Consider the following 144,179-nt stretch of genomic DNA (forward strand, 5'->3'; position numbering starts at 1 on the left):
TGCCAGTCCTGAAACTGGTGTGCAACCCTATGCACGACCATTCCTGGTAGCGGAGGGGTGGAGAAATCAGCAGCAACATCCCTTACACAAATGAAGTATACCCCTCCAGAGCTGGGGAACACGCAGGTCATGCAGCAGTTCCTGGGACAAGTGGGTAAAGAACTAAATTTTCTGCACGTTTGACATAGCTGGCTATCCACAAGCCCCTTCAACACCATGTATCTGCCAGCTGGGTCTATCAGTGTGCACTCCATCACATACGATACCCCCGGTGTCACCCAGATCAGCACTCCCATTGCGTACACAGAATATGTGGTCCCATAGGTGTGTGCTACCTTCTGGAGTTCTACCCTCCTGAGGTGGGTATCCTGTAAGCTGTCGAAGTGAATGTGCCAGCATTGTAAATATGCGTTGTACCCTGTGTTGTTTCTGGCGAACAGTCTTTCCCCCGGATATTCGAAGTCAGGAAAGAATATTGTGTCGTCATCAACCCATCCAAGATTTAAGGAGAGCGTGCACTCACCTCAGGTGAGGGGCCCATACTTCAACTACCCTCAGGGACCAGGCAGGAGCCAGGCAGTCATGTTGAGGCTGGATTGCCAATAATGCATACGGTCAAACCATCAATAAACAGGTAACACAACTCCCCTCCCCGGGAGGAAAACCCAAACCGACCCCCTCCATTAACCCTCCTAGTGGAACACAAACACAAACTGTACATCTGGCAGACATCTGGCTGTTGAATAATGAGCTAAGGGGTGTAGCAGTCAGCACAAGGTGACACTTGAAGCCCATTGTCCATGCCCCAGTCCACAAGTAAGTGATTCACCACCTGCCAGGTTAACAATGCACGGAGGAGCTATCCAGACTCAATGCCATTCCAATCATAGTAGATTATGTGCCAGTCGATGCGTTAGCACCGGACCCTGAAGCACTTTTTCCTCCTGTCCCTTCTGGTCTTCAGTAGAGCTCCCCAGTTCATAGCTGTCTGAGGTCAGCGAGTTGCCTGGGCTAGAGATCTGATGCCACACATCCTCGATCACCAGGGCCCTAGCTCATCCACCTCCTTCTGTGTTAGATGTCCCTTCATGTGCTTTACATGGAGCTTACGGTTGCTCCATAGCTCCTCCCCCCGCCTTTTGTCTGAAGTTAGTCCTATGCATCAGTATCAGCCAAAAAAAAAAAGATAGTCGTGTCCTGATCTACAATCCTCAATATGGCCGGGTGACAGGGAGTAGCATCTGTCCAGCACAACCGGGGGGTTTTGATTTCATAGTAGCTGGCGCGTTGGTGCTTGACCTTTGAAGTATAGTCTGGTTATATATTCACGTAATGACTATTGATCTTCCAGGGCCCTTTAGAGCAAGCAAACTGTAGCAACAGGTCTCTGTCTCTGAAATTGAAAAGACGGCTCCTATTGGGGCGGGGGTGCAGAAGAGGATGGCAACCAGGCACCCTGTGAGGCCACTCAATCGAGAAAAACTTCGACGTCTTGCCATGTACTGCCACAGATTTCAACAAACAGGTCAATGCTGGAGGCCTCTTCGCGCTCTGGCATTCCAACAATCCTTCATCTTTGCACCTTAAGCACCTCTCTGTGTCCTCCACACAGAGCTGGAGTGTCATGATCTCGGCCTGGAGCCTTTGATTTGATCCTGAAGTTCACATGCGTCAAAACATGGTAAGCGTGGACTCACCCTTGTCTGATAGCTTGCTTTGAACGCCTAGCAGAAGTCTGAGATCTGAGACCACAGAGTCTATTTTTATTTCAAGTGCCGATTCGACATCTTGAATGGCATGCAGGATAGCATCAAATTTGGAGGTATGGGAGTCCAAAATGGCTTCCACATGTCCAATTATAGTGTCCCCTGGCAGAGCCAACACCTTCTCGGCAACACGTAAGGGGGCAGGGTTAGGCTTGAGCAGTTTTTTTTCATCCATGGTAGCCACAGTCGGTTGAGGGAGAAGTGCTGAGCGGGTTTCACTGCTCCTCCCTACTAGCTCTAACGAACAGAGGTTGCAACCCCATCACAGGAGGTAAAGATGTGTGGAACCCCACTTCATTCTACACCACCCGAGCCCCCCGCAGAACTCGTGGGGACCCTTACTCACCTCTGGGTGCATTGCTAGTCCAATGCCCATGCTGCTGTGGCAATGGGTCAGTTTTGTGCACAGGTCCGATCCTCTGGGCCCCTACTCAACGTGTGTAATATGCTGTCATTACCTCTCCTGTTTTGTCCCTTCCCCAATCCCGTCCTACGTTCTGTGCCTGTGCGCGTGTCTACCGGCGTGCGGGTAGAACATTGGAGGGAAGTGAGCTAAATATTCCGATACTTGGAACGAATAAAGCAGGTCACTTCTCTACCTTTGCTTGTGGCCTCATCATTACATCCTCATTTTGGCGATGAGGATGGGATGTTAACCCAGACACTTCTGTGCGGCAGATCGCCTGATGCTTCAGACCTTCCTCACACTCTCCGACCTAGTGCAGAGTGACGCGGACCGGACTTCCCATTTCTTTGTACCGCCTACACCCCACACATACCCTTCCTCCGGTTTACACCATTCGTCTTCCCTGATTCCTGCCAGCCCCTGGGAGGAGCTGCGGCTAAACGTGAGTGAAATATAACATTTGTGTACCCACCAGGCATTACCTTGAACTGCCACCAGAGGGAGCCTGATGCCTTCCTTTCTTTGTCTTCTTAAGACATTTGCAAGAAAAACACCGGTACTGTGTCAGCATGACTGGAGTAATGAATGCGGTGGCAATGCCCAGCACCTTCCTAGAGGTTCTTGGACCACCTGCGGAAAATTAGACACAGTGGGTTAAATGTTTTGAGAAACATTTGGAGGCAATTGATGGAATTGAATACAGTCCCACAAGAAAACAAGCCATGATATACAACTGTTTGGGGGCAGAAGGAAGAAGGTTATTTGACCACATAACTCCCAGTGAGAAGGAAGAGGGGGATGAAGAATGGGATGTGTTTAAGGAACCAAATTGAGGATGAAGTACTATTTCGATACCACCATGAGTGTGATAATGGAGAGATATAACTTTTACTATAGGTATCAAGCACCAGGTGAGGCGATCGAGTCTTACGTCGCAACGTTAAGAATGTTGGCTACGACGTGTGCATTCAAAGATGCAGATGAGATGATAAGGGATCAGGAGGTGATGCGTACCACGTGCGTTATGGCACAAGAAAAATTATTATGCCATAAAAATCCAAACCTCGAAAAAGTGGTTTCTACCATCAAAAGCATGGAAAGATTGGCTAAAGTAGTCAAATTGCTATGCAAACCTGACAACCAACAAATGAGCGTCAATGTTGTGCGGAAAGAGAAAGAATCTGCATCTCACAAACCACACAAGAATTTCACTAGGAAAAACCCCAGCACTTACATTGGAAAGCCAAACTGTTATCGTTGTGGAGCCAACACACATGTGGTAACTAGTAAAGAGTGTCCTGCACAGGGAAAAATCTGCAAAGAATTCACCATCTGTACTGACCACAAGCCACTGGTCAGTATACTTGAAGGAAGGGGTTCCAGCTGACCTTTGCCAAGAATTGCGAAGTTGGCATGCACATTGCTGGAGTATCAAGTTAGGATGGTGTACATTCCAGGCCAAGTGAATGTGTCAGCACACTACCTGTCATGTGTCCCGTGTGAGGATGATTCTGAGTGTGAAGTGGATGAGGAAGATGATCTACTCGTTGCATGCTTGGTTTGAGGGTCACAAATCCAATGGTTTCATTACCAAATCAGAATGGATGGAAGCACTATGTGATGATACTGTGTTGGAAAGTGTCAAAAATGATTTGATCAAAGGGTGGCAACGCGAAAAGGCACTTGATGAGGCATTCAGACCCTACTGGAAAATTAAAGAAGATATTAGTGTTGTCGAAGGTGTCATTCTCCGTAGTGAGACTTTAATAGCACCAATATCTATGAGGAACAGGTAGGTGACGTTAGCCCATGAAGGGCATGTAGGAATGACAGGCACCAAACAGAGATTGAGGGAAAGGTACTGGTGGCCCTCCATGGATCGTGATGTTGATGTATTTGTCACTCACTGTTCAGTTTGCAAAGAAGGAGACAAAACTTTGTCGACACGCCATTGTCCCATGACCTCTGTTGAATTACCAGAAGGTCCATGTATCAAGGTCAGCATTGACTTCATAGGTCCTATGAATGCTTTGAATCTAGAATTACGCTATGCTATAGTGTTGATTGATTATTTCAGCAAGCGGGTGGAAGTCAAATTCGTGTCTCATCCCACTACACGTGAAGTAATTGACTTCTTGAAGGAGTTGTTTTGCAGGGAAGGTTTTCCCCATCAGCTCATCTCCGATAACGGAGTGCAGTTTGTGTCCGCCGAATTAGTCACATTCTTAAAAAAAAATGGCATAAAGCATGTGAAGTCCTCTTTATATCACCCACAAGTGAAGAACCGGGCCCATTAAGCCTGGCGGCGCAGGGTACGCCTGAAATCATCTGAGTTCGCATTCCAAATTACAGAGACACGGAACACTCTGTTTGGCATAGGAACTTCAATTTATTAGCTGCAGCTAGGTACAGTTGTCCTAGAAGTACATCAGTGGTAGGTTCTCAGGAGACTGCCACTTCAATCCGTGGCTCACAGTCTTTTGTAGCGCTTGAATCCCCTAAAGCAACAACCCCCACAATGTGCAATAAAAATACAAATCATCCACAAGAAAACATTCTTTGTACAAGATACAGGATAATGGGTAATAGAAATTCCTTCCCTAAGGTCGTGTTCTCTACCCGACCCTATAGGTCAGGTGGAATAGCCATTCCTTGGTTAAATTAATTTACGACGGGACGTGTTTGCGTGTTTGAACATGGTGATTCGTAAAACAACCGGAGAGGCCGAGAACGGTCACCAAGGGTCAATAGATGGTTATCTCGGGGATTAGTTGCTTCGAGCCGGGTCTCAGAATGGACTTAGCTCAGGAAAATAGGAAAGGTCGTGTAATAAGCGCAACAGTATAGAATGTGAAAGAAACGCTACGAAGGTTGAAGGTGCCTGAGTGAGGGCAACAGCGTAATGGTGTTACTAGGAAAGATGGGGCCGTACTAAATTTCCTCAGACCCTCCTTTTGCCATTACTCAGGCAAAGAAACGAGAGGCTGTTGTTAATCTGAATCGACTTCAATAGCCATGAAATCTACAAGCTGTTGTTGGAGGATTATCTTTGTGTTCGCTGCTTTCTGTGATACCGGATTTGGAACACACAGGGTGGCGCAGAGCCCGCATATAGCTGGACCACATTGTAGGCAAAGGCAACATGAAAAGAGAATAGCCAAAGTCGCTCCGACAAAGGTAAGAATCATCCATCCCCATGTAGACAGTAGTCCCCCAAACCATCCCATCCGAGACCAATTCCCTTCATCATGGTGAACGGACTCAGCGATCTTATGTAGCTTAGAGATGGCTTGGTATACTCTAGGGGCGTTGTCTGGAATAAAAATGCAACAGCTAGATCCGATCAATCTGCATACGCCCCCAGGGTCAGCAAGGACGATATCTAATACCATCCTGTTCTGAAGCGTGACAAGGCAGTCAGCAGCGAGTTCTGCAGTGATGTTACTCAAAGCTCCAGCTGTTTCATTGACAGTGGCTTCTACAACTCGAATTAGTTGTCTTATGTCTCCACTGTTGGCTATTGAGCCCCAGAATGGAAGGAGTCCTTTCAAGACATCCCCGACTCCTTGTCCTGGCGTATCCTGGTCAGACATCACCTTTCTTTTCTGTAAATGATGCTTGGCATCTGCTATATATGTAGGGGGCAACAACCAAGCGATATAACAAGTGCCTCTCCAATTACCTGGTAGAGAAGTGTAAGCCTTATTTCCACACACGAAGTATGTATTACGTGAGGGAACCATGCGAGGCCAATCTGTCCCATTCAATGTCACAATATGTTGGCAATTGCTTGTACCTTTATATTCTAACCCTCCTTTCCTAATACAGAATGGTGCTTGTCCAGGTACCACTAGAAAAGTTTGTCCTTTTCGAGAGGTTCTATTAGAGGGCAGAAAATACAAATCCGTAGATTTGGTTTGGCGATCAGCATATTCTGACTTCTCACTATCCGTCCCATATACCCTTTTTCTGTCCCGCCAACATAAATGGTATAGATGTACTCCCAAGCTCCTTACTTCTCGAGTATCCCCATCTCCAGAAAATACCCAACTGGCGCTCAATTTCCACCATGCACTACAAGAGCCATTAAATGAAAAAGGAAGGGTAATGTATGGCATTCCAGTTTTCACCGAACTTGGCAGAAGACCACAAACCCAACAGTTCGTCGCATTAGTGGCCAATTGATGTTGGTGTAGCATGGAAACAAATGTGTTGTTGTGGAATTCACTCCTTCTTGACTCAACATGAGGTGGTAGAGTGACATGTGTATGCATTTCAACTGTAACTTTGGGAGTAGGCTGTGTAAAAATTACGTGTAGTCTCCATCCTATACAAGACAATATAATACACATCAAAATCAATATTATTAAAACCACTATAAAACGATTATGCAATAATTTACAATGCTTTGTGCTCATTGTTTGTATTTTGTCCATTCCCTTGTTAACAGTCATTTCCAACTCTAAATATTGCCCGTGACGGGAGGTTGCTTCACTCAGCTGTGATTGTCTGTAGTTCTTTATACTTTCCTAAAAGTCCCACAGGCCTAGAGCCACATCTTGGGTCACAATTCTGAGACTTACGATCATGGCCCTGCAATCATGTGGAAATCGGGATAAAGACAAAAGTCAATGAAGCACTATTGAGGTATTTTTGTTCAGTCTGGGCCTCAAATCGTACCTCCGGGAACCAGGTACAGTTTGCTCTTGGAAAAGGAGATGTGGTTTAGTATTGTCCAATTTCACTGCCGGTGGTATAGCTGTCTGGAGGACCTCGTCGTCGTCTTGTCCTGCTCCGGCAAAGTCTAGGTGTGCATCGCTGAATAGTCCAAATCTTGGTATTCTTCCGATTTCAGAGTCACTAATTCGTTTATGAACCCATTGATCATAAGGCAATGGAAGGGGCACTTTCTTGCAATGTACCCCATGTACCCAGTTCTTTTTGCCGACCACCTTTACTGCAGTACGCGTCGTCAGTAGCACCTGACGAGGTTCTCTCCAGCGAGGTTCCAAGTTCTTTGACCTCTGGAAGTTTTTGACGCAGACCCAGTCTCCCGGCCGTATGGTGCGACCAGGATCAGTTGAAGCCTGGGGCAAAGTATCTTGTACCTGTTAGTGAAGGACACGTAACTTAATGGTTAGATCATGTAAATAGTCAATCAACAATGGATGCTCTATCTCTGAGTATTTCTTTGGCCTTGGGACTCCCCAAACGTTTGCAGGGCGTCCAAAGACAACCTCATAAGGATTAAGCCCCATACGGGAATGGGTGGTTGTTCTGGTGGATAAGAGAGCCAAGGGCAAGGCATCAGGCCAGGCAAGACCCGTGCTGGCTTGTATTTTTGCCAGTTTAAGCTTAAGGGTGCCATTATAGCATTCCACCAAACCAGCTGACTGAGGATGGTTTGCCGCGTGGAACTTTTGCTGAATGCCAAGGCCTGTACATACTTTCTGCATGATCTGACCCACAAATTCACTTCCGTTGTCACTCCAAATAATTCTCGGTAACCCAAATCTTGGCAGAAACTCCTTCAAAAGGACTTTTGCCGTGGATAGAGCAGTATTATCTTTCAGGGGATAGGCCTCTACCCATCGGGAGAAGGCACATACCACAACAAGAACATACTTCAGATTGTTACATCGTTCCATGTGGATGTAATCTCTTTGTAAAACCTCAAAAGGGCAAGTTGGGGAAGCAAAGTGTCCTGCTGGTGTTGGTGTTCCCTTCCCCGGGTTATGCATCAAGCATACAATACAATGCTTAACCAGATTGTCTGCACATTTAGGGATCCCCACATTCTTCATAACCCGGAGCCAGAAGCTTGCATATACCTTTAGCGCTAATATGGGCTGGACCATGTGCCATGGTAACTACTGGGAGTACATAAGCATCTGGTAACAACCAGCGTTGATGTTCTGACAAGTCTGTCCAGCACCCTGTCACATCCAATCTTCCTATACTTTCTTTCCACGTACTCAATTCTTTCTCTGTGGCCTCTACCTGGATCATTTTCACACTGTCCACAGTATTCTCACACATCCCTCCTTGTGCAACCCATCTAGCAGAGCCCGCAACATACATACGGCTTGTAGTGTCTCTAGCTGTCTCTTTCGCTATGTGGTCTGCGAAAGCATTTCCTTGACCTACATCATCAGTGATCTTCTTATGTGCACTGCACTTTACAATCGCTATCTGAGTGGGCAAGGTGAGTGATTCAAGGAGGTCATTTACCAATTGGCCATGCTGTATCTTAGTGCCATGGGATGTGAGAAACCCTCTTTCCTTCCACAGGCGGCCAAAACTATGGGCCACTCCAAACGCATACTGACTATCAGTATACACATTCACCCTTTTTCCTTCAGCCAACACACAAGCTCTAGTCAGTGCTATCAATTCAGCTGCCTGGGCTGAGTTATGTATAATACGCGCTGTTTCTACAACAGTGTATAAGGTAGTGACTGCATAGGCTGAGGTCGTTTCACCATTGGGAAGCTTAAAACAAGAACCGTCCACCCATAAGGTCCCATCCGGGTCCGGGAGTGGAGTATCCTTTAAATCAACTCCGCCTTTTGTCTCTTCCTCCCTGCGGAGGAAACAGTTGTGTTGTTCCTGAGTGTCATTTTCTACTGGAATTGGCAGCAATGTTGCCGGGTTCAAGGTATTACATCGGTTAATGTGTATGTGGCTAGCCAAGAGCGTCAATTCGTACCCCGAAAGGCGTGCACTCGTGAGGTGTTGGGTCTTTGTTCTATTTAGGAGGGTGTCTACTGCATGCGGCACCATGACAATAAGGGTATTATCTAATACCAATCCAGCAGACTGGCGAATGGAAACTGCCGCTGCTGCTGTAGCCCTCAAACAGCTAGGTAATGCTTTGGCCACTGGATCTAACGTGGCTGAAAAATAGGCACAGGGGCGTTGCTTTTCCCCAAATCGTTGCGTTAAAACTGATAACGCGCAACCTTCTTTCTCATGAACATAGAGTGTGAAAGGCTTACTGTAATCAGGAGTACCTAACACAGGGGCAGAGCACAAGGCAGTGTGTAAATCAGTGAAACTTTTCTGACATTCCCCAGTCCATGGAAGCGGGTGTGGTGTATCTTTAAGAGTGAGTGCCAACAAAGGTTTTGCCAGAAGGGAAAAATTTGGGATCCATTGTCTACAATAAGAGGTAATACCCAAAAAGGCACTCACCTTTTTTGCGTACATGGAATAGGCATTTGGGCAATTGCTTGGATACGTTCTGGGGTCAATCGCCGTCCCTCCTTTGACAAGAGATGACCTAGGTAGGTAACCTCTTGGCAGCAATATTGTAATTTTGATGGTGAAACCTTGTGGTTGTGGTCAGATAAGTGGCGTAACAGTGAAATGGTAGCCTTTCTACAAGTGTCTTCAGAATCTGCTGCAACCAACAGGTCATCCACATATTGAATGAGAGTGGCCCCTGCTGGTAAACACATAGTATCGAGCTGTGATTTCAATGCTTGACTATAAATGGAGGGGCTCTCGCAATAGCCTTGAGGAGCTCGCTGGAACCGGAAGCTTCGGCCTGCTAAGGAGAAGCCAAAAAAATTCCCTACTTTCCTCAGCAATGGGAATGCTGAAGAAAGCATTTTTTAGGTCAATGACGGAAAACCAGGAAGCTGAGGCTGGTATCATTGTCAGCAGGGCATTAATATCCGGGACAACAGGGAATTGAGGTACCACAATCTTGTTGACCTCTCTGAGATCAATCACAAAACGATAGACAGGTGTCTGGGAAGGGTTTGTCAGTTTAAAAACAGGCAGAACAGGGCTATTGCATACATTTCCCCTAGTCTCTTCGACTACATCGTTTTGTACCAAATCATGAACTATAGTCAAAAGAGCATTTTCGCCGTGACTGGAAATTTTATATTGTGTAATGCGAGGAAATTTAGTATTAGGCTTGAGTGTTACAATGTAGGGAGGAATCCGCAGGAGGCCCACATCATTGGGGCCGGTGGCCCAGAGGGTGGCTGGAAGAGATTGTAAATCAGGGGGAGGCTGATCTTTAGACAAGTACATCGGTGAGGTCAATTTCTTACCTAAGGTAAGACGTACACCAGAAGGGGAACAGTGTAATGTCGCATACAATCTCTTCAATAAATCCAAGCCCAACAAATTTTCACCACAACCCGTTGTTAAAAGGAGCGGGGCCTCCAATTTGTAAGGACCTATTGAAATGGGCAAAGGGCATGAAACTGGGTTTTGAACTGGGGCGCCAGAAAACCCTACAGAAACATTTGTACAGCCATGCAAAGGTGCCCCAGGGAGTTTAGAGTGAATCATAGAGCTCTTTGTTGCACCAGTGTCTAATAGGAATGGCTCTGTAACACCTAGTGCTTCCACATCAACATAAGGCCTGCTTTGGTCCACTGGAACTGATACTACTCCCTTACTTTGTCCATGGCTGTCCTAGCTAGGTCGGGATTTCTGACTCTCATCCTCAGTATAGTAATCACTGTTGTAATAGTTGGTAGACTGAACATTTTGCTGATCAAAATAATTTGTGGAGTTTCCAGGGGGCATGGAACGTTGGTTGTTAGGCGGCGTACCTCGTCCTCTACCTGTTGGTGCTGACGGATAAACACCCTGGCCTCGTGACGCTGGAATACCGCTCGTGCGCTGTAACAAAACCGGGCAATTATACTTTAAATGGCCTTCTTCTTTACAGTAAGCGCATTGATTTTGGCCCAGTGGGGGTCGGGGAACGAAAGGCCCGGACCTCTGCAACTGTCTCTGGAATTGTGGAGACGGCTGATATTCACGTTGGGCAGGGCGAGGAGGATAAGCTTGTTGCAAAAGAACTTTTGTTTTCAACTCTTTGGTCTTTTTATCAAGTTTCTCTCTTTCCTCTTTATCCCTATTTTCATAGTACTGGGCAGTAGCCAATATCTGGGCCAAAGAGGAGACTGCCCACGCACTTTCAGAATTCTTCAATTTATTAGATATTTCCGGAACCAAATTTGACACAAATTTGTCTACAAACAACCGTTGGCCACCTTCCGTACTCATATCCTGACCACTATGATCGATGAACGTCTCCTCGAAACGAGTGAAGAAATCAGAGACGTTTTCATCCGCTTTCTGCTTACAAGCTGCTAACTTATCCCAATTAACTCGCAGAGGTGGCATCATAGTTTTCAGTAAGGCAATGATCCTAGCTGGGAGTTCCGTAATTAGAGCCTCAGGTTTGGCACCACCCACTTGGAGTCTGTCCGCGGCGATTATGGCAGCCCAATTCATAATACATGCATCGACAGTTTGGGACAACTCTTTGTAGTACCCAGCAGGATTTTTACGGGGGTCCGGTAACGACTGCTTAAGGGGCAATACCTCAGATCGTTTCCACGGAACGTGTACCCACACACGTTGAAAGTGGGCAGGTATAAGAGCATTACCACCCTGAGCTGCAACCTCCTCTCTCCACACTGGGGGAACCTCTCTCATGGGATAGTGTTTTAATTTTCGCCTGACGGACGAATCGCGTTTTGGCAAGGACCGGCAGGCAAGCATCATTCTAAAAGTGACAAGCGTTCCTACCGCGTCCTCAACCTCTGCACCCACAATCAGCCCTTTATCAAACTCGGCCTGTACATCGAGCAGGCCCTGAGGGGCTCGTCCCAATCCCATATCCTCCCACTCTTGACTTAAAATGTTCCACATAGTATCGAAAACATATCTCTGCATTGGCGCCTCCCACTGCTGAAAGGTGACCATAATATCTTGCACACTATACTGGGGGCCATTCGTGATCCACCTTCGGGCTTGAAGATCTAGCACTTCCCGTTCCTCCGGACCTGGGAGCTGACTACGAGTTTGTCTACGGGGAGGAACAGGGGTCATTTGAAATGTCCCAAAGAGAGGGGACAGAAGGCCAGAAACGGTATCGATCATTAGCCTCCGAGCGGAGGGAGAATTCGTCATTAGGACAGGAGACAGAATATTAGGTGGGGCAGAAGAGGGAGTAACATTTACGAAGGGAGCCGAAGGTAAGGGAGAGCTCGGTAATACCGGCGAAGGCTGTGGTGGGGGTGCAGGAACCGATTGAGGAGCGACCGGTGGGACAACAAGCGGAACAGGCGGGGCAGGTGCTAATAATAAAGGTGCATTCGCTCCGGGGGCAGGCGGTAATCCAAAAGGTACATTAGCTCCCTGCGCATAGGGCGGGGGTAATCTCAACAGATGGGACATTAAAGAATCCTTCTCAGGGCCCACATTTTTCTCCGTAGGGGAAGTTGGCAACACCGGATAACATTTATCTACCGCCATACGATGTTGCCTATCTGAGACCTAAATCGCATGATCCGTTTAATTATTTTTAAACTGTTGCGCAGCTTGTAAAATAGACATATCCCTCCTATCTCTTTTAGCTTGTTTTATTTCTTTCTGTTTGGCCTCCTTACGCCATAGGCGAAAAGAGTCAAACAAAGTGTTCTCCAAATTATCTAAAATATTGAGCTCAAAACTGCCGTTCTGTGGCCATCTTAAAACACCATCTTTCCTAGTATAGCGAACCCATGCCTCATTAAAAGCTATGGGGCCAATACCATGTTTAGAATATACTTCATAAGTGGGAGTTCCGGCCGGAGGAATTGGACAAGAGTCCTCCAGTCGGGAAGCCCTATCGCGATTACAACAAAACCATCTTCCAAACTTACTTAAACCAGGCATCGCTACCACTATAGTTTCTTTACAAACTTCAAGGGGTTAATTAGTCACTTTATAGTACAAAAAGCTGCACAAAGGAGTGGCCACTATACTTAACTTAACCAGATGTTTTCGTACGCCAATAGAGGTCCGTCTGATGTCTCGCATTTACCAAGGGAGCCAAAGCGTGGCCGCAGTCAGGGCAGCAGGTCTTTGCAGCCGTTGGAAGGGAGAAGCCACACGGTAAAAAACCTTCGGTCCACTTACGACATGCAGGGATCGATCACGTGGTGCGCGTCCTCCGGAATTTCCTTGCGGGGCTCCTCACGATCCTCGGGCTGGACCCACGACCTCTGAAGCGGCCTCACAGAGGGCACCAACTGAAGAACCGGGCTCATTAGGCCTGGCGGCGCAGGGTACGCCTGAAATCTTCTGAGTTCGCCTTCCAAATTACAGAGACACGGAACACTCTGTTTGGCATAGGAACTTCAATTTATTAGCTGCAGCTAGGTACAGTTGTCCTAGAAGTACATCAGTGGTAGGTTCTCAGGAGACTGCCACTTCAATCCGTGGCTCACAGTCTTTTGTAGCACTTGAATCCCCTAAAGCAACAACCCCCACAATGTGCAATAAAAATACAAATCATCCACAAGAAAACATTCTTTGTACAAGATACAGGATAATGGGTAATAGAAATTTCTTCCCTAAGGTCGTGTTCTCTACCCGACCCTATAGGTCAGGTGGCATAGCCATTCCTTGGTTAAATTAATTCACGACGGGACGTGTTTGCGTGTTTGAAGATGGTGATTCGTAAAACAACTGGAGAGGCCGAGAACGGTCACCAAGGGTCAATAGATGGTTATCTCGGGGATTAGTTGCTTCGAGCCGGGTCTCAGAATGGACTTAGCTCAGGGAAATAGGAAAGGTCGTGTAATATGCGCAACAGTATAGAATGTGAAAGAAACGCTACGAAGGTTGAAGGTGCCTGAGTGAGGGCAACAGCGTAATGGTGTTACTAGGAAAGATGGGGCCGTACTAAATTTCCTCACAAGGTAATGGCTAAGTAGAACAGGCCAATCGCTTGATAAAAGAAACCATCCAAATGGCCTTGAAATCTCACATTCCTGTTGAGGCAGCACTACGCACCAGGTTGTGGTCGTACCATACCACCCCTCACAATATCACCAGTAGAACCCCATTTGAACTCATCAGGGGTAGGGCAGCTATTACACGTTTACAACCACATTGGTCATTGGCTTGGAAAAAGTGGGAAAACGAGAACCACAAAGAGAGTGAGAGCAGGATGAGAAGTCTGGTGGATGAGCGTCAGAAGTGCATGCGCTTTAACTATGATACCAGAAATGCTGTACAAAAGATGTCTGTGAAGGAAGGTGATGTGGTGAGAGTGAGGTATCCCAGGAAAGGTGCCAACATGAGTAAATACAGTGAACCGAGACGTGTGGTCAAAACTAAGGGGACTGCTGTACTCCTTGACAATGGCCAGTGGTGGAATGGTTCAAAAGTTGCCAGAAGCAGGATACCTGAGCCTGTGAGTAGGCCTTGTGGATTGCAGAACGATGGACTGGCGTCCTCTGCTCAGTCACGCACAGGTGAAGCATGTAGGGATAGCACTAATCCTGTGTCTATAGACGATCTCCCCAAGGTGTCTCTTCCTGGGTTGGCTACCAGTCCTGTCGATACCATTCGAAATAGGAGAACAATTGTTCCGCCCATAAGATTTAAGGATTATGCAATGTATTAGTTACTGTCAAGAGAAGTAAAGTATGTCCACTCTGTATTTGAAAACTGTGCATTCTAAAGTTGTCTTAAAAAACGGGAGAAGATGTAACATGCTGTCATTACCTCTCCTGTCTTGTCCCTTCCCTGATCCCGTCCTACCTTCTGTGCCTGTGCGCGTGTTTCCTGGCACGCAGGTAGAACGTTGGAGTGAAGTGAGCATTTACGTCATTCCGATACTTGGAACGAATAAAGCAGGTCACTTCTCTACCTCTGCTTGTCGCCTCATCATTACACGTGGCAGTCAGCAGACGTGATGTCATGAGGAGCAGTTCCATCTGGGCCCCCAGGGAACCAGGTGCTGTAATGCAGCCATTCGCCCCTGCTGGGCTCCCCCTTCAAGCCAAGCACACAAGGAGGGCAGTGGTGCAGCACTGCCAACAGCCCTGGACAGTCCTGCTCATGTCTGGGGCACACTCGCTCTCCACCTCTCGTCCAGCAGCAGAGAGATCCCCACAACTCGGGTTGGAAGGAGCCGTTGAATACTTCCTTGTGGCCCCAGGAGCAGCTGCTGCTCGAAGGGTCCCAGGGCGTCATGGACTCCGGTCTGCACTCAACAGTGCTCAATGTCCTTGTCTCTGTGGAATTCCTTTCCGCTTAGAACCCGCCACCGGTCAGAGGACGTCAATCCTACAGCCTCTCGCCTCCTTCCACTGGCATATTGGACTCTAGTAGCCACAGGATAATGTCATAGGGCCTGTAATGTTCGGCACGCGCGAGGCATTCTAGCCTTCCGCGCTGCCGAGGTGCGCTAGCGCTGACGCGTGACGTCAGACGCTAGCGGGATATAATAAAGGGGCGTGGCCTCGGCTAGTTAGTCGGAGCCGCGTGTGCTATCTAATTAGACCGGCTCCCGTGTGTTTATTTAGCGCAATCGCGCTGCCATGCTATGTAGGCATTTAGAACCATTACAGGGCCCATATGAACACGCTGGAGCTTTAGCACAGCACGACCGCTCTCGTGCTATCTTGGACACGCCATGTCAAACTGTTTTTAAGATATCAGGTCAACAAGAAGAGGACTGGTTTTGTGGTTAGCACAATTACCAAACAATACTACTGGTCTGCTATGAAAAAATTCATGGTGCTGCATTTGAGCTTACCAAAAACAACACAGAGGAGTAATATATGAACAGTCAAATAGCGTGCACTCTTAACATCCTAAACTGTCCTATAAAATTCCTAAATAATATCTATCAATGACTCCGTAAAATTAAAAATTATTTTCATCTGTAAACTAGAGGTGTCACCACTAAACACCTACATGTAGTAACTATGAGGCATATTATCAAGCACGGCGTTGAAATTATCGCCGCTTTAGCGGCAGAAAACTGCTGCTAAAGCGCCGATAATGGGCTTGATAATATGCCGCAGAGAATTCCAATAGAAGCCCATGTTGACACCAGAACATGGGCTTCTATTGGAATTCTCTGTGGTATATTATCAAGCCCATTATCGCCGCTTTAGCAGCAGTTTTCTGCTGCTAAAGCGGCGATAATTTTAACGCCGTTGCTTGATAAATGCCCCTATGTGGGGTGGAAAACGTGCTATAGCAAACATATGTACAGAAAAGCTGAGGGGAAAATGCAAGCAAAGCAGCCACATGACAAGTGTACATAAACAATTTCAGAAGATCCACTGTGGTTCAGTTACTGTACTGTTCTAGCTTACAAACAAAGATAAAATGGGGCTAACCGGGTTCAAAAGTGAAACTTCTCTTAAAAGAAATGACTAGGCACGTTTGTAAGTGGAAAAAGTGGTGTGAACAAATCTCACAATTTTCTTCAGTGTATACAGATACTTCAAAAAACAATTTAAAATCAAAATTGCAATCATTAAAATTCCCACGTAACACCAGTATACATGAAGCCACTTTTTTGCAGACAATGTGGGCATGAAAGTTCATCAAAATCACTGTTGAACCGAAGCCACAGTAATCTTGCATGAAAATCATTTGTACCGGATCATTTTATACAATCTTCAACCATGTAAAACACAAACTAAGGGGCAAATTTTCGAGCCCCTTGTGCCGCCGTAGTGTAATTTTTTGTGACACTCCGACGGGGCAACCACCAAATCATATTTATGAGGCCACACAAAATGACTGTGCACGGCTTTGAATGGCTACATAGATTTGGAGTAAGGCAGTGCAAATCGCTGCTTTGCCTTACTCAGCACTAGGGAGGCGTTCCATGGGTCCACGCAACACCCATGGATGTTGACACTTTCCCAGGTTTACAAGACCATGTGAACCTGGGGATGCGCCAAAGCCTTACACCTCCCCAGGAGAAGTGCAACAAGGAAAAATAACTGTATTTCTCTTCGTTGGATAAAGCCTACTAGGATTGTTTTGTGCAGGAGGGTGCCCCTTCCTGCACAAAAACAATCCTGCATGCAACACATCCACCTATGCACCATGGGGGCAAGGATGCCTGCGTTGACGCTAGGCTGCCAAACCAGCACCAGCGCAGGAGGAAAGTACACAAATGCGCTGAATAAATGAATGTGCCGTATGCCATAGATATGATGCATTCCTGCCTTTTCACTTTGATGCACAGCAGCGCAGCAAGGTGACTTGCTGCGCTGCTCTGCGCCAAATCCCCTTAAATGTGCCGCTAAATGTACATTCTTGGCAATATCATCATATTACCATGTGGTAAAGTCAATCGATATACAATGTTTATGGAAATATCTTTTTCCTGAAAACATGTTTATGTCAGATGAGAATGGTTCATAAATGCACTTATGGATATATGTAGAGACATTTCACTCTGAAATTTTAAAAGACAATAAATAGGATGTAACATTGAAATAAAATGACCTCCAACAACACAGATGTTAAAAGTGAAAAGTTTGCAACCTTTGAATCATAAATGAGAAAACAAAAATTATTTAGGAAATATTTCTAAAACAGTTCATATTTATTTTAAATGTTAATGTATAACAGTTTAGTAAATTATTAAACATACCTATTTGAGTAATAATTTGAATAACCTTCAAAATGAACCTTTTACAAAATCTATACATATACTTTATTCTGTCGTTTAAAATAAACGTACCAACACACACACACTGGAGTGATAGAAACCCAATATTGCAATGTTTCACTGTTTTGAAGTGGAAAAAAACATTTCATTTATGAAAACAGAAGTTTAAACTCAGACAAATATATTCATGGTCTACAAAAATATTGAATTTGTGAAAATTGTAATATATGTATGGTTTAGTAAATTCATGATCATTACAATTCAACAAATAATTACTGATAAACCTAAACCCTAAACATGTTTAAACTACAGCTGCTTTTTTTCATTACTTAAAATAATGACCAATTTGCGGCGGACTGTCATACTGTTAACTAACTCTGTTTGAAGTGTATTCTCTTACCACTGCCAAGATCCTTGCCAAAGAATTTCTAAACAGCCTTTGGAGTGCAAATTCAAAATGAACAGGAAAGGGTGCAAGGGTGTCTGCATTCAGGGGAAAGATTGTTTATGTACAGGAGGGTCCTCCTGCTTAATGCAGCGCACATGGAAGTCACAAAATGTCATTTTTTTTATAGATTGTTTATGTGCAGGAAGGGGACCTGCCTGTACATAAACAATAAAAGGCTTTTTGCTTTTTCCATATGTGCTGCACAAGGAAGCACACATGGAAAAAGCAAAAACGAGGAGAAATATAGCATTTATCCTCTTTTCGCCAACTTAAGACCAGGTTTCCCTGGTCTTAATTTTGACTCCTATTTACGCTGCCCTTGTATATAGGAAAACACACAAGATGATGGATGGAATGTTGCACATTGGCCAAACATTCACCCCCAGTCACAGATCTGGGTTTAATCCATCGTTATTTTGCTCACCATGCCACCCCAATGGCGAACAAAGTGGTACAAAAGGGGGTGGTGATGGACTGAGCATCAGAACCAATTCAACACTCACACCCAGTCAACAGATCTGGGTTTGATCCATCACCGTTCTTTAGCCAACTCTGCCACCCCAGTTCAGACATGGCCATATGCAAATCAGTCTTGACCCTGTGCCTCATGGGAACAGTCCAGCCCGAACTGCAAAGCCATGTCTTCCCTGGACCGGAATCAAGCATCCTAGGACCGGTTTCGAGGTTTCACCCCTCTTCAGCCAGGATAGCTTGACTCCAGTGGCGTAGTGAACACGGGACCCACGTCTGGGCATACCCTTACCACATAGGGCGAACAGGAAAACACACCAGATGATGGACGGAATGTTGCACATTGGCCAAACATTCACCCCTAGTCACAGATCTGGGTTTAATCCATCGTTATTTTGCTCACCATGCCACCCCAGTTCAGACATGGCCATATGCAAATCAGTCTTGAACCTGTGCCTCATGGGAACAGTCCAGCCCGAACTGCCAAGCCATGTCTTCCCTGGGCCAGAATCAAGCATCCTAGGACCGGTTTCGGGGTTTCACCCCTCTTCAGCCAGGATAGCTTGACTCCAGTGGCGTAGTGAGCACGGGACCCACGTCTTGGCATACCCTTACCACATAGGGCGAACAGGAAAACACACAAGATGATGGACGGAATGTTGCACATTGGCCAAACATTCACCCCCAGTCACAGATCTGGGTTCAATCCATCGTTATTTTGCTCACCATGCCACCCCAGTTCAGACATGGTCATATGCAAATCAGTCTTGACCCTTTGCCTCATGGGAACAGTCCATCCCGAACTGCCAAGCCATGTCTTCCCTGGACCGCAATCAAGCATCCTAGGTTCCGGTTTCGGGGTTTAGGAGGACCTGGCTTGGCAGTTCGGGCTGGACTGTTTCCATGAGGCACAGGGTCAAGACTGATTTGCATATGGCCGGGTTCAAACTGGAATGGCACGGTGAGCAAAAAAACGATGGATTTAGGCCCAGATCTCTGTACTGGGGTGAATGTATGACATTGTTCTGCATTCTGTCCATCAACTGTTGTTTTTGCATTTGTCACCCCGAGTGGGACGGGTATGCTCAGACGTGAGTCCCGTGCTCTCCATGCCACTGGAATCAAGCTATCCTGGCTGAAGAGGGGTGAAACCCCAAAACCGGTCCTAGGATGCTTGGTTCCAGTCCAGGGAGGACCTGGCTTGGCAGTTCGGGCTGGACTGTTCCCATGAGGCACAGGGTCAAGACTGATTTGCATATGGCTGGGTTCACACTGGAATGGCATGGTGAGCAAAAAAACAATGGATTTAGGCCCAGATCTCTGTACTGGGGTGAATGTATGACATTGTTCTGCATTCTGTCCATCAACTATTGTTTTTGCACTTGTATATAGGGGGCAGCGTCAAAATCAATGGGTGTTGCAGTGGAACGCCTACCGCAACACCCACTGCCCACCCCTTTCACACTAAGTATAGCGCGAAAGGGGGCCTTATTTACAAGGCAGCATTAAGCCACGTCAAGTGACTTAACTCTGCCTTGTAAATAAGGCAAAGGCCCTATCGTCACGGAAACGTCACAAAAAGTGATGTTCCCGTGGCGATTGGGGCTTGTACATATTCCCACAGTTTTCTGGTTTAGTAATTTGTATAAAACATTTACAGGCAATATTATAGACCAGCAATGCACATTGGGGGATTAGAGCGGGTGGGCATATAGACACACCCTAAACCTATCGACTATTCTTCCCAAAATGGTGTCAACACAGATGCCAAATGTGATCCCATGAATTATGTCAACAATGCTGTAAGTTGAGATGTGGTCAGTGTTTTGTAGTCACGAACAGTGAATAGTGGGACAAGTTATGGCTTGCACAGCTTACCATAATTGGGAAATGTCATATTTTTTATTTTATTTTGCATTGTAACTATAATGTCACTATAACTGTTTTGAACGGAAAGCATAATGTATGCATAAGTCAAGGAAGATATGCCTTTGTAAAGACTAAGGCTGACACTTTTGTCTTGGCCCTTTGGGACTACCAGTCAATTTAGAATTCCTAAGAGTGTTACCTTTAACTTTGGTTGTAGAGTAAACACCAGTTTATGCTTGAATGGTTGTGCATGAGAAAGGGTACTAATGGACATGGACTAAATCTTTAGAGCAAGGAGAGAAATATAGTTTATGTTAGGTTGGGTGGAAGAAGGTTCTCTTTTCCTCTGATCCTGAAATGCTCTGACACACGTTGCGCCTTCCCACAAGAAATCAAGGGACAATATTGCATTATATAGTGTTGTCTAGAAATGATCAAAGGCATCTTATGCACAGTGTCTTTTCACTGTATAGGGTACGCTACACTGCAGTTGGGGGCACAGGTACAACCTGATCCAGTTTAAACCTACACTTCTGAGTACAGGCTTAGTCTCACAGAGTGGTGTCCCCCTCCTATTCTCACATAGTGCCTGCAGGCCTAACAAATCCTTGGCAGGTGGGTCTCAAGCCCTGGAAGCAGGTATTCATCAGTACAGAGACTAGCAGTGAGGCCAGAGGAGATCCATGTTTACTGGGTGCTCGTAATGAATCCTTAAGGAGAAATCAACATGGTGCAACTACACTACAAGCGACCAAAAGCGACAAAGGCCAGCTAACCTGCATATTCAAATCTCCATCCATGAAACACGACACATGAAACAGAAATTGCAGTCTGACAAATTAAACTTTTAAAAAAAAATTTAGCCTGGGTTGGTGGACTTTTGTTTCTGAATATTATGTTATGTTATTACTTTCTCCTTATACTGCCTGTAGATTCTTCAACTCTGTGGCACATCTTTGACAGTGCTCCACTCTGGGCGGTGTTCCTGCTGGCTTTTTCCCAGTGTTTGTGATACATTCTTTTATATTTTCATGGATACTGACATAGAACTCTTAACAAGCTTTACATTTACCTTTCATGCACAATAACAGTATTCCCACGCAAAATCCTGGCACTGGAGAAATAGCATATGAATAACCTGAAATATCCTTTCTACACAGATATTGCACCAGCTAAATAAAATAAGAATACACAAGATGTTTTATCATGGGGAGATGAGGCTGAATGAAAAGCTGTAGTAGTTTGTTTGGAATGAAAAGGGGACCTTGCCTCTTACCAAAAAGAAGGCTATGAAGAGTCAGTTAACCGGTACTTTCAATGTTTCACTCTCTTGGTATTATAACTCCCTTAGAAATATAAGCATTAGCTTGTTGATTAGCAGCACTCAAACCCTGGCTATATTGACATTGTCTATTGGTGGAGTATTCATGTATAGTCTTATTCTTTATAATAAACAGTTGTGAGACATTAGCGCATATTTGCTCTATGAGTTAAATCAAGTTTGTCCATTAAATCCATTGGGAACGTCTTTCATATATGCTGATCAATCGTACTGATTCAAGAGGCATCTCTTTAAATTGAACTGCAATGTAAAGCTGGTACACAAAATTCAACAAGAACATAGCACAGCCAATTTCCACAAACAGCATGGACAGATATAAAATAAGAAATAATTGGCAATGATGAAGCTTGGAACCCAAAAGCAATGTCCCTGCATGAGATTGAGTGTTGAAGGATGTCTCCAAATAAGGAGTTATCTCAGTGGCACCTGCTGTCTCTCTTGCAGTAGTTGACAATGCAGGAAGATCCGAAAGTGACGTCACCATGAAAGCTGGTCTGCTTCTTGTTACATATCCTGCTGCCTGAGTGAATGTTGAAGTTAACTTGGTCCAGGGCAATGTTGCAGATGTCTCAAATTGTGCATCATAGTTATTCATTCTAATATGGACAGGGGAAACAAATTCTGTTGAAGTCATTTGAGGTGTGGTTGTCAGAATGGTAGTAGTCATATGAAGTGTTTGCAGAACAGTAGTAACAATGTTAGTTGTCATAATGGAGGTGATTTGGGGTGTTGGTGATGTGACATGGCTGCTGCTTTGAGAAACAGTCATCAATCCAGCTGTGGTAAGCCGAGGCTTTGTTGGTGAAAAAGTTGTCATTATTTTAGTGGTTTCTGACGAAACAATTGTACTAGTTTGCGTCGGAGTGGATAACGTAATTGTAGTGATGTGAGGTAGTGTTCCCACAATGTTTGCAGTGGTTTGTCGAATGGTAGTGAAGAACAGTGTCGTTGTTTGTGGGGTGGTTGACACATAAATGTTAGAATTTGTGGGCAAGGAAGTTAAAGTGTTTATAGTGGTTGTTAGCATTTTTGTTGTTGCCATTTGTAGGGTTGTGGGCATAATAGTTGTGAGGTGAGGACTTGTTTGCATGATGGCTGTAGATATTTGTGGGGTTGTAGTCATAACAGTTGTAGCTACCTGATTGGTTGTTTGAAGTATAGTTGTAGGGACCTGAGTAGTTGGCATGATTATTGCAATGACTGATCTGGTGGTAGGTCTAACCGGAGTTGTAACTTCTACTGTTGGGAGCCATGTTGTGGTGATTTGAGGAGTTGGTGGGGTTGTTAGAATGACAGTTTGGGTGCTTGTAGGAGGGTTTGGAGTTACTGTTGTAGTGGATTCTGCTGTTGTTGGTTGTATTGTACTGATGTGAGGACTTGTTAAAATTAATGTAGTTTCCATTTGGTTTGTTGTTGGAATTGCAGTTGTACTTGGTTCAGTAGTCATCAATGTTGTTTTTCCGATAGTAGAAGGAAGGATTGTAGTGATTAATGTCGTTGTTGAGGGGTAGCTGGTGGTTTTAGTGGTCATTTTCTCTGTTGTGTGTATTTGTAGAGGTGCTCGGACAGTTGTGGCTAGCACTGTAGTTGCAAGCGTTGTGAGAACTGGTAAAGTAGTCAAACAAATTAATTGGTCTATTGTTAATGATGTGACAGTTTTCCCTTTAAGATGTTCAGGATTTGCACACAGCACCTTATTTGCAAATTTCACTTTCTTGGCAAATGTCTTCATCCAGTTCAATAGATAATGCAGTCGGCAGTCACATAACCATGGATTATCACTAAGGTAGATTGCAGAAAGTTTGGTCATGGGCTCAAGAAGGCCATATGGGATATTCTGCAAATCATTTTTACGAATGTAAAGTTTTTGTAACTTGGGAAGAAATGAAAAAACATCAGCATCAAATGATTTTAGTTTATTTATTTCCAGGTTTAATTCAATCAGGCTAGCCAGCCCAGTGAAAGCTGTTTTAGGCAGGACTTTTATTTGGTTTTTAAAAAGTGACAGTTTTTCTAAAGATGTAAGGTTCTTGAAGACCTCACGTGGAAGGGTTGTCAGCCTATTGTCACTGAGATCCAGCTCAGAAAGATGAGGCATGCTGTCTATCATGTTGTCGGGGAGAATTCTGAGCTGGTTAGAATTAATCTTTAATTGTTTGATTTTGTTTAGACCAAAGAATACCTCACTTGGGAGCTCCTCAAATAAATTTCCATCTAAGAAGAGCTTTTGCAGATTCTTCAGTTTAGGTAGCAGACTACTTGGCAATATCGTAATTTTATTTTTGGCGATGTTGAGCTCTATTAGGTTGCCCTGGTTGTCCAAGACACCATCCGGAAGATTGCTCAGCTTATTTTCATTCAACCTTAGGACTTTCAAATTATGGAGCTTGCTGAAATGTTCCTTTGAAATAGCTGTAATCTGATTTTTGGCTAAATGTAAGAAAGTTAAATTAAGAAGGGCGTTGAAAATACCATCTGGGAGGGAAGGGATTTCATTCATATTTAAGTAAAGTTCTTCTAAGTTCACAAGGCCATCAAACAATTCTTTCTCTAATGAATTGATCTTGTTATTTTTAAGGATCAGCTTTTTTATATTTTCTAGGTCCGTGAAGACTCCTGGCTTAACTTCTTCTAGATCTTGGTCTCCTGATATTTCAAGTTCGTGAAGATTTGTCAAATTGTTGAATGCACCAATGTCAATTTTTGTTATTTGGTTTCCCAGAAAACTTAGTCGCTGTAATTGAGGCACGGTCACGAAGGCTCCTTTCTTGATATCTGAGATTCCTGTATACACAAAGAACATTTCAGTAACATTTGGATTTATGGACTTTGGAATCTCTGTGATCTCTTTTTTTGAATATACCTCCTGGTTGTCTTTTGGGCAATCATATTCATTCATGCAGGGTGTTGCTCCATTGCATGTCTGGAACAGGAGAAAAACTGGGAGCAGGAAACTCAGCAGCATCTTGAAAAGAAAAGAAAGATTTTTGTTAGCATATGAGTTAAGACTCAGAGTCAACAAGTAGGTCAGAAAGTGAACAGGAGATTAGGTTAGGACTTTAGTGTAACACCAGTGTGATGTCAAAAGTAGCTTCTTCTCATCTTACCATTGGCATAAATACAGATATGCAATTGCGGAATTGAACAGTAGGTGCAATCAGTGATTGGTGATTGAGATCTCGAGCAGTAAAGCAGTATTACCTCAATATTTCTAAAGTAACATTTTTAATTTTAAGACGTCTAAGTGTTACGTCTTAAAAAATGTAAATATTCAAAATGTTGGCTATAAAAAATATTGAAAACCAAGAAAAAGGGGAAGGAGATATCAGGGAAATAGCGAGAAAAAGAAGACAGCAAGGTAGAAAACACGCAGAGATCATGTCTAGACCTGTGAGGAATAGAGAAAAGAGGAGGAGAATATCAAAAACAACTCAAATAACACAAGAGGGGTCAGAGAAAAATGAAAAAGGAAGGGAATTGAAAAAAGAGGTATCAGGGTTCACATGGGTGGGTGTTTGGAGGTGGAGGGGGGAGTAGGGCCTCAAAGTGTTTTGAGGTCAACAGTGAAAAGTATCTGAACTGGAACCTGGCACTGGATGGTTTGGGCTGCTAAGGCAGTGTTGAGTTTGGAGTAAACTTGACTGCAATGAGAACAAGCGCATACAGTTCATGAGAGACAGGAATGATATTGGCTACAGATCGATTTGCAACCACAGCGTGAGGAATTTGTGATGGCTCCTCTGTTGCCAAGTGAACTATCCTTATGAGTATTTGTGGGATAATCTTGGGTGGATCGATGTAGGTAAAATGTATGCATCTGGTGATATGTCTCTTGAAAATGTGGATGCCTGCTGTGGTCGTTGTGGTAGTTGTCGAAAAAGAGTTGAATGGATGCATAGTTTATAAGCAGATGGAAATGAGTGAATAGTGTTGGGAGGAAAGATGGTGGGACTAGGGATAGAGGTCTGGGAAGTGGAAGAGGAAGGAAGATCATTTTGGTTTTGAATGGGTCCAGGATGACATATGGCAGAACTATCCAATTTAAATTCACCTGAGGCAGAGGCTTACTTGCGCCTCCACTAGTGGAATTAATGATAGGAAATAAAGGAATATTTGTATCTCACCCTTGAAATGATATTTGGGATAAAGTATCTCCTGTGTACATTATAGGATACTGCAAGTCACCGTGAAGTTCCATGATCATATGCCGGAACAAGGCCAAAGGCCAAGTTCTTTTATATAGTTATGGAAAACCGAGGTAACTTGCAATATCCTTACTGTGTACAGCAAGGGGTACTTTATTCCTTATACTACATGGTCACACAATCACCTTTCCTTCAAATCACTTAAATCCTTGGGGTGTAGCTTTTTCATATGAAAGAGAGTGCATGTTTGCAAACATGAAGAATAAAAGTAGAATCTCTAGTGCAAAACTAAACACACAAATAAACTGTTAGATAATTGTTTCAAAAAGATAGCAGAATCAATTTAATACAAGCCAGTTTTTTTTAAAGGCACAGTACCTCAGAATGTGTAGACACATGCAGAAAGATTCAAACTTTTCTGTGACTACCTAAGGAGTGCAAAAAAGAAATATATTGCCATACGTTTCTTCTTTCTGCTTGTCACTATAAACTAGAATAACAGCAGATGAAAGAAAATCAACATTTTGTTTTGTTCCTTAAACAGCTGCTTTTATTATGCTCCCTGACCTGACAATCCCATGCCTGATGGCTCTGGCATCAGGCATTGTAATGTCAGAACTCAACTATAATAAGCTATTACAGTTGAGTTCTGATGTCATTTCTTTATGAAAGGTGACTGGGTGTGTCTCAAGTCACAAATTAGATTAGGGTTTTCATACAGGGATTGTAGAATCCCATGCATTATAGTACTATACTCCAGTGCATTATTGTAAGATTAATAGTGAGTTGGTATGAAGCCAGAATAGGAGAGGCACAAGCACAGATCTCTGAGGACGCCCACTGGTTGAGGAGTGAGTGTTAATTCTTCAAACGTAAAACCACTAAGTATGACTGAAAACATAGACAGGAGACCAAAAGTGAGGTCAAACGAGTGATTCCTGTTTTGATCAATGCAATAAAGTCAGAGGTGTATACAGGGTGGTCTTGGTGGAATATAGCTTGTAGAATCTCGATTGTAGCTGGTTGGATGTTCTGTATTAAGTCATTCTGTTTAAAACCAGATGGTCTAGGAATTTCAAAAAGAACAAGTGGAGCAAGAGTGGGTGCTGGTTTCTCAAGGGGGACTGGCCTTAAGAGGTTCTCTTGATTATGGTCACAAGCTCAGCAGTTCTCAAGCAGAGGGGTAGGCATCAAGAGGATAGAGTCAGTGGGAGAAAAAAGGTAACTACAAGAATAGTAGGTGTTAGACCTGTCATCCTTAGGGTGGTCTTACCCCCAGCCTTTTGCCTCACATTTTTGCTGATTCTTTTTGTTGGCCTTAGGACTCTGAGCACTTTAGCACTTCTGACCAGTGCTAAAGTGCACGTGCTTCTCTCCTAAACATGATGACATTGGTGTATACCTGACGGGCATAGTTGATGTACTAGTAAGTCCCATGTAAAGTGGTACACAATATACCCAGGGCCTGTACTTCAAATGCTACTAGTGGGCCCTGCAGCACTAGTTGTGCCACCCACACAAGTAGCCTTTCAAACCTGTCTCAGGCCCACCACTGCAGTTTACTGCCACTTTGACTTGGCATTTAAAATTACTTACCAATCCTTAAACTCCCCTTTTATTACAAATAAGTTACACCTAAGGGAAAGTGCGACCGTCATGGCTCGCGGGTGGCGGTGCGCACGGGTGGGCTGGCAGGGTACGCACGGTAGGCAGTGCACAATGTAAAAAAAAAATAATAGAAACAATTACCTTGCTGACGATCTTGCGCCTCTGCTCCTGCTCTCCTCATCAGACTCGAGGAGCAGGAAGCACAGCCAGACTCCCCTGACTAATAACAACGCTGCAATGCAGCATTGAGATTGGTAAGCATCCAGGCTCCCCTGAACAATCACAGTGCTTCAATGCAGCATTGTGATTGGTCTGAGCATCTTGGTTCGACACTCAGCCAGGAAATGGAGGCCTGGGGATGTTCTCCATGCAGGCTGTAATGCAGCCTGCATGGAGAGCAGGGAAAGTGCGCATAACTGTTTTTGGCACCCCGAGATGGCCGGCCAAACAGTCTTGTGCAATTAGGAGTGGGCAAACCACTTCTACAGAACCATGCTCCGAGAGCAGAGCAGCCCGCCCACCTGCAAAAAAGCACGAAAAGCAGTACTGGCGTAAACAAGAAATTATAATAACCTAAAGTTATTATCTTTTCATGTTTCCTATACTTTGCACTGCTTAAAAGCAGTGGGGCGACACCACTGCTAAGGTAGGCCTTAAGTAACCCTACTGGCAGGATGATATGTAAGTTAAAGATCGGACATGTTCCTTTATGTTTTGCATGTCCTGGTAGTGAAAAACAGCCTATTTTGTTTTTCACTACTTTGAGGCCTACCCTTCTCCTAGGCCAGCATTGGGAATTTCTTAATACACTTTTAGGAATAGCTTTTCAGTGTGTCATATGATAATTTGTCATGATTATTATTTATCATGTGGTAATGATAAATCCTCTGTACTGGTGTAGTAAAGTTAGATTTAACATTAGTGTTTTAGAAATGCCACTTTTAGAAAGTGGACATTTGTCTGTACTTACTGCTCTTTGTCCCTGACAGTCTGTCTCCGTCTGAGTTGGGTGACCGACCGCTACACTTTGAGCAGTCCCTCTAGACATCCACAAACACAGGAAGGTGAGGCTCATCTGCATTCTGAACACTCATCTGCATTCATCTGCATTCTGATGGATTTTCCTGAGCAGGGAGGAATGGGAGAGGCTGACACACACAGGGTGGTGTTATATCCACACACAAAGGAGAAATTATCCCCCACAGATAGCCTTGAAGACAGGTCTGGGTTGAAAGGGATCCTTATGCACTTCAGAGAGCTCCTTTGAAGTCATCCCCTACATCAAAGACACTTTTGGGTATAAGTACTGGGTCTCTGACCCTCCAAAAGCAGATACTTCTAAATCTTGAACTAAACCTCTGTCAGAAGGACTGCTGTGCTGCTTCAAGTATTAAATTGGACTTTTTTTCTGGAAGGCCAGCTATTCTGATTGTTGCGATCAAAGACTTAAACACTGCTGTGAGACTCTGCCATTTGAGAGTCCGGCAGCAAACATTTGACCAGAGTCAGACTGTGCCTGAATGCCAGCTTGCACTGCTCAATAACAAGCGTTCTGTCAGGCGAGATATCGAGCCCCTTTTTGCCTTGCTCAAGATCAGTTCATGCCTTGTGAAAAGAGCGACTGCTTCCGTGTATAAAGACAAAGCACCCTGCCTCTGCTAAAGATGAAGTACCTATGAGGGAGACCTAATTTCTGACCAGGAGTGTTGCTGGGCAACGTTGTACCCCGCCTACACGTCAGAAAGGAAGCCCCTGCAGCGCTGCACCAGAACGGCTCAGCACAGTGCTGCATTTGTCCCTATAAAGGAAAACACCGCATCAAGAGCTCCATCTACGAGGCCCCTAACGCTGGCAGCTCTTCTTGTTTGCTACAGCGCCCGGATAAGGTACTGAGCATGGATGGACCCGGGAGGTACCTTCAGCTGACCACGCACTCTCTTGTAGGTGGCTGAGACTGCCTATGTGAAATGGTCTCAAGGGACCAGTTGAGAAGCTCTCCGTACTAGTCACCACTGGGCATTGATTTATCAACACGTGTGCAGCCGCATGGCTGACAATTCATCGCTTGGATCCTACCCGTGGAACCTGGCTGGCGTGAATGTATATAAACTGCCAAAGGCGAGTGTTCTTTCAAAACTCATCTCTTTAAGCACTGTGATTTACCTATATTTCAAAAATGCTCATATCTTGAAAAGTATACATTGGATTTTTAGCATTTTGGCCTTAATGTGTTTATAATATAACAACCTATTTTTACAAAACGGTGTGGAGTCTTTTTATGGTGTAATAATTGTGTTACTGTGTGGGTGTGTTGCACAAATACTTTACACATTTGTTCTTTTGATAGGCCTGTCTGCTCTGTGCCAAGCTATCAGAGTGTGCGCATAGGTTATCTTAGTTGTGCATCTAGCTTACCCTAACTAGAGTGGTGTGTTCTGCCTGGTGTGGGTGCATACCTCAGCCAACCAGAAGCCCCATTTCTAACAGTAGAGGAGAGGAAAGTTGAGTGTAAGTTAGGTAAATGGGTTCAGAAGGTGAGGATTAGTTGGCATATGGGGCAAAATCTGTAGGTAAAGTAGGGAAAGTGTACTAAGCGACACAGGGGCTTTGGCATGCCAGGGAGTGCAAATATTTGTGTTGCAGAGGGCAAAGTGGTAGACTGAGCAGTCAGATGAGCTGTGTTTTGATGGGTAATTTCTTGTCTGAGAGGGATGGTTATGTGACAAAGAGCTGTGGAAAGGCAGCAGTAGTAAGTGGTTCCCGGTTGCTGGAACTGGGGGTTATTTTAACAAGAACTGCCGCTAACTAGGATCAGCGGTTGTTAGCGGCAGTTTTCTTAACACGGCCTATCACTGAAAACTATCGCCCTGTTAGCCATGTCGTTACAATATGTCTCTACATAGTGATAGTATCAGCTAGGTGCAGTGAAACCTGCTGCTAACACTAGCATCAAGGCAATACAAATTTTGACGTTAGCGATAGAAATGTGACGAAAGAACAATTAGCGGCAAAGAAAACTCATGTTAGTCAGCCCAACGTAACTTTTTTTGCCTATAAGTCCACCTCCAATGAAAAAGGTCAAATAAAAACAATGGAATGCGGAATGGAGCAGCCAGGGCCCAGTGCAGCACAGATCAACAACCCCCCTAAATCCCCCAACAGCCAGGATGACCAGCCAGAGTCCCAGGGGAAGAGGAAATGCAGATTCAGGGCTACATTTATGAAAAAAGGCGCATCGCTGGGAAAAACCAGTTATGCATTACTTTTCATAGCACCCTCCTTGCAACAACATGGGAGCCAAAACCTTGAAAGCACGGACAGTCCACAGGGCCCAGCGGCCCCGCTGGGCCTGCGTCTGTGACCCGGAGTGGGTCACAGTTGCTGGCCCGTGGCTGTAGACATTGAGGCATCGGCGATTGCCCTTACCTGGTGAAGTCTGGCAGGTCGCATGGAGACACGTTGCTGACCTGTGTGAGTAGACCGGCTGGCGCCCCTTGGAGCTGTGAACAGTAGAGGCACTCCTGCTTCCCAACGTAAAAGTCTTAATTTTATTAAAGACACGGAGATGATTATAATCCCACCTCAGCTCTTTAACATGTGTTTTTTCTCCCCCCGTCAGCAGCTGCAGCATTGCCACCTTCCTCCTACACATGGTCTTCAGCTAAGCAACGTCTCTACGTTTTATTTGCCTTCTTCAGTACCTCATGGATGTGGGTCTTCAATCTTGGCGTCTGCACGAGGACTCCTGTTTATAGATCTTTGCCAGAACCTCACTATGTAGACTTTAGCTAGTCTTATTGTTCTTTTCATTTTCCCTTTATTTTCTGGTCCTGTCTTACTACTCGCACAAGAAAAGAGGGCTGTTCGCAGTCAATTTGTCTGTTATACTTGGACCATTCACGTGATTGGTTAATGTTACAATGACACAGTGTTCTTCCATTCACCAGCTTGTCGGTCGGCATTTTGGGATATGTAGTTTGTGTTTATCTTGACTGCTGCTATTAAATTTATGCAAGATTAGAAAAAATAATACTTGACCTCATGGAACAAACGGACATTCTAGAATGTTTATGGTTGGTGATTGTTAGAGAAGTACAACTGGGCAAAGAGAACTGTTCTTTTCACCTGTCGGCCCCTATTTAGATGGTACACACCTAGCTCATTGCCTTGCCTTTCTAAAGAAGTCCCAATGTTGGGCAAGAACACTTTCATTAGCGCTCTTAAAATGTAAACTGGAAAGAGTTTTGCAATTGTTATGTGTAGTCAAGTACGTTCGTTGATGCAGTTCTGCCAGGTTTTCGCATAAAAATGCATTATGGGCTTGTTTATTTTGAATGTTTTTGAGATTCTTGTCGCCACTCCACTCTTCCTCTGGTCCTTAAAACTCTGAAATGGATGGAAGTGATCCTAAGGGGCATACTATCGCCACCGGAGCCTCACTTTTTTTGACTCTCCGGTGACGTAGCGCCATTTTCAATATATACATGATGGCGTTAAGCCACTTAGCGTGACTTAACACCACCTTGTAAATATGCACCTTTCTGCTGCAGTCCTCTGTTGCAAAGGGGCATGCAATGGGTGTTGGGGTGGTCGTTCCACCGCAACAACCATGGCTTTTTGACGCTGCCCCAGATTTACAAGGAGGTGCAAAAACGAACACTATGCAAAAGCATGCATTAGAATGGCGCACGATAAGAACAGCTTTTTTGCCTCCTCAGTTTTCATTTTTCTGTGTTCTGCATTCTGCAGCACACATAGAAAGATCAAAAAGCCATTAATGATTTTTTATGTGCAGGAAGGGACACCTTCCTGCACATAAACAATTATTCCCTTCAACTTTGGTGCAAGGGTAGCTGCGTTGGCACTAGGCAGCCAATTTTCGCACCAGTACTGGGGAAGACACAGGGGCGCGAGGTATTGTAGTAAATACGGCGCATCCCTGCATTTTCAAAATGTCGGAGCATGGCGCTGCCAGATTTGGCGAAGCTCCGCGCTTCAATATTTTCTAATGAATATGCCTCGAAGAATGGAGTCTTTGACTGCAGATTCACCTGGGCTGTTTATTTATCAATAATGGAATCTAACACATTAGCACAGATTTACTAAGGCATTGAGCCCCACCTAAATTGTTGCAAATCAATTCAAAGCCTACTTGTACTAATTATCTGGAGCAAAAGGTGTTGGAAAGGTGCCTTTTTTCTGCGAAACCCCGCCTCCCACCGTACTGCTTTGTTTCTTTTTGTGTTAAGAGTGGGTTACTGGTGTAGATCAGTGCAAGCTCCCATAGGTTTTGATGCAAATCCCAATCCACTAAGATCGGGCTTTGCATTAAAAGCACTTTCTTGAAGAAGTCATCAAGAAGCGGAAATGTATTAATTTTTCCAAAAAGCCCAAGCATTGCATGTGTGCTGCTCTGTACAGTACATATACAATACATGTGACCCTTCTGAGATTGTCTAGGCATAGGAATTTGTACCTGAAGGGTGTGCCTCCAATACTAATCCCATGCACCATGGTGCAAGCATGAGCATCCTGCAAGGCAGCCTGATTAGAACACCGGCGGAGGGGATGACAGCAGCAGCAGGCCACTGTTGATAGATATGGTTCTAGATACCGCTCTGTATTGTGTTTTCCCACTTGTACAATGGCATAACATAAGCCCCCGAGCTCCCCCGACCAGGTACCAATTAACAAAGCCCTTTTTTGAATATGCAAATGCTGTTTTCTAAATGGTTGGTAAATAGCAATAATCCGAGGCTCCTCGTGCGCGTTTCTAAAACTGCATCAAATTCTATTGCCTACATTTTGGTAATTTGTTCCAATACAGTAAATTGATGAAAGTTCAGCATATCATTTTGGTATATATGATATATTTGATAATCCATGCAGAATTCCAAGCCTCAAATGAATAGGAATCCTCAATGGGATTCTTTATAATTTCTAATTACAAATGTTTTGGAAAATGTTTTGGTTTTTGAAAGATTTGAGAAAAATTTCTTTGGGCCCAATTCACAGAACTAACTTAAGTCAAATTCCTAAACTTACTACCATTTACTCATTTTGGTATTCACAGAAGGCACTTACTCATTTTGGTATTCACAGAAGGCACTTACTCATTGATGAGTAAGTGCCTTCTGTGCATACCGAAATGAGCACTTACTCATTTCGGTATGCACAGAAGGCACTTACTCATCAATGAGTAAGTGCCTTCTGTGAATACCAAAATGAGTAAGTGCCTTCTGTGAATACCAAAATGGTAGTAAGTTTAGGATTTTGTCTTAAGTTAGTTCTGTGAATCAGGCCCGATGTGACCACATAGTTGACCAACACTAACATAAAACTGAAAGCTGTACAAAAAGGGATTTCAGCAGTGAAGAAGAGAAGACATAGAGGGCAGTGGGTGTGGGTGGCACAAAGCCATGTCTTCATTTTTTATATTTGTGTAGGAGGGGGCAAAGGAGGGAAGGGATTCTCTAAAGAGGGATTTGTGTAGGTGGGATGGAAGGACGTCGTTTTTTTTTCTTGTCTGGAGCAGTGGAGGACAAATGCAGAAGGTAGGGGGGCTGGGCACCTGGAGTTGTATTATCAACAGTGCCCCAGGGTCGCAATAGACGCTTGAGCCCACAAAGCACTTTGGTATTACAGAAGGAGACGCAGATGCTAGTGGTATAGTTCATGCCAGTGCTCATGTAGCGCTGGTGCAACCTCAAGGGTGCTTTCCTTCATTTGCATGGGAATATGGACCCATACAATGAGGAAACTGTTTGGGGGCTATTTACGAAGGTAAATCAAGTGGGGCTATTCACAAAGGTAGAATTATGCATGTTTAAATGTACACTTTGTAGTAAATTTACTACATTTGGCTATTCGCCATTTCTGACTGTAAATCTGCTACAAAGTGTAGACTTACATGTTGCCACCCACTGAATTGGGGTGCAGCCAAATTTAAGAGGGTCAAGTTATAACTAGTAACTTTTCACACATATGAGTAGTTCTCCATCTTTGGGGCAGAGATCTCCCTACGTAATGACCAGGAAATGTTTTAAAAGATTATTAATCTTTAAAAAACATTTGCAAAAATATTTTTCTGTTCAATATTACTGTAAATGAATTTTAAATGTAGAACACAATAAAAAATGCAGCAGCACTATTGACTTAATTTTGAATAAAATATTTAATTAGTTTAAATATATTAAATTAAATTAAAATTGTTTATGTAAAGATTTATATCTAGTGGTTTAAAAAAAAGCTGGGAAATGGACCACACATGTGTTGGCTGAAACAGTGATTTGAATATCTATAACCATATATGTGTAAAGTATAATATCTTATGAGATGCGAAGCCTCGAGTGAACCATTATGACCCTCTCCTTTCTCATCAGCATCAATGCATTTGTTCATGTTTATTTGTTTTAATAAAAAGTATTTAGCCATAACCAAGATACAAGGGGTTACATTTGTACAGCAAAGCAAAACAACACTGAAGAGATTGTGTGACTTTTAGGAGAGTTGCTTCCCTACATAAAGTCCTTGTTACATGCAATCTGTGAAGCAGTAAAAAGTGTTTTTCTCGTGTTAATTTTGTTGGCTTTCGCAATAATCTCGAATTTGACATTTGCACAGTCGTGTGAATGTTCTTTTATTAGGAGAGTTGCTCTAAATAACACAGATTGTTGGGCTGCGTTTATTTTCACTGCCAAGGAACATATAGTTATATCTATCTGGTTATATGACACAATATTGAGAACAACAATATCAAAATACAGAAATATCACCAGAAAACTATTGCTCTCAAAAACATTGTATTCCTATATTTAAACAAAAAACACAAATATTGACTACAAAAATATTGCTGTTAAAATACCTACAATACCCAAATATTGAAAACAAAAATAAAGACATGATATCGCGTCAATGTTAAATATATTGAACACTACACAAATATCACAAATATAATTATCAATAACCATAATATTGTTAACAATAAATAAAAACACCAAGCAAAATTCAATAACCTACTAATTTAAAATACTGTAAACTACTGACATATTTAAAAATATTTAACAAATAAACACAAAGTGACATTAAACTACATGTACAAAAAGTAACATTAAACCAACATTAAATCAAAATGTTAACATTAAACCAATCATTACAACACCCATAATGCATATTTATTTATCAAAACAATACTTTTATGCAAATAAGTTTTGAAGGCTGTAACTTCAAAATAAATATATTTTAATTATAATTCTAAAACTGGAGGCTCTTTTTGTATTATGCCATTATTGGAATTTTTTATTAACACTTCGACCTATGCACTTCTCCGTACAGCATACAATGGCAGAAAATGTGCATTAATTTAGTGAATTACTATGTTTCCCTCTTTTATGTGTTTGCACTGTTTAGGGTGAGAATCACAATGGTCTGGTTAAGTGATCAAGGATTCGGCTGAAGCGCGTTGTGTGGTAACTTTTACAATAAACTGGATTATCCTGCTTGCACCTCTTGTTGAATGTCGACTTCTTTGTGCTGGGGTTGAGGCGGGATTGACTCAAGAGTGGCACATTGCCACTGCCCACTGGGGCTGGACGTTTGTCATATGTAATACATATTCAGTATGTATAATCCATTATGTGGCACTGCATATATAATGGTTTCAGGGATCTCTTAATTTGGGCTCAGACATGGTGTTGAAACACGTGGAGTGTGCTGCTCAATAAACCTTAAAACCAATTATCTGCTGAGAGTGCACTTGTATTTTCTCTTGGAGCTTGGAGTTTGACGATTCGGTTGTTACCAAGCCCCACACCCAGTCACGCACTGCTCTTGGGGACTAAGAGCTAGCTGACGTGGGATATATATATTGGTTCTGGGGACTGGATCGTGGAGAGACCGTTGTCAGAAAGGATTACGAAATATATATATATATATATATATATATATATATATATATATATATATATATATATATATATATATATATATATATATATATATATATATATATATATATTCACTGAAAAAACCATAGGTTTCACACATGTTATAGTTAGCTGGACATTTTACTGATAAAAAACCAATGAAATTCCCCCGTTATAGTTACTGTAGGCAACTATAACTCACGTGACAGTAATCCTCTGCTGATGCTAATACTGTATTTAGACACTTATTTGCCCATGTCTTCTTCCATTAAATTTTAGCTATACATATATTACAAATATTTTTTTTTCCTAAAGACACATATGTCATCAGCAGAGGATTACGGTCGCGTGAGTTATAGTTGCCTACAGTAACTATAACAGGGGAATTTCATTGGTTTTTTATCAGTAAAATATCCAGCTAACTATAACATGTGTGAAACCTATGGTTTTTTCAGTGAATTTGCAAGGTTTTTTAAATGCTAATTCCTAACTATAACGTGTGTGAAACCTATGGTTTTTTCAGTGAATTTGTACGGTTTTTTAAATGCTAAGTTACTTTACACCATTTGTGGCGTGCGCGCCCACTTAACGCAGTTCGTTCCGTGCGCGCACGGTGCGCTTCGCGCACCGTGCGCGCACAGTGAGCACGCGGTGCGCTTCGCGCACCGCATGCCCACGTTACGCTAGATGGGCCATGAACGCACGATGCGCTTCGCGCACCGTGCGCACATGGAGGACATATGATGAGCATCGTTGTGACAGGTAAAATATATGTTTTATTTAGCTCTAATAAGCCATGCACAAAAGGTGCCATTCGGGCACCTTTTGCACACGGGGTGGGGAGAATGTGGATATTTTTTTTTTTTTTTTATTATTTCTTACCGTAAGCGTAATCGGCGAAATTTTCGAAAAAATTAAAATTGCCTTTTTTCACTCGGGGGATCGTTGGGGACTCCCTCGACATGGCTAGGTGCTTGGGAGCTGTGTAAACAGCCCCTTTACATGTTTTTGCACTTGGTTTTTCAACCCCCTGTCAGAGTGCGAGAGAGAAAATGGCGGCCGCCGCTTCCTGGTTTCGACCGATTCGAATGTTTACTAAGATCTAAGGGCCAATCAGAATCGCGCTCGCGCACGCCACCGTACGCGTACGGTAAGCGTACCGTAAGCGCACCGTACGCTGGCTCAGATATATATATTGATTTAAAGGCTATTTTCTCAGAATCTACTGAACAGATTTACATTAAACCTACAAAAGGCACTTCCTTGACCTGAGGACTACCTCTCTGCCAAATTTCAAGTAATTCTGTTCAGCCGTTCGGGCTGTAGCTGTGTCTAAAGGTCCTATGGAAAAATGCATGGGAAAAACGCGTTTTGGGACCCCCCTTTTATCTCAGCCCCCGCTTGACGAATCCCCCCGAGACTTTCAGGGTAGGAGCGGAGCGTACCGCCCCACCTATTTTGAAAAATTCGCGAGGATTCGTCAACCGGCGCCAAAGTTATTCAAAATAGAATGTTGCGGATTTCCTATGGAAACGTGGTCCTAACTATAACTACCTACTGGCGACCGCCAGTAGGTAATATATATATATATATATACATATATATATATATATATATATATATATATATATATATATATATATATATATATATATATATATATATATATATATATAGTTACACAAGAATAAATTACGCTGCACTCTCGTGGGCTCTGTTTTACAAGTGCATTTAATCAGGATTTCTCTTCCACTAACGCTTTTCTGTCATTGCGGCCTTGATCATGGTCGCAAGTCTGCAAACAATTATTATGGTAATTACATTTCCTTTTTATCCCTTAGTGGGAATTCTGGTACTTGTAGTATTATTAACTATTGACCTCGAAGCAATTACTGAATTTCTATCATTGTTGAATAAATATTGATCCAAAGCTAGCGGAGCTAGCAAATAAAGAGTTTGGCGAAAGAAGTGAGGGAATGCTCTTCGGAGAAGAGTTTGTGAAGGACTTATCTAGATACGTTGGCACTTACAACTCTTTACAGGAAGCCCAAAAAGATATTAAGAGGGTTTTTGGTATGGCCGGGAGGATAAGGGGTCGATTCTCCTGCCGCGGGCAAGGAATCACTCGAGGTTCTTTTTCGAGGTGATTCAGACCCTACAATTCTGGCTAAGGATATGGAGTTGGATCAAGTTTTGAGCAGGGCGGATTCTATCCGCAAAGACAGAGATCTAGAGGTCGAGGCACACAATCGGAGAGGAGAGGAAGAGCATCCTCAGGTAAAGAAAGGACAAGACCCTATTTCTAGACTTGTAAAAGTGGGCGGCAGACTAGCTCATTTTGCTATAAGGTGGAAAGAAATAACACAGGATCCTTGGGTTTTGCAGACGGTACAGGGATACAAAATAGATTTTATAGATGTGCCGGTCCAGGTAAGGTGTCCAAACTTATTGAGGTTTGCTAAAGAACTAGAGGAGTTAGTGTCTCAGGAAGTAAGAGATTTGGAGGGCAAAGGTGCAATAGAACCAGAAGAACATGTAAAAGGATGCTTTGTGAGCAACATTTTTCTAGTGGAGGAAAAGGACAAAGGCATGAGGCCAGTTATCAATTTAAGAGAACTAAATGACTGGGTGTGTTACAACCATTTCAAGATGGAGGGAATACACATGTTAAGAGATTTGTTAAGAGAAGGAGATTGGATGACGAGGTTGGATCTGAGGGATGCTTATCAAACAGTTCCTATGTGTGTCGAGCAGAGGGGTTATCTCCAGTTCAGGTGGAACAGAAGGAGATGGAGGTTCAAGAGTCTTCCATTCGGTCTGACGTCGGCTTCATGGTGTTTTACAAAGGTGATGAGACTGGTTGTGGAATGGTTGAGGTCAAGAGGTATTCAGAAGATTGTATATTTGGATGATATTTTGATAATGGCAGAGGAAAGGTGTATGGTCTTGGAGCAGACGGAGTTTGCGATAAAGGTTTTGGAGGACTTAGGGTTTGTTGTAAACAGAGAGAAGTCAAGTGTGGTAAGGAGAGGTAAAGAGAGTAAAGGAGGCAGAATGGATAACATTACAACAGTTGACCAGGTTGCTGGGTTTATTGTCAGCGTCAATTCAAGCGATTTTTCCAGCACCTCTTCATTACAGAGCATTACAGAGATCAAAAGCGTATCATTAGAGACAGGGAGTAAAGTATTCTCAGAAAGTGAGAATGAATCAGGAGACACAGGAGGAACTAGACTGGTGGTTGATGAGTTTGGAGGCATGGAATGAAAGGGCGATTTTTGGAGGGAAAGCAGAGATGGAGATAGAATTGGATGCGAGTTTGCTAGGATGGGGATTGAGTTGTGGAGGAATAACGACAGGAGGTGAATGGTCAGCGGAGGAGAAGAAGTTACATATAAATTGTTTGGAACTTCTAGCAGGGTCATTTGCGATAAGGAGTTTCCTAAAGGGGAGAGTGAAATGTTGTGTATTGCTGAAGATGGACAACATTTTGGCGGTTCGGTATGTGAACAAGTTAGGAGAACCTCGTTCTCGGGTTCTAGTTCAGTATATTCCAGGGAAGAGCAATCTGGAGGCAGATTGGAATTCAAGGAATTTGAGAGATGTGAGCGATTGGAGAGTGAGCAGGGAAGTGTTTTTGAATCTTCAGGAGAGATGGGGTTCATTGGAGGTGGACTTGTTTGCGGACAGGTTGAATACGCAGTTGAGGGAATTTTACAGTTGGAGGCCGAATCCGGAAGCGAAAGGAATAGATGCCTTCTTGCAAGAGGATGTATGCTTTTCCACCGTTCTCAATGATTCAGAGGGTGTTACTGAAGGTGAGGAGAGAGAAGGCGGATATGGTGTTGGTTGTTCCCTTTTGGCAGGCTCAAGTTTGGTTTCTAGATGTAATGGATCTGTTAGTGGAGGATCCGGCGTTGCTTCCAGTTTTTCCAGAGGTATTGATGGATGCACAGGGGAATGTTCACAATCTAGTGATTTCAGGGCAATTGAGACTTCTGGGGTGTCTGATTTCAGGAGAGTTTGGCAAGTGTCAGGCTTATCGATGGAGGCTTCGGAACTCATCTGTGGATTGTGGGCTCCTGGAACTACAAAGGCCTATAAGTCGGCTTGGCGAAGGTGGTGTGATTGGTGTTTTGAGAGGAACATGGATCCCGTTTCAGTTGATGTAGTGGAGGTTGTGAATTTTTTGTCAGGTTTGTTTAAAAGAGGATTAGCGTACACTTCTGTGAATTTGAGTAGATCAGCAATTTCGACAGGTCATGTTTTGATTGGAGGATTGCCGGTGGGTCAGCATGCGTCGGTTAAAAGAGTTTTAAAGAGTATTCGTTTGGAGATGCCCCCCAGGGCTAAATATGCGTTCCTTTGGAATGTGTCGGTTGTTTTGAAGGAGGTAGAGGGTTGGGGGTCCAATTCTACTTTAAGTTTAAAGATGTTATCTTGGAAGTTGACTATGCTTTTATGTTTGGTTTCTTTTAGAAGGGTGTCAGATATTAGAGCATTAGAGGTGACGTCTCAGTGTTACCAGCCAGAGGGTGTGTGTTTCGAGATAAGGAGGAGAACTAAGACTATGTCAAGAACTATATTTTATCCTAGTTTAGAGGGACATAGTAGTCTATGTGTGGTCAGTTGTTTAAAGGAATATGAGAAAAGAATGCAGGGTTTGAGAGAGTAAGGATGTTCACAACTTCTGATTTCTTTTAGGAATCCGTTTAAGGCGGTCTCAGCTCCTACTTTAGCTAGGTGGGTCAAGGAGGTGATGAAGAAGTCAGGGGTTGATGTGAGTATTTTCGGGGCACATTCGGTTAGGGGAGCGCTGGCTAGTAAAGCTTTTATGAGAGGATCTAGTTTGAGTGGTATTTTAAAAGCGGCTGATTGGTCTACAGACACTACGTTTAAAAGATTTTACTTTAAACCTGTGGAAAATGTGTTGGAAAGGGTTTTAGATGAGCTTTGAACATGCATAATATTGGCCTCCGGACCTTACCATAATATGCAGATTTTCCATAGTTTTAAGGGATAGAAAATCATGATTTTATTAAAGGCACGGAGGCTAATATTATCCCTCCCATGTTTTACCTTACCCTATTGACGTATTGTTGTTTTTTATTATGTAGGTCAAAGCTGAGAAGTGGAAGAAGGCATGGACTTCAAGAGCAATGGAGTTTGGATTTTTGTTTGATCATTCAAAGTTATTTAATGGAACTCTTTTTGGTTCGCAGCTGATAAAGGAAGGAAGATGGCTGCCTCTGTTGGATTCTTATGCATGTTCAATGTTCTAGATTTTTGGTAAATGTTCAGATTCTAACTATTTCTTGATGCTGCTGTGTGAGGAGCAATAAAGGATATATATGCATAATATTAGCCTCCGTGCCTTTAATAAAATCATGATTTTCTACTCATTAAAACTGTGGAAAATCTGCATTGTGATTACTATACGAGCATTGCTTCAATATGTGAGACTTTAATTTGCAAGTAATCAGTACTCTAATTAGGGAGTTCATAATTGTGGTTTCTGTCAGATATAATTTCTACAAATCCTTCCCATTTCCAGGGTTGCATCGGTACGGGAGATGTGTGTGCCAAATATATTCCTTCCCTGGTAAGGCTGTCTCTGGCATCTGCTCCATCACAGGGAAACACACACAGTCGCCGGTTGAAGTGGTTGCCTATCCGGGCTGATTTAGTCTTCAAATTTTGGTACACACACAGGAGACTGGTGTCCCTTGTATTTCCTCTGTAACAGAATTGCAGATTTTTAGCATGTCACCACATGCCTGGCACTGCAGCTGACACACATATATTATCTGCTGGCGGTCGCCAGTAGGTAGTTATAGTTAGAACCTAGTTTCTATAGGAAAAGCGTTTTGTGATTTGCTAATAACTTTGGCGTCGGTTGACGAATCTTCGCGAAATTCTCCCCCAAAAAAGTCTATCCAGGTCAGCTCCTATCCTGAAAGTTTGGGGGTGATTCTTCAAGTGGGGGCTGAGAAAAAAGGAGGGTCCCAAAACGCGTTTTTCATGTGTTAATTTCCATAGAAAATTTTGAGGCAGGCTACGGCCCGAACTACTGAACGAAATTACCCCAAATTTGGCAAGGCAAAGGCCGAAGCCACGCCCCTTTTCAAACCTCTCTGCAATGCAGCACTGTTGGCGCTTACTGGAGATACCTGGTGAGTTAGTAGGACCCTAGGGACCCTAGGGACCCTCAGGATTTAAGGGACTTAATCCCCCAACTTAAAACGAGTCACGTGGCGCCTTTGCACAGTGGTAAAGGGAGGGGGCAGGGCCTGATGTGACATGTGTAAAAACATGTCCTGTGGCGCGTTTTAAGTTGGGGAATTTAATTCCCCTTCAATCCTGATGGTCCCTGGGGGCCAACTAGCGCACCAGGTACCTCCAGTAAGCACCACAGGGCTGCGTTGCAAAGAGGTGGTCTGAGGCCACGCCCCTTTTTACACCTCTCTGCAATGCAGCTCTGTGGCGCTTACTGGAGGTACCTGGTGGGCTAGTTGGACCACAGGGACCCTCAGGATTCAAGGGGACTTAATCCCCCAACTTACACCGTGCCACGGGGTGTGTTTGCACAGTGGTGAAGGGAGGGGGCGGGGCCTGATGTGACAAGTGTGCAAACACGTCCTGTGGCATGTTTTAAGTTGGGGGATTAAGTCCCCTTGAATCCTGAGGGTCCCTGGGGGTGTACTAGCCCACCAGGTGCCTCCAGTAAGTGCCACAGGGCTGATTTAAGGGGACTTAATCCCTCAACTTAAAACGAGCCACATGGCATGTTTGCACAGTGGTGAAGGCAGGGGGCGGGGCCTTATGTGACAAGTGTGCAAACGTGCTCCGTGGCGCGTTTTAAGTTGGGAGATTAAGTCCCCTTGTATCCTGAGGGTCCCTTGGGGACAACTAGCCCACCAGGTACCTTCAGTAGGTACAACAGAGTTGCGTTGTCACAGAGGTGAAAAAGGGGCGTGGCCTCGGACCACCTCTCTGCAACACAGCTCTGTGGTGCTTACTGTAGGTACCTGGTGGGCTAGTTGGGCCCCAGGGACCCTCAGGATTCAAGGGGACTTAATCCCCCAACTTAAAATGCTCCACGGGGTGTGTTTCCACACTTGTCACATCAGGCCCCACCCCGTACCTTCACCACTGTGCAAACGGGCCTTGGGTCGAACTAGCCCACCAGGTACCTCCAGTAAGCGCCACAGAGCTGCGTTGCAGAGAGGTGTAAAAAGGGGCGTGGCCCTGGCCCTGGCCCACCTCTCTGCAACGCAGCTCTGTATCTCTTACTGGAGGTACCTGGTGGGCTAGTTGGCCCCCAGGGACCCTCTGGAATCAAGGGGAATTAATCCCCCAACTTAAAACCTGCCAGGGGGCGTGTTTGCACAGTGGTGAAGGGAGGGGGCGGGACTGATGTGACATGTGTGTACTTATCCAATTACTCCGCCAAAACCCAAGCACTTATAAATTCACCATGCACTCTCCTTGCAGTACTCTAGTCATCCAGTCAGTACCCATGGACTCATGCAATGACCCATGCACTAACACATGCACGCTACAATACCCTGAGCACTAACCATGCAGTCCAGCCATCGCCATGTCAGTACCCATGCACTCCTTCAATCACCCAGCCAGCACCATGTACTTATCCAATCACTCCACCAAAACCCAAGCACTTATAAATTCACCATGCACTCTCCTTGCAGTACTCTAATTTTCCAGTCAGTACCCATGTACTCATGGAATGGCCCAGGCACTAACACATGCACTGCTACAATCCCCTAAGCAGTTCCCATGCAGACCTCTAACCACCTACACACTACTGATTCACTCCTCCAATTACCCAGGTAGTACCCATGCACTCCAGAAATCCCTCTGTCACTACCCATGCACTCCTTCAGTCACCCAGCCAGCACTGTGTACTTATCCAATCACTCCGCCAAAACCCAAGTAGTTATAAAATCACCATGCACTGTCCTTGCAGCACTCTAATCATCCAGTCACTACCCATGTACTCATGCAATGAACCAGTCACTAACACATGCACTGCTGCAATCCATTGGTTGAGGACTACCTATGCAGTCCAGTAATCTCCCTGGTACTACCTATGCAGTCCTACAATCACCCAGCCAGTCTTATGCCCTTATCTAATCACTGCGCCAAAACCCAAGCACTTGTAAATTCTCTATGCACTCTCCTCGCAGTACTCTAATCATCCAGTCACTACCCATGTTGTCATGCAATGATCCAGGCACTAACACATGCACTGCTACAATCCTTGTTTACTCCCCAGGCAGTCCTCTAACCACCTACACACTTCTCATTCACTCCTTCAATTCCCCTGGTAGTACCCATGCAGTCCAGCAATCACCCTGTAACTCCCCGTGCAGTCCTCCAGTCACCCAGTCACTACCGTGTACTAATCCAAACACTCCGCCAATACCCAAGCACTTATAAATTCACTCAGGCACTCTCCTTGCAGTATTCTAATCTTTCAGTCAGTAGCTATGTACTTATGCAATGATCCAGGCACTAACTGATCACTGTTACAATCCCATATGCCCTACCCATACAGTCCTGTACCCCCTTCCACACTTCTCATTTGCTCCTTCAATTCCCTAGATAGTACCCATACAGTCCCGCAATCACACTGTCACTACCTGTGCACTCCTTCAGTCACCCAGCCACTCCCATGTACTAATCCAAACACTCTTCCAATACCCAAGCACTTATAAATTCACCACGCACTCTCCTTGCAGTACTCTAATTATCCACTCACTACCCATGTACTCATGCAATGACCCAGTCACTAACACATGCACTGCTAAAATACCTTGAGGATTACCTATGCAGTCCAGTAATCTCGCTGGTACTATCTATGCAGTCCTCCAGTCACCCAGCCAATCCTATGTGCTTATCCAATCACTGCGCCAAAACCCAAGCACTTATAAAATCACCATGCACTCTTATTGTAGCACTCTAATCATCCAGTCACTACTCATACTCATGCAATGACCCAGGCATTAACTCATGGCAAATACAGAGGAGGTCATGCTAATCACAGGGGTACCCCAACGCACAGTGTTCCCTAGTGTATGTAGGTGTTTTCACTGTATTCTAAGTGTCTTTTAGCATAGCACTTGCTCTAGGCCTGGTTAGTCAGAGTCAGTTACAACCAGTACCCATCAGCAAAAAGTTGGAGGCACAGGAGGACTTTCTGCTCCTCTGTTTGGGGCATATTATCAAGCCAGGCGATAAAATTATCGCCGCTTTAGCGGCAGAAAACTGCTGCTAACACGGCGATAATGGACTTGATAATATGCTCTATGGAATTCTAATTGAAGGCCATGTTAGACGTCCTTCACATCTAACATGGGCTTCAATTGGAAATCCATAGAGCATATTATCAAGCCCATTATCGCCGTTTTAGCGGCGGTTTTCTGCCGTTAAAGCAGCGATAATTTTATCGCCTGGCTTGATAATATGCCCCTTGGTTCTTTCTGGACATCTCTTCTTCTTCCTGCACTTTTCTTCGTCTTTCTAGACTTCTGTTGCCTCTTTCTGCATTTGTCTTGCTTCTTTCTGTGCTTTTCTTCCTCTTTCTTCTCATGTCCTACCTTTGTAGGCATAGTTAGAAATTAGCATTTAAAAAACCTTAAAAATACACTGAAATAACTATAGGTTTCAGGGACATTATAGTTAGAAATTAGCATTTAAAGGACCTTAGAAATCCACTGAAAAAAACAAAGGTTTCAGGGATGTTATAGTTAGTTGGAGATTTTACAAAACCATAGAAATTCGGCCGTTATAGTTTGTAGACCTAACTATAACTCGCGCCCCCACAATGCACTGCTGATGACGTCACATATTACATCACTCATGACATGCTCAGTGACATCACTCATGACATCACTCATGACATCTCAAACGTGGGTCCCTGCCAGAAGCCAATGGGCTTCTTCCCTCCAAGTATGATAACCTTCCTTTCTTGGAATTGAGAGCATTATGCAGTACTAGGAGACTGAAGACAGGCAAAAGTCCAACCACCCAACACCTCGTAGAGGTACTCAGGCTGGATGATCTCAGAAGACCTATAGGGTCCAAAGGGGTAGGCAGAGTGGGTGGGGCAGCAGCTGAGGAAGGGCCTAGGGGTGAAATTCCCCATGACCTGAACTCTAATGCTGACCAGGAAGATGACAGTGATCTTGACCTGGATAATCCAGCTCCCCTAGAAGATGAGGGGGAGGGCCACAATGGTCCCCTCTTTGTCCCTTCTGGAGGAGTTGGTGGTGGGCCTAGAAGGTCTAGATCTTCCTCAGTGGATTCTAACCATTCTGGTTCATCTATAGGGACCTCTATCTCTGATCATAGCAGGGAAGCCTCCCAGGAGAGGAGAGACAGACTGCTGAAGTATGAGGAAGCTCAGCTTTAAATAAAAAAAACAGCAGATAGCCCTGGAAAGGGAGTCCCTAGAGCTCTACAGAGCTAGAAAAAAGATGGGACTGGAGTCCCATGGTGGCAGCAACATCCCTAATGATAGGGAGAGGTCTCATGACCATAGAAACCTAAATAAGATTGTCCCTCCCTACCAGAGTGGGGATGACATTCACAAATGGATAACTGCACTGGAAAGGGCCTGTAAAGTTCAAAGGGTCCCCCAGAAGCAGTGGGCAGCAATCTTATGGCTCTCCTTTGCAGACAAAGGTAGAGATAAGCTCCTCACTGTTAGACAGGAGGATGCTAATGATTATACCAGTCTGAAAAGTGCATTGATTGAAGGGTTTGGCCTAACCACTGAACAATACAGGTTAAAGTTCAGAGATACCAAAAAGGCACACAATCAAGACTGGGTGGACTTTGTAGATTGTGCTATTAAGGCTCTGGAGGGTTGGTTACTCGGCAGCAAAGTGCATGACTTTCAAGGATTGTACAATTTGATTATGAGGGAGCTGATCCTTAATAACTGTCAAAATCAGCTGTTGCACCAGTACCTGGTGTACTCAGATCTGACCTCTCCCCAAGAATTGGGAAAGAAGGCAGACAAATGGGTCAGAACCAGGGTGAGGCAGAAGGTTCAGAACCAAGGTGGTGACCAGAAGAATCAGGATCCTAAGAACTCTGACAAGGGTGGGGAGAAGGGTAAAGACCAGAAGTCTTCACAAGGTCCCCAAAAATCTTCTTCAGGGGGTGAATCCCAATCTAATAAAGGAAAAGGCCAAAAGAAACCATGGTGCAAAATTTGTAAACAGAAGACTCACTGAACAAGTGATTGCACCAAGTCCAAAGACTCAACTCCAGCCACCATTGGCCCTAAGGCAACAGTCCCCCCTAGTACAGCTACAATTGGTGGTGGTAATGTTCAGAATAAGGGTGTAGTAGGGTTAACCCTGGGTTCTGAGATGGACTCTGGCCTAGTCAGAGTTCCAACTCAGGTGTTGCAGGGATTCTGCTTATGCACAGAACTATGCACAGGAAACCAGGACCTCAGTGAATTGTGGTGTACCCAGAACCCCTTATCCGACCAGCATCAGTGTCCCATTCGTTATCCGAGGTTTATCTCGGCGGGAATTAGTGTATTCTCAGGAATGGTGGGAATCAGAAATACCTGTTCGTAATTATTCTCATATCAGTCCACAACAGAATAAACAGAGACACGGTAAAGTTTAAAGAGTTTATTTTATAAACCTCGTGTCCTAAGATGCAGTACTTTGGCTAACATAAGCAGACAAATGATTAAGATCAAAACCATCAGCATAGTTACAATACCATAGAAAATGAAAGGAGTAATCATACTAAAATGACAGTGGATATCAGCCATCTTCCTTTCGCTAATAAACTAATATTATTATTATTAGACTAATAAAAGGTCTCTAGGCTTGAATGGGGAACCCCATACCGTAAAGATCAGCTTAGTGGGATCACATCACAGGATCAGCTAGACTCTGCTCCTGGGAAAGCTCTTCTTCCGAATGTAATGAAAAACATGCAACACTGCAATATTAAAAGCACCTGACTTTCAGGTATTTGCAGCTGCGTTCGTGTTATGGCTAAATAGTGGGCCGATCAACCTGAACCCAACAACATGCACCGTCTAGCGATTCAGACTGTTTCTTTACTCAGTGTTCAGACCAAGGTCGCTGCTCACTGTTTGGGATGTGAACAACAGACAGTTCTCATGTGAAGCAAAGTCGAGCAAGCATTTCTCAATTAATAACATGTAACTACAGTGTCGTGTGCAAAAGCAGCAAAAGCGGCAAGATGGCTTTCTAACATCTAACGCGGTTGTGCTAACTTAGCATTGTACGTATATAGATAGCAATCTTCACTACACCCTCCCTTGATCGGACCACTAACCAGTAGGGGCGCACTTGCAAAAACGCAGAGTTCAAGTTCGATAGAACGGAACCAAGGGCATGAATTGTAAGTCCATATAAGGTAAGTGAAAAAAACAAAAAAAACAAAGAAAAAATAAAAAAGGATTGAAAAAACCCATTTAAAGGAAAAAAACATAATTGAAGGACGTATGACGAAATGAAGGGGCAAAAAAGTCAATCCATCAATGTATAAGCACAATAAGTTGCAGCAGCTTCCAAGAGGAAATCATTGGAACGTTCTGCAAAGTTATCTGCCATCCAGTTCAGCAAGGGGAAGGAACACACATGTTCCTCGACAACCGGAGCCTCCAGCACCATTCGAGGACAACTGGTGTGGCTCAATGATTAGAGCGGCAGACCCTGATGCAGAGGTCTAGCCCGGGACCAGGGTTCAATTCCCCGCCTCGGTGGGTCTTGGGCTCAAAAAATTCCACGGACCTGATAATTCTCGCCTCGGTGCCTATTCCAATCATGGAGTCCCACTCTGCAACTCTGGGCAATAGCTTGCTTAATCTCCACAACGGCCCCCACAACGCTAAGGATGCCTGGCCTCCACCTTGGGGGTGCCCAGGAGTGGACGCCTCACAGGGAAAGCCAGGATGGGTTCCACAGCGGTATTCGTACAAGCGCCTTGAGACCCTTGCGGGTGAGTAGTGCACTATACAAGTATCAACTTACAATTTACATTCAAGATAACTTCTCGCTAAGAATTCAGCTGCAGCCGTTCCGATGTCCCAACTCCCAAGGACTCCATGTGCTGCTCCACAGGCCATAATCCTGATGCCAGAACAGTCCAACTCATGAGCCATTAAGGGGCTCATTAGCCGATCATAATCCGGGGCAGGAGACACCGAGTTCGACAGGCACAAATCCAGAGCCCATTGGAATGGACAATCTAGGCAATGAAAGACCGGCTGCACACAAGTAAAGTAGGGAAACCGGAAGGACAATCCATAGGCTATGCTTAAGGTCGCCAGTGGTAAAGTGCCATAGTATTCAAGCATCCGGTTACGAAGATGGAGCAGCCGGGACCTGCTGTCGTGTGACGCAAGTTGTGCATCCATAGCTACGAGGGCAGGAAGCAAAGGGAGACCTCCGAAGACGCTGGAAAAAATAGAATGAAAAAATGCAGAGATCACACCAAAAATAGTTTGAAAGGAGGTCACGAGGCCGGAGCCCACAATTTTAAAAAAATGAGCCAGGCCACTTGTTGACGAGGCATTAAAGATAGTCTGAATCAGGGCCCCAAAATGAAGTGGGAGATCAGTATTCAAAAGCGCTTGCACCTCTGTGCGCGTATTTGCTACGTGAAGGACAAATGTTTCCCTGGACGAAGTCAACGTGACTTCTTTCTGAGACAATAGAGCCCTTATTCTGCTCATCTTATTGAACTCTGCTTTCAAGGTTGGAATGGAAGGCCAGATGAATACATCGAGCCGTCCATGCGGGGGTGGGAAAAGGACGTTATTACAGCAAACTACTCTCTGTGATACAGTCACTATGTAGGGAATTCCCACTAACATCCCACAGCAAGCTTCATTATTTAATAGCAAATAACTACGGTTAGCAAGCAGCGTAAAAGACGGTGTTATAACTGGCACAAGGATCCCTTTCAGGACGCAAGCTAAATTAGGAACGTGCACATTACATGCACCATGCAATTGAATGTGCCTACACACTACAGAGTGATCCGGAGTGGAAGTGCACTCTTCACCTTTCAAGTATACCTCTTTTCCGTCTCTCACACATCTATACGTGAATGGGAGTGACCAAACTTCGTGCAGGAAGGCAGTACCAAGTTTTTCATATCTGCCAAGGGCATAATGTTTCATGCACGAACTGAACTTAAACAGGGGGAATGGTAATGTGATCAACCCGTGGATAAGCCACACAGCGGAGTTTAATTCGGCAACAGAGAAAGGTAAAGGTTCTAACTTTTCAATGTGCAGCAATGAATATGTCACATCTTTCATGGACATAAATTGTTGTTTCGCAGTTAAATTAAAAGGGAGGAACACAGATGAAGTATTCATGTAATCCCAAGGGACTTTCCCAGCCTTTAACGTTTGCAATGTCCATGCAAACTGCATAATGGAACGCAATTGATTCTGACCATGATACAAAACAGACAAATCATCCTGCACAATGTCTACCACAGATGAAACAATGTTATCTAAGGTATAAATTCTGGAAGACAGGGTGGTAATGCTATTATCTATTACAGCCAATACCTTTTCCATATTGGCTTGATCAATAGCCCGTAATCTGGATGCAGCCTCAATCTGTGATAGCTTCCAAACTTCGTTGTAAATAGCATATACCCATCTTTTGGACCTGCCAACCGCAGGACCCTTAACAAAATCATTCAAATCTATTTTGACGTTTAATCGTGATAAATGAAGCTTAACAGATGCTAAGGTGGAATGTTGCAGCCAAGATTGGCATAACTTCCCTACTGAGTAGGTAGTTACAGTGTGAGAAGACTCATAACGGGGGTCTACACAAACTTGTGTATACCCTGGTGCTAAATCCAGAAACCGATGTTGACAGGAGTCTGAGCTCGTTTGCCACACCAACCACCCTTCCGGATTCAATTCAGAAATATTGAAGGATGTGTTGGAAATGTATTACTGCAACGTAGCAAGGGACAGACCCGTATGATTACCCCAATTAGGATAAGCACCCAGACTCAGAGTGGAGGGAGAATTAAATTTTTTAGAAGTAGCCAATCCAAAACAGGTGGTCTGAAAAATTGACGAATTCAAAAATAACATGTGGTTCGGGATGAGGCAGGCACGATGCAAATCTTCTGTTCCCTGTACCTGCCACGGTTTAGAACCCCAAACCGATTTAAGATCGATAGTAGCTTTCCACAGATCATATCCCCCAATTGCCAACTTGTCCATAAAGGACTTGGAATACAACAATTTGGTGTGTGTCAGTCTAACTTTAGAAGCAGACTCAGCCGCAACCTTAAAATAAAAGGAGGCCGGATTCGACACACTGAAATCAGAAAAATATGTGAATTTGTCCACTAACGTGGTGGAGCCGCCCAGCCTAGGGGCGGGACAATGTTCCCATTGTGTAAGTCCAAGGGGGAATTAAAAAATGTCTTTTGAACCAGGCCACAAAAATCGAATCTTTGGACGGGGCAATGGAAGTCATTGAATTAGTGTTAAAAGAGTATTGTGACTGGGTAACTGTGGTGGATTGTAAAACAGGCAATGGAACATCCGCAGGATAAGCGTACTCAATGTCTTCAGGTAGACCACCAGGTGTCGGTGGCAATAAAGGACCAGTAACTGTATGCATCTCGACGTCAACATCAGGCAAGGTGTCAGAAGCTGGGGCCACAGCAGAATTTCTCAGCATCGAAGGGCAAGAAACTGCCGGTGTCATACTAAGAAGAATCGGCCACTCGCTGTAGCTTGATATTGTCAATAGAGATGTACCTGTTATCCTTTCGACCAGGATGTGGAGGTAAAATGACTGTACGTGTACCCTGTACTCCAAGCACCGGAACTGGTGCACGATAAGAGGGGCCAAACTCCTTCTTGTTCTCCACCTTCTCACGGACCAGATCACCAACTCGAGGCAGCCAGCCGACTACCGGAATCTGAAGCGCAGCATCAGATGTGGAGGGTACGTGTTCCTTCGCTAGACTGTCTCTGGCTTCTTGAAGATTCTGCAATACAGCACAGTGATCATCTACGTCAAAGGGTGCGGCCGACGCCGCCATGTCTAGACCATCAAGGTCCGGGACAAACATTCGTATGTCAAAGAGCATCATATATGGGGTCCGCCCACCCAGAGACCTTCTAGGGAGATTATTAAGTGCACGTTGCACGTCATACAAGTGGGCTAGCCAGTTCCGGCCAGTACCTAAAACCCTGGCTGTCAAAGATTGCTTTAAGTCACGGTTCATCCGCTCCACTACACTATTACCCTCAGGTCGGTATGGAGACGAAAATTTGACTTGGACCCCCAAATTTCTCATGGCTTCTTTGTACACCTTTGAGGCGAACGCAGGGCCCTGATCAGAATGAAAGGTACCACATGCAAAACTTCCAACAAAGACATGAAAATCCTTGATGACAGTACGGGCATCAGCACTCCTTTGTGGCCACACCCACAGAAAACGTGTGCACGAATCCACTGCAACCAAGATGTATTTGTATGCAGTATCAGAGGTAAATGGACCGCAATGATCTAAATAAACACAACCCAGTGGTTTATTAGATATGTACAACTGAGTTTGTGGTGGGCGCGCCGCAGTTGAAGGTTTTATCTGCTGGCAAATGTCACAATTAAGAACATAAGCGCGAGCTTGTTTGTATAAACTGCACCACCAGTAACGTTGTTGTAACAGAGATACAGTAGCTGCAACGCCGGCATGCGCGGACGCCATGCCCTCGTGAGCTGCTAATATCAAAGATGGTCTGCAGTCCGCGTTGGGAATCAATCTGTCACCAACGTCGTTAATCCTCACTAATGGGACGTTATCAGGACTTAAGCGATAATGGTAACGAGAAGGGAAACCTCTTGGATATTTTGTTCCCTTCTCTGTAGCAGCACTAGCCGCCAAGATGTCATCATCGATCTTACTTTTGGATCTTGTAACTGCTGCTACTAAGTATGTCGCCACTGCTGTTTTTGCTGCCTCGTCAGCTAGGCTGTTGCCGACAGCATGGACACCAACTCGTTGGTGACAAAGAGTGTGAATAACATTCATGAGAGGCAGATGTTCTTTAAGTTCTGCCACTCGAACCCAAAGCGTTTTATGCTTAATCGTGCTACCTTTGGAATCATGGTAGTCATTCCGAGACCAAAAATGTAGATTATCGTTGTACGATTGGACACAATAAAATGAGTCACTAACTATAAGAGTGGTGACTCGGAGATCAGCAAACTCTAATGCAAGCACCAGAGCACGAAGCTCCGCCAACTGTGCGGTACAATCACCCAATGACTGCGTATGCACGACATCGGATTGGAATTCACCGTTTACGAAAGTACCGGCCACAATTGCGCAGGCCGCTGAATAGGCATGCTTCGATCCAGTAGCCGGTTGCGCAGAACCGTCAGTGTAAATGACACAATGGTAATCCTCGAGCGGGAGCAAAGACAGAGGAGCTGGATGAACTAATTCATACTGCAAAAACTCCTGAGTCTGAAGTGCCACGTCAAAGATATATGTGACGTCAGGCGATGTCAAGGAAGCAGCCCATTGTATCCACCTTGGATGCAAAGCTTTAGAATTTGGTACACTTGCTGTTGTCACCGCCTCAAGGGCAGGATATGGTGTTACCACCAACATGCGTTTACCTTGCGATAGCGCTCGCTCTTTCAGAATCGCCATCTGTACTGCTGTCAGAACTTTATCGACAGCGGAAAATCGCAGTTCAGCCGAAGTGTACAAGTGTGATTTGTAGGCAATGGGGACGGTGTCGCCCTCATTGAACGTTAAGTACGTGAAACCCACTGCGCCTGGCACAATTCGTATTACCTGGTTAGTGTGGTTATCATGCGTCAATAAGTATTTTGAAGCAAGAAGGTCAGCTTGCAATGATTGCAATATAGCTGAATGCTCTGGCAGCCAACATGATTGGAAAAAGTAGGTTGTACCAAGGCATAAAGCGGCTTGATACGCTGGGCATAATCAGGAATGTACTTTCGACCGAAATTCAGAAAGCCCAGCAGAGATTGTAATTTCTTCAGTGTCGTAGGAGCACGTAGGCATGCGCATTTCTCCAGGAAGTGCGGAGCCAATCCTCGACCTTCATTGTTGAGTTCGTATCCCAAGAACAACACTGTATATTCCGCAATGTGAGACTTCGCAAAGTTGAATTTGTACCCGCAGTCTGCAAACAAAACAATAATGCGATCAACGCGACGGAGATGCGGTCCCAACTCGTCATCTGTGAGATAAATATCATCCACATACGAGTACGCATCAGGGTCTATGCTCTCTAACAGAGAGATCACGCGAGCGGCGAAGACACCAGGGCTGTTTTTATAGCCCATCGGTAATCTTTTGAAATGTTTTTGTTTGCCACCCGAGGTAAATGCCGTCCACTCACTACTAAGAGAGGACAGGTTATGGCTGTAAAAGCCATTGGAAATGTCAAGTGTGGTTTTAAACCTTTTCCTCACGAGACTATCGACGAGAACTATGGGTATTTTGTACTGCGCATGTCCGGCAATGAGAGTTTAAATGCCGGTAATACAAAACTAGGCGGTACGACCCGTCAGGCTTCGTCACAGTGAATAAAGGATTATTCATTGGTGACACACATGTTTCAATGGCACCTTGATATTCCAATGGTTCACGCATGGGATATTGGGGTTGTGGCTGGGGCGTGGACCGCAACGGAATTTCATGGCTGGGGGACAATTTATCCCAGCCTACCTGATTACGATACAGCGCAGGTGCAAGCACCAGAGCCCACTCCTCGGCGAACTTTTTAGCTTGGTCCTTTGGCACTGTGTGCGCGAAGGATGGGAGGATTACCTCCTCCCCTCTAGGAGCATCTAAAACGAAAGCCGGGGGCCAATCAGCCTCTGCTAATAGAATATCATATGAAGTGGTCAGATTATCCCAAAAAATCCCTTTAATCGTACGTTGTATGTCACCTTCAATCAAAAGGACTTTATTATATAGTCTATCAGGGGGAGCCACTCTAGTGTCAGCAGTTTCTACAGTTATGAACGTAACAGTTGCTGTTGCCACCAGATGTGGACGCGGTGCTTGTCGCACTACTGCCGCGCTGTCGAGCAGTGTTAGTGCCCATGTCAGGTTCTGAAGCTGCGTCCGCACCATCTGTGGCATACCTCGCTGTTAGCGCAGCAACTTTCTTCTTCTGAAACGGGGGTCGTTGACGTGCAGACTCGTCCTGCTTGCCTTTGCCGTCAGCCTGGCAGGGTTGCTCACGACTTTGGGCACCCCTTCCTTTCCCACGGTCTCCGCCACCGGATTGTGATGCCGATGTTTCCTGTGAATAACGAGGAGAGCGTTGTTCAGAAACCTGAAATCTATCAGGTGACTTAATACGAGATCGATCGCGCAGATCATATGTGCGTTCGCTGGACGACTGCACGGGCGAGGCAGGAAGAGACCCCTGTTTCTGTTGCTGCTTCCCCTGTTTCTTTGCTCGCCAACTTTGTTTAGGAAAAATTGGGCGTTCGTCTTTAGTGGACGAGCTCACCTTAGTTTGCTGTACTATATCAGGAATAACGGGTGGTTTAACACCCAACGCACTACGGCCCAGCTGTCTATAGGCTTGCGCAATTATTTTAGCGAACTCCTTGGGCTTGTCGAGTTCATCCACGCTGTCCAGCTTATTTAGTACTTGGAACTGCATGGCATCGCCTTTGAGGTTGCCCATTACCATGGAAGCCACCACATCGAACACTCCGACAAGCCTCATTCCTAATTCAACAGCAGCCTCCGCACCGTGATTCTCTTGAACACGTTTGATGACGGAGGGTAGTACAGACATAGACGGAGTGCCGAAGCACTTCGAGTAGGTCGCGGCAAAGACCTTGCCCCAGTTTGTGCGATCAGCCATATCTGGGACTAAGTCTTTCGGCAAACTAATGGTGAGTATCCTGTGTTTCTCCACAGGAGTGGTATGCGCAAAAAACGCCTCCAGTTGGTCAAATTTCTCAGCAAGCCAATAAGGAAAATCATCCTTACTTTGGGGGCGTTTGCCCATTACCGAATTAACCATAACAGGACTAATAACCACCGCGTGGTGGTCAAATGGTTGTCCCGCAACAGCAGGTGCCCCCACCTGTACGTTGTGTGACACGTACTGCACTAAAGCCCTATGAACTGTAATCAGGGCTGTGTGTAGTACCCGCAACTCAGCCACCGCCACCGTGAGATAGCGGGGATGAGGCGTGAAGCCGGCCAGCACCGGCCATGTGGCCCCTGCAATAGACAACGGGCCCATTCTTGCCGGTGCAACCGCATGGGGAAGGGCGCCATTAAACCAGATGGTATGCTGCCAGGCAGATATTGGAATTTCTTGTGACCTATATGGGGTATAGACCGCAGGTAGCTGTGTGTGAGTAAAGGAATGAAAAGTATCATCGTCATTCACCGCCGGAAAAGTCACCCAACTCATACGGGTAAGACGCATCAGCGCTCACCACAAAAATAACAGCCATCCCATCATCTGGCACCCCATACGTTGTCAAATGACGGCGTAGAGGTGCACGACTATGCGCGGCTATCTCGACTGCCATAAGGACACACTAACGAGTATCAACGATATCAACAGTAGCACTGGGGTTCAGTAAAAAATAACCTTTTTAATGATCAAGCTTGAATGAACCTATTAGTTGAAACACAGGTAGGTTAAACCCTCACTCCCGTCAACTGGAAACCAGAGTGAGGGTGTTGTGGACTAATACAAGCACTACTAAGGCGTTTCAAATCAATAGACCAAACGTTAGGTGCGCCATGTTGCAGGGATTCTGCTTATGCACAGAACTATGCACAGGAAACCAGGACCTCGGTGAATTGTGGTGTACCAAAAACTCACCTCAGAACCCAGAACCCCTTATCCGACCAGCATCAGTGTCCCATTCGTTATCCGAGGTTTATCTCGGCAGTCCCAATGTATAGACAACCCAGAACAAGCGACTTAGTGTATTCTCAGGAATGGTGGGAATCAGAAATACCTGTTCGTAATTATTCTCATATCAGTCCACAACAGAATAAACAGAGACACGGTAAAGTTTAAAAAGTTTATTTTATAAACCTCGTGTCCTAAGATGCAGTACTTTGGCTAACATAAGCAGACAAATGATTAAGATCAAAACCATCAGCATAGTTACAATACCATAGAAAATGAAAGGAGTAATCATACTAAAATGACAGTGGATATCAGCCACCTTCCTTTCGCTGATAAACTAATATTATTATTATTAGACTAATAAAAGGTCTCTAGGCTTGAATGGGGAACCCCATACCGTAAAGATCAGCTTAGTGGGATCACATCACAGGATCAGCTAGACTCTGCTCCTAGGAAAGCTCTTCTTCCGAATGTAATGAAAAACATGCAACACTGCAATATAATGTGGTACTTTGAAATTTGGGACCGCGTAGGAGGCAGGGCCCTACCCCTGTCTATTCCGGTATTAGCGAACCGCAAATGGCCAATACGGTATGTACAAGTACTTTGCATAACATTTCATTGATAAATATACTATGTATACGATGTTATGCATTTGCTCCGTGGGTTCCATCTTGGAGCGGTGGCCATCTTATAGTTGCCCTCACATAGGCTACACTTTAAGAACAAATACAGGCCTCTAGAACACATGCGCCTTCCTTTGACTTCTCTGTGACCTGTGCGAATTGGCTCCACCGCTCCCCCAGGTCAGTCCGGTCTCACGAGCTCCTCGTCCTCTGGCCACCTGTGATTAGCATCAGGGCTTGACACACCATAAAGCCTTTTCATCCTACACGAGCCTCCAGCTAATCTCTTTCACACCTGACTGTTCCTGCTTTATGGCTTGTTTTCCAAACAGGAGATGCTCATGTTTATTGGGGCCTATCGATATCTGATGTGGGATCTGAGCCTTGCTGGGTAAATAATTGCGGGCTGGCTGAACTGAAATGTGGGATTGTAATCATGACTCTGCTTGTTCTTTGAAGTAAAATATGTGAATGACCAACTGCAAGAGAAGGGCGGTGTTGCCCAGAGCGTAATATTCTGTATAAAAGAGAAGACTGTTTTTTGTTCTGCAGACTGCCTCATTCAGTTGCTAAGGCTTCTGTGCGACGTAGTCTCACTCATTTGAGTTTAATAAAGATGTCTTTTCATATTTCAGCTTCTTTGCCAAGTTCTATTTATATTACCATGAGAGTGGAATTTTCAAATACCACAACAGGAAGTACTCGAAGTCATAGGGTGCTACCCCTGGCACCTCTGGGGTCTCAAAAATCAGAGTACTTCAGTTGGCGCCCCAACAGAGTGGCTCATCAGTGAAGTGACTTCTTGTGGGAGTGATCTTATCAGGAGACTGAAATCTACTGAGGAGGACAGAACAGGACTCTACCAAGAAGGTAATCTGTGCACAGGGATTCTGGAGATTCTTTTATGCAGCCCAGTATATTTCTGATCTTCCTGATTTTGATCCTACACATGATGTCACTCCTGCATGAGAACCCTTTTGGCGTGAGTATTATAAAAGACCGTTTAGTCATGTAGAACTTGGCAGTTAGAATTTGGGTAACATTTCGATTAGTAAAAATAAGAATTAAGTATAAATGGGTCGCTCCTAGTCCTTTGGTTCTTTGGGTCTTTAATTTGGTTATCGCAATTACCAAAGCCGAGGGGTTGGTTTCTTGGTTTTTGATTTGGTCATTGCAATTACCATAGTCAAGGGTCTCGTATATTTGCGAGTGTATTGGTAGAGATAACCCCTTGAAGTTTGAAGCTAGATTAGTGAGCTATAAGATGCCTGATCTTAGCAAATTTGGAAATGTAGAAATTTTTTGTTGGCCAACTTTTGGTTTGTATAGGTTTGGATATGCGAATTGCAATTTGTGTAGGCAGGTAATGAGGAGATATTTCTCCATTTGGTTTTATAATACTTGCGTTTTCTGCAGTATTTTTGGCATGCCTGTTTGTAAGCTCACATGGAAAAATGTGTTGCTTTTTTGGAAGGTACCATAGTTAAAATCGGTTAGATTTGAAAACATATTTCTTCCTTGGTGATTTTGTATCCCCAGGGAATTAAAATATGACATAATACAAAACAAGGATCCTTTGTTCTGCGCAGTTTTATGAATGAAGATATGCAGAACGATTTTGTTTGGTGTTCTGCTAGCCCAAGCTAGTGACTTGAGCGTATTCACTACTTCTTGGAGATACATCAGTCTGTTGGGCTGTTTATGCAGCCTTTTGGAACACTATTGAGAAGCGTTTCTTGTAAATATGACTTACAACTAGTATTTGCAAATGGTTTGGTTCAAGTATAGTCTGTGAGCTGTTCTTTCTTTCTGTCATGCGTATTGATTTGTAAGTCAACTGTGTGTTTAAATGTCTATGTGGTTTTCTCATTAGTGCGACTTCTGTAAGTAAATTGCGACGGCGCTATTTATGAAAAATGGCTAAAGCACGCTGTATTGTCTGTTTGACCCCCTTTCCGTTTATGTCTGAAATGAGCTCAATATGTGTTTGTGGGTCTTTTGATGTTTTCAGTCTGTTAAGTAAAATGTTGGTTAATTAATATCAAGTAGAAACTTAGAAAAAAATGCAGAAATGAACGGTGTGATGTGCTAAAATAGCTATATGTTGCTCTTTAATTTATAGAATGAGCAATTGTGCACATATACAAAATTGCCGTTAAATGCTTAAAGGATATAATTAGAAGCACATTCAATAGATATAAATAAGGCCCCAAAAACGAAATTATCTATTTTTGCAAAAGTAACTAAATTTACAGCATTTTCCTTAGATGCATTGTATTAGATGTTCACAGGCAAACTTTTCAGCTGCAGTATATTTGAGAGAATGTTCATCCAGCCAGCACCTTCCCAGTTAAACACGGGTGGAATTTTGCATAACCGTCCTTTTAAATGAAAGTGGCGCAAAAATGTGACGCGTTTCAAATTGGGCTTATGCGCTTAGGCTTGTGAGTTAAATGTGTCCAAAAGGATAGGCAAGGGATGCAGCTTGTTTTTTTATACATGGAATTATCACAAAAACGAATAATTGGGATTTTTTTTAAAGAAAATTATTAATCATGGAAAAATTATTTAAAAAAATAAGTGCTTGTCAAAATCGTTTTTTGATATTTATAAAGCTTAATACTCATACTATGACCTCCTAGCATTAAAATTTGATTTGAGTTGTGTTGCATCACTAAAATGGCAAGCATTCGTGTGTACAATTTTCCCTTGGCGCAGGCGCAAACAAGCTCATTTTTATAAAGTATAAGTTATTATTTCCAATGCCTGACTCATGGGTTATGTAATGGACATTCTGTTAATGCATATTATGCAAGAAAATTGTAGGATACTTATTTTTTAATGCCTAAAATATCAAAGTCGAATTTGGGTAAAAGCACTGTTTAACCTGCATTTTCTTTCATTCAGAGTATTTTTTTTTAAAGTGTCTCAGGCTTCAGTAAATGCATACATTTAGGTTTGATATATATTCACAGGTTGTGCCTTCTTATGATTCGATGAGTCAATGTGCCAGTACAAAGGCTTGTTTTAATATCAGGGTTGAAGGTTCTAACTTTAGCTGTGTCTGTTAGGCTGGGCACGATGCTACTGAACACGCTATGAAAAATAGGACCTTTTTTTAAAACTTGGAGAAATTAAATAAAATATGGTGTCGCAGCCCGCAACTATTTGATGTTAATAAAAACGGCCTTAATCGGGTTAGCACCCACACAGAGAAAGTGTATTCCGTAGGAATGGATTGACAATTACGTGATTCATCTTCATGCAAGGCGGAACATCTTAATTCACCAAGCATGTTTATTTTTGGTGTCAGAAGAAAAGAAAAACTCTTTATAGCATGTTTGTTGCATATAATTGGAAAAGGTTCTTATAATAACCACAGAAGTAATGAAATGTTACATTAAACGTTAAACGTACTCAGTATTTGATAACGTGTTTTAGAAAATGCATTATGGGAGTTGCAGTATGTCATGTAAGCCCGAGAGTCAAAAAGCGGTGCATGTGATCATTACGTAGAAATTAGGGGACAGGCTGCTAAGTGGGAGACGCGGAAGGTTTAAAAACAGCTGGCGAAAGAGAAAAGGAGAATTTTTTTTTTGAAGGAAAACGGAGGATGTTTGTGAGCAGGTACGTGATGAAGGCAGTAATGATAGAGGGGTGGAGAAATGTAGAATTACGGTTATAAGAACTAGGTAATACGTAGAAAGGAGAAGAACAATTGGGAAAATAGAATGCCTTGAAGGGAAGAGAGATGATGAAGGGGAGTAATAAAGACATGAAGAGTAGCGTGAGGAAGGTTGTATTGACGAAGGGGATCAAAAGGAATGTGGTAACGGTTTGAGTAAGTAGGAGGGGAAAAGATGAGATTGCAGGTTCTAGCAGTAGGGGTGAAAATATTGTAATTACCTAACGGGAGGCACTAAGTTTCATATGCTAATATGAAAGCGACGAACCGAGCTTGAATAAAGGAATGTAGGGGACAACAGCGTTTAGTAATGTTAACAAAACAATTAAATGTAAAAAAAAAAACAGCTGAGTATGATAAGAGAAACTGTTATGAGAGGTTCGGATGGCCCAGCAGGAGCATTAGAAACCTGGGAAATTGCCTTAAATTCCCTGCAGGTTGATTAGACAGTCTTTTGAAATAGTGAAACAATGGAGTGAATGATGATGGAAAAGCAAGTGACTAAATGATGAAGAAAATATCAAAACTCATTACAAAATGCAATTCGCAGTGCCAGTGGACTGGGGCAGAAAGAGATCCCAATTGCTGGAGTTCAGTCTAACTTTAGCTGAGCCTACTGAGACGTTCATTCATTTAAGGTTGATGAAATGTGTACCATTGCATAGGATTGCAACAAGCATTTATTCTAAAAACTGGTATGCGTGTCATTAAGTTTTGTGAATTATTCACAGTAAATGTAGTTTAATAATCTGGGAATAGAGATAATTTTTTTAGCGCCTAAAAAGGAGAAATTATTTTTCGAAATAGAGTGAATTATTGCAAGTTAGGAGGAATTAGGAAGGCCTTCTGGCTTTGACAAATTCAGAGTGGCAGAAGCTGGGGGCTGGGAGAGCTGCAGAGGCTGGCTCGGTCACGCTGCTGAGATGCTATCTTTAGTTTTCCACATTGACATTTATGACCTTTTAAATTAGGGCCTTGCCTCTGTGGAATGCAGAATGACCTTGCTACACGGGCCTCTAAAGCTGGGGTTTCTGGTTTCTCCATAACAACATCACTAAAACTAAAGAACTTAATTCCAAAGGGAAAATATAGAAAAGGGGTTTTCTTTGAAAGCCCAAACATCATGTTAAATGCTTTGCAGAACTGATACATTTGTGTTATTTAACAGAAAACGAAGTGTTGCATTAAGTCTTAGACAGAAAACAAGATGCAGCCTTTTTCTAAAAAATTTTTAAGGCTACATGCCTAGCATTGCCAATTAAGACTTCTTTTTCACAGTGGAAATTGTAGGTGCCAAATTAATATGGAGTGTCATGGAACGATTTTTACTTTCAGAAAGGTAAAACTATGGTGGCTTGATGTTGCAAGGACTGACAAGAGGGTAACAGTTAAGTAATGGAAATTTATTTTTGTGTATTTGGTCCTATCATGAATTGTTCTTGCTGGTCCTGTATGTTAGAAGAGAGACAGAAAAGTTATATTTGACAGCAGATTTCCATTGCCTGGGGATCTACTGTCAAAAAGGAGGGTAAGGATTTTGAACCTGACAAATTAAACAGGCCCAAATATTGGGTTTTGGGCTGCAGTTTTACAGTGCATAAAGTACATGACATGGTGTTTGTGTGTCACCGCTTACACACATATGCTATTGAAATTTGTCTATGCTTTTTGTGCTTGATATACAGCAAGTATATCTGATGGCTCGACGTTTTGTGCGTTTTTATTATTTTTTGCATGTTTTTGTTGTTTTTGTTGCTGCTTTTGATACTATTACAAGTTTACCTGTGTTGTGAGGGGATGGTCATGACGATGCCCATCGCTACGCAACAGTTGGTTGAACTTGTTCTGGTTACTAAATTCCACAGCTAATGATATTTCATGCTGTGAACATGAGAGACAACACTTAACCAGTGCATGTCTATTTGGCTATAATTGTATTGAAGGGAAATAAAAGAGATATACAGGATCAAAGTGTGTCACCTGTAGTTAGTCACGTTACTGCCCCTTCCCTTAAAGGAACAGGCAGCCTTACATTTATGTATCCTTGATTGGACCTAAGGATGAAATTATAGATCTGTGACTCAAGGTGGCCTAATTTCTATATTACATTAGTTAATGCTGTTTTGCTTCCTAAGTAGCATATGGCTTTTGTTCCTTAAAAGAAAACCAGGTTTTCATATTTTTTTTCCTGAAGAAGGAACTGGAATATTACCTAGGAGTATCGTATATGGTGTAGTCACCAGCGGTAGAGTTAAAATGTGTGTAACTTTGGCCTTTTGTGTATCATCCGTACTCTTGATGTTGTGTCACATGCCTGACTATCACCCAAATAATTTTTGTACTTCCTATAGATTTTTTTTTTTTCTTTTGTTGCTTCTCCCCTGACCAATGTCGCATTATGCTTAGTTATTGGGGATTTTAGTTGTGTCCTAGTTCCAATTCCCTTTTCCGTATTCCTTTCACCAGTCAGCCCATTTATTATTGTAGGTGTATTGTTCAGGTACACACTTCCAGACTACAGTGATGTACCAGGGACCCCCATATTATGTATAATTCCCTTTTGTATGACCAGACTGGTTTTCAAGAATTTTCCTTAGGCCTGCTTCAATGTTTTCCAGCCTGACTGTCAGAGTAGCGATAGACTGGTTAACTGACTCAATATTATAGTAAGACAAGTTTTCCATCTCAAAAGGAGATATCTTACGTTTACTTTTTGAACATGACGTATTTTCAATGTCTATTTTTAATGTGGTTTTTACCCTTTTGCTCCCTGCTGCTTTAATTTTTGGTGGGATCAGATGTGTTCTAATCATGCAAATATCAGGACCCTCTAGTTCTTGTCTTTTGTTTGCATATTTGACTATTAGCCTGTGTATTACATAGTGCACCTGATGTGAAAGGTTTCTACATGCCCATGATAATCTGTACCGTGTGATTTCTCTATTAAGATGTTCTAGATAAGGAATTTAGGAACACCTAGATGTAACCATTGAGAAAATAATGTGTTTGCCCCATTAGACAATGCCACCATATGTGAAGACATCCATTTAGATAAGATTCTCGTGTAGTTATCTACCCTTAGATGATGGAGGCTCTCACACGGAAACCCAATTGAAAGGCTTAGAGACACTGTTTTGCCTACTACCTTTATATTTGTATTGCTTTTTGACAGTGTATTCTAGACCAAAATTGTCCCATGGCGTGTGGCCACTCCTTTGAAGATCACAGGCCGCCTGTTTACAGTCCCCTTGTTATACAATGAACTGTTCAAAGCATCGCACTTGCTTCATCAGAAGGCGTTCAACATCAGAAAAGGAGGAGCTGGTTTTGCCACAGAACCAGAAATTCAGTGCACAAGAGCGCCTGTCATGTGCTGGTAACCTCTGACAGTGTGCAGTTCCTTGAGCCCCTTGGCCTGAGTTTTTGGCCAAACACCCCCCCTTTTTCCTTTGCTCCAATGGAAGTGCAGTGCACCGGCGGATCCAAGATTGACAAAAGGCACTACATTCTGGTGTCCATGAAAGAGCAGCCTGAGCATCCTCTGACACTGAATGATGAGTGTTGGAGCCTGAGAATGGTCCGGAATCTGCACGAGATGACCTGTGCCCTTGGTCAATGGAGAGCACACTACCTGTAGTGCCTGCCCGAATCTGCACGAGATGACCTATGCCCTTGATCACTACCTGTAGTGCCTGCCGCAAAGGAAAGATACTGGTGCACTGCCTTGAGACATTGAGACTTTCGAGTGAGCTGTGGGTGTTTGCCAGGAGGGCACTCCAACTAAGCAGTACTTTTCTCATGAAAAGCTTGAATGAAGAGGCCCATGCGAAAGAAAACAACAAAAGAAGATTTGATGGACAATAGAAGCCTGCCAGAGAGGCTTTTTGAACAGACTCTGGACATAGTTGGTTTCACTAGAAGTTTCCGTGTGATTGTATAGACTAGGTGTTAGAAAACGGATTGTTTTGCTGGCATTGTTTAGTATAAGCAGAATAAAGTCCATTCTCTGTGGAAAGAGTACCCCCTTTTCACCTCAGAGCATTGATGAGGGTCACCACTGTTTCACCTGAACATACAAAACAAATCACTGAATTGCATAGGAGCCCTAAAAATGTTACTAGATAGTTTTAGGATTTGCTTTCTGCTTACGGTTGTGAAAAATTACTATTTCATTTGTAATAGTGGTCACTACTTTCTCCCGTTGTCTATATGTTCTTAATAACGTGTTTTCTAGTATCTTTTTTAAACATGACGTTGTCATTTATGGGTGGGATTGTTTTTCTCTACCCAATTGACTTCTGCACCCGCTTCCCAACCTATGTTTTTTCCCACTACTGTTTCTTTGCACTCTTTTCACCCTTTTCCTGAACATGAGCAGGTTAGAAGATCAGAATTCGTAAGCAATTCTTTTGTACAGCTTCTGCATCAACACTAGTTAGTAATGACCATCACTAATTATTGGGTGTGTGATCTTATGCCGCCTACTACAGACAAAGGTATTCCTTATTTTGTCCTGCCATATGTGGCCTTTGTGCTACTACATGTGTAAGGAGACGTATCCCGTGAGAGTCGCTAAGTAATAGGATGATGCTACAGCAACATCTCCATGACTTCATGTCTGTAGACCTGGACTCGGATTGATATGAGTATAGTTATTGCCTATGTAAGGGCAAAAGGAGGGTCTGTGGTACTTTGAAATTTGGGACCGCGTAGGAGGCAGGGCCCTACCCCTGTCTATTCCGGTATTAGCGAACCGCAAATGGCCAATGCGGTATGTACAAGCACTTTGCATAACATTTCATTGATAAATATACTATGTATACGATGTTATGCATTGGCTCCGTGGGTTCCATCTTGGAGCGGTGGCCATCTTATAGTTGCCCTCACATAGGCTACACTTTAAGAACAAATACAGGCCTCTAGAACACATGCGCCTTCCTTTGACTTCTCTGTGACCTGTGCGAATTGGCTCCACCGCTCCCCCAGGTCAGTCCGGTCTCACGAGCTCCTCGTCCTCTGGCCAACTGTGATTAGCATCAGGGCTTGACACACCATAAAGCCTTTTCATCCTACACGAGCCTCCAGCTAATCTCTTTCACACCTGACTGTTCCTGCTTTATGGCTTGTTTTCCAAACAGGAGATGCTCATGTTTATTGGGACCTATCGATATCTGATGTGGGATCTGAGCCTTGCTGGGTAAATAATTGCGGGCTGGCTGAACTGAAATGTGGGATTGTAATCATGACTCTGCTTGTTCTTTGAAGTAAAATATGTGAATGACCAACTGCAAGAGAAGGGCGGTCTTGCCCAGAGCGTAATATTCTGTATAACAGAGAAGACTGGTTTTTGTTCTGCAGACTGCCTCATTCAGTTGCTAAGGCTTCTGTGCGACGTAGTCTCACTCATTTGAGTTTAATAAAGATGTCTTTTCATATTTCAGCTTCTTTGCCAAGTTCTTTGTTATATTACCATGAGAGTGGAATTTTCAAATACCACAACAGGAAGTACTCGAAGTCATAGGGTGCTACCCCTGGCACCTCTGGGGTCTCAAAAATCAGAGTACTTCAATAAAAAGAACCGACTTTCAGGTATTTGCAGCTGCGTACGTGTTATGGCTAAATAGTGGGCCGATCAACCTGAACCCAACAACATGCACCGTCTAGCGACTCAGACTGTTTCTTTACACAGTGTTCAGACCAAGGTCGCTGCTCACTGTTTGGGATGTGAACAACAGACAGTTCTCATGTGAAGCAAAGTCGAGCAAGCATTTCTCAATTAATAACATGTAACTACAGTGTCGTGTGCAAAAGCAGCAAAAGCGGCAAGATGGCTTTCTAACATCTAACGCGGTTGTGCTAACTTAGCATTGTACGTATATAGATAGCAATCTTCACTACACAGGCTGTCCTGATCTATTATGGAGGCATGGATATGTCCTCCTTTGTAAGTCCCAGTAACTTGGGCAAATACAGACAGCAGCCTTTGATTAATGGAAACAAGGCTTTGGCATTCAGGGACACAGGAGCAAGTGTCACAATGGTGACAAAAGATCTTGTGGATCCTGGGCAGATTATACTTGGTGAAATGTACCAAGGACCAATGCTAGCAATGTCAGAACAGACCTTTCTCTGGCAGTTGTTAACTTCTCCTGGGGAGGGGTAACTGGCCTTAAGAAGGTTGTGGTAAGTGCAGACCTACCTGTTGAATGCTTGCTTGGCAATGATCTAGAAACTTCAGCCTGGGCTGAAGTGGAGCTCAGGACACATGCAGAAATGTTAGGGATTCCTGCCCATGTCTTTGCTGTGACTAGGTCACAGACCAAAATGTCTAACACTGGACAGGCCCTGGATTCTGGAAGAATGGACCAGGTGCCCCTCAAGAGGAGGAGCAGTAGGGTTAAGGCAGTGCCTTCCCCCCTGACTCAGCATACAGATCAGCCTCCTGAGGGAGATGATCTTGAACCTGAAGAAGGAACTGTCCCAGAGGAGCTTGAACCTGACCAGGTTGAGTTCTTGGGGACAGGGGGCCCTTCCAGGGCAGATCTGAGCCAGGAGCAGAAAACCTGCCCCTCTCTTGAACTCCTCAGAAAGCAAGCCGCTAATGAGGCTTGTGGGAATGCTAGCGGCACCCATAAAATCTATTGGGATGATGGACTCCTGTATTCAGAGTGTAGAGACCCCAAGCCTAGTGCTTCCAGGAGGTTGGTTATACCTCTGAAGTTTAGGGGCTTCCTATTGACACTAGCTCATGATATTCCCTTAGCAGGGCACCTGGGCCAGAACAAGACTTGGGACAGAATTGTCCCTCACTTTCACTAACCCCAAGGAGTTTTGTCGCTCCGGTGTGACCTGCCAAGCCAGTGGCAAGGCAGGTGGAACCACAAAGGCCCCCCTAATACCACTACCTGTGATGGGGGTTCCCTTTGAGAGGGTAGGGATTGACATTGTTGGTCCCATGGATCCTCAAACAGCATCTGGGCACAGATTTATCCTGGTGGTGGTGGACCATGCCACTAGGTACCCAGGGGCCATTCCACTTAGGACCACTACAGCACCTGTGGTGGCAAGAGCCCTCTTGGGTGTATTCTCAAAAGTGGGTTTTCCTAAGGGGGCAGTATCTGACAGGGTTGCAAACATCATGTCAAGTTACTTGACTGCAATGTGGAAGGAGTATGGAGTGAATTACAAGTTCACCACACCCTATCACCCACAATGCAATGGTTTAGTTGAAAGATTCAACAAAACCTTAAAGGGCATGATCAAAGGTCTCCCAGAAAAGCTTAGGCACAGATCGGACATCCTTTTGCCCTGCCTTTTGTTTGCCTACAGGGAGGTGCCACAAAAGGGGGTTGGTTACAGCCCTTTTGAACTTTTGTTTGGCCATCCTGTTAGGGGTCCTTTGTGTCTGGTGAAGGAGGGATGGGAGTTACCTCTCAAACCCCCTAAACAGGACATAGTGGACTATGTACCTGGTCTCCGCTACAGGATGGCTGAGTATATGAAAAAGGCAACTAAAAACCTTGAGGCTAGCCAGGAATTGCAAAAGGCCTGGCATGACCAAAAGGCTGTGCTGACTGTTTACCAGCCAGGGCAGAAAGTGTGGGTGTTGGAGCCTGTGGCCCCAGCAGCCCTCCAGGACAAATGGAGTCGCCCCCATCCAATTGTTGAACACAAAGGGGAGGTCATCTACTTGGTAGACCTTGGAACCCTTAGGAGTCCCCATAGGGTACTTCATGTTAACAGACTAAAACCATATGTTGACAGGGCAGACATGGGCTTGCTCATGGTTACAGATGAGGGACAGGAGGAAGAGAGTGACCCACTCCCTGACCTGCTCTCTCAGAACCCTGATGATGGATCAGTAGATGGTGTAGCCTTGGCAGGCAGCCTCACTGTCCAGCAACAAACTGACTGCAGAAACCTTCTCAGCCAGTTTAGACATATGTTTAAAACCACCTGGTGCACTCATGAAGTGGACACTGGGCACAGTCTGCCTGTGAAGAATAAGATCTACAGGCAACCTGATCATGTCAGGGACTGTATAAGGACAGAAGTCCAAAAGATGTTGGATTTGGGAGTCATTGAACCCTCAGATAGCCCTTGGGCTAGTCCAGTAGTCCTTGTGCCTAAACCTCACACCAAAGATGGCAAGAGAGAGATGAGGTTTTGTGTGGATTACAGGGGTCTCAATGCAGCCACTAGGACTGATGCCCATCCCATCCCAAGGGCAGATGAGCTAATAGATACTTTGGCCTCAGCCAAGTTTCTAAGCACATTTGACTTGACAGCTGGCTACTGGCAGATCAGACTAGCTGATGATGCAAAGCCAAAGACAGCATTCTCTACCGCTAGTGGGCACTATCAATTTGTGGTAATGCCCTTTGTTTTGAAGAATGCACCTGCCACTTTCCAAAGGTTGGTGAATCAAGTCCTTACAGACCAGGAAGACTATAGTGCAGCTGATCTTGATGATATTACTGTCTTTAGCTCCACCAGGGAGGATCACCTGGTCCACCTGAGGCATGTTTTGGAGGCCCTGCAAAAAGCAGGCCTCACTATCAAGGCTACTAAGTGCCAGATAGGGCAGAGTCAGGTTGTGTACCTGGGCCATCTTGTAGGTGGAGGCCAGGTTCAACCATTGCATAGCAAAATCTAGACCATAATGGACTGGGTTGCTCCCACTACCCAGACTCAAATGAGACTGGGTATTACAGAAGATTTGTCAAGGGGTATGGATCCATCGTGACACCCCTGACTGACCTAACCTCTAAGAAAATGCCCAAAAAGGTTCAGTGGACAGTTAGCTGTCAAAAGACAGTTGATGACCTGAAGCAGGCCATGTGCACTGCTCCCATTCTGCAAAGTCCTGATTACTCCAAAAAGTTCATTGTACAGACAGATGCATCTGAGTTGGGGGTAGGGGCTGTACTGTCACAGTTGAATGATGACGGTCAGGATCAGCCAGTAGCTTTCATAAGCAGAAGTTTGACCCCCAGAGAGAAGCGTAGATCAGCCATTGAGAGGGAGGCCTTTGCTGTGGTTTGGGCTCTGAAGAAGTTGAGGCCATACTTGGTTGGTACTCACTTAATTGTTCAGACAGACCATAAGCCCCTCTTATGGTTAAAACAGAGGAAGGGTGAAAACCCCAAACTTCTTAGGTGGTCCATTTCCCTACAGGGGATGGACTATACAGTGGAATATAGACCTGAGAGTAACCATGCCAATGCAGATGGACTCTCCAGATATTTCCACTTAGAACATGAAGACTCAACTGGTCACGGTTAGTTTAATGTCCCTGCGTTGGGGGGGGGGGGGTTGTGTAAGAGAGTAGGATCTGCTTCACATGGTTACCCCCACTTTTTGCTGCTGTAACACTGTTTTTCGACTTTAGTCTGGCTGGGGCCCTGCTATTCAGGACCCCAGCCTAGCTGCTTCCTCTCTAAATTGATTCCATGTACTTTAGATACACTCCAGATTGGATTCTGGGGTACCCTTGTGAGTCACTAGTATATGGTACACTATGTACCCAGGGCATAGGTACCCCAGAGGCCTACCAGGGACTGAAGCATGTATTATGCCACCCCTGGAAAGTCCTTCAAAATGACACCACAGGTCTGCTACTGCAGCCTGGGTAAGGTGGTGCATGCACCCCTTACTGAGATATAGGTTCACTATATCTCACCTATCACTGCACATAGAAACCTATCAGTCACCCCTATGGCAGGCCTTATCAATCCTGAAGGCAGGGTGCTTGGTCATATGTGAGAGGGTGCCCAGGCATGAGCTGAGCCCCTCTGCAGCCTTCGGAATTTCTTCTACAGGGTTGTCAGTGGTGCAGCCTGACCATATACTCTAAAGTGCATTATAACCAAACGGTAAATGCTAACTTTGGACTGGCTGCACGGAAACATGTCGTGTTTGGTGTCAAACACCTTGGAATCATAACCCCACACCAGTAACTGGTGTGGGAGTATGATCCCGCCCTTCTAGAGGGAGAGACATGACAGAACCGGTATACCCGGTACCAACTTAAAAGAGCCCTGGCATCACAAAATGGATGCTGCAGCCACAGACACGGGTCTGGCATCCTGCTGCTGACCGAAACTCCAGCAGCGGAGGCCTGGACAATAGGTTTCCTGTCACAGGGAGGTGTAACCACCTCCCAGACAGGCTGATGTGTATTGGGGCTGGGTGGGAGCACTCGCAGAGTGCTTTGAAGTCCTGCACTGGGGGCACATTTGGTGTCCCTGTGCATAGTCCAGCTCAAACCAGTTCAGGAGCTACCAGTCCCTGCTCTGGCATGAAACTGGGCAAAGGAAATGGGTGTAGCCACTCCTCTTTCCAAACCCTCCCATAGGTGGGTCCCCTGAGTTAGTCCAACCCCTTTCTTAGGTATAAGTAAGGAACCCCTGGCAACAGGACTTTAGATATCCCTGGATGAAACTCTGCAACTGAATACTGGAACTTTGACGCTCTACTCAAGATTAGAGGACTGAAGAAATCTCCCTTGGGGTCAAGGAGTGACTCTCCTGCTTGGCAGGCACCAATGAAGCAATTGCCAGTCTGCATATCTGAAGCTCCCACCGGACTCCGAAGTATCTGCAGCCCAGAAAGAGGATTTCCAGACTTCCCAGAGGTGGACCCGAGTCCCCAGCAAAGCTGAGACCCACAGCCCTCGTGAGTAACGTGGAACCGGAACTCCTGGTCATCGTGCACATTTGCAAGTGTATTGACTTCCCGACGTCTCTAGAAGTCGTGCTTTGGGTTACTTGTAGCCCATACCCCGAGCACCATCTGCACCAAAGATTGTGGGCCTACACTCTACGAGTTCCGTGAGCCTGCTTCTTGCATTTCTGCTCAAGGCTCCTTTGCGATCCCTGGTCCATAGACTAGTGGGTCCCTGTGAAGGAAACTCTGATTTTCCTTGGGCTTCCCTGGTTGCTCCAGATGTGCCCTGACTCCCCACCACGTGGTGAGTCCCTCAGACCTTGCTGTTCTGCACTGAAGCCTCTTTCTCCTTTCTGCGTGGGTTGCTGTTGCCAAGGCTTGTTGTGTCCAATCCATGCACCAACACTGCAGCACTCGACATCCTTTGTGAGACAGCTCGAATCCAGCTCCTGGTCATCTTCGACGCCTCCTGGTCCTCGCGGCTGAAGAGTCAAGCTTCACCTTCTTCACCTGAAATCACCCGACAACGGTGGCCATTCACCTCTCGTGCCCCTGGTCACTGGCTAGTGACCCAGACTCTGTCCCCTCTGCTTTCAGGTTCTTCTCGACTTTGATACAGGCTTTGATCTCTTCGGACACTTCGCATCTTCCCGGCAGCAGCACTTCTTTGCCAGCTCCCATTGAAAAAGACAACGTCACCCGACACCATTTGACACCTATGCACCCGGCTTCCTGGGGTGAGGTAACTCGAGTACTCCGGTGCTCCCGTGGATGTTGACCCTAGAACTTCTTAAGTCCAAAAGGGTTTGGTCCTAGTTCATCTCTAAGTGTCCCTAATCTTTAAAAACCTAACCGGGACTTTCCCCATAGGAGCTAACGGGAGCTCGCGGCTGTGTTCTCACACTGCACACAGCCCCTTGTGGGTCCCCGGTGTCACTACCTTGGGTGGTTCCTTGGGGTCCCAGCGATTCTACAGGCTCTAGGTCTTGTGTCTAGTTAAGCCGTGGTTCTTATACCACTCTTTTAGTATATGGTTTGGCTCGCCTCTAGGGCCTGACGTGTATTTGTGCTATTTTACTGTAAAATTTGAAATGTAACTTATGTGTTTGGACCTCTAGCCTCATGAAGAGACTAGTAGGGTATGTTTAGAAATAAATACATATATTTTATATATATACCTGTTGTGATTGCTTTTCATTTAGCCATTCAAGAGATTATAGACTGGTAAAACAAGCTGTTTTACATTCCTTCAAGACTTAGCCTGAAGACTGCTCTCCATAGCTACCACTAGGATAGCTTTCAATAAAGGTTGTCTTTAACCTATCATCAATAAGGGGTTGTTTGGACCGGTGCAAGGTGCCCACTATAACTAGTGGACAGCATATACCAGGCCAACTTCTCATACAGTACACCAGGTCACACATCTGAGACAGACCCGTCATCTGAAACAGAGTCCAGATGCACGATTGGCACAGTACACACAATTACACAAGACAAAATCACCTGCCCGCCCATGCACACCCAGGCGGAGGCACCCCAGCCCCTCCCGCCACCCATCGGAGCATGCCTGCCCAAGCACACCCAGACCTCACTGCTCACCTTCCGCCACCGGCGCCTAGACAGGAGGTCCCACCACGTGCCACTTAAAGCCACAAGCCCAGGGCCCGCGGACATGGCACCCTCAACACCATGCAGCCCTGCTCCGCAGGCCACCAGGTCTCACGTTTGGTGCTGGGTCTTGATTACTCCATGGCATAGGACACACCAGTGCACCCAGCTTCATCGCAGGCTGCACACCCGCTCAGCCCACTGGGTACCACTAACTCTGGGAACCCGGAAGCAATGCCACGTGGTGTTAGGCCTGCGCTGCCAGCTGACTCTGGCCTACACTGCAGTCCAGCAGGGCACACAAAACCTGAGCTGTCTGGACAGCCGGGACGGGGCATCACAGGCTGCACACCCGCTCAGCAGCTGAAGGTGCCACTGACTCAGTGCACCTAAAGTCACTGCCCTGTGACGGGGTGCCTGTGCTGGCCGCAATGCTCCGGGTGCCACTAACCCTGTGCAACGCCAGTCAGAGCCATGTGGTGGGAGGCCCATGCCAGATGCAAGGCCTCGGGTGCCACTAAGCCTGTGCACCGCCAGTCAGCGCCACGTGGTGGTAGGCCCATGCCAGCTGCAAGGCCTCGGGTGCCACTAACCCTGTGCAATGCCAGTCTGCGCCACATGGTGGTAGGTTCATGCCAGCCACAAGGCCTTGGGTGCCACTAACACTGTGCGCAACAACTCATGTGGCCTTTATGATTGAGAACCGTGGAGCGTCCATCATCCAGTCAACACGGGCAGAGGTGAATGTGACGCCGTTGGCCCCTTATGTTGGCGGAGTCACATGGTCTGTGACGCCTGTGCCAGATGGGTGTGGTGTGCGTGCAAACCTGCCCTCAGGGAGTGGCTGTGACATGTGGACAACTAGTACAAAAGGGGGTGGTGAGGGATGGAGCATCAGAACCAATCAAACACTCACACCCAGTCAACAGATCTGGGTTTGACCCATCACCGTTCTTTAGCCCACTCTGCCACCCCAGTTCAGACATGGCCATATGCAAATCATTCTGACCCTGTGCCCCATGGGAACACTCCAGCCCGAACTGCCAAGCCATGCCTTCCCTGGACCGGAAACAAGCTTCCTAGGACCGGTTTCTGGCATTTCAGCCATCTTCAGCCAGGCTTGCTTGAATCCAGTGGCAAAGTGAGCAAGGGACTCACGTCTGAGCATACCCTGCCAACTTATGGCGAACAAAGCAGTACAAAAGGGGGTGGTGAGGGACGGAGCATCAGAACCAATCAAACACTCACACCCAGTCAACAGATCTGGGTTTGACCCATCACCGTTCTTTAGCCCACTCTGCCACCCCAGTTCAGACATGGCCATATGCAAATCAGTCTGACCCTGTGCCCCATGGGAACAGTCCAGCCCGAACTGCCAAGCCATGCCTTCCCTGGACCGGAAACAAGCTTCCTAGGACCGGTTTCTGGCATTTCAGCCGTCTTCAGCCAGGCTTGCTTGAATCCAATGGCAAAGTGAGCAAGGGACTCACGTCTGAGCATACCCTGCCAACTTATGGCGAACAAAGCAGTACAAAAGGGGGTGGTGAGGGACGGAGCATCAGAACCAATCAAACACTCACACCCAGTCAACAGATCTGGGTTTGACCCATCACCGTTCTTTAGCCCACTCTGCCACCCCAGTTCAGACATGGCCATATGCAAATCAGTCTGACCCTGTGCCCCATGGGAACAGTCCAGCCCGAACTGCCAAGCCATGCCTTCCCTGGACCGGAAACAAGCTTCCTAGGACCGGTTTCTGGCATTTCAGCCGTCTTCAGCCAGGCTTGCTTGAATCCAGTGGCAAAGTGAGCAAGGGACTCACGTCTGAGCATACCCTGCCAACTTATGGCGAACAAAGCGGTACAAAAGGGGGTGGTGAGGGACGGAGCATCAGAACCAATCAAACACTCACACCCAGTCAACAGATCTGGGTTTGACCCATCACCGTTCTTTAGCCCACTCTGCCACCCCAGTTCAGACATGGCCATATGCAAATCATTCTGACCCTGTGCCCCATGGGAACACTCCAGCCCGAACTGCCAAGCCATGCCTTCCCTGGACCGGAAACAAGCTTCCTAGGACCGGTTTCTGGCATTTCAGCCATCTTCAGCCAGGCTTGCTTGAATCCAGTGGCAAAGTGAGCAAGGGACTCACGTCTGAGCATACCCTGCCAACTTATGGCGAACAAAGCAGTACAAAAGGGGGTGGTGAGGGACGGAGCATCAGAACCAATCAAACACTCACACCCAGTCAACAGATCTGGGCTTGACCCATCACCGTTCTTTAGCCCACTCTGCCACCCCAGTTCAGACATGGCCATATGCAAATCAGTCTGACCCTGTGCCCCATGGGAACAGTCCAGCCCGAACTGCCAAGCCATGCCTTCCCTGGACCGGAAACAAGCTTCCTAGGACCGGTTTCTGGCATTTCAGCCGTCTTCAGCCAGGCTTGCTTGAATCCAGTGGCAAAGTGAGCAAGGGACTCACGTCTGAGCATACCCTGCCAACTTATGGCGAACAAAGCAGTACAAAAGGGGGTGGTGAGGGACGGAGCATCAGAACCAATCAAACACTCACACCCAGTCAACAGATCTGGGTTTGACCCATCACCGTTCTTTAGCCCACTCTGCCACCCCAGTTCAGACATGGCCATATGCAAATCAGTCTGACCCTGTGCCCCATGGGAACAGTCCAGCCCGAACTGCCAAGCCATGCCTTCCCTGGACCGGAAACAAGCTTCCTAGGACCGGTTTCTGGCATTTCAGCCGTCTTCAGCCAGGCTTGCTTGAATCCAGTGGCAAAGTGAGCAAGGGACTCACGTCTGAGCATACCCTGCCAACTTATGGCGAACAAAGCAGTACAAAAGGGGGTGGTGAGGGACGGAGCATCAGAACCAATCAAACACTCACACCCAGTCAACAGATCTGGGTTTGACCCATCACCGTTCTTTAGCCCACTCTGCCACCCCAGTTCAGACATAGCCATATGCAAATCAGTCTGACCCTGTGCCCCATGGGAACAGTCCAGCCCGAACTGCCAAGCCATGCCTTCCCTGGACCGGAAACAAGCTTCCTAGGACCGGTTTCTGGCATTTCAGCCGTTTTCAGCCAGGCTTGCTTGAATCCAGTGGCAAAGTGAGCAAGGGACTCACGTCTGAGCATACCCTGCCAACTTATGGCGAACAAAGCAGTACAAAAGGGGTGGTGAGGGACGGAGCATCAGAACCAATCAAACACTCACACCCAGTCAACAGATCTGGGTTTGACCCATCACCGTTCTTTAGCCCACTCTGCCACCCCAGTTCAGACATGGCCATATGCAAATCAGTCTGACCCTGTGCCTCATGGGAACAGTCCAGCCCGAACTGCCAAGCTATGCCTTCCCTGGACCGGAAACAAGCTTCCTAGGACCGGTTTCTGGCATTTCAGCCGTCTTCAGCCAGGCTTGCTTGAATCCAGTGGCAAAGTGAGCAAGGGACTCACGTCTGAGCATACCCTGCCAACTTATGGCGAACAAAGCAGTACAAAAGGGGGTGATGAGGGACGGAGTATCAGAACCAATCAAACACTCACACCCAATCAACAGATCTGGGTTTGACCCATCACCGTTCTTTAGCCCACTCTGCCACCCCAGTTCAGACATGGCCATATGCAAATCAGTCTGACCCTGTGCCCCATGGGAACAGTCCAGCCCGAACTGCCAAGCCATGCCTTCCCTGGACCGGAAACAAGCTTCCTAGGACCGGTTTCTGGCATTTCAGCCGTCTTCAGCCAGGCTTGCTTGAATCCAGTGGCAAAGTGAGCAAGGGACTCACGTCTGAGCATACCCTGCCAACTTATGGCGAACAAAGCAGTACAAAAGGGGGTGGTGAGGGACGGAGCATCAGAACCAATCAAACACTCACACCCAGTCAACAGATCTGGGTTTGACCCATCACCGTTCTTTAGCCCACTCTGCCACCCCAGTTCAGACATGGCCATATGCAAATCAGTCTGACCCTGTGCCCCACGGGAACAGTCCAGCCCGAACTGCCAAGCCATGCCTTCCCTGGACCGGAAACAAGCTTCCTAGGACCGGTTTCTCGTATTTCAGCCGTCTTCAGCCAGGCTTGCTTGAATCCAGTGGCAAAGTGAGCAAGGGACTCACGTCTGAGCATACCCTGCCAACTTATGGCGAACAAAGCAGTACAAAAGGGGGTGATGAGGGACGGAGCATCAGAACCAATCAAACACTCACACCCAGTCAACAGATCTGGGTTTGACCCATCACTGTTCTTTAGCCCACTCTGCCACCCCAGTTCAGACATGGCCATATGCAAATCAGTCTGACCCTGTGCCCCATGGGAACAGTCCAGCCCGAACTGCCAAGCCATGCCTTCCCTGGACAGGAAACAAGCTTCCTAGGACCTGTTTCTGGCATTTCAGCCGTCTTCAGTCAGGCTTGCTTGAATCCAGTGGCAAAGTGAGCAAGGGACTCACATCTGAGCATACCCTGCCAACTTATGGCGAACAAAGCAGAACAAAAGGGGGTGGTGAGGGACGGAGCATCAGAACCAATCAAACACTCACACCCAGTCAACAGATCTGGGTTTGACCCATCACCGTTCTTTAGCCCACTCTGCCACCCCAGTTCAGACATGGCCATATGCAAATCAGTCTGACCCTGTGCCCCATGGGAACAGTCCAGCCCGAACTGCCAAGCCATGCCTTCCCTGGACCGGAAACAAGCTTCCTAGGACCGGTTTCTGGCATTTCAGCCGTCTTCAGCCAGGCTTGCTTGAATCCAGTGGCAAAGTGAGCAAGGGACTCACGTCTGAGCATACCCTGCCAACTTATGGCGAATAAAGCAGTACAAAAGGGGGTGGTGAGGGACGGAGCATCAGAACCAATCAAACACTCACACCCAGTCAACAGATCTGGGTTTGACCCATCACCGTTCTTTAGCCCACTCTGGACAACTAGACCAGTGACCTGCACACCACCAGCATGTACGCCTGCGATGGGTAGCAATGAGGGGCCCCCCTCGGAGCGTAAGCGGAGTGGTCTGGCCTACCGTACGCCGGACCAGCGCAGGGCCTGCAAAAATGATTTGTGGGCTCTGGGCGTGGTTCAGTCCATGACCGGACATGGAAGTGACTGATGCATGTGTCCCTGTTGTAGTGTTCATGGGACTCGGTACACAATATGCAATGTGGCAACCTCTGACTGGCATCCCACAGGATGAGCATCATTGATGCAAGGGAAATTACTGTCCCTACATTCATCCACACATTCATATGTGAATGATGAAAGACATGACACAGCAGTGCGTCACTGGATTTTTGTTGCACATCCAGTGCAGTTCTGCAGCTGGAGCGGTACAGGGCAATGCCGAGCACACTACACAATATGTGCCCATGAAGGGCCGGCCCGAGTCCATCCGGGGATGACAAGTACTGCGGAAGAGGGAGTGTACAGTCCGCTGTCTGGTCGCCGTGTCATTGGTCATCAAACAGGATATGGCAGTCCATGTTGCTGTCCAAGGTGAGTGCAACGGAGTGTATCGGGGGGCAGGGGACGGTCATGAGGCCATGTGCAGCACCAAGCAGAAACAAGCCCGGTGGCGTAAATGAATGCTTGTGCCTCCTGATCACAAACTCTTTCACGTCCTCGTACCCGGATGTGTGCTCTGCCCCACCTGTGGGTGTTGCAGTACCGGCTGAGGCACTGTGTGTCACTGACACATCAGTTGCCGGAGTGGATACGTCTGCCGCACTGTGAGGCAATGGCACACCAGGGGGGGGGAGATGTGGATGGTCTGGGGGCAGCAGCATTCATCTGCACCACCCTTTGTGGCAGCAATGCCATGATGATGATCTGCAGGGCATGGTAGATCCCAGCTACATTTTGCTGATGTACAGCGGTGGCTGTCATCCTTTATGCCTCCATCCGCACCATGTCCTCCATGAGCCTCCGCATGTGTGCCAGTTCACGGCTGGTATCGCTGGTGCCCCTCTGAGTGGACAGGTGTTCTTCTCTCCGCGTCAGGACTCCAGCGATGTCAGTAAGGGCTCGTTGGAGACCATGGAGCTGGCCTAGACAGCCATGGATGGTGTCCAGTTTTGTGGCCATGAGGTCGAACCCCACCCGCACCTGTGCAGCCGTCTCCCTCTGGGCCTCCAGCACACGGCGTTGGAAGGCCGTGTGTTGTTCCTGGGGGTCTTGGGAGACTGCTGGGGCCTTGGGTGCCTCCTGCTGGGTGGTTTGGTTGGTGGGTGGAGGTGAGTCACGGATGATGTCAATGATGTCTAGGAGGGCTTGTGCATCGATGCTGAGGTTGTCCTCCTCCTCATCAGTGAAGAGTGCTCTGCAAGGGGTGTTGACGGTGGCCCTGCAATGGAAGGGGAGATGGTGTATTGAAATGTGTCCACATGTATGTATCCGCATGGTAAATGTTGACATGAAGACAGCATGGCATTGTACATTGTGACAGTCTATAGATCTGGGCGATGACCCAGAGTCATTGAGGGTGTGCACTGTGCTGTGCTTGATTGTGCATGTGTGCCATCGTGGCCATCTCCACCCGTCCCCCCAGTACCTGGTGGTCACTCACCCTGTTGCGGTTGTGTTGTGTCCTGTCGAGCAGTGTCTGATCCCCCAACTCTGGCCACAGTATCCACACTGATGACTGTCGACACCAGCTCCTCCATGTCATCCAGTACGAACTGTGGCGCTGGGCCCCCACCTCCAGTCTGCATTGCTGCTTTCTGGTTGGCTGCGAGTTTCTCCTTGGTCTTTCTCTTGATGTCATTCCATCGCCTCTTGACCTCGTCCATTGTCCTCTTGTGCTCTCCGACGGCATTCACCTTGTCCACGATGTCCCACCATATTCCAGTTTTGGTGCCCAATGACACGTTTGAGATGACAAACAGTTGTTGATGGTGTTCCATCACCTCCGGGACTAAGATCATGTTCGCCTGCGGACTGAACTTCATCTTCCTCTTCTTCTTGTCCTTGCCCTTCCCTATCCCCGAGGTCCAGTGCTTGTGGTGTTGCGCTCGTCCTCTGCGCCTGCTCCGGCTGCCTCCATGGTGCTTGGGTGTTGGTCAGTTTGTGTTTGGGTCTTTTTTCTACTTTTATGGTGATTTTTCCTGCCTAAACCAAAGGAAATGATGGACGGAGTGTTGAACATTGCAAGCACTCACCCCCAGTCAACTGATCTGGGTTTAATCCATCACCGTTCTTTAGCCCACTCTGCCACCCCAGTTCAGACATGGCCATTTGCAAATCAGTCTGACCCTGTGCCTCATGGGAACAGTCCAGCCCGAACTGCCAAGCCATGTCTTCCCTGGACCGGAAACAAGCTTCCTAGGACCGGTTTCTGGCATTTCAGCCGTCTTCAGCCAGGCTTGCTTGAATCCAGTGGCAAAGTGAGCAAGGGACTCACGTCTGAGCATACCCTGCCAACTTATGGCGAACAAAGCGGTACAAAAGGGGGTGGTGAGGGACGGAGCATCAGAACCAATCAAACACTCACACCCAGTCAACAGATCTGGGTTTGACCCATCACCGTTCTTTAGCCCACTCTGCCACCCCAGTTCAGACATGGCCATATGCAAATCATTCTGACCCTGTGCCCCATGGGAACACTCCAGCCCGAACTGCCAAGCCATGCCTTCCCTGGACCGGAAACAAGCTTCCTAGGACCGGTTTCTGGCATTTCAGCCATCTTCAGCCAGGCTTGCTTGAATCCAGTGGCAAAGTGAGCAAGGGACTCACGTCTGAGCATACCCTGCCAACTTATGGCGAACAAAGCAGTACAAAAGGGGGTGGTGAGGGACGGAGCATCAGAACCAATCAAACACTCACACCCAGTCAACAGATCTGGGCTTGACCCATCACCGTTCTTTAGCCCACTCTGCCACCCCAGTTCAGACATGGCCATATGCAAATCAGTCTGACCCTGTGCCCCATGGGAACAGTCCAGCCCGAACTGCCAAGCCATGCCTTCCCTGGACCGGAAACAAGCTTCCTAGGACCGGTTTCTGGCATTTCAGCCGTCTTCAGCCAGGCTTGCTTGAATCCAGTGGCAAAGTGAGCAAGGGACTCACGTCTGAGCATACCCTGCCAACTTATGGCGAACAAAGCAGTACAAAAGGGGGTGGTGAGGGACGGAGCATCAGAACCAATCAAACACTCACACCCAGTCAACAGATCTGGGTTTGACCCATCACCGTTCTTTAGCCCACTCTGCCACCCCAGTTCAGACATGGCCATATGCAAATCAGTCTGACCCTGTGCCCCATGGGAACAGTCCAGCCCGAACTGCCAAGCCATGCCTTCCCTGGACCGGAAACAAGCTTCCTAGGACCGGTTTCTGGCATTTCAGCCGTCTTCAGCCAGGCTTGCTTGAATCCAGTGGCAAAGTGAGCAAGGGACTCACGTCTGAGCATACCCTGCCAACTTATGGCGAACAAAGCAGTACAAAAGGGGGTGGTGAGGGACGGAGCATCAGAACCAATCAAACACTCACACCCAGTCAACAGATCTGGGTTTGACCCATCACCGTTCTTTAGCCCACTCTGCCACCCCAGTTCAGACATAGCCATATGCAAATCAGTCTGACCCTGTGCCCCATGGGAACAGTCCAGCCCGAACTGCCAAGCCATGCCTTCCCTGGACCGGAAACAAGCTTCCTAGGACCGGTTTCTGGCATTTCAGCCGTTTTCAGCCAGGCTTGCTTGAATCCAGTGGCAAAGTGAGCAAGGGACTCACGTCTGAGCATACCCTGCCAACTTATGGCGAACAAAGCAGTACAAAAGGGGTGGTGAGGGACGGAGCATCAGAACCAATCAAACACTCACACCCAGTCAACAGATCTGGGTTTGACCCATCACCGTTCTTTAGCCCACTCTGCCACCCCAGTTCAGACATGGCCATATGCAAATCAGTCTGACCCTGTGCCCCATGGGAACAGTCCAGCCCGAACTGCCAAGCCATGCCTTCCCTGGACCGGAAACAAGCTTCCTAGGACCGGTTTCTGGCATTTCAGCCGTCTTCAGCCAGGCTTGCTTGAATCCAGTGGCAAAGTGAGCAAGGGACTCACGTCTGAGCATACCCTGCCAACTTATGGCGAACAAAGCAGTACAAAAGGGGGTGGTGAGGGACGGAGCATCAGAACCAATCAAACACTCACACCCAGTCAACAGATCTGGGTTTGACCCATCACCGTTCTTTAGCCCACTCTGCCACCCCAGTTCAGACATGGCCACATGCAAATCAGTCTGACCCTGTGCCCCATGGGAACAGTCCAGCCCGAACTGCCAAGCCATGCCTTCCCTGGACCGGAAACAAGCTTCCTAAGACCGGTTTCTGGCATTTCAGCCGTCTTCAGCCAGGCTTGCTTGAATCCAGTGGCAAAGTGAGCAAGGGACTCACGTCTGAGCATACCCTGCCAACTTATGGCGAACAAAGCAGTACAAAAGGGGGTGGTGAGGGACGGAGCATCAGAACCAATCAAACACTCACACCCAGTCAACAGATCTGGGTTTGACCCATCACCGTTCTTTAGCCCACTCTGCCACCCCAGTTCAGACATGGCCATATGCAAATCAGTCTGACCCTGTGCCCCATGGGAACAGTCCAGCCCGAACTGCCAAGCCATGCCTTCCCTGGACCGGAAACAAGCTTCCTAGGACCGGTTTCTGGCATTTCAGCCGTCTTCAGCCAGGCTTGCTTGAATCCAGTGGCAAAGTGAGCAAGGGACTCACGTCTGAGCATACCCTGCCAACTTATGGCGAACAAAGCAGTACAAAAGGGGGTGGTGAGGGACGGAGCATCAGAACCAATCAAACACTCACACCCAGTCAACAGATCTGGGTTTGACCCATCACCGTTCTTTAGCCCACTCTGCCACCCCAGTTCAGACATGGCCATATGCAAATCAGTCTGACCCTGTGCCCCATGGGAACAGTCCAGCCCGAACTGCCAAGCTATGCCTTCCCTGGACCGGAAACAAGCTTCCTAGGACCGGTTTCTGGCATTTCAGCCGTCTTCAGCCAGGCTTGCTTGAATCCAGTGGCAAAGTGAGCAAGGGACTCACGTCTGAGCATACCCTGCCAACTTATGGCGAACAAAGCAGTACAAAAGGGGGTGATGAGGGACGGAGTATCAGAACCAATCAAACACTCACACCCAATCAACAGATCTGGGTTTGACCCATCACCGTTCTTTAGCCCACTCTGCCACCCCAGTTCAGACATGGCCATATGCAAATCAGTCTGACCCTGTGCCCCATGGGAACAGTCCAGCCCGAACTGCCAAGCCATGCCTTCCCTGGACCGGAAACAAGCTTCCTAGGACCGGTTTCTGGCATTTCAGCCGTCTTCAGCCAGGCTTGCTTGAATCCAGTGGCAAAGTGAGCAAGGGACTCACGTCTGAGCATACCCTGCCAACTTATGGCGAACAAAGCAGTACAAAAGGGGGTGGTGAGGGACGGAGCATCAGAACCAATCAAACACTCACACCCAGTCAACAGATCTGGGTTTGACCCATCACCGTTCTTTAGCCCACTCTGCCACCCCAGTTCAGACATGGCCATATGCAAATCAGTCTGACCCTGTGCCCCACGGGAACAGTCCAGCCCGAACTGCCAAGCCATGCCTTCCCTGGACCGGAAACAAGCTTCCTAGGACCGGTTTCTCGTATTTCAGCCGTCTTCAGCCAGGCTTGCTTGAATCCAGTGGCAAAGTGAGCAAGGGACTCACGTCTGAGCATACCCTGCCAACTTATGGCGAACAAAGCAGTACAAAAGGGGGTGATGAGGGACGGAGCATCAGAACCAATCAAACACTCACACCCAGTCAACAGATCTGGGTTTGACCCATCACTGTTCTTTAGCCCACTCTGCCACCCCAGTTCAGACATGGCCATATGCAAATCAGTCTGACCCTGTGCCCCATGGGAACAGTCCAGCCCGAACTGCCAAGCCATGCCTTCCCTGGACAGGAAACAAGCTTCCTAGGACCTGTTTCTGGCATTTCAGCCGTCTTCAGTCAGGCTTGCTTGAATCCAGTGGCAAAGTGAGCAAGGGACTCACATCTGAGCATACCCTGCCAACTTATGGCGAACAAAGCAGAACAAAAGGGGGTGGTGAGGGACGGAGCATCAGAACCAATCAAACACTCACACCCAGTCAACAGATCTGGGTTTGACCCATCACCGTTCTTTAGCCCACTCTGCCACCCCAGTTCAGACATGGCCATATGCAAATCAGTCTGACCCTGTGCCCCATGGGAACAGTCCAGCCCGAACTGCCAAGCCATGCCTTCCCTGGACCGGAAACAAGCTTCCTAGGACCGGTTTCTGGCATTTCAGCCGTCTTCAGCCAGGCTTGCTTGAATCCAGTGGCAAAGTGAGCAAGGGACTCACGTCTGAGCATACCCTGCCAACTTATGGCGAATAAAGCAGTACAAAAGGGGGTGGTGAGGGACGGAGCATCAGAACCAATCAAACACTCACACCCAGTCAACAGATCTGGGTTTGACCCATCACCGTTCTTTAGCCCACTCTGGACAACTAGACCAGTGACCTGCACACCACCAGCATGTACGCCTGCGATGGGTAGCAATGAGGGGCCCCCCTCGGAGCGTAAGCGGAGTGGTCTGGCCTACCGTACGCCGGACCAGCGCAGGGCCTGCAAAAATGATTTGTGGGCTCTGGGCGTGGTTCAGTCCATGACCGGACATGGAAGTGACTGATGCATGTGTCCCTGTTGTAGTGTTCATGGGACTCGGTACACAATATGCAATGTGGCAACCTCTGACTGGCATCCCACAGGATGAGCATCATTGATGCAAGGGAAATTACTGTCCCTACATTCATCCACACATTCATATGTGAATGATGAAAGACATGACACAGCAGTGCGTCACTGGATTTTTGTTGCACATCCAGTGCAGTTCTGCAGCTGGAGCGGTACAGGGCAATGCCGAGCACACTACACAATATGTGCCCATGAAGGGCCGGCCCGAGTCCATCCGGGGATGACAAGTACTGCGGAAGAGGGAGTGTACAGTCCGCTGTCTGGTCGCCGTGTCATTGGTCATCAAACAGGATATGGCAGTCCATGTCGCTGTCCAAGGTGAGTGCAACGGAGTGTATCGGGGGGCAGGGGACGGTCATGAGGCCATGTGCAGCACCAAGCAGAAACAAGCCCGGTGGCGTAAATGAATGCTTGTGCCTCCTGATCACAAACTCTTTCACGTCCTCGTACCCGGATGTGTGCTCTGCCCCACCTGTGGGTGTTGCAGTACCGGCTGAGGCACTGTGTGTCACTGACACATCAGTTGCCGGAGTGGATACGTCTGCCGCACTGTGAGGCAATGGCACACCAGGGGGGGGGAGATGTGGATGGTCTGGGGGCAGCAGCATTCATCTGCACCACCCTTTGTGGCAGCAATGCCATGATGATGATCTGCAGGGCATGGTAGATCCCAGCTACATTTTGCTGATGTACAGCGGTGGCTGTCATCCTTTATGCCTCCATCCGCACCATGTCCTCCATGAGCCTCCGCATGTGTGCCAGTTCACGGCTGGTATCGCTGGTGCCCCTCTGAGTGGACAGGTGTTCTTCTCTCCGCGTCAGGACTCCAGCGATGTCAGTAAGGGCTCGTTGGAGACCATGGAGCTGGCCTAGACAGCCATGGATGGTGTCCAGTTTTGTGGCCATGAGGTCGAACCCCACCCGCACCTGTGCAGCCGTCTCCCTCTGGGCCTCCAGCACACGGCGTTGGAAGGCCGTGTGTTGTTCCTGGGGGTCTTGGGAGACTGCTGGGGCCTTGGGTGCCTCCTGCTGGGTGGTTTGGTTGGTGGGTGGAGGTGAGTCACGGATGATGTCAATGATGTCTAGGAGGGCTTGTGCATCGATGCTGAGGTTGTCCTCCTCCTCATCAGTGAAGAGTGCTCTGCAAGGGGTGTTGACGGTGGCCCTGCAATGGAAGGGGAGATGGTGTATTGAAATGTGTCCACATGTATGTATCCGCATGGTAAATGTTGACATGAAGACAGCATGGCATTGTACATTGTGACAGTCTATAGATCTGGGCGATGACCCAGAGTCATTGAGGGTGTGCACTGTGCTGTGCTTGATTGTGCATGTGTGCCATCGTGGCCATCTCCACCCGTCCCCCCAGTACCTGGTGGTCACTCACCCTGTTGCGGTTGTGTTGTGTCCTGTCGAGCAGTGTCTGATCCCCCAACTCTGGCCACAGTATCCACACTGATGACTGTCGACACCAGCTCCTCCATGTCATCCAGTACGAACTGTGGCGCTGGGCCCCCACCTCCAGTCTGCATTGCTGCTTTCTGGTTGGCTGCGAGTTTCTCCTTGGTCTTTCTCTTGATGTCATTCCATCGCCTCTTGACCTCGTCCATTGTCCTCTTGTGCTCTCCGACGGCATTCACCTTGTCCACGATGTCCCACCATATTCCAGTTTTGGTGCCCAATGACACGTTTGAGATGACAAACAGTTGTTGATGGTGTTCCATCACCTCCGGGACTAAGATCATGTTCGCCTGCGGACTGAACTTCATCTTCCTCTTCTTCTTGTCCTTGCCCTTCCCTATCCCCGAGGTCCAGTGCTTGTGGTGTTGCGCTCGTCCTCTGCGCCTGCTCCGGCTGCCTCCATGGTGCTTGGGTGTTGGTCAGTTTGTGTTTGGGTCTTTTTTCTACTTTTATGGTGATTTTTCCTGCCTAAACCAAAGGAAATGATGGACGGAGTGTTGAACATTGCAAGCACTCACCCCCAGTCAACTGATCTGGGTTTAATCCATCACCGTTCTTTAGCCCACTCTGCCACCCCAGTTCAGACATGGCCATTTGCAAATCAGTCTGACCCTGTGCCTCATGGGAACAGTCCAGCCCGAACTGCCAAGCCATGTCTTCCCTGGACCGGAAACAAGCTTCCTAGGACCGGTTTCTGGCATTTCAGCCGTCTTCAGCCAGGCTTGCTTGAATCCAGTGGCAAAGTGAGCAAGGGACTCACGTCTGAGCATACCCTGCCAACTTATGGCGAACAAAGCAAAAACCAAAGGAAATGATGGACGGAGTGTTGAACATTGCAAGCACTCACCCCCAGTCAACTGATCTGGGTTTAATCCATCACCGTTCTTTAGCCCACTCTGCCACCCCAGTTCAGACATGGCCATTTGCAAATCAGTCTGACCCTGTGCCTCATGGGAACAGTCCAGCCCGAACTGCCAAGCCATGTCTTCCCTGGACCGGAAACAAGCTTCCTAGGACCGGTTTCTGGCATTTCAGCCGTCTTCAGCCAGGCTTGCTTGAATCCAGTGGCAAAGTGAGCAAGGGACTCACGTCTGAGCATACCCTGCCAACTTATGGCGAACAAAGCAAAAACCAAAGGAAATGATGGACGGAGTGTTGAACATTGCAAGCACTCACCCCCAGTCAACTGATCTGGGTTTAATCCATCACCGTTCTTTAGCCCACTCTGCCACCCCAGTTCAGACATGGCCATTTGCAAATCAGTCTGACCCTGTGCCTCATGGGAACAGTCCAGCCCGAACTGCCAAGCCATGTCTTCCCTGGACCGGAAACAAGCTTCCTAGGACCGGTTTCTGGCATTTCAGCCGTCTTCAGCCAGGCTTGCTTGAATCCAGTGGCAAAGTGAGCAAGGGACTCACGTCTGAGCATACCCTGCCAACTTATGGCGAACAAAGCAAAAACCAAAGGAAATGATGGACGGAGTGTTGAACATTGCAAGCACTCACCCCCAGTCAACTGATCTGGGTTTAATCCATCACCGTTCTTTAGCCCACTCTGCCACCCCAGTTCAGACATGGCCATTTGCAAATCAGTCTGACCCTGTGCCTCATGGGAACAGTGCAGCCCGAACTGCCAAGCCATGTCTTCCCTGGACCGGAAACAAGCTTCCTAGGACCGGTTTCTGGCATCTCAGCCGTCTTCAGCCAGGCTTGCTTGAATCCAGTGGCAAAGTGAGCAAGGGACTCACGTCTGAGCATACCCTGCCAACTTATGGCGAACAAAGCAAAAACCAAAGGAAATGATGGACGGAGTGTTGAACATTGCAAGCACTCACCCCCAGTCAACTGATCTGGGTTTAATCCATCACCGTTCTTTAGCCCACTCTGCCACCCCAGTTCAGACATGGCCATTTGCAAATCAGTCTGACCCTGTGCCTCATGGGAACAGTCCAGCCCGAACTGCCAAGCCATGTCTTCCCTGGACCGGAAACAAGCTTCCTAGGACCGGTTTCTGGCATTTCAGCCGTCTTCAGCCAGGCTTGCTTGAATCCAGTGGCAAAGTGAGCAAGGGACTCACGTCTGAGCATACCCTGCCAACTTATGGCGAACAAAGCAAAAACCAAAGGAAATGATGGACGGAGTGTTGAACATTGCAAGCACTCACCCCCAGTCAACTGATCTGGGTTTAATCCATCACCGTTCTTTAGCCCACTCTGCCACCCCAGTTCAGACATGGCCATTTGCAAATCAGTCTGACCCTGTGCCTCATGGGAACAGTCCAGCCCGAACTGCCAAGCCATGTCTTCCCTGGACCGGAAACAAGCTTCCTAGGACCGGTTTCTGGCATTTCAGCCGTCTTCAGCCAGGCTTGCTTGAATCCAGTGGCAAAGTGAGCAAGGGACTCACGTCTGAGCATACCCTGCCAACTTATGGCGAACAAAGCAAAAACCAAAGGAAATGATGGACGGAGTGTTGAACATTGCAAGCACTCACCCCCAGTCAACTGATCTGGGTTTAATCCATCACCGTTCTTTAGCCCACTCTGCCACCCCAGTTCAGACATGGCCATTTGCAAATCAGTCTGACCCTGTGCCTCATGGGAACAGTCCAGCCCGAACTGCCAAGCCATGTCTTCCCTGGACCGGAAACAAGCTTCCTAGGACCGGTTTCTGGCATTTCAGCCGTCTTCAGCCAGGCTTGCTTGAATCCAGTGGCAAAGTGAGCAAGGGACTCACGTCTGAGCATACCCTGCCAACTTATGGCGAACAAAGCAAAAACCAAAGGAAATGATGGACGGAGTGTTGAACATTGCAAGCACTCACCCCCAGTCAACTGATCTGGGTTTAATCCATCACCGTTCTTTAGCCCACTCTGCCACCCCAGTTCAGACATGGCCATTTGCAAATCAGTCTGACCCTGTGCCTCATGGGAACAGTCCAGCCCGAACTGCCAAGCCATGTCTTCCCTGGACCGGAAACAAGCTTCCTAGGACCGGTTTCTGGCATTTCAGCCGTCTTCAGCCAGGCTTGCTTGAATCCAGTGGCAAAGTGAGCAAGGGACTCACGTCTGAGCATACCCTGCCAACTTATGGCGAACAAAGCAAAAACCAAAGGAAATGATGGACGGAGTGTTGAACATTGCAAGCACTCACCCCCAGTCAACTGATCTGGGTTTAATCCATCACCGTTCTTTAGCCCACTCTGCCACCCCTAGGAAGCTTGTTTCCGGTCCAGGGAAGACATGGCTTGGCAGTTCGGGCTGGACTGTTCCCAAGAGGCACAGGGTCAGACTGATTTGCATATGGCCAAGTCTGAACTGGGGTGGCAGAGTGGGCTAAAGAACGGTGATGGATTAAACCCAGATCAGTTGACTGGGGGTGAGTGTTTGCAATGTTCAACACTCCGTCCATCATTTCCTTTGGTTTTTGCTTTGTTCGCCATAAGTTGGCAGGGTATGCTCAGACGTGAGTCCCTTGCTCACTTTGCCACTGGATTCAAGCAAGCCTGGCTGAAGACGGCTGAAATGCCAGAAACCGGTCCTAGGAAGCTTGTTTCCGGTCCAGGGAAGACATGGCTTGGCAGTTCGGGCTGGACTGTTCCCAAGAGGCACAGGGTCAGACTGATTTGCATATGGCCAAGTCTGAACTGGGGTGGCAGAGTGGGCTAAAGAACGGTGATGGATTAAACCCAGATCAGTTGACTGGGGGTGAGTGTTTGCAATGTTCAACACTCCGTCCATCATTTCCTTTGGTTTTTGCTTTGTTCGCCATAAGTTGGCAGGGTATGCTCAGACGTGAGTCCCTTGCTCACTTTGCCACTGGATTCAAGCAAGCCTGGCTGAAGACGGCTGAAATGCCAGAAACCGGTCCTAGGAAGCTTGTTTCCGGTCCAGGGAAGACATGGCTTGGCAGTTCGGGCTGGACTGTTCCCAAGAGGCACAGGGTCAGACTGATTTGCATATGGCCAAGTCTGAACTGGGGTGGCAGAGTGGGCTAAAGAACGGTGATGGATTAAACCCAGATCAGTTGACTGGGGGTGAGTGTTTGCAATGTTCAACACTCCGTCCATCATTTCCTTTGGTTTTTGCTTTGTTCGCCATAAGTTGGCAGGGTATGCTCAGACGTGAGTCCCTTGCTCACTTTGCCACTGGATTCAAGCAAGCCTGGCTGAAGACGGCTGAAATGCCAGAAACCGGTCCTAGGAAGCTTGTTTCCGGTCCAGGGAAGACATGGCTTGGCAGTTCGGGCTGGACTGTTCCCAAGAGGCACAGGGTCAGACTGATTTGCATATGGCCAAGTCTGAACTGGGGTGGCAGAGTGGGCTAAAGAACGGTGATGGATTAAACCCAGATCAGTTGACTGGGGGTGAGTGTTTGCAATGTTCAACACTCCGTCCATCATTTCCTTTGGTTTTTGCTTTGTTCGCCATAAGTTGGCAGGGTATGCTCAGACGTGAGTCCCTTGCTCACTTTGCCACTGGATTCAAGCAAGCCTGGCTGAAGACGGCTGAAATGCCAGAAACCGGTCCTAGGAAGCTTGTTTCCGGTCCAGGGAAGACATGGCTTGGCAGTTCGGGCTGGACTGTTCCCAAGAGGCACAGGGTCAGACTGATTTGCATATGGCCAAGTCTGAACTGGGGTGGCAGAGTGGGCTAAAGAACGGTGATGGATTAAACCCAGATCAGTTGACTGGGGGTGAGTGTTTGCAATGTTCAACACTCCGTCCATCATTTCCTTTGGTTTTTGATTTTTCCTGCCTGCCAGGTGTGTGTTGCAGGCCTGGCGCTGCTTATCAGTAATTTTCTCATCGCGCTTTGGCCCATCGCAGGTTTTTTTGCGTTGGGGTTTGTGTTTTACCTCCGTCGAGGTGGTTGTATCGCGGGCATTGGCCGCTGTTTCGGCAAACTATCGCATGGGGCTGCCTTGTTCTGAATTCCACGTTGACACGGGGTGTTTTCCCACGATAGGCTGCGATGTTGAGTGTTGCGTTATGCTACTCTTGCGGTAGTTATCACACGTTCTTGTGAATATAACCCTGAATAGTTCAAAAACAAGTGTGAAACTAATTAAAGACTAAACATTCAAAATTATTTTTCGAACATGTAACACTAACAAGTGTTGTTTTTTAAACAGGCAAAAAGAAAGACGCTGTCCCACAATGTTCGAACAAAAACTAAAACCTCAAAAAACATCTTAACAAAATAAAATGATATTGAATCTGTAAGTATAAAATGTAAAAAAGTAATGCACGTTTGAGTATCAATGCCACTTGAAAATATAGTATTTAGAAACAAATAATTAATATATGCATCTAAAACCCACAGATATAATGTCAGAGACAGCATGATAGTCCCATATGGGATATACTTACAGTCAAGAGAGTACAATCACAGAAGATACACATTGGAAATGTACAAAGTCTCATTCAGATCCACTTTATGGGAGGGCTACAACTATAGACAGAATTGATAAAATGTTAGAGAGTATAATCACGTGCCAAATGTTACACAAATCAAAAATAGAAATGTGTTACAAGAACTTAGGGAAGCTAGCACTAGTTCACCAGAATCTACAGAAACTATTTTAAAACATATCATACCAAATGTTCTTGACTAAACTGCAGGACAATTTCCAGATCTACCAAACTTGAAAAGACTTATAGCCAGAACCATAAATGCCACAACTAAAACCCCTGCTGCCGCTAAAAAATGCAAACGCATAAATTTCTCAGATAACTTAATGACAACACATAGTGTAGAACCCTTTCTTAAGTATGACAGCACTAACAGTGACAGAAAAAGAAGAATTTATGCTACAGAAAACAACCCGCTAGGATTAAGACAAAGCAACACATGGATGGTGGATGGCACTTTTAAATTGTGCCCTCCACCATTCTCACAAATATACACAATCCACTGTGAACACCACAACACACACATACCTTTAGTGTAGGCATGTTTGCCTAAAAAACAAAGTACAACGTACCAAGAACTAATAGCTGAAATAAAATCCAAAACTAACAACTACTATCCCCACAAATTATTCAATGACTTTGAGCAGGCAATGATTAGTTCCAATTTAAAAATATCTATACATACATTTATATATTACTGTTACTACCATGTTGACCATGGTACACAGACACACCTCCAAAAATCTGCACTGAGGGTCATATTTATCAAAGTACTGTGTTGCCCTTGCATCTCACAAAGTAACCCAAGGACGACGCAACACTAAAGTCAGATTTACCAAGCCAGGTAAGGTCACCTTACGTGGCCCTGTGCTGTTTTGTAAATCTGGAGTAAGGCACGGCAACTCACTGTGCTGACTTGCATTACTCTGGTCCAGGGAGGCTTTCCATGGACGGAGCATGATCTCTGCCTCTGCATTTATTCCTAAATGTGAAACTTTTTCTTTAAGCGGCCATGTCCAGTGAAGGGTCAGGTGCTGCTTTTATGAAAATAAATGTTTCCCATATGGGAATACATCGGGTGGGTGGGTGTCAATTGGAAGTGCAGTCACAGCTTCCTTTTTGCAAATCAGTAAACACCCCAACTCTGGAGTCGGTAACCGATCTATTGTTTGCAATGGCGGTCACAAACAATTGATGCTTCCCTTTCTGGAACATAAATAGGAGAATGACCCTTTCATGCACCTCCTATCTGCAATTCAGAAACGTCACAAAAGCCCTTTAATTAGTTGGAAAAACTTTTGTGACTTGAAAAAAGGGGTTTAACTTATTGTAAAAAGCCATTTTGTGGTCACAAACCCTGCGATTTTTCAAGACTTTGCTTTGTACTAAGGTTTTTGCACAGGTCAGCAGTTTGAGTTTTGAACCAGAAATTGAGTTATAAATAACTACAAAAGTATTGTGAATAGAATATCCTGAAGGTAAGTGTATAAAGGTGAATGTAGGTTTACTATACCTAACTCCACATCTATACACCTTGACGATATCTGTTTCCTCAATGTACGTATATGTGGAGTATAGAATACTAAATCTATTCTTGCCAATGTTTAGTTACCTTCACAATATTTTGATAGCCAATAGTCCAGTCACAACATTTTTGCAGTTCAATATTTTCATACTCCACATTCTGACATCAACTGGGATTGGACTTGGTGTGCAATTTTGATTCTTGAAAAGAATGTTGTTTCCAGCCACCATACAAATGGACATGATATATACAGCTTGAAAAACAGCTTGAAAAAAAGTCTGCAAGCTCCCAAATGCTGCCCATTAATGACTAGACAGATGCCTTTATGCAAATAAATCCCTTTTTTTAAATAAAGCATCCAGCTGATCTGTTTCTCCACTGTCAATGCACATAGAAAAAGAAGCATTTCTATGGGGCTGTACCCATAGGCGGTGGAAGTAGGGAGGGGGGGTGAGAGGGGGGCTGCATCGCTCTTAAAATAGCCATGCTGAAGTTCAAAAAGTCTTTGTGTGCTACAAACACAGCACAAATGGAAACAGCAAAAACAAGGAAAAATTAAACAATTCCCCTCGTTGCGCCAGGGTAAGACCAGGTTTTCCCTGGTCTTAATTTTGGCGCTGTCCCATATTTACGCCACCCTTGTAAATATGGGACAGCAGTAAAATCAATGGCTGTTGAGGTAGAACGCCCACCCAAACACCCATTGCTTTCCCCTTTCACGCTAAGTATAGTGTGAAAGGGGTCTTATTTACAAGGCAGTGTTAAGTCATGTTAAGTGGCTTAACGCTGCCTTTTAAAAAAGGCGAAGCCGCTATCGCCACCATAACGTTGCGAAAAGTGACGTTGTGGTGGTGATCAGAGCTTGTAAATATGCCCCAACATGTCCCAAGAGCTATTTGATATGTATGATATTGCATAAATTAAAGGTGGATTTTAGAGACAATATAAAAAAGAGAAGTATGACAAATCATCCATGATCATACATTCAAGTGGAGTGAAACTTGTTGAAGGAGGAAAGATGGTCATGTAGACGTATAGATTTTTTTCACCTTTTTAACATTTTGAAAAATACAGATCACTTGGTCCAGTGTAAAGTACTGTTCATTGTGAGTAAGTTTAGAGTGACCTGAACTTATTTTTATGTTTAAATTTCCGGGGAGAACTAGCACAGGGAGTTCTGCATGGGCAAAAATGGAGACTGTATGCCGTGTTTTCTAGTTTGTAATACGGAATATGTATGGCATAGAATAATAAATGGTTTATGTCGTTTTTCAGCTCAGCATGGATAGCACTTGCTAGTCCTTTGCTTAAAGACTCTGCTGCAAGAGTGTCTAAAGGCTTATTGACTTTTCTAGCTCAGCATGAGTGGCACTGTGCTAATCTAGAAAAACAGACATTTGGGGTGAGCAGATTTAGGGTGTCAGTGATGTGCTAAAGTGCTCAATGAAAAAGGAGTTGATCTCCACCTAAAACTTGGGAACTACCCAGTTTTCCTAATTTTTTAATTTGTATAATTTATGTGGCACTCTAGGCTTTAAAATGCATTGTTTTGAATTATACTGGGCACCCTCTTTTGTCTGGACAAAGCTATTATTCTCTGGCAAGCTCTAATTAATGCAAAACATGTGTCAGGGGTTGCTTTTATTAATTTCAGATTGACTTGGGTAGTAGTTTACTAATCCAAAGCTGTAGTATTGTGCATAAAATGGAAAAAGCCTCTTGTCGTTTTTCAGCTCAGAGTCGATGACACTTGCTAGTCCTATGGTTAAAGACTTTGCTGCAAAAGTGGCAAAATAGTGTTGTCACCTTACCAGCTTGGTGTGGATGGCACTGTGCTAATCTTATGCTTAAAATATCTGATTGAAAAACAGGTATTTGAGGTAAACAAATTTAGGGTGTCGGTGGTGTTGTAGAGTGTTTCATATAATGAAGCTGCTGTCCACCTAAATCCTGGGAACTACCCAGGTTTCCCTGCTTTCTTTTACCATAAGTTATGCAGCCCCCTAAGCCTGAAAGGGGATTGGTTTAACCTATATTGGTTGCTCCTTTGTGTCTGGACAAAGCTATGCCTCTTTGGCAAGCTCTAATAAGTGTGAAACACGTGTCAGGGGCTGCTTTTATTCATTTCAGGTTGGCTTGGATGGTATTTTACCAATCCAAAGTTGTAATAAAGTGCTTGGAATGGTAAAAGGCTCTTGTAGTTTTTCAGTTCAACGTGGATCGTGCTTACTAGTCTTATAATTAAAGACTTTGCTGCACAAATGGCAAAAGGCTTTGTCTCTGTTCTAGCTCAGCGTGAACGGCACAGTACAAATCCTATGCTTAAAAACTCTGTTAGAAAAACAGACATTTGATGAGTTCAGATTTAGGATATTGGTGGTATTGTAGAATGTTCCCTATAATGAAACTACCCGGGGTTCCCTGCTTCCTTTTTTGCATAACTTATTTATAGATATAAATATTAAAAAACAATCTGCAAAGATATGATGTAATGTTACTCTGGATGTCTTGATTCTCGATTTACTGTATGCAATGTAGTGATTCTCAATGTCATCTTCTGCAACTTAGTGATTTAGAATTGTCTCTTCCAACCCACAGAAGGTGAATGCCATAAAGATAGCACCCTCAAATCAGAGCGCCCCCCGAACTCTAAAGTTTCCTAAGTATGACCACCTACTGTGGGAAGGACATCCCAATCTGGCCACATAAACAGATCAATTGTGATAGCACCTGAAAGGCAGGTGTGAGTGTACTTGCGCTGATAACACTATGAGTTGTTCTATGCCATCAGTCATTCACTGTAAATTGGCAATCATTAAAAAATAAGGGCGATCACGATAGATAGACCTACCTGTGACCTGGGATCTGCATGACGCCAAGAGATTGAATAGGGGCAGAGTGAAACAACTGCATAAACAACCAGGTCGTCACACCCACTTACCAGAAGTACTCGGAAAAATAAAGAATTGCCTAATCTGGGATTTTTCACTTTTTATTTTCAATGGATATTTATTCGACACCCAAACCCAGCCATCACAGATCACCAGCCTCTGATACTTCTGTAGGTGGTCAGCACCACATCTTCCTCCATGCAGTGAGAAATAAGCCCTTGGAAATCCAGGTTGTGGTAAAATACTGGCCTCTTGCTGACAAACCTTACGATTATCTTAATGGCGACTAGGGTCAGCAGCAGGGGTATGCATAATGTGATAAACCTTTGAGCCTGAAGAGCATGCAAGGCTAGCGATCATGGGTACCTGACTTAAAGCCGTCACTGTAGAGAATGTGATGACAAGCTAATGTTCAAGTTGAGTTCTGCATATTATGACAGCAGCCAACAGAAAGCCCAAGTGGAAGAACTTATAAGCCTTAATGAATATCAACCAAGAACTGTTTGTGTCTGCCAAAGGACTCCACCTAAGAGTCTGTTGTTTGATTGTTCCAGTTACTTATAGAGTTGCACATGTCACTCCCTAAGCAGTGGTAAATATCAAATTTTGAGATTATACAAAACCTCCCTGCACTCTTTGATTGGATGTACCCTAGATAGTCTGCGTCTAGGTTACCTTTGGCGTGGCTAGGCAGTCTCACAAACCAGAGACTTCTGTGATCCCTTGCCTATTTAAAATAGACAAGAGAATGAAGAAAAAGGACTATCGGTAAGCAGCGTGGTCTCCAGATATCTGACATCTGAGCTGGTATTGGTTAAAGATCGCCGTGCGGGAGGAGTCAGGTTCTGCACACCTTTTAGATCTTGTCGCCTGATGATGGTCCACTTGAAAGACACCATGCAGACTGCTGCCAGAGGTGATATTACAGTCACTATAAATAGCTCCAAATAATTAAAGGGAGAGACTCAAACAAGTTAAGAAGGACAGGACTCCTCACCAGAACTGGATGGCGGAAGCTCCCTAACTATAGCCAACTCTCTTCATTGTACAGATGAAAGCCTCACATAAAGGAGTTGGAGCAGTGCTAGCTCAACTCGTTGACAGAAGGTAAAGAATTTCTCATGGCCTCTATCTATCGTAGGTTAATTCCCAGAGAACAGAACTAGTCACCCATTGAGAAGGACTGTTTTGCCATAGTGTAGGCTTTGCGACGTTCATAGCCATATCTGTCTGGGACTATGTCTGTGGTACAAAGAGATCACAAACCACTCAAGTAGTTGATGGCAAGGAAGGGTGAGAATCCCAAATTCTAATTTCTGAGATGGTCTACCTCATTACAAGGCCTAGATCTCACAGTGGAGCACAAAGCAGGAATGAATCATTGGATGCAGTTTTGCCTAGGTGACATCTGGGTAGTCTTATCTAAGAGGGGCATGTTTTGGAACAGAAATGCCACCTGCAAGGTGTACAGTCATGTTCCCCAGCCCTGAATTCCTGACTTTGAAATATCTGGTGTCCTAATTTTTGATTTTCGAAATGGCCTCAAGCTAATCTAGCATGTGCACACGGGCCTAGGCATTTATCTTGACTATAGTAAGGTCCTGCACGTGTTCTGTGACCTGGAGATATGCACCAAGCATGCTCTCCTTAACAGACATTGGACTACTATTCTATCATGGGGTAGCACATAGAGCAGTAGTTTCAGGTTATTGCATTTTGTGAATCTATAGTTGTGACCAGACCTTTTTATCTGCATCTCTGAAGTGGAGGCCTTCAGTACCACTTGTGTAAAGTTTAGCTTTTGTGTGCTTAGCTTGCTGCTAGGGGTGACATCCCTAGTGCTTCTTGTGCATGTTTATGTGTGCATCCAGAATGGTAAATGCATGGTGTGTGTGGATGAGTCAGAGTAATAGAGGCCTGTGGGATCCATTTAAGATACCTCACACCTGGCTTTTGCACAACATGATAGTGAGGTTCTTTTACACGGCAGTGAAAATGTATTGCTCACATTCTTGAAGCTTCAGGGAGAAGACGGGGAGAGGAGGTAGCCTTATGGCTCAAGGCTGGGGAACCAGGTTTGAATCTCGGCAGGGATGCTCAACATCCTGTGATACTGGAAAAATCACGTAATCTCCTCGCGCCTAACAAAAATGAATGTGTCCATCTGTAACGAAACTGGTGCTCATGTAAAGCGCTCTGATTACTGATATCTTCGGGTTTAGTTCACGCTATGTAAAACTCTAAAAAATATTTTTTTTTAAACACATAGACACAGAAATAAGGGGATTGCAAACAGGGCTCCTTTAAAAATTAAATTAGGCTTTTTGCTAGAAAGGTGCTGCTGACTGGTCTTCTTGAACACTGCCATTTGGGAGGTGGAACTGCAGACTCTGTTATTGCAAGATGAGGAAACTTTAAAGAGTCCTGCCCTTTTTTCTGTCTCTGATTACTCCTTCAGTTTGTTGCAGAAACCTCACACTTCTTTGGGCCTCTGCTGTGGATCCTGGTTGGAGACTACCCTGTTGTGAGAAACCTTACTCTTCACAAACACTGTGTCTGGACAGTAGCCTGGAAAGGACACTTGAAAGGAAAACTGCCTCAAACCCTTTTTGTAGTTGCAGACAGTGGACACATATCCTGTGTCTGAATTAGGTATAAAAACCCAAAACCGGTCCCAGGTTGCTTGTTTCCAGTCCAGGGAAGACCTGGCTTGGCAGTTCGGGCTGGACTAGTCCCATGAGGAATAGGGTCAAGACTGATTTGCATATGGCTGAGTCTGGACTGGGGTGGCAAAGTGAGCTAAAGCACGATGATTGATTCAACCCAGATCTGTGAATGGGGGTGAGTGTCTGAAAAGTTTCAGCGCTCCGTCCATCATCTACTTGTGTATGCTTTGTTGACCCTAAGTTGGCAGATTATGCCCAGACGTGGGTCCCTTGCTCACTTTGCCACCGGATTCAAGCTAGCCTGGCTGATGAGGGGTGTTACCCCGAAACCAGTCCCAGGATGCTTTTTTCCGGTCCAGGAAAGACTTGGCCTGGCAGTTCGGGCGGGACTGTTCGCTTGAGGCACAGGGTCAAGACTGATTTGCATATATCTGAGTCTGAACTGGGGTGGCAAAGTGAGCTAAAGAACGATGATGGATTCAACACAGATCTGTGAATGGCGGTGAGTGACTGAAAGGTTTCAGCGCTCCGTCCATCATCTGCTTGTGTTTGCTTTCCTCTCCCACCTACCACACTTGTGGTTCTATATCCAAGGCCTTTATGACCAACGAAGGGTCTGCAAGTACTTACAGGACATTTGTGCAGACAGGGCTAGTGTCTGCCTGACAGACACTCTACCAGGGGTGGGGGATATTACTTGAGTCTGAATTTTATACTGGAAGAACTGTGAACCTATTATGCTTTCCTGTTTGATTGCTGAGATAGGGAAGGTGCCTGCAAACCCTTTTGGAAGAGTGTCTGTCCAGGAGCATGTAGGTGCAGCATGCTTCAGGTGTCTTTGGGGTACTCAGAAGAGAATACTGAGGACAGTGATGTGCTGGTATGCAGTGCTCGGTACCCCACAAATTCTCCATTCTAGTTTCTGGTTGGATCTGGAAACCTCTGATCGCAAATGCTGAGGCCTGATCAGGACTGTGATTGTGTGTCAGATTCGACCAGCGCGTGGCTGCAAATGACAGCTGAGGATTTGGCCTGTGCATGGCCATGCCGTCTAGAGTTGTGATTAGCTTATGTGTGGCACTACTTGTGCCTTACAATTTATTTATTTAAGAGTTTTATATAGCTCTGGCCAGACCCGAAGGTATCAGAGTGCTTTACAACATTCGTAACGAGGAAATCACACAATATAACAGTAGTAAACACATTGACTCATGACGTATCGGAAGTCTCAGAGCGCTGTACAACATTAATAGCAAGGAAATCACATAATATAGCAGTAGTATGCACATTAACTCGTGACGAGCCTCCTTCAGGGAGGGAGTGATAGAGGAAGGAGTCGGGAGGTGGGTGAGGCAGAAGTCTTAATGTCAAAGTGTCTGTACGCTGAAATGTGCAAGCTTCTGTGCTTGAGCGGCAGCTATCCATTCGGGAGGGATCGATTGAGGAAGAGGTCGTTGAGCTGTCTTTTGAATTTTAAAAAAAGGAGGCGGTAGTCCTGATATGGACTTGGATGGAGTTCCAGAATTTGGGCGCATTTCCGGAGAAGGATCGAGATGCGTTTTTTTGTTTGCAAATTTTTGGAGGTATGAGGAGTAAAGTGTTGGTACTCGTGAGGCTACTTGTCTGACCGGCCTTCCTGAGTTTGGAGGCCAGGTAGGCAGGTTTCCCTGTGTGCAGGACTTTGTGCGTGAGGCAGGCAGTTCTGAAGTTGGTACACATTTCGTTTGGGAGCCATTTTTGCTCTCTGAGTGCGGGCGAGATGTGTTCATATTTCTTTACTCCGGTGACCATTCTAGCTGCTGCATTGAGAGTTGATCTGAGTGGAGCTAAGTGAGATTTTGCTGTTCCTGTGGGGGCTGCATGCCCATATTCCAGTCTAGACAACACCAGGGATTGCGTAGCTTGTTTGAGGTCGTTGGGAGGGATGAAGGGTTTTATTGTGTTGAGTAGTTTAGGAAGGAGCTCTTTGTGGTGTTCTTGATGTGTTTGGCCACGTCTAATTTTGGGTCCAGAGTGATTACCAGTGATTTTACGGAATCGGCCAGGGTGAGGTTGCAGTTGAGAGCATCAATAGCTTTTAGCCATTCTGTGATTTGGGGGTTCTCCTCCTTGTTGGAAATGAGGAGGATTTCCGTCTTGTCTTGGTTGAGTTTCAGGTGGTTGAGTGATAGCCAGTGTTGGACTTCTTTTAGAGTGTCGCTAAGTCGCTGAATGTCATCAATGGAGGAGATTTCAAGATAAATCTGGGTATCGTCCGCATAGAGGTGGAAGGGATGTTGTTTTTTTTTAGAAGGGTGGTGAGGGGTTCCATGTAGATGTTAAAAAGTTGCCGGGATAGCACTGATCCTTGGGGGACACCCCTGCTGACGTGGAGTGGATCAGACAAGAGGTCTTTCATTTTTATTCTCTGGGTGTGGTTCTGGAGAAAAGATGTGAACCACTATAAGACCACCTCTTCCGCTCCTACCCTTTCTTGAGGTACGTTAATGAGAAGTTTGTGGTCAACCGTGTTGAAAGCTATCGATAGGTCCACGAGTATGAGTCGGCAGCATTGGTCCATGTCGAGTGACTTGTGTATATCATCTATGATGTTTAGGATCGCTGTCTCTGTGCTGCAACCTTTTCTGAAACCCGATTGGTCAGGGTCTAGAAGGTTGTTGCTGTCCATGTGTTGAGTAAGTTGGAGGAGAACACATCTTTCCAGGATTTTAGCTAGGAGAGGGAGATTGAAGACGGATCTGAAGTTATTCAGATCATTTGTGTCCAAGCCCGTTTTTTTTTAGTAATGGCGTGACTTGGCCAATTTTGAGACAGTCAGGCATGACTCCGGATCTCAGGGAGCTGTTTATAATCTTGGTCCAGAGCGGGGCTAGGGTGAATTTGAGCTTTTTGGCCAGTTGGGCAGGTATGGGATCCAAGAATTGTGATGAGGCTTTAGAGCTGGAAATCATTTTGAGTTTGGGGGCTGCTTGGGTGTGATATCTTCTGTCCCTGGGGGCGAGCTACTGTAGGGGAGACTGCGGTGATCGTCCAGGGAGAGCTCTAGCTTGGTGATTTTGTTATTAAAGAAATTGGCAAAGTTATCACAAAGGTCTTTGGAGGCCTGAACTGAGGATGAAAGGGGCTTGGAAGTTTGTTGCCTACTGAGATTGAAGAGTTCTTCGGGCGTGTTTTTTGCGTTGTCTAGAGCATTACAAAAGAAGGACGTTTTTTCGTTGTTGATGTGTTTTTTATATTTCCTGCATACTGATTTGAGATGATCAAGGAGTACTGTGGATGGGTTGTTCCGCCAGAGTCTTTCTGCAGCTCTTAGTTGCCTCTTTCGGAGTTTATGTCTGTGTTGAACCAAGGGGAACAACCTTTACAACGCAACTTTTACAACGCACTACCTTTACAACGCATTTTTTACAACGCACAATCCATTACAACGCATGACATTACAACGCAGGACACTACAACGCATTTCTAAATACTACCTTTACAACGCATTCCATTACAACGCATACTACCATTACAACGCATACCATTACAACGCATAATATAGTAATATACTATCCAACACTTACCCTACTGTTGCACCCCCTGGAGTTAGAATAGTAATTTTTACCCCTATACTATCCAACACTTTCCCTACTGTTGCACCCCCTGGAGTTAGAATAGTAATTTTTACCCCTATACTATCCAACACTTACCCTACTGTTGCACCCCCTGGAGTTAGAATAGTAATTTTTACCCCTATACTATCCAACACTTTCCCTACTGTTGCACCCCCTGGAGTTAGAATAGTAATTTTTACCCCTATACTATCCAACACTTACCCTACTGTTGCACCCCCTGGAGTTAGAATAGTAATTTTTACCCCTATACTATCCAACACTTTCCCTACTGTTGCACCCCCTGGAGTTAGAATAGTAATTTTTACCCCTATACTATCCAACACTTACCCTACTGTTGCACCCCCTGGAGTTAGAATAGTAATTTTTACCCCTATACTATCCAACACTTACCCTACTGTTGCACCCCCTGGAGTTAGAATAGTAATTTTTACCCCTATACTATCCAACACTTACCCTACTGTTGCACCCCCTGGAGTTAGAATAGTAATTTTTACCCCTATACTATCCAACACTTACCCTACTGTTGCACCCCCTGGAGTTAGAATAGTAATTTTTACCCCTATACTATCCAACACTTTCCCTACTGTTGCACCCCCTGGAGTTAGAATAGTAATTTTTACCCCTATACTATCCAACACTTACCTTAAATGCAATTTAATATTATGCGTTGTAATGGTATGCGTTGTAAAGGTAGTATGCGTTGTAATGGATATGCGTTGTAAAGGTAGTTTTTAAAAATGCGTTGTAGTGTACTGCGTTGTAATGTCATGCGTTGTAATGGATTGTGCGTTGTAAAAAATGCGTTGTAAAGGTATGCGTTGTAATAGTATGCGTTGTAACGTTATACATCCTTGAACCAAGATCTAGATGGAATGTTCCTGACTCTTTTTTGTTTCAAGGGGACTAATTGGTCCAGAATGGAAGTCATAGTTGTATTGTAGTGAGAGGTGAGTTCTGTTGTGGAGAGGTCGCCTGTGGTGATGGGGAGGAGAGAGCTTACCCTTTCTTCCAGGATTTCTTGCCCTGTGGGGGGCGTCTTGCGTATGGGGCTGGCATTGGAGCGTTATGTTGATGTGGAATAAAATGATATGGTGTCAATGGGCAGGATGTGGTCAATCGTGACTGTGTCTGTTTGAGCAATAATGGCATCAAGGATTGATCCTCTGTTGTGTGTTTCCTCTGTGTAGTGTTGGGTAAGGATGTTGTTGTGTGGAAGTTAGTTCAAGGTTTGGATCAGCGAGTTGTTTTCCTCATTCCAGTGTAGGTTGAGGTCGCCTAGAATTATGTTGTTGGAGGCCCGGAGTGAACAGTGAGTTATCAGGTCGGAAAGGTGTTCCCCAAATGTGGTGGTGTTGCCTGGCGGATGGTAGAGGAGATGGCAGAATAGTGTTTTGTTGTCACTTGCCTTAATGGTGGCAGTTAGACATTCAAATGTGTTGTATTTGAAGGAGTCAGTTTCCGTCACGGAGATGTTGTTCTTGTGTATGATTGCTATACCCCCTCCTCGCTGTTTTTTTCTGTCTTTGTTGATGATTGAAAAACCCGGGGGCACAAGCATGTCAATGATTGGGGAAGAGAACTAATTTAGTCATGTTTCGGTGATGAACGTGATGTCTATGTCGTGGGTAAGGATGGTTTCTGCCAATTCTGTTGCATGTTTGGTGGCCGATCTGCAGTTTATGAGCATGCAGTTGGTGGTGGTCCCCCTGTTTTTGTGTTTCTTCTTTAAGGGGGCCCTGAAAATATTGGTGAGGAAGGCTGGGGGTCTTGAAAATCTGGGTGGGGAGCGGTCTCTTCCAAATCCAGTGATAACCTGGATCTTGGAACTTGGGGTGACAGTAGAGGAAGTGTCATACGAGGTGGCAAGATCCAACGCTTCTCTCGTGGACATTGCCGCTCTCGTTCTTATGGGTCTCTGTGTCTGGTTCAAGAGGGGCGTTGTGTTCCAGCTGAGCCATTGAGCCTGCAAAGGCCTTGAGTGTTCTGTGTTGGTAATTATGGGTGTCGGTGTGGTCGTTGAATTCATTGAGGCCCAGTATTACAGTTTCTAGCTGGCTTTCCAGCAGAGCAAGACGCTGAGTCGTCTCCACAGAGGAGGGGGTGGGGGCGTCCTGGGCGGGGTCGTTCCGGGAAGGAGAGAGCTTGTCATTGACAGACTGGCTTTTGGTGTTAGTATTGCCAGTGCTGTCCCTATGGGTAGCCATGGACATGGGGTGTGGAAAATCACGTCGTGATTCAAGCAGCCGCCTCTTGTGCATAGGTAGAGGGAGAGAGTTAGGAGTCATTGGCTGAGGATTAGGTTCACTAATTGTTTGTTGGGAATGGTAGTATGAGGAGGGAGGGGGTAGGTGTCGGTCGGGAAGGGGGTTGGAGAGCTTCATCTGTGACGTACCTCTGATTTGTTTTGGAAGGGGGTAAGTGTTGTGTGCGGTCAGGGAGGGGTAGATGGAGGAGAGGTTGGTTTCCGGGGGGGGGGGGGGGGGGGAATGTTGGCGTTGTTGGCATTGGTCTTGGGATTGATCTGTGAGATCTCCTGTAGGGTCAGTCGGTCAGGGGATAGGGAGTTGGTCGGGCGGGAGTAGCGTGAGTGAGTGGGGACATTGCGTAGCGAGGGGAAGAGGGAGTCAAATGCATCTAGGTTGTCGATGTTGGCTTGGATCAGGACTGTGCCATTGGTGTAGATGGCCGCAGAGGTGTTACCACTACACATAGGGCAGTTTGGGATTGAGATCGTCAGTTTGCAGCTGTAGGGAGTGTTATTTGTTTTCGATATGTGAAGATGTGTTCTGAGAATGGTGTTCTATTTGGCCTGTGCGTGCCTTCAACCTGTCCAGCATGGTGATTGGCCTGTGCCTAGCCCTAACTTTTAGTGTGGTAATCGATCTGTGAGCTGGCCCACCTGCCCTGTGTTGTAATTGGTTTCTGCTTGGCTGTAACGCCCTGAGGTTAGAACCCATGCAATGCCTGCAATTGCCTGTGATCCCTGGCCTATGCAGGGCTGCATCTGCCAAAGTTGTAACCAGTAAGGACCCGTTGCTGAAACACCGTTGGTGTGTATGGGACCATGTCAAGCCTGGACTGCCTCCTCCATTTCTGCCGGGCTCACAGGTGACTGTGGGCTCAGTGGACGAAGCAAAATACCCAGAAGATCTGCTGACTTAAATGCAATCCCTCCCACCGAAGGGTGTCATAATTTCCAAGAATAAGGTGTGAAGGAAAAAGAGGGGGCTTAGTCCCAAAACGTTAATAAAAAGGTACAGTGGAAGTGGAATAAAGGAAGTAAATTAATAATACAAGGTAAAAAATAATGCCTAATGAATATTCAATAGGCATTTCGCAATTTGCAACAACATGTGATTGTCTACAAATGCAGGGATGAATGCCTACAAAGGATCTCTGCCTCTGCATTTTTAACTAAATGTGAAAAAAAAAATTAAGCGCCATGTCCAGTGAAGGGTCAGGTGCTGCTTTTATGAAAATAAATGTTTTCCATATGGGAATACATCGGGTGGGTGGGTGTCAATTGGAAGTGGAGTCACAGCTTCCCTTTTGCAAATCAGTAACCACCCCAACTCTGGAGTCGGTAACCGATCTATTGTTTGCAATGGCAGTCACAAACAATTGATGCTTCCCTTTCTGGAACATAAATAGGAGAATGACCCTTGCATGCACCTCCTATTTGCAATTCAGAAACATCACAAAAGACCTTAAATTAGTTGGAAAAACTTTTGTGACTGCAAAGTTAGAGGATTTTGGAACCTGACAATCCTGCTGGGGTACAGTGAGTGTGAAAGGAAAGGCAGCAGGATGTCACTTTCTCTAATACAGAACACTTAAATACCTGTGAATGAACTGTTCAAATATTTCTAAATATATCAGCAGTTAGGAAAGCACAAATCAAGCACATCTTTTGTAATTTTATAGTATGATGGAAAAAAGGATATTATTAGGATCAGAAAAAATCAAGCCACTTAATTTGTGATAAATATTTGCTTAAACTGATTTCCACACATTATTTGTGCACTATATAGTTTTATCAGTAAAACTGCAATTCAGTGAGAATGTGGCCATTTCAATTAAAAATGATCTGTCTGTAAATGACAGCAGGCCACACCATGCTTTAGTACTAGATTTATGACAGTGTGCTCCAAAATGCACCACCGGCTACCTACTACAGCCTTACTACTCTCCTGCTGAATGCTGTGGAGCCTTTGGATTTTTCCCAGTTCATGTGACTTCAGTGACGTAACATTGATGGCAGCATCCCCACCCTAACAAGTGTTCCAGCACCACTGCCTGTATCCATTTTTTTGTCTGAAGCTTAAGATTTTGCTGAAAAGAAGTCCTCTAATTGGATGCTACGGACAGCATCCTACTCAGCAGGATACAGAGCTAGAATATTGATGTACAGAAATATTAAGGTAAAAATATCGTCGGATAGAAATATCGAATGAAAAAATATCGTGGTCAAGAATATTGATTGTTAGGTAAGTAATATCGATTGCAAAAATATCGAAGTGTTAAATATCGTTTACAAAAATATAGTTGTTAAAAATATCGATTTATCATTAATGTTATGTATTTTAGTATTTTTATGATAATTGTTTGTATTTTTAGTATATGTGTTAAAATTTTAGTAGTTAATATATTTTTTTAAATACAATTTTGCGTTTTTAGTTCCGTAGCCTGTTGTGGGTTTATAGGGGAATAGGGTGGGAAGTAATTTAATTATATAGATTTTATTTATTATTTATAGTAGTTAATAAAAAAATTTAAACTGAATTTTGCGTTTTTAGTTCTGTAGCGGGTTCAGGGTGTAAAGGGGAATAGGGTGGGAAGTAATTTAATTATATGAAATTTATTCAATAATTTATATTTATTCATAATTGTATAATTGTGATGTTAATGAGTTAAATGTGTACATTAATTAATTAATAATTGTTTGATAATTAGTTGTTAATTAATTTAAATTAATTCATTATTTTTTAATTATTGTAATTGTTTAATTAATTTTAGGTGTGTGTTGTATTGATAGGTGTAAATGGTGAGAAGGGTGGGAAGTAATTTATTTTTTATTGAAGAATTATTAATTAGTTGTTAATTGATTTGTATTAATTAACTAGTAATTATTAATTGTAATTGTGTAATTAATTTTAGGTGTGTGTTGTGGATGTTATAGTGTTAAACAATGTGTAATTTATGAATGTTTATTATCTTTTTTTAATAATAATATATTTAAATTTCAATATTATTTATGTTAATAATGGAAATTAAATTTCACAAAAATGTTGATTTTTGTTTTTATTGGTGTGGTATCCAGCACTTTCCCTACTGTTGCACTCACTGGAGTGGGAATAGTAATTTTTACCTCTCCGCTATTTAACACTTTCCCTACTGTTGCACTCACTGGAGTGGGAATAGTAAATTTTACCCCTCCGCTATCCAACACTTTCCCTACTGTTGCACTCACTGGAGTGGGAATAGTAATTTTTACCCCTCCGCTATCCAACACTTTCCTTGCTTTTCACTCACTGGAGTGGGAATAGTAATTTTTACCTCTCCGCTATCCAACACTTTCTCTACTGTTGCACTCACTGGAGTGGGAATAGTAAATTGTATCCCTCCGCTATGCAACACTTCCGCTACTGTTGCACTCATTGGAGTGGGAATAGTAATTTTTACCCCTCCACTATCCAACACTTTCCTTGCTTTTCACTCACTGGAGTGGGAATAGTAATTTTTACCCCTCCGCTATCCAACACTTTCCCTACTGTTGCACTCACTGGAGTGGGAATAGTAATTTTTACCCCTGCTCTATCCAATATTTTCCTTGCTATTGTAATTATTGTGTTGTGCAATGTATATTTTATTACACCAACTGTGTAATCAGGTGCACACCAACAAGGTCAACAGGTGCAGCCTCAACAATGTCCACAGGTGCAGTGCCAGACATGCAGAGGCGAATAGCAATGCAGACATGTGCAACATCAAGAGTGTAAGCAAGCACCGACTGTGTAATCGGTGCTGTTTCAACAATGTCCACAGGTGCAGTACCAGAAATAGAGAGGCAAAGAACAATGCAGGCATGTGCAACATCAAGAGTGTAAGCAAGCACTGACTGTGTAATCGGTGCTGTTTCAACAATGTCCACAGGTGCAGTACCAGAAATAGAGAGGCAAAGAACAATGCAGACATGTGCAACATCAAGAGTGTAAGCAAGCACCGACTGTGTAATCAGGTGCAACACCAACAAGGTAAATGGGCGCAGCCTCAACAATATCCACTGGTACAGTACCAGGCATGCACAGGCGAATAGCAATTCAGACATGTGCAACACCGACAGTGTAAGCAAGCACCGACTGTGTAATCGGTGCTGCTTCAATAATGTCCACAGGTGCAGTACCAGAAATACAGAGGCGAAGAACAATACAGACATGTGCAACCCCAACAGTGTAAGCAAACAACGGCTGTGTAATCAGGTGAACCACCAACAAGGTCAATGGGTGCAGACTCAACAATATCCACAGGAGCAGTACCAAACTAAAACAACCAAGGAACAATGCAGACAGATGCAACACCAACAGCATAAACAGGTGATCCGCCATCAGTGTAAACAGGTGCAACAGCAACAATGTAAACAGGAGAAAAACAAGCGTGTATTCAGATGGTCCACAAACAAGGTCAGCGAGTACAGCCTCAACAAGGTCCACACAGGTGCAGTATCATAAATACACAGGCGAGGCAGAATGCAGACACATGTGCAACCCCAACAGTGTGAGCAAACACTGACTGTAATAAGGTACACACCGACAAGGTAAATGGGTGCAGCTTCAACAATGTCCACAGATGCAGTACCAGAAATACACAGGTGAAGAACAGTGCAGACATGTGCAACCACAACAGTGTGAGCAAACACTGACTGTGTATTCAGGTGCACACCAACACGTCAACGAGTGCAGCCTCAACAATGTCCACAGGTGCAGTGCCAGACATACACAGGGGAATAGCAATGCAGACACGTGTACAACCCCAACAGTGGAGGCAAACACTGACTGTGTAATCAGGTGCACACCGACAAGGTCAATGGGTGCAGACTCAACAATGTCCACAGGTGCCTTCCCAAACAAAAACTGCCAAAGAGCAATGCAGACAGATGCTGCACCAGTTGTTTAGACGAGTGCAGCACTAGCAGCATAAACCGGTCACTGCACCAAAAGTAAACTGGTGAAACTCTACAACACAAACTGGGCGGAGACCCAACAAAGTAAACAGGTGCAGCACAACAGAAAGACCACAAATGGCCAAAATCACCTCATAGACGTTTAGTAAACCTCATACAGGGAATTCGGTTTAATAGTCCATAATTATTCTTATTTTAGAATACCATTAGCATGAAAAATGGTAATATCAGGCAGAATTAAAGTCTAGATAAATGGGAGGACGTCTTACCTTCAATGAACATACACATATAATGTACTATCCAGGTTGGAGTCGGTTTAGCTGTACGAAGTCGATCTTCCTTTAACTCGGCGCTATGCCGTTTCCCCCGTCGGGTCAATACTGCAGTCCCTGCCGCCTCCTTGCACGGACAGCAGTCCCCTCTGTGTACGTGCTCAGAGCACCTTTCCAGGCGCTATCTCTCAGCGCAGGCCCCTGTCATAGTGTCATACATGGGTGGCTCGCTTCTCCCGTGGGTTAAAAGTCTGCGAAGCAGCGATAAGATGTTTATGGAATATATTCAGTGCTGGCAGGCACCCTTCGCATGACGTAAGACGGTTAAAGAGCCGGGGCTGTAGCACGTCGATCCATTGTGCCTTTTTTCCCGGCTCTGTTGCACATCAGAGAGAGTTTGAAATAAACACGGAAGTTGTTTCTTCCCTTAACAATATTGTCAAACAGCTGCCTCTTCATGAGGGAAGAAGGTGTTTACTCTGAATGGATCTGAAAACAGTTTTTGGAGGGCGATGTAAGCTTGCAAAGAGAGTACCTAATAGAAGTCTATGGAAACACAGGCGGGCTAATTTACAAGCCCCTTGCGCTGCCTGTTTTATTATGGGAGGAAGTGACGTGCAGGTGGCGCAAGGGGCTTGTAAATAAGCCCCATAGTCCTTTGTTGTAGGATTTATGGAACCGAAAAGACGTTGCCACTTTGCCAAAAAGGGTTAGTTGACAGGTGTGCCTTTACGTTTGGGTTGTCGTGTTTGTTGCGTTTTTAGGTCTCGAAAGAGACATTTTATAACTGGGCTTTTCAAAGTGCTGCCGTGGCCTAAAGCTACAGTGCACGTGAACGTGCACGCGCGCAGCCGCCAATCACTGCTGCGCGCGCACCACTCGCGTGCTTGCCACACAGCGCTCCCGTCCAAGCGATCGCGATTGCAGTCAGATATGCATGCATGAGGACTCAGGGCAGGAGCTTTTCCAGAGGATCTCTCAGAATGCTGAGTGATGTTGTGCATTGATTTCGCCCTTTCAAGGCTAGCGTGTCTGTCCACTCACGCATGTTCAAGCTGTCAGAAAACATTGACTGCCTGGGTTGCACCCGGAATGTTAAAACATTTTGAGATATGGAGGCTACAGCTGCGGGTCGGTTTTCCGTTCCTCCTTGGCTGTCGTTCGCAGTATGCCAGGCGCGGTTGTGTCAGTTGTGTATCCGTGTGTGCTTGTGCAGAGCAGTTTGATAACTTTTTTGGCCCATCAGTTGGGAGGGTGGTTGGGTTTGTGATGGTTTCGCTACAGTTGGCGGTTGGCGCTTGGCGCTTTTTCCACCTCTCTTCTTCCCATGCCTCCCGCCTCTCTCCCATAGGTGCTTTATTCCTGCTTCTTCTTGTTTACACTTCTAACTAAAAACATTTTGAAGGCTCTACGTTTAATAGCATTCCCAATTTTTACTTTTTTAAAACAGCACTCGCCCTTTGGGGCCTGAAAAATTATTTTAAATATAGTAACATATTTGCTAGCCTTTGTCCGCAGCTTGTGTGATAATTGGTTGATTCCCCGCCGCAACACCCCTTTTGCCGTCTCTGTAGTTAGGCAGTCCCATTGCAGAGACCGATTGGCTAAGCCTATGCTCGTTATTAGATTGTGTGGGCTTTACTTCCTCTTCATCTGTTTGTCCCTCCTCTGAAGCATGGACGCTTTACTTGTAGCTTTCACTGCTCACTTTTGAAATCCTGTTTACGTTTTACTTAAGCACTCCATAGGGCGGGTGTTAGGCGGCGATTTTCACCAAAAAAACAACTACATTGATCGACTCTTTGGATGTTATTGTGAGCTTCCCTTGTTCCAAGTTGGCTCGAGCCAACTCTTTTGTCAAAAGTGCTTGTGTCTCCCAAACAAATAGTGTTTCAAAAAGGTTACAGGCCATGTGTGGGATTTGTTTTTGTAGGTTTGCACTTAGCACGGGGTTCCTGGGCTTTCCAGCATAATGTAAAAACAGTTTAGTGCATAACAAATTGTGCTTTATACACTTGCATTCATTATGAACAGCGCACCACAACACTCAATACACATTTGATGCTGCTCGTACCACAACCAGACAATGCAATGGTGAAGACTTTATTTGCTTCACAACTAACGTTATTCAGAAATCATTTGATGTCATAATTATGTAATACTCGACTGGTGCTTTGAACATATTGGTACTTAGGGTTCGCTCAAACTGCAGTAATTATTGCACTGATAATGCTCTATGACTTAGAGTATCCCTCTTTGATTAATGCAGTGAGTAGATGAGGTAAGTAGTTGCATTTGTTTATTTCAAAAGTGTTGTCTGCATTTAAAAACAAGCACTGTCAAAGCCAGTAGGTCTGACCTTGAAAAATGTGCTGTTTATTTCTTTTTCGTAAACCTATGCAAAAAAATGACGAACACATGAAAATTATAAACAAGCATTGGCATAGCCAATAGGTCTCGCCTTTGGGACCTTGTAAGTGTTTAGCCAAAGAAATTGTGCGGCATAAATAAATACTTATAAGGTCCCAAAAGCGAGACCTATTGGCTATGCCAATGCTTTTTTGTTGTTGCAGCGGTAGGCTTCAGGTAGAGCAAGTGTTCTGTGGTGCATACAACCCCTATCCTTATTTGTGACACGCATAAACTCTCAGCGTGAAGCATTTTGCGTAGTGACATCTTGCGTGTGTGTCAGACAATCTACCTTGCATATCTTTTGCATAATCGGAATTGTGAAGCCTCAGAATTACGAGATGTTGATGTATGTTCTACATTCAGCGGTAAGATAATGATGGGTTACATATTTCTATACTTTATCTCTTGGTGTTTGTGAAATTAGGTACTTTTATCTGTTAGAATTGAGACCTTTACTGCTTACGTATGTATTTTGTTGTGTTGATGTAACTAAGAAGGGAGCTTTAACCCCTTCGATGCTGCGCAGATTCCGCCGCTGTGCTGGCGGAATCTTGCGCGGGCGGGGTCATGACGGAATGGTTCCGTCATGAGCACAGCTCAACCGTGGGTCATGACGGAACCATTCCGTCATGAGCACCGAAGGGGTTAAATCATTTATCATCAAGCTGATAGAAATGCAAGCCATGTGAGATGTCACTAACTTGCAGTGTATGTGTTAATTTGTGGAATTATTTCTTGGGTAACAACTTCATGGTTGTTTTAATTTAATGGAATGTGCTTATTCATGCATGTGGTATTCATCTTTTAATCCGTTCAGTTTGCTATTTAATCTTGCTTACTTGTTCTTGAAAGCAAAACACAGTCCTTCAAATCTTTAGTTTTCACGTTGTACGTTAGTTAAGGGACTCCATCTTCACTTGTGCTCTACTAGTTCATAACAAGACTGACATATCAATCATGCAGAGTATACTTTTGTTTCCAAGTAGTCTCGGTATAGCTAGTCATTTGAGCCATGACTTGTTTGATCATACAGACTTAGTTGTCCTCTGTATCCTGTGGATGCCTAGCACAGCGGTAGCTCAAGGTTTTCCATCATATTTTTTGTTCTCTTTATATAGATGGGTGTGTGCTTTGCCAGGACAAATGGTATGAGGTGTCTAAACGGTTGTGGTTGCCAAGGATTCTCGGCAGAACATTGGTTTATATTGATTTAATGGTGTCGTGTGCTTCTTTTGCTTCCAAACTGATTTTTCCCAGTGGTAATTCCACATTCTTAGTCCTTTAGGCAGTGCTGTAGCTGTGTCTCTTTTCCCAGTGACAATTCCTCATTAGTTCCTTAGTAGTCCTGCAGACAATGCTGCTAGCTGCTTCTCTGGTCTCAGTGGTAATTCCTCATTCTTCGTCTTCTACCCCCTGCTGCAGCTGCTTCTCTGGCCCCAGTGGTAATTCCTAATTCTAAGTCCTCTATGCAGTGCTGCTAGCTGCTTCTCTGGTCTCGTCAGTAATTCTTCATTCTAAGTCCTCTCGGCAGTGCTACTAGTTGCTTTTCTGGTCCCAGTGTTAAATCCTCATTCTAAGTCCTCTAGACAGTGGTGCCGTATGCTACTCGGGTACAATCGGTAATTCCTCATTCTAAGTCCTCTAGACAGTGCTGCAGCTGTATCTCTCGTCACCATGGTAATTCCTCATTCTCAGTCCTCTAGGCAGTGCTGCTAGCTGCTTCTCTGGTCCTGTCAGTAACTCCTCCATTCTAAGACCTTTAGGTAGTATGGCAGCTGTGTCTCTATTCCCACTGGTAATTCCTCATTCTCAGTCCTGTAGGCAGTGCTGCTAGCTGCTTCCCTGGTCCCGTCAGTAACTCCCCAATTCTAAGTCCTTCAGGCAGTGCTGCATCTGTGTCTCTGGTCACAGTGCTGATTCCTCATTCTAAGTACTCTATTCAATGCTGCAGCTGCTTCTCTGCGCCCATCCGTAAACCCCCACCCCTATTCTAGGCCCTCTAGGCATTGCTGCAGCTGTGTCTCTGTTCTCAGTGGTCAATCCTCATTCTTAGTCCCCTTGACATTGCTGCAACTGCTTCTCTGGTCCCATTGTTAACTCCTCCATTATAAGTCCGCTAGCCCGCTGTATCTCTGTTAACAGTGGTGATTTCTCATTCTACACCCTCTAAGCAATGCTGCTAGCTGCTTCTCTGGTCCCCTTGGTAATTCCTCATTCTTACTTCTCCACACAGTGCTGCAGCTGCTTCTCTGACCCCTGTGGTAATTCCTCATTCTGTGTCCTCGAGGCAGTGCTGTAGTCGTGTCTCTGTTCCCTGTGTTAATGACTCATTATTAGTCCTCTACACAGTTCTGTAAGCTGCTTCCCTAGCCCCATTAGTAACTCTCCCATTCAAAGTCCTCTAGGCAGTGCTGCAGCTGTGTCTCTGTTCCCAGTTGTCATTCCGCATTCTAAGTCTTCCAGACAGTGCTGCTTGCTGCTTTTCTCATCAGTAATTACCCCATTCTAAGTCCTCTAGAAAGTGCTGCTTCTCTGGTCTCATCAGTAATTCCCCCATTCTAAATCCTCTAAGCAGTGCTACTAGCTGCTTCTCTGGTCCCAGTGGTAATTCCCCATTCTAAATCCTCCAGACAGTGCTATAGCTGTGTCTGTGCACCCAGTGCGAATTCGTCATTGGCAGTCCTCTAGACAGTGCTGCTAGCTGCTTCTCTGGTCCTGTCAGAAATTCCCCCATTTTAAGTTCTCTAGGCAGTACTGCAGCTGTGTCTCTGGTCACAGTAGTAATTCCTCATTCTTAGTACTCTAGGCAGTGCTCTTAGCTGCTTCTCTGGTCTCGTCGGTAATTCCCATATTTTAAGTCCTCTAGGCAATGCTGTAGCTGTGTCTCTGTTCCCAGTTGCAATTCCTCATTCATAGTCTTCTAGGCAGTGCTGCTAGCTGGTTTTCTGGTCATAATGGTAATTCCTAATCTCAGTCCTCTAGAAGGTACTGCAGCTGCTTCTCTAGTCTCGTCGGTAATTCCCATATTTTAAGTCCTCTAGGCAATGCTGTAGCTGTGTCTCTGTTCCCAGTGGTAATTCCTTATTCTTAGTCCTCTAGGCATTGCCGCTAGCTGCTTCTCTGGTCCAGTCAGTAATTCCTCATTCTATGTCCTCAAGACAGTGCTGCTAGCTGCTTCTCTGGTCCCGTCAGTAACTGCCCCATTCTAAATCCTCTAGGAAGTGCTGCAGCTGTGTCTCTGGACTCATAAACAATTCCTAATTTTAAGTCCTCTAAACAGTGCTACAGCTACTTTTCTGGCCACTTCGGTAATTCCCACATTTAAGACCTCTTGACAGGGTTCAGCTGCTTCTCTGATCTCTGTTCCCAGTTGCAATTCCTCATTCATAGTCTTCTAGACAGCGCTGCTAGCTGGTTTCCTGGTCATACTGGTAATTCCTCATTCTCAGTCCTCTAGAAAGTGCTGCAGCTCCTTCTCTGGTCTCGTTGGCAATTCCCATATTTTAAGTCCTCTAGGCAGTGCTGTAGTCGTGTCTCTGTTCCCTGTGTTAATTACTCATTATTAGTCCTCTACACAGTTCTGTAAGCTGCTTCCCTAGCCCCATTAGTAACTCTCCCATTCTAAGTCTTCTAGGCAGTGCTGCAGCTGTGTCTCTGTTCCCAGTTGTCATTCCGCATTCTAAGTCTTCCAGACAGTGCTGCTTGCTGCTTTTCTCGTCAGTAATTAGCCCATTCTAAGTCCTCTAGAAAGTGCTGCTTCTCTGGTCTCATCAGTAATTCCCCCATTCTAAATCCTCTAAGCAGTGCTACTAGCTGTTTCTCTGGTCCCAGTGGTAATTCCCCATTCTAAATCCTCCAGACAGTGCAATAGCTGTGTCTGTGCACCCAGTGCGAATTCGTCATTGTTAGTCCTCTAGACAGTGCTGCTAGCTGCTTCTCTGGTCTTGTCAGAAATCCCCCCATTTTAAGTTCTCTAGGCAGTACTGCAGCTGTGTCTCTGGTCACGGTAGTAATTCCTCATTCTTAGTACTCTAGGCAGTACTCTTAGCTGCTTCTCTGGTCGTGTCACTAACTCCCTCATTCTAACTTCTCTATGTAGTACTGCAGCTATGTCTCTGTCCTAAGAGGTAATTCCTCATTCTTAGTCCCCATAACACTGCTGCAGCTACTTCTCTGGTCCCGTCTGTAACTCCTCCAGTCTAAGTCCTCTAGACAATACTGCAGCCGTATCTCTATTCCCAATGGTAATTCCCCATTCTTAGACCTCTACACGGTGCTACAGCTGCGTCTCTGTTCATACATCCACTATATTCCAAACCAAAACACATAGGTAAAATACATTGTCATTTACAAGGCCAATAGCTCTAACTCTAAAAAGTGCGAGACCTATTGCATTGCAAATGCTTGTTTCCATTAGCAGAGAGCTACATCTGTCAAGAAAGTCCATCTGCATGCGAGGCTGAGTAGCATGCAAAGGATACGGGACTTCCTTTCGAGGAACACCTTGGACTGAATGTACAATTCTGTTAAGAAAACATAGAGGCAGATTTACTAGGTAAACTGCGTTACGTGAACGGACAGAGCTGAACAGTGCCATATTTACAATGATATGGCGCAGTCCTGCTCTCTTCATGCCCTGGCACATTTGTGGCTGCCTAGCGCTAGTGCAGGCCCCTTTGCTTCAAATTGCGTATGTTGTGTTCAGGATTGTTTCTGTTCAGGAAGGGACATATTCTTGCACAAAAATATTCCTCAGAGGCATACTCCTCTTTCTACACATGTAAAGAGGAAGTAACAAGGAGAAATTAAGGTATTTCATTTCAACGATCCTCTCTTGGGATGGCTCACGACTGTGGTGCAAACCCAGCTTTACTGCTTTTAGTAAACCTGGGTGTGCATCAGAATGCATGGGTGGATCTGTGCTTAATTTGAGCCGGTAGTCTCCGGTGCTACGCACCACCACTTTTTGTCAGCACTGCATTTATGACAGTCTGCCACATGGTGGCGCTACTCATCTAATTTAGAGATGAGCATAACAACGGTTGTTTATGAATACAATATACATTATAAAATACTAATGCCTGCCTCCCCAGCCAATCCTTTAGCTTTGGGGACCTGGAATAATCTGAAGTGTCGCACCTGCAGGCGATAGAGATGGTTAGTAGTTCTTTTGGCAGCGATGACAAGGGCGATGGGTGGTAAAAGCTGCAGTAGCCTCTTTGTCAAAGACCTGGCACTTATTATTTCACAAATTAAGCACTGGGATGGATGCATGGGAACACTGGGACCTGGTTAGAATGAAACCAGTTCATTTATGTCAAAATGGCATCAATTACCAGGCAAGTTTGGGTGACCTCATCAACAAGCATTTGCAATGCAATAGGTCTCGCACTTACGCAAGTTTGAGCTCTTGGCATTGTATATGAAAATGCCTCTTATTTATTTTTGGTATTTAAAACATAAATAAAAGCATTGCCATTTACAATGCTAAAAGCTTAAACTCTCGCAAATGCGATACATATTGCTTTGCAAATGATTGTTTTAGAAAGCTGCGTTGTAATTGGCTAAAAACGTAATGCTGCCTTTAAGCTATTCTATCAGTTCAGTCTGTTTTAAATGTATTCACACCTTGTGCTTCAAGAAAGAAAGATGTGCCAAGCAGTGTGGCGTGGTGTGAAATGTTGCAATTGTTTCTTAAATGTACTTCTGTTAGAGACTGCGGCAGCACACTTAAAAGTTGGGATATAAGGATGTAGGGTATAACAAAGCTGCATGTTCCTTTGTCGTGACACGTGGCTTAATGTGTGAGCAGTAACTGAGCCAGTGTACAACTGTTGACTGTTATCAGTTCCTCCCTGCCCCAAGAAGTCTGGCGTGGTGTCAAAAGTTCCAATTGTTTAGACTGTGGCAGCATAATAAAAGACATGTGGCCTGGCACTTAAGATTGCTATCTCCTTGAGAAGTTGCTGTTCTGTCCCATAGGAGCAGGGAAAAGACCATTCCATGTAGGCAGAAGGAAAACGGAAGGTTTATAAGGAGGTGCATTTTCGTATGGTACCGAATGAAAAAATTTTGTAGATTTCTGTTATCAGAATTAAGTGTTTATAATTTGGAATAAATGAAAGCATTTTTTGTAGATGTTTTCCTATATGTTAGACGAGGCAGGGTAGCCATGTGTTAGGTGTGGCCAGAGTCACACTGATTTATGGTGGGGCTCCCATTCACCAAACTTTAAAGTTTTTAATCCACTATAGAAATATTGTACAAAGAAAATTGTATATTTCTTAGTATATTTATGTAACGTTTATGTTGTACAGTGGCATGCAGCTTTCTAACAACGCGCCTTTATTAAAACCTTTTTTTGTCATTTCAATTTTGACGTTGTTCCCTCTTACTTCTATGTATCACACCATATCCGTTGCTTCTGGCCCCCTGCGTGTGGGAGCAGTGAAATATGAAGCGCTGTAAGCCAAAGCAGAATTTTAAATGTGACCTTATTAACCTCGCAGGCTCCTTAAGTATATGCAGCACGGACACCGCTGAGGGGAATCAAGGAGGATGGTTCTGTCTGGCTTCTGCCCTAGTGGCGCCTCTGGTCTGTTTCCTGCTGACACTTGTTAATTTAGCATTTCTAATGTAATTGCAAAGAAGCCCGCTGTCTGCATGCTTGAACCACAGTTACTATTTCCCATATCTCTAGTGTCAAGAAGGCAATATTTACTTCATTTTAATGTACTTGCTTTCGGCCTTGATTCCTTTATATGTATAACTGTAGTATACTTCGATCACACTACAAAAGGATGCAACAAGGATACTGTAAAGAAAGTTTATATTTGCCTGTGGAACATTCCTGTGGTATGGTGAGCCAGTGAGAGTGAGTCAATGAGTGAGTGAGAGTGAGTCAGTGAGAGTGAGTCAATTAGTGAGTGAGTCAATTAGTGAGTGAGTCAATCAGTGAGAGTGAGTCAATCAGTGAGAGTGAGTCAATTAGTGAGAGTGAGTCAGTGAGAGTGAGTCAATTAGTGAGAGTGACTCAGTGAGAGCGAGTTAATTAGTGAGCAAGTGAGCCAGTGAGAGTGAGTCAATTAGTGAGAGAGAGTGTGAGTCAATTAGTGAGTCATTGAGAGTGAGTCAATTAGTAAGTGAGTCTGTGAGAGTGAGTCAATTAGTGAGAGTGAGTCAGTGAGAGTGAGTCATAAGAGAGAGAGTGACTCAGTGACAGTGAGTCATTTAGTGAGTCAATTAGTGAGTCATTGACAGTGAGTCAATTAGTGAGTGAGTCAGTGAGACTAAGTCAATTAGTGAGAGTTAGTCAGTGAGAGTGAGTCATAAGAGAGAGATTGACTCAGTGACAGTGAGTCAATTAGTGAGTCATTGAGTGAGTCAATTAGTGAGTGAGTCAGTGAGACTGAGTCAATTAGTGAGAGTAAGCCAGTGAGAGTGAGTCAATTAGTGAGTCAGTGAGAGTAAGCCAGTGAGAGTGTGCCAGTGAGAGTGAGCCAATGAGTCAGGGAGTGAGAGTGAGTCTGTGAGAGTGAGTCTGTGAGAGTGTGGAAATTAGTGAGAGTGAGTCAATTAGTGAGAGAGTGACTCAGTGAGTCAATTAGTGAGTGCGTCAGTGAGAGTGAGTCAATTAGTGATAGTGAGTCAGTGAGAGTGAGTCATGAGAGAGAGAGTGAGTCAGTGTGAGTGAGTCAATTAGTGAGAGAGTGACTCAGTGAGTGAGTCAATCAGCGAGTGAGTCAGTGAGAGTGAGTCAATTAGTGAGAGTGAGTCAGTTAGTGAGTTATGAGAGAGAGAGAGTGAGTCAGTGTGAGTGAGTCAATTAGTAAGAGTGACTCAGTGAGAGTGAGTAAATTAGTGAGCCAGTGAGAGTGAGTCAATTAGTGAGAGAGAGTGAGTCAGTGAGAGTGAGTCAATTAGTGAGTCATTGTGAGTGAGTCAATTAGTGTGAGTCAGTGAGACTGAGTCAATTAGTGAGAGTGAGTCATGAGAGAGTGAGTCATTGAGAGTGAGTCAATTAGTGAGTGAGTCAGTGAGAGCGAGTCAATTAGTGAGATTGAGAGAGAGAGTCAGTGAGTGAGTCAATTAGTGAGTCAGTGAGAGTGAGTCAATTAGTGAGAGTGAGTCAATTAGTGAGAGTGTGTCCGTGAGTGTGTCAGTGAGAGTGTGTCAGTGAGAGTGTGTCAGTGAGAGTGTGTCAGTGAGAGTGTGTCAGTGAGAGTGGCAATTAGGGAGAGAGTGAGTCAATTAGTGAGAGAGTGACTTAGTGAGTGAGTCAATTAGTGATAGTGAGTCAGTGAAAGTGAGTCATGAGAGAGAGTGAGTCAGTGAGAGTGAGTCAATTAGTGAGTCATTGAGAGTGAGTCACTTAGTGAGTGTGTCAGTGAGAGTGAGTCAATTAGTGAGTGTGTCAGTGAGAGTGAGTCAATTAGTGAGTCCGTGAGAGTAAGTCAATTAGTGAGTCCGTGAGAGTAAGTCAGTGAGCTAGTGAGTGAGTCAATTAGTGAGAGAGTGTGTCAGTGAGAGTGTCCAATTTTGAGTCATTGAGAGCGAGTCAATTAGTGAGTGAGTCAGTGAGAGCGAGTTAATTAGTGAGATTGAGTCAGTGAGAGTGAGTCATGAGAGAGAGAGTGAGTCAGTGAGAGTGAGTCAATTAGTGAGAGAGTGACTCAGTGAGAGTGAGTAAATTGGTGAGCAAGTGAGCCAGTGAGAGTGAGCCAATTAGTGAGAGGGAGAGAGGGAGTCAGTGAGAGTGAGTCAATTAGTGAGTCATTGAGAGTGAGTCAATTAGTAAGTGAGTCTGTGTGAGTGAGTCAATTAGTGAGAGAGTCAGTGAGAGTGAGTCATGAGAGAGAGTGAGTCAGAGTGAGTCAATTAGTGAGTCATTGAGAGTGAGTCAATTAGTGAGTGAGTCAGTGAGTCAATTAGTGAGAGTGAGTCAGTGAGAGTGAGTCAATTAGTGAGTCTGTGAGAGTGAGTCTGTGAGTGAGTCTGTGAGAGTGAGTCTGTGAGAGTGAGCCTGTGAGAGTGAGCCTGTGAGAGTGAGCCTGTGAGAGTGAGCCTGTGAGAGTGAGCCTGTGAGAGTGAGTCAGTGAGAGTGAGTCAATTAGTGAGTGAGTCAGTGAGAGTGAGTCAATTAGTGAGTGAGTCAGTGAGAGTGAGTCAATTAGTGAGAGTGAGTCAGTGAGAGTGAGTCAATTAGTGAGAGTGAGTCAGTGAGAGAGTCAATTAGTGAGTCAGTGAGAGTGAGTCAGTGAGAGTGAGTCAATTAGTGAGAGTGAGTCAGTGAGAGTGAGTCAGTGAGAGTGAGTCAATTAGTGAGAGTGAGTCAGTGAGAGTGAGTCAATTAGTGAGAGAGTGACTCAGTGAGAGTGAGTTAATTAGTGAGCAAGTGAGCCAGTGAGAGTGAGTCAATTAGTGAGAGAGAGTGTGAGTCAATTAGTGAGTCATTGAGAGTGAGTCAATTAGTAAGTGAGTCTGTGAGAGTGAGTCAATTAGTGAGAGTGAGTCAGTGAGAGTGAGTCATAAGAGAGAGAGTGACTCAGTGACAGTGAGTCATTTAGTGAGTCAATTAGTGAGTCATTGACAGTGAGTCAATTAGTGAGTGAGTCAGTGAGACTAAGTCAATTAGTGAGAGTTAGTCAGTGAGAGTGAGTCATAAGAGAGAGATTGACTCAGTGACAGTGAGTCAATTAGTGAGTCATTGAGTGAGTCAATTAGTGAGTGAGTCAGTGAGACTGAGTCAATTAGTGAGAGTAAGCCAGTGAGAGTGAGTCAATTAGTGAGTCAGTGAGAGTAAGCCAGTGAGAGTGTGCCAGTGAGAGTGAGCCAATGAGTCAGGGAGTGAGAGTGAGTCTGTGAGAGTGAGTCTGTGAGAGTGTGGAAATTAGTGAGAGTGAGTCAATTAGTGAGAGAGTGACTCAGTGAGTCAATTAGTGAGTGCGTCAGTGAGAGTGAGTCAATTAGTGATAGTGAGTCAGTGAGAGTGAGTCATGAGAGAGAGAGTGAGTCAGTGAGAGTGAGTCAATTAGTGAGAGTGAGTCAGTTAGTGAGTTATGAGAGAGAGAGAGTGAGTCAGTGTGAGTGAGTCAATTAGTAAGAGAGTGACTCAGTGAGAGTGAGTAAATTAGTGAGCCAGTGAGAGTGAGTCGATTAGTGAGATTGAGTGAGTCAGTGAGAGTGAGTCAATTAGTGAGTCATTGAGAGTGAGTCAATTAGTGTGAGTCAGTGAGACTGAGTCAATTAGTGAGAGTGAGTCATGAGAGAGTGAGTCATTGAGAGTGAGTCAATTAGTGAGTGAGTCAGTGAGAGCGAGTCAATTAGTGAGATTGAGAGAGTCAGTGAGAGTGAGTCAATTAGTGAGTCATCGAGAATGAGTCAATTAGTGAGTGTGTCAGTGAGAGTGAGTCAATTAGTGAGAGTGTGTCAGTGAGAGTGTGTCAGTGAGAGTGTGTCAGTGAGAGTGTGTCAGTGAGAGTGGCAATTAGGGAGAGAGTGAGTGAATTAGTGAGAGAGTGACTCAATGAGTGAGTCAATTAGTGAGTGAGTCAGTGAGAGTGAGTCAATTACTGATAGTGAGTCAGTGAAAGTGAGTCAATTAGTGATAGTGAGTCAGTGAAAGTGAGTCATGAGAGAGAGTGAGTCAGTGAGAGTGAGTCAATTAGTGAGTCATTGAGAGTGAGTCAATTAGTGAGTCATTGAGAGTGAGTCACTTAGTGAGAGTGTGTCAGTGAGTGTCAATTAGTGAGAGTGTCAGTGAGTGAGTCAATTAGTGAGTCCGTGAGAGTAAGTCAGTGAGCTAGTGAGTGAGTCAATTAGTGAGAGAGTGAGTGTGTCAGTGAGAGTGAGTCCATTTTTGAGTCATTGAGAGTGAGTCAATTAGTGAGTGAGTCAGTGAGAGCGAGTTAATTAGTGAGATTGAGTCAGTGAGAGTGAGTCATGAGAGAGAGAGTGAGTCAGTGAGAGTGAGTCAATTAGTGAGCGAGTGACTCAGTGAGAGTGAGTAAATTTGTGAGCAAGTGAGCCAGTGAGAGTGAGTCAATTAGTGAGAGGGAGAGAGTGAATCAGTGAGAGTGAGTCAATTAGTGAGTCATTGAGAGTGAGTCAATTAGTAAGTGAGTCTGTGTGAGTGAGTCAATTAGTGAGAGTCAGTGAGAGTGAGTCATGAGACAGTAAGTCAGAGTGAGTCAATTAGTGAGTCATTGAGAGTGAGTCAATTAGTGAGTGAGTCAGTGAGTGAGTCAATTAGTGAGAGTAAGTCAGTGAGAGTGAGTTAATTAGTGAGCAAGTGAGCCAGTGAGAGTGAGTCAATTAGTGAGAGAGAGTGTGAGTCAATTAGTGAGTCATTGAGAGTGAGACAATTAGTAAGTGAGTCTGTGAGAGTGAATCAATTAGTGAGAGTGAGTCATAAGAGAGAGAGTGACTCAGTGACAGTGAGTCATTTAGTGAGTCATTGACAGTGAGTCAATTAGTGAGTGAGTCAGTGAGACTAAGTCAATTAGTGAGAGTGAGTCAGTGAGAGTGAGTCATAAGAGAGAGAGTGACTCAGTGACAGTGAGTCAATTAGTGAGTCATTGAGTGAGTCAATTAGTGAGTGAGTCAGTGAGACTGAGTCAATTAGTGAGAGTGAGCCAGTGAGAGTGAGTCAATTAGTGAGTCAGTGAGAGTAAGCCAGTGAGAGTGTGCCAGTGAGAGTGAGCCAATGAGTCAGGGAGTGAGAGTGAGTTTGTGAGAGTGAGTCTGTGAGTGTGGAAATTAGTGAGAGAGTGAGTCAATTAGTGAGAGAGTGACTCAGTGAGTGAGTCAATTAGTGAGTGCGTCAGTGAGAGTGAGTCAATTAGTGATAGTGAGTCAGTGAGAGTGAGTCATGAGAGAGAGAGTGAGTCAGTGTAAGTGAGTCAATTAGTGAGAGAGTGACTCAGTGAGTGAGTCAATCAGCGAGTGAGTCAGTGAGAGTGAGTCAATTAGTGAGAGTGAGTCAGTTAGTGAGTTATGAGAGAGAGAGAGTGAGTCAGTGTGAGTGAGTCAATTAGTAAGAGTGACTCAGTGAGAGTGAGTAAATTAGTGAGCCAGTGAGAGTGAGTCAATTAGTGAGAGAGAGTGAGTCAGTGAGAGTGAGTCAATTAGTGAGTCATTGTGAGTGAGTCAATTAGTGTGAGTCAGTGAGACTGAGTCAATTAGTGAGAGTGAGTCATGAGAGAGTGAGTCATTGAGAGTGAGTCAATTAGTGAGTGAGTCAGTGAGAGCGAGTCAATTAGTGAGATTGAGAGAGAGAGTCAGTGAGTGAGTCAATTAGTGAGTCAGTGAGAGTGAGTCAATTAGTGAGAGTGAGTCAATTAGTGAGAGTGTGTCCGTGAGTGTGTCAGTGAGAGTGTGTCAGTGAGAGTGTGTCAGTGAGAGTGTGTCAGTGAGAGTGTGTCAGTGAGAGTGGCAATTAGGGAGAGAGTGAGTCAATTAGTGAGAGAGTGACTTAGTGAGTGAGTCAATTAGTGATAGTGAGTCAGTGAAAGTGAGTCATGAGAGAGAGTGAGTCAGTGAGAGTGAGTCAATTAGTGAGTCATTGAGAGTGAGTCACTTAGTGAGTGTGTCAGTGAGAGTGAGTCAATTAGTGAGTGTGTCAGTGAGAGTGAGTCAATTAGTGAGTCCGTGAGAGTAAGTCAATTAGTGAGTCCGTGAGAGTAAGTCAGTGAGCTAGTGAGTGAGTCAATTAGTGAGAGAGTGTGTCAGTGAGAGTGTCCAATTTTGAGTCATTGAGAGCGAGTCAATTAGTGAGTGAGTCAGTGAGAGCGAGTTAATTAGTGAGATTGAGTCAGTGAGAGTGAGTCATGAGAGAGAGAGTGAGTCAGTGAGAGTGAGTCAATTAGTGAGAGAGTGACTCAGTGAGAGTGAGTAAATTGGTGAGCAAGTGAGCCAGTGAGAGTGAGCCAATTAGTGAGAGGGAGAGAGGGAGTCAGTGAGAGTGAGTCAATTAGTGAGTCATTGAGAGTGAGTCAATTAGTAAGTGAGTCTGTGTGAGTGAGTCAATTAGTGAGAGAGTCAGTGAGAGTGAGTCATGAGAGAGAGTGAGTCAGAGTGAGTCAATTAGTGAGTCATTGAGAGTGAGTCAATTAGTGAGTGAGTCAGTGAGTCAATTAGTGAGAGTGAGTCAGTGAGAGTGAGTCAATTAGTGAGTCTGTGAGAGTGAGTCTGTGAGTGAGTCTGTGAGAGTGAGTCTGTGAGAGTGAGCCTGTGAGAGTGAGCCTGTGAGAGTGAGCCTGTGAGAGTGAGCCTGTGAGAGTGAGTCAGTGAGAGTGAGTCAATTAGTGAGTGAGTCAGTGAGAGTGAGTCAATTAGTGAGTGAGTCAGTGAGAGTGAGTCAATTAGTGAGAGTGAGTCAGTGAGAGTGAGTCAATTAGTGAGTGAGTCAGTGAGAGTGTCAATTAGTGAGTCAATTAGTGAGAGCGAGTCAGTGAGAGAGTCAATTAGTGAGTCAATTAGTGAGTGAGTCAGTGAGAGTGAGTCAATTAGTGAGTCAGTGAGAGTGAGTCAATTAGTGAGAGTGAGTCAGTGAGAGAGTCAATTAGTGAGTCAATTAGTGAGTGAGTCAGTGAGAGTGAGTCAATTAGTGAGTCTGTGAGAGTGAGTCAATTAGTGAGAGAGTCAATTAGTGAGTGAGTCAATTAGTGAGTCTGTGAGAGTGAGTCAATTAGTGAGTGAGTCAATTAGTGAGTCTGTGAGAGTGGGTCAATTAGTGAGAGAGTCAGTGAGAGTGAGTCATGAGAGAGAGTGAGTCAGAGTGAGTCAATTAGTGAGTCATTGAGAGTGAGTCAATTAGTGAGTGAGTCAGTGAGTCAATTAGTGAGAGTGAGTCAGTGAGAGTGAGTCAATTAGTGAGTCTGTGAGAGTGAGTCTGTGAGAGTGAGTCTGTGAGTGAGTCTGTGAGAGTGAGTCTGTGAGAGAGTCTGTGAGAGTGAGTCTGTGAGAGTGAGTCTGTGAGAGTGAGTCTGTGAGAGTGAGCCAGTGAGAGTGAGTCTGTGAGAGTGAGCCAGTGAGAGTGAGTCTGTGAGAGTGAGTCTGTGAGAGTGAGCCAGTGAGAGTGAGCCAGTGAGAGTGAGTCTGTGAGAGTGAGTCTGTGAGAGTGAGTCTGTGAGAGTGAGTCTGTGAGAGTGAGTCAATTAGTGAGTGAGTCAGTGAGAGTGAGTCAGTGAGAGAGTCAATTAGTGAGTCAATTAGTGAGTAAATCAGTGAGAGTGAGTCAATTAGTGAGTCAGTGAGAGTGAGTCAATTAGTGAGTCAGTGAGAGTGAGTCAATTAGTGAGAGTGAGTCAGTGAGAGTGAGTCAATTAGTGAGTCAATTTGTGAGAGTGAGTCAGTGAGAGTGAGTCAATTAGTGAGAGTGAGTCAGTGAGAGTGAGTCAATTAGTGAGTCAATTAGTGAGAGTGAGTCAGTGAGAGTGAGTCAATTAGTGAGTGAGTCAGTGAGAGTGAGTCAATTAGTGAGTGTCAGTGAGAGTGAGGCAATTAGTGAGTGTCAGTGAGAGTGAGGCAATTAGTGAGTCATTGAGAGTGAGTCAATTAGTGAGTGAGTCAATTAGTGAGTCAATTAGTGAGTCTGTGAGAGTGAGTCAATTAGTGAGAGTGAGTCAATTAGTGAGTCAATTAGTGAGAGTGAGTCAGTGAGAGTGAGTCAATTAGTGAGAGTGAGTCAGTGAGAGTGAGTCAATTAGTGAGTGAGTCAGTGAGAGTGAGTCAATTAGTGAGTGTCAGTGAGAGTGAGGCAATTAGTGAGTGAGTCAATTAGTGAGTCTGTGAGTGATTCAATTAGTGAGTGAGTCAATTAGTGAGTGAGTCAATTAGTGAGTCTGTGAGAGTGAGTCAGTGAGAGTGTGGCAATTAGTGAGAGAGTGAGTCAATTAGTGAGAGAGTGACTGAGTGAGTCAATTAGTGAGTGAGTCAGTGAGTGAGTCAATTAGTGATAGTGAGTCAGTGATAGTGAGTCAGTGTGAGTGAGTCAACCTATGGCATAAGTGGTCTTTTTTTCAAGTCACTGCTTATGGCACGGAGCAAGGGAAAAGAGTAACTAAAGTAACCATTAATCGCCACTTAATGTGAATAGATTATATAAATTAACCACAGTTACTATTTCCCACATCTCTAGTGTCAAGTAGGCAATATTTACTTCATTTTAATGTACTTGCTTTCGGCCTTGATTCCTTTATATGTGTAACTGTAGTATACTTCGATCACACTACAAAAGGATGCAACAAGAATACTGTAAAGAAAGTTTATATTTGCCTGTGGAACATTCCTGTGGTATGGTGAGCCAGTGAGAGTGAGTCAATGAGTGAGTGAGAGTGAGTCAGTGAGAGTGAGTCGATGAGTGAGAGAGTGAGTCAGTGAGAGTGAGTCAATTAGTGAGTGAGTCAATTAGTGAGTGAGTCAATCAGTAAGAGTGAGTCAATCAGTAAGAGTGAGTCAATTAGGGAGTGAGTCAGTGAGAGTGAGTCAATTAGTGAGAGAGTGACTCAGTGAGAGTGAGTCAATTAGTGAGAGTGAGTCAGTGAGAGTGAGTCAATTAGTAAGAGAGTGACTCAGTGAGAGGGAGTCAATTAGTGAGAGTGAGTCAGTGAGAGTGAGTCAATTAGTGAGAGAGTGACTCAGTGAGAGTGAGTTAATTAGTGAGCAAGTGAGCCAGTGAGAGTGAGTCAATTAGTGAGAGAGAGTGACTCGGTGAGTGACTCAATTAGTGAGTCATTGACAGTGAGTCAATTAGTGAGTGAGTCAGTGAGACTAAGTCAATTAGTGAGAGTGAGTCAGTGAGAGTGAGTCATAAGAGAGAGAGTGACTCAGTGACAGTGAGTCAATTAGTGAGTCATTGAGAGTGAGTCAATTAGTGAGTGAGTCAGTGAGACTGAGTCAATTAGTGAGAGTGAGCCAGTGAGAGTGAGTCAATTAGTGAGCCAGTGAGAGTGAGCCAGTGAGAGTGAGCCAATGAGTGAGTGAGAGTGAGTCTGTGAGTGTGGAAATTAGTGAGAGAGTGAGTCAATTAGTGAGAGAGTGACTCAGTGAGTGAGTCAATTAGTGAGTGAGTCAGTGAGAGTGAGTCATGAGAGAGAGAGTGAGTCAGTGTGAGTGAGTCAATTAGTGAGAGAGTGACTCAGTGAGTTAGTCAATCAGCAAGTGAGTCAGTGAGAGTGAGTCAGTGAGAGTGAGTTATGAGAGAGAGAGTGAGTCAGTGAGAGTGAGTCAATTAGTGAGAGAGTGACTCAGTGAGAGTGAGTCAATTAGTGAGAGTGAGTCAGTGAGAGAGTCAATTAGTGAGTCAGTGAGAGTGAGTCAGTGAGAGTGAGTCAATTAGTGAGAGTGAGTCAGTGAGAGTGAGTCAGTGAGAGTGAGTCAATTAGTGAGAGTGAGTCAGTGAGAGTGAGTCAATTAGTGAGAGAGTGACTCAGTGAGAGTGAGTTAATTAGTGAGCAAGTGAGCCAGTGAGAGTGAGTCAATTAGTGAGAGAGAGTGACTCAGTGAGTGAGTCAATTAGTGAGTCATTGAGAGTGAGTCAATTAGTGAGTGAGTCAGTGAGACTGAGTCAATTAGTGAGAGTGAGCCAGTGAGAGTGAGTCAATTAGTGAGCCAGTGAGAGTGAGCCAGTGAGAGTGAGCCAATGAGTGAGTGAGAGTGAGTCTGTGAGAGTGAGTCTGTGAGAGTGTGGAAATTAGTGAGAGAGTGAGTCAATTAGTGAGAGAGTGACTCAGTGAGTGAGTCAATTAGTGAGTGAGTCAGTGAGAGTGAGTCAATTAGTGAGAGTGAGTCAGTGAGAGTGAGTCATGAGAGAGAGAGTGAGTCAGTGTGAGTCAGTCAATTAGTGAGCCAGTGAGAGTGAGCCAGTGAGAGTGAGCCAATGAGTGAGTGAGAGTGAGTCTGTGAGAGTGAGTCTGTGAGAGTGTGGAAATTAGTGAGAGAGTGAGTCAATTAGTGAGAGAGTGACTCAGTGAGTGAGTCAATTAGTGAGTGAGTCAGTGAGAGTGAGTCATGAGAGAGAGAGTGAGTCAGTGTGAGTGAGTCAATTAGTGAGAGAGTGACTCAGTGAGTGAGTCAATCAGCGAGTGAGTGAGTGAGAGTGAGTCAATTAGTGAGAGTGGGTCAGTGAGAGTGAGTCAATTAGTGAGAGTGAGTCAGTGAGAGTGAGTCAATTAGTGAGTGAGTCAGTGAGAGTGAGTCAATTAGTGAGTCAATTAGTGAGTGAGTCAGTGAGAGTGAGTCAATTAGTGAGTGTCAGTGAGAGTGAGGCAATTAGTGAGTCATTGAGAGTGAGTCAATTAGTGAGTGAGTCAATTAGTGAGTGAGTCAATTAGTGAGTGAGTCAATTAGTGAGTCTGTGAGTGAGTCAATTAGTGAGTGAGTCAATTAGTGAGTGAGTCAATTAGTGAGTCTGTGAGAGTGAGTCAGTGAGAGTGTGGCAATTAGAGAGAGTGAGTCAATTAGTGAGAGAGTGACTGAGTGAGTCAATTAGTGAGTGAGTCAGTGAGTGAGTCAATTAGTGATAGTGAGTCAGTGATAGTGAGTCAGTGTGAGTGAGTCAACCTATGGCATAAGTGGTCTTTTTTCAAGTCACTGCTTATGGCACGGAGCAAGGGAAAAGAGTAACTAAAGTAACCATTAATCGCCACTTAATGTGAATAGATTATATAAATTAACCACAGTTACTATTTCCCACATCTCTAGTGTCAAGTAGGCAATATTTACTTCATTTTAATGTACTTGCTTTCGGCCTTGATTCCTTTATATGTGTAACTGTAGTATACTTCGATCACACTACAAAAGGATGCAACAAGAATACTGTAAAGAAAGTTTATATTTGCCTGTGGAACATTCCTGTGGTATGGTGAGCCAGTGAGAGAGTCAATGAGTGAGTGAGAGTGAGTCAGTGAGAGTGAGTCAATGAGTGAGAGAGTGAGTCAGTGAGAGTGAGTCAATTAGTGAGTGAGTCAATCAGTAAGAGTGAGTCAATCAGTAAGAGTGAGTCAATTAGTGAGTGAGTCAGTGAGAGTGAGTCAATTAGTGAGAGAGTGACTCAGTGAGAGTGAGTCAATTAGTGAGAGTGAGTCAGTGAGAGTGAGTCAATTAGTGAGAGAGTGACTCAGTGAGAGTGAGTCAATTAGTGAGAGTGAGTCAGTGAGAGTGAGTTAATTAGTGAGAGAGTGACTCAGTGAGAGTGAGTTAATTAGTGAGCAAGTGAGCCAGTGAGAGTGAGTCAATTAGTGAGAGAGAGTGACTCAGTGAGTGAGTCAATTAGTGAGTCATTGACAGTGAGTCAATTAGTGAATGAGTCAGTGAGACTAAGTCAATTGGTGAGAGTGAGTCAGTGAGAGTGAGTCATAAGAGAGAGTGACTCAGTGACAGTGAGTCAATTAGTGAGTCATTGAGAGTGAGTCAATTAGTGAGTGAGTCAGTGAGACTGAGTCAATTAGTGAGAGTGAGCCAGTGAGAGTGAGTCAATTAGTGAGCCAGTGAGAGTGAGCCAGTGAGAGTGAGCCAATGAGTGAGTGAGAGTGAGTCTGTGAGAGTGAGTCTGTGAGAGTGTGGAAATTAGTGAGAGAGTGAGTCAATTAGTGAGAGAGTGACTCAGTGAGTGAGTCAGTGAGAGTGAGTCAATTAGTGATAGTGAGTCAGTGAGAGTGAGTTATGAGAGAGAGAGTGAGTCAGTGTGAGTGAGTCAATTAGTGAGCCAGTGAGAGTGAGCCAATGAGTGAGTGTGTGAGAGTGAGTCTGTGAGAGTGTGGAAATTAGTGAGAGAGTGAGTCAATTAGTGAGAGAGTGACTCAGTGAGTGAGTCAATTAGTGAGTGAGTCAGTGAGAGTGAGTCATGAGAGAGAGAGTGAGTCAGTGTGAGTGAGTCAATTAGTGAGAGAGTGACTCAGTGAGTGAGTCAATCAGCGAGTGAGTCAGTGAGAGTGAGTCAATTAGTGAGAGTGAGTCAGTGAGAGTGAGTTATGAGAGAGAGAGTGAGTCAGTGAGAGTGAGTCAATTAGTGAGAGAGTGACTCAGTGAGAGTGAGTAAATTAGTGAGCCAGTGAGAGTGAGTCAATTAGTGAGAGAGAGTGAGTCAGTGAGAGTGAGTCAATTAGTGAGTGAGTCAATTAGTGAGTGAGTCAGTGAGAGTGAGTCAATTAGTGAGAGTGTCAGTGAGAGTGAGTCAATTAGTGAGTCATTGAGAGTGAGTCAATTAGTGAGTGTGTCAGTGAGAGTGAGTCAATTAGTGAGTGTGTCAGTGAGAGTGAGTCAATTAGTGAGTCCATGAGAGTAAGTCAGTGAGAGTGAGTCAATTAGTGAGAGAGTGAGTCAATTAGTGAGAGTGAGTCAATTAGTGAGAGAGTGACTCAGTGAGTCAATTAGTGAGTCCGTGAGAGTAAGTCAGTGAGAGTGAGCCAGTGAGTGAGTCAATTAGTGAGAGAGTGAGTGAGTCAGTGAGAGTGAGTCAATTAGTGAGTCATTGAGAGTGAGTCAATTAGTGAGTGAGTCAGTGAGAGCGAGTTAATTAGTGAGATTGAGTCAGTGAGAGTGAGTCATGAGAGAGAGAGAGTCAGTGAGAGTGAGTCATGAGAGAGAGAGAGAGTCAGTGAGAGTGAGTCAATTAGTGAGAGAGTGACTCAGTGAGAGTGAGTCAATTTGTGAGCAAGTGAGCCAGTGAGAGTGAGTCAATTAGTGAGAGAGAGAGAGTGAGTCAGTGAGAGTGAGTCAATTAGTGAGTTTGTGAGAGTGAGTCAATTAGTGAGTCTGTGAGAGTGAGTCAATTAGTGAGAGTGAGTCAGTGAGAGTGAGTCATGAGAGAGAGAGTGAGTCAGTGAGAGTGAGTCAATTAGTTAGTCATATGCCTTGAGATCAGCACTATCCTTTTTGGCTGCATATACACTGTCTTTGATCTGCACGCAAGCCTTGTGGTTTTCTTTTGTGAAATTTGTGTGGAACTTTTTATCACATTTCAGCTGCATGTCCCTGTTTGATCATGCATGTGATTGAGAGCCCATGACTATGTGCTTTAAACAAGGAAGTCGCACAAAAACAACTCTTTGTTCCACAGGCCATACGATCTTCTGTGTTCTTAGATAATGTTGCTACCGAAATGCGGAAGTTTTTTTATCTGACTTGTATTTCATCATTATTAAGTACTCATTGAGGCAGACATTAATTTAAAGCTACATCATTACTGAACAGAGCCCCAGAGTGAGACGCTCTTAATCAGCTGGCACATAGTCTTTTCACTGTATGCTCTTTCAGCAGCATAAACCGAAAGTCCGTGGGGCACTGACAGAGCTGAAGTGGGTGACTGGTGGCCTGCTGGTTCTGTTGAAGCAGTAAAATAAAAAAGCCATTAATCAAGCAGGATGGCTCTGTCTCCCTTCACGCCCAGGGAGGAGGGAGATGGGAGCAGAGCATCAAAGGGCTGGGTGAGAAGGGAGGGGGGAATGCAAGGGTCAAAGCGGGCGAAAGTGAAAGTAATCAAGCAGAGCATCAAAGGGCTGGGTGAGAAGGGAGGGGGGAATGCAATGAGCAGAGGAGCAGCTGTGCACGTGCATGTGATCTCGTGCACTCAAGGTTTAGGCCAGCCAAAAGACTGTGGGTAGCACTTTGAAAATCCCACATATAAAATGTCTCTTCGAGCCTTTGGCTCGCGAGACCTAAAAAGGGGTATTTTCCTACATTGCACGAGTTTGTAAATCTTGCCTGGCATTTTGTGTCATGACTTCAGAAAAAAAAGTGGCGTAATCACGACTCAAGCTGGTAGTCAATTTGGCTGTAGTTTCTTGCAGTACTATGTTTATGCATGTAGCACACCAAGGGGCATATTTACAAGAACTTAACGCTGCCGTAGCATCAATTTTGTGACATTACGGCAGCTTTTTTTTATCATTGTACTTACAAGTTGCCGCTAACTGTGGTTAGAGGCACTTTTCCAGAGTAAACGGGAATTTTCAGGATCACCACTACTGTTAGCGGGACTTTTTTTTTTATATATATTTTTATTTTTTGATAAAACAGTGTAAATGTAGCAGTGATCACATATTGATACAATCCATCCAAATGATAAAAAAAAGAACCACAATCTTGTTTCAGATAAGGATCGGTCAATTAATACATTACTCAAATATAGCAATAAATCATAAGCTAGAGAATAACATAATATAACAGCTGTATTTTCAAAATAAATTAAATCTATTAATACCCTACTTCACATTTTGCCGATTGCCTTAAAGGTATTCAGGTTATGTGAGTGATGTGATCCAGGAAGTAAGAGGGCCCCAAATCATATTCCCTTTAATCCTACCATTTCTGCCTCTTCTTTCATAAAGTGCCTTTTCTAAATTATATATATGCAAAAATCGTCCCTTCAACTGCTGAAAAGATGGAGCTTGTGGATCAAGCCAGGCTGAGGCGACACAAAGCCTAAAAACTGCCATCGCTATAAAAATAAGTTCTGCCCCATTGCCCCCCTCTAGGTCATTTGCCCCTAATAACATCAGCTGAGGTGTCAGAGGGACATTTTCATTTATCACCTGCTGTAAAAAGCCTGATATTTCAAGATCTCTAGGTTCTATGTGAGGGCAAGTGGCGAAGATATGTACTATATCTGCACCAGATGCCGCACATCTAAAACAGTTAGTCCCCTCGGTTCCCCCCATCTAACAATTTTTGCAGGCGTTATATAAAGATCAAATAAAGTCTTGAAGTGTTGGGACCGCAAATTGGCTGAACACAATACAGTGTCCCCTAGTTCTAATGATCTAAAAAAAACGGATTCCGTAACCCCTAACTTATCCTGCCGTCTCAGCCTATGCTTATCTCAATCATCTGGCACTCCTTCTAGCAGGCATCTATATATTTGTGAGATTGAGGAACCCAAGCTACTAATTAGGAATTCCATTAGGGTTACCTGCCCAAAACCTGCAGCACCACCAGCTTTTTTAAACAGAAAGTCTCTCAGCTGCAAAAAATAAAAAAATCCCGGGGGCCAATACCAAACCTTTCCCTAGCTAATTCAAAAGAGGCTATATGGTCCCCAGCTAGAAGGTCACCTATCCTGTAAAAAACACTTTTTCCCCACCTTGCCAGGCACGCATCTTGTAATGCCTTTGGCAGCTGATCATTCCTGATTATAGGAGAATACCTGCAAAACCTCCTGACACCAAGTTTCTTCCTAACACCCGCCCAATTGCGATAAGCCGTAATTAATACCTTAAATCGAGTTTTTTTTTAAAATAGCTTGCTTCATAAAATTTCAGAAGGCAGTCGTTAGCCCGTGCTCCAATCAGTATCTCATATATTGACGGAACACAACAAGAATCTTCGCTATCTTTGTCTTTAACGCCAAAGAGTGGCCAGTAATATTGTAATGAAGCCGCTAAATAATATAGCTTAAAATGCGGGAGCCCCCATCCCCCTCTAGCCCTAGGTAAAGATAGGAATACATTGGCTCTCCCAGTCTTTCGATATAAACCAAAAATTATGAATTTCTAAAGGAATCGCACGAAAAATATATAAACGTTTTGGCAAAATCATAATTTTGATGAGATTGCATCGCCCCACTATTGAGAGCTTCAGATTATTCCAGCGTTAAAAGTCATTCATAATTTTCTCCATTATCGGGGTGATATTTAGATCTACTATATTTTCCACCTTTGCCGTAATATTAATACCTAAGTAAACTGCTTTTTCGACAATCCTATTAACTTTACCTGTAGCAAATCTATTCATCACAATCTGGGTTTTATCCTTATTTAATAAAAAGCCTGATTGGGACCCAGAGTTTTCCACAATACTTTCCACCGCACACATTGCCCCATCAGGGTCCGATGTAACTATAGCCACTTCATCGGCATAGGCCAGTAACTTAGTATCCCCACCCTGCAAGCTAACTGGAATAATATCTGCGGCAGCCTCCAGTCGTCTAAGGAAGGGGTTTATTTATAGGGCAAACAACAGGGGAGAGGCTGGGCATCCCTGTCTTGTTCCCCAACCAATTGAAAATGGTGCCGTCTCTTCCCCCATAATTCGTAATCGCGCAGTAGAATTGACATATAAAACCTGTATTGCTTCCACAAATGATTCCCCTAGGCCATTAGCCTCAAGGGTCTTCCATAAAAAGCTCCATGAAACCCTATAAATGGCCTTCTCAGCGTCTAAAAAAGCTAACCCCATAGGTTTGGTGAGGACCTCAGTGGCATCAAAAAGTGCGATTACCCTCTGGACATGATCCACAGTTCCCCTTCCTTGTATAAATCTGTGCTGCCAAACCGAGACGAGATGATGCATCACGGAATTCAAGCAAGAAGCAAAGATTTTGGAGTATAATTTGGCGTCACTATTTAACAACGTAATAGGTCTATATGAGCCTAAATTCATAGGATCTTAGCCCTTTCTAAAAAAAATAACGATGTTAGCAATGCCCCACGAGCAAGGTGGTGTAGCCCCTTCCCTAATCTCCGGAAATAAACCAAAGCATAGCATAAAATATCTCCCTAAAAAATACTTAATAAAATTCTATGGGGATGCAATCAGTTGCTTTGCCAGAGGGAAGGGCTTGAAGAGCGCTATATAGCTCCTCCTGTGCAATCTCTAACCCTAGCTGAGAACCCTTCTCCTGGGGAACCCTTCCAATTGGGTCAAATTCTAGCGGTTCCTCATTTGGTAAATGACCATCATGAGATGGGGCTGAATAGAGATCTTCATAAAACTCCCTAAAAGCCTCCCTGATCTCACCAGGATCTGTAACCACTTTCCCCCCCCCCGCATATTTCTAACCTGCTCTATATGTCCGGCCGCCGCCGGTCGTCTAGCACTGATTGCCAATAATCTGCCCACGGTCTCGCTATATTCATAGTAGTCCTGCCTTTTAGCTAAATACTTCCCTGCCATCCTCTCGGCATTAAAATCTATCAAACAGGATTTGCTTTATTAATAGAGTTTGTTATTCCAGAAACATCACCTCCACTAATCACAGTACTGATTAATTCTGTTTCCAGTAGGGCAAGCTTTTGGTAAAGCCGTTTAATCTGTTCTGCCTCTTTTTTTTTGTTTACTCAGGCTATATTGCAGTATCTCGCCTCTCACTGATGCTTTATAGGCATCCCAAACCATTCCAGGGGGGGCACTAGCACTGTTGTTATAAAAAAAAATCCCTGATCCAGCCCTTCATATACTTAATAAATTATTGATCTGAGAGAAGCGCCCTCTCGAATGTCCATCTTGAAAACTCTTTTCTTGCTCCGGCAACTAAAAACTCCAGGACAACAGGGTTGTGATCTGACATAACTCTGGGGAAGAGCTCGATCAGTGCCTCTTGGAGTATGGATGGTGAAGTTAAAAAAATAATCGAGCCTGGCAAACTTGCCATGTGTAGCAGAATAAAAAGTATAGCCAGGCTCCGGAGCTCTAAGTTTAGGCCAAGCATCTATCAAACCAATATCCCATACATACAAAATTTTTAAATGCCATCATCGAATGTGGCTTCTGCCTCTTGCTGGAAATTCCCAATGTCTCCGGGGCCCCCCTAGATCCGTTGAGGTTTAAATCCCCACATACCACATATGGTGCGGGCCAGGAAGGTAGTTCATTAGACAAAAATTGCAATAGCGCTGGAATGTCCAACACTGGGGCGTAGACTGAGCATAATGTAAATAAGGCTGTTCTATGTCTACACTCCAGTATTATCCATCTACCATTCTTATCCACAGCCTTCCTACCTGGATTAATGGTGCAGCCTTTTATGAAGACCGCGACCCCCTTAGTCTTTACATCTTGTGTAGTATAGGCTGCAACCTTCAGCCCCAAAGATTTGAGTAAGTTGCTGTCACTACCAACGATATGGGTCTCCTGAAGACAATCGATATCTGCCTTTAACACTTTGAGATCTTCTTGAATCCTCCTCCTCTTAGCACTATCGTTAAGCCCACAGATATTGATAGAAGCAATACGTACTTTAGCCATTATCCCAATAGAGCATTTCATCCAGTTGTATTACCTTATCAGATTTATCAAACTTAATACAGATACCATACTGGCCCTGCAAACATTCAAGTCCAATATATCTTGCAGATTGTTCTCTTCCCTTTAATATCAACAAAAGATAACACAGATCATAAACAACATTGTTCAGCTGCAATTTACACTTCACCTTACCACCATAGTGCCCCACTACCCCACCCCCCGTCTCCTCCCAACACCCCCTCTCCAGCCCACCATCCCTCCCCTGGCCTTGAAAGCAACCAGTCCCGGAGGGTCTGTGTGATATAGATAGAGAGAAACACCGCAGCGCCCCCCTCCAGCCCCTTACACACCCTATCGAACCAATATAGCACATAAGGAAGGAAAAGAAGAAAAAAAACACCCGTATTGTGCAACTCTTTGCTCGCATCAAAAGCTCATTTAAATTACCCAATAAAGTACATTAAGGCCTCATACATTTCTTTTATCCAACCTGGCTTGATCTAGATGCTCTCTAGGTAAAAAATTTGACAGACCCTCTTACAATTGTCTTCAGCCTAGCGAGAGCCAGCAAAAATGCCTCAAATCCCACATCCTGAAAGGGCTTAATTAATTGCCGTAGTCCCCATCTACGTTCCACGGTAACGTGACTAAAATCAGGGCGTACAAAAAAAGAAGACTCTTAATACTGCCTTCTAGCCTCGGGTCGAGCTTTCTCAAATATAGCTTGTCTAAGGATATAATTGCCAAAAAAACCCAGAATGGCCCTTGGTTGGTTTAGATCTTTACCAGAATTTTTATGTCAATTAAATTGGACTCGGTGGACCCTCTGGATTTCCCGTTCCCAATCCCACCCAGTTAACTCAGGGAAGGCCTCCTTAAGAAGATCTAAAATAAAAGGGCGAACGTCTTCCCCTTTTAAGCCTTCTTTGATCCCAAGAAAGCGGAGGCCACTACTATTAGTGGGACTTAACGAAAATGAGATGCAAGGTAGCGTTCCCGTGTAAAAACTGCCGCTAATCACACTTCGTGATATTTAAAATGAAATTCCCGTACAACGATGACCCCCCAAAACTGCCACTAAGTCCAGTTAGAGGCAGTTTTGTAAGACCAACAAATAGGTGGTCTTAAAATTGGTGCAAACACTTGGGTCCAGATATAAGATGTTTGGGTGCTGGACAGCGCTGCATGGAATATTGCTGCGCTGCCCTGCCCTGCACCAAAATAAAAGGTCAGGGATGCACCCTATCAATAAAATAGGATACATTCATGGGCCCCATTCATGAAAAGTGTTGCATCGCTGTGACAAAGCAGTGTTGCAACACTTTTTACTGCGCCCTCCTTGTGACACCTTGGATGCACCATATTTAATGTTCGGTGCTCCATGTAGCAGTCAATGACAGATACGTCTGACGTACATGTCAGTGTTAAAGTAATGCATTGCTGCAGTTTTGTCACAAGCATGACGCAACTCCAGCAATGCATGGGGCCAGCCTATCTCTTTGGCACTGCGTCACCCTTACGCCTGCCATGAGGCAGGTTTAAGGTTTTGATGCAGTGGCGTACTAGAATTGTTGCAGTGAAATCTGAGAGACTTCAATGCACCACTCCAATGAGGCTTTGTTGTGTGGGAATGCCCACCCGGCATATATCATACCTGACGCAGGTATAATGTGGCACAGGGATTCACAAGGTTACGCATATGCCTAGATGTGTCACATTGTACAGAAGACGCAACGTGGTGCAAGATTGACGCTGTGAGTATATCAAGAAAATGATGCACCGGCGGCGTTAAACTGTCGGAAGGTGCTCAGGAATAATCCCCCCCCTGGCTTTTTCCCCTGCAATGATGCACAAAGGGTGCCATGCGCCAACGCGGGCACCCTTGAGCCATGGTGCACGGGGGACTGTGTTGCGGAGTTGATTGATGTTGTGGCTCCATCTCTTCTCGTGACGTCTACAGGTGCGCCTGCACTAGTGGAGGGTGGGAGTGAACCAGTTGGCCTTCTTGGAGTTTTGTTGACCTGGTTTCTCCTTGAGGGGTGCCAGGGTGTCGGCACAGTTAGAGACTCATCGGTGGAGGTTGTGCGTTGCGGTGTTGGTGTCTGTAAGCGTTGGCAGAGTGGTGGTGCTGAGGGAGTTGACGAGAAGTTCTTCTGTGGCCTTGATCCAGCTGCGACAGGGAGGGGTAATGATGGTGGTGGTGTACAGTTGGCGTGGTTAAGACGTTTGTCTAGATATGTGGGTTGGTGCGGTGACTAGCTGCTTGAGTCAGATGTTGGTGAAGTTCTCCAGGAAGATGGTGGTGTTCTGGTCACTGGGGTTGTCCAGAGGGACGTTGAGGTCTCCGTGTAGGATGTAATTGGTGGATGGGAGAGCCTGGGGTGCGATTAGGTCTACGATGGCATCGGTGAATGGGGGTCATGGGCCGGGGGGCCTGTAGACGAGGGTGCCTGCTGAGGGTGGTGTTGGGCTTGGTCTGGATCTGGAAGTGGAGGTGTTCCATGATCTCCATTGGGTCATTAGAGTGCATGGTCAGTCGGAGTGTGCTTTTGTAGACAATGGCAATGTCTCTTCTAGGGTGGTTGGGGTGGTTCATGCGGGTGATGTTGAAGCTGTTGGAGATGGCGATGGCGATGTCTGTTCCGGAGCAGAGGTTAGTCCAGGTTTACGTGAAGAAGGCAATGTCTGAAGAGTTGGCGTTGAGGAGGTCCCAGATTTCTGTGGCGTGTTTGTGGAGGGACCACATGTTGAGGAAGATGCAGTTGAGACGGTTGGGTGCGCTGTTGGTCAACTGGGTGGCGAGAGGCCCTGGTGTGTTGATGTGGCAGAAGGTGTGTTTTTAGTTAAGGCAGGTTAAGGGTGCAAGGGTATTCTTCAGTGATGCTTGATGGCAAGCGGACTGGCGTCCAGGTTTGTGGGCGAGGAGTGTGCTGGTGTCAGAGCAATGGAGTGTCCGGGAGGCAGGGTCTTTTGCACTGGACGCGGTCCATGCGTGAACAGCGCAGACGGCCTCGCCTTTGGCGTGCATTTGGCGCATTAGTGGCACATCCGCTGCACATGGCCGCACAGCGGCCGCCATTGAGTAGTGCTGCGGGGGGGCTGGACAGCTGGGAGGTGGGAAACGCAGGAAAGGACACTAGAGGGGTGGGGCTGCGGGGGATTGCAGAACCAACGAGGGAGAGGACAGGGAAAAAGGAACTGTACAAAAGCACAGGAATGACAAAGCCAAACAAAGCAAAGAAAAAAATACAAAGCCAAAGGTAGAAAGCAACGGAGAAGAGCAGAAAGAGGGATAGGAACAGCAGAAAAGAGGGACTGGAGGGCAGTCAAGCAGCGGAGCAGTGACACTCTACAACTGGACCACCAACAATGAGGTGCAGGCTGGAGCCTGCGGGAGGAGGAGGGCCTTGAACACCTGACCACCGGGTCAGAGGAACCAGCAGCAGCAGATGGGGACAGCAGCAGCAGCTATCAGATGGCACTGTGGGAAGAGAAAGCCCACTAAGAGATAGTCCCCCATACACCCAAAAGCTCACTACCAGGGGGCAAAGAAAGGCAGCACCACCATTTTGCCTCTTCTGATCTAACAGTGACAACCAGATTTTGTGTTCCCCAGTTCCCAAGCGAGTAATGGTGGATCAAGCTGCATACCCAAAGGCCTGCACCCGAACCAGCCCCGGGCCCCTGGCACCCACTGCCAACAATGGCCGATCAAAGCAACTTGATCCAGTTAGTGGAGTTCTCAACCAGTCTTGTGCGGTGTCCTCGGCAATGTGCGTCCTCCGCAGTGCAGGGATTGCTCAGGGCACGGTGTGGCCAACCCACCGGTGCGAGGCCTGGGCTCAACATGACCCCCTCTGTTCCCCGTCCCACCTTCTCCTCACCTGGACATTGACAATGGTGCTCAATCCACCACGCTCTCTCCGAATCTGTGACTCAGCCAGCAGGAGCTTCAGCCAGGTGGTATTTCACAAGTCTGGGTACGGCAGTCGCTGCCAAGTCTGCTTGGGACCTCTCAATGCAGGTGATGTAACAGGATCCCCTTAGGCATTGGGTTTCAGCGCTCCCACCACGCACGTTTGGCGCAGCTCAGGGAACTCACCCTCCACAGCGTCCAGGCAGCGCCACATCCTCCGGCCTGTGGTACAGAGAGGCTCGGCCCACCACTGGCAATCACCTTCCTGCTCCCCGGTGTAGTGGTAGGACGTGTTATGTGATGCAGACCTCCCTACGTTGATTCGTAGGAGTGCCTCTACCGATCATAGCTCCAAGGGGTTCCAGGCAGTCTTCTCACACAGGTCAGCCATTTGTCTCCATTTGACCTGCCAAACTTAAACACCAGGTAATGGCGATCGCCGATTCCTCAATGTCTACCGCCATGGCCCAGAGGGTTGGTTCCACCGTCAGGCTGCGGCAACTCCACACCACCTCTGCCTCCCACTCCAGGTCTCAGACGCAGGCCCAGTAAGGCCTACAGGCCCCCTGGGACTGTCCAAGCTTTCAGGCTTCGGTTGCCATGGTGTCGCAAGGAGGGCGCTATGAAAAGTGATGCATCACTGGTTTTCCCAAGCGATGTGCCTCTTTACATATATGGAGCCCTGAATCTGCATTTACTCTTCTCCTCGGACTCTGGCTGGTCATCCTGGCTGTTGGGGGATTTGTGGGGGTAAGTTTACCTGTACTGCACTTGGCCTTGGCTGCTCCATTCTTTATTCCAATGTTTTTATTTTATTTTTATCATTGGTGGTGGACTTATAAGCTTTTTTTTGCCACTAGAGGCAGAAAAGTGACGTTGGGCTTACTAAAGTGATTTTTTTGCCACTAAATGGCCTTTCGTCACTTTCCTCTCGCTACCGGAATTTTTTTTATTGCCTTGACGCTAGTGTTAGCGACAACATTTAGCACCGCGAGAAGATCCTATCGCCATGTAGCGACGTATTGTAAACACGTCGCTACCATGGCGATATGCGGAAGTAAAAAAATTGCCGCTAACGCTAGTTAGCGGCAATTCTCGTATTATATACCCCCAAGTGCCAGATTCTGGGTAAAACGTGCTTGTGAAAAGAAGCATAAGGGTTATTTGCACAGGTTTTGCACCTCAACAATATTGCAGTCAGGTGTAAAATACGTGCTGGGGATATCCTGCACTACTTTTTCCAGTCGATATATATCTTTAGTTTGTTGTCTAAATTTCATCTTTGCAATGCTAGTTTGTGGGGCGGTAGAACGTCTATTCGGGTGGCCCCTAACTCTAAAATTCATACGATTATGTATTTACTGTAGGAAATCTGCCCTTTCTGTATGGGCACCCCAGATTTTTCACCTTTGCTGGATCCTATTTTTTTATTTGCTGGTATTAACACTATGTGCCTTTTACCTTTTCTAACAAGTATTAAAGACCCTGTACTCCCCCTTTAAACATGTGTAAATTGGCTTATTCCTAATTGGTATATTTCAATTGCATATATAGCCCTAGTTTATGGTGTACAAAGTGTACTCAAGGCCAGGAAGTTAAATGCCGCCAGTGGACTTCAGCACCTATTGTGCCATCCACTATGGTGGCAATTCACACATGGCTTTATGTCTACCCCGTGTATCCTTGCAGTGTCTGGCACCCAAAGCTATTTTGACTGTAGGAAGGCAGATTGCCCTACAGAGAAACCCTGGTAAATGATAATAAATACTAATATTTATCTCTGGAATGGAATCAGCTGAGAAATAGTTAAACAACAATTTTTAATAGTTAATAAATATCAATTATTAAGGAAAAGTTACTTTTAGAAAGTTACCTTTTCTCTGCCTGAACTTCATGGAGGTTAATTTGCATTGTTGCTCTAACTTCTTCCAAACAGTGATTAGCACTGAATAGGTGTGAAACATGTGTGAAATGCCTCCCAGGAGTAAACAATAGGTTCATTTAAATTGGCAGAGATAACTCCTGTGAACATCACAGAATATGCAGGGCATCCTTTTTGCACTACATCCTGCTTGAGTGTCAAATCT

At 45.3% G+C, this 144,179-nt stretch overlaps 1 protein-coding gene across 1 annotated transcript; it reads right to left on the minus strand.

Moving 5' to 3' along the window:
* Nucleotides 1–19,811: 19,811 nt before the first annotated feature.
* LOC146785871 (uncharacterized) lies at nucleotides 19,812–111,010 on the minus strand. Its single transcript, XM_085635246.1, has 2 exons — nucleotides 110,799–111,010; nucleotides 19,812–24,721 (listed from the first exon to the last, which is right to left on the minus strand). The coding sequence occupies exon 2, from the start codon at nucleotides 24,719–24,721 to the stop codon at nucleotides 21,923–21,925; it is 2,799 nt and encodes a 932-aa protein (XP_085491372.1). The 5' UTR covers nucleotides 110,799–111,010; the 3' UTR covers nucleotides 19,812–21,922.
* Nucleotides 111,011–144,179: the final 33,169 nt, after the last annotated feature.

This window comes from Triturus cristatus, chromosome 11, assembly GCF_964204655.1.
Source record: "Triturus cristatus chromosome 11, aTriCri1.1, whole genome shotgun sequence".
Lineage (NCBI taxonomy): Eukaryota > Metazoa > Chordata > Amphibia > Caudata > Salamandridae > Triturus > Triturus cristatus.

Bases quoted from the DNA above. Each gene is read 5' to 3' on its own strand.
- LOC146785871 (XM_085635246.1), bottom strand. From the start codon at position 24,721: ATGCTGCTGAGTTTCCTGCTCCCAGTTTTTCTCCTGTTCCAGACATGC.